At 42.0% G+C, this 144,179-nt stretch overlaps 2 protein-coding genes across 2 annotated transcripts in view; both read right to left on the reverse strand.

The window, feature by feature from the left end:
• LOC123632095 (transportin-1-like) overlaps positions 1-10,782 on the reverse strand; it is a 13,683-nt gene extending 2,901 nt beyond the window's left edge. Inside the window, 3 exon segments of the mRNA XM_045542214.1 lie at positions 4,682-4,704; positions 9,225-9,349; positions 10,743-10,782. Coding sequence (XP_045398170.1) covers positions 4,682-4,704; positions 9,225-9,349; positions 10,743-10,782 — 188 coding nt within the window.
• A 21,269-nt stretch (positions 10,783-32,051) lies between these two features.
• On the reverse strand, positions 32,052-110,516 carry ELOVL5 (ELOVL fatty acid elongase 5). Its single transcript, XM_045543758.1, has 8 exons — positions 110,410-110,516; positions 61,831-61,896; positions 59,220-59,407; positions 40,844-40,921; positions 39,740-39,911; positions 37,833-37,957; positions 35,224-35,358; positions 32,052-33,957 (listed from the first exon to the last, which is right to left on the reverse strand). The coding sequence occupies exons 2-8, from the start codon at positions 61,886-61,888 to the stop codon at positions 33,814-33,816; spliced, it is 900 nt and encodes a 299-aa protein (XP_045399714.1). The 5' UTR covers positions 61,889-61,896; positions 110,410-110,516; the 3' UTR covers positions 32,052-33,813.
• Positions 110,517-144,179: the final 33,663 nt, after the last annotated feature.

The raw sequence follows: 144,179 nt of genomic DNA on the forward strand, positions 1-144,179 counted from the left end.
GTGAAAGCCGGAGGAACTGCTCCTAGCAGCCCAGCTGCCAACATCTACTGCTCTAATTTTTTTTTAAAGGAGAGAAAGAAGTAAAAATACGGAAGTAGGATAAAAAGGAGATACATATAATCACAGACCCTGAAGTGATTAAAGAAATTATAAGCAACTATAACATTCAATCTCATGGAAAGAAATGAGAAAACCTAAAGGAAATTACCGCTATGAAAAATGTAAGTTTCAAATGTTGTCCCAAGGAGACACATAAAATAACTAATTACCATTAAAGAGACTGAAAAGGTATTTAGAGATCTACCATGTAAAAAACTTTAAAACCCTTTAAAGAATAGAAAATTCCAATATTATCCAAACTGTTCCAGGTCACAGAAAAAAGTGCCCCTAATTCATCTTATAAAGTAACATAATTAATAGTAAAACCTGCTAGAGAACCAGAAAAGAAACTGTAGACCAATCGTACTTACAAATATAAATAAAAGAATCCTAAGTTTTATGTAATAAATACAGTATAATACCAAAAAATTAATACCATATGACCATTTAAAGTATAACTTTGGAATGCAAAGACGTATATATCAGGAAATCCTTTATTAAAATGCATTACATCATTAGATTAAAGGAGAAAACCCATTAATCATATGAATAGATAAGTAAAAGGCACTTGATAAATTTAGCTGCCAACCATAATAAAAAATCTAAGCAAACCAGAAAATGTTTATGGAATTCTCCCAGGCTCCCTCTGAGCTAGGGCATAGGCACCAATCCTGTGCTATTTCAACTCCCTTTAGGTAAGATAAAACTCACAAGAACAAGCCCTCAACAGGGATTTCCTAATAGGGCAGTATTAGGGTACCACTTTGATAAATTTCAAGGATATTCAGCTTAATGGTTAAAAAAAAATCAGGGTTTCAGACATAGGCAGAAATTACAAGGCAGTATTTTTCTGGGGAAGCACTTTTAGTACAGGCAGTGCCAGCTTCTGGGACATACAATCTGTGCAGTTGCACGGGGACCTGCGTTTTCATTTTGTACTCAGCTCTGCAAATTGTGCAATTTGTCCTGAGCGTAGGTTACCACTCATCTCCAAGGACTTTGCTGGCAAATACAGATCAATTTTGTCACAGTTTAGGGTCCTTGAGTGGATTAAAGAAGGTAATACAAATGTTAGTGGTCATACTCAAGAATGATGCTACCTAGTATGGATGGGTAGATAAGTTCAATATTTCTAGGCATTGCCATTCTTAGGTCTTTTTAGAATAGATGCCCTTAATTTCACAATTTGAGAATAGCCTTTATCAAAAAGTCCCAAAACAATAAATGTTGGCATGGATGTGGAGAGACAGGAACACTCATATACTGCTGGTGGGACTGCAAACTAGTACAACCTCTGTGGAAAGCATTATGGAGATACCGCAAAGGGATACAAGTAGAACTACCATTTGATCCAGCAATCCCATTACTGGGCATCTACCCAAAAGAACAAAAGACATTCTATAAAAAATACATCTACACTCGAATGTTTATAGCAGCACAATTCACAATTACAAAGATGTGGAAACAACCCAAGTGCCCATCAATACATGAGTGGATTAATAAAATGTGGTATATGTAGACCATGGAGTTCTACTCAGTCTCAAAAAACAATGGTGATATAGCACCTCTTGTATTATTCTGGATAGAGCTGGAACCCATTCTACTAAGTGAAGTACCACAAGAATTGAAAAATAAGCACCACATGTACCCACCATCAATTGGTTTTAACTGATCAACACCTAAGTGCACGTACAGTAGTAACATTCATCGGGGGTCGAGTAGATGTGAGGGGGGAGGAGGGCATGGGTATATACACATACAGCGAGTGCAATGAGCACTGTCTGGGGGATGGATATGCTTCAAGCTCTGACTCAGGGGGCAAGGGCAATATACGTAACCTAAACGTTTGTACCCCCATAATATGCTGAAATAAAAAATAAATAAAATAAATAAAATTTTAAAAATAGTTAAAAAATATAGCTACTTCTGAATATTACTTAATCTTAACAAGGAAGGAAATCCTGTCACATGCAATGACATTAATGAACCTTGAGGACATTGTGCTAAGTGAAATAAGCCAGTCACAAAAGACCAGTATACATCTATGGCCATACCACCCTGAACAAGCCCAATCTCATGTGATCTCAGAAGGTAAGTAGGGTTGGGCCTGGTTAGTACTTGGATGGGAGACAAAAGATGAGTACTGTATGATTTCACTTATATGAGAAATTTAGAGTGATTGAATGTAGAGTTTCAGTTTTGTGAGATGAAAAAGTTCAGAAGATTAGCTGCACAACGATGTGAATACTTAACACTATCCAACTGCACACTTAAAAATGGCACATTTATTTCGTGTGTATTTTACCACAATTATAAACAAAAAATGGATAGGTAGAGACTTTTTTTTTTTTTTTTTGGAGACAGAGTCTCACTCTGTTGCCTGGGCTAGAGTGCTGTGGCATCAGCCTATCTCGCAGCAACCTCAAACTCCTGGGCTCAAGCGATCCTCCTGTCTCAGTCTCCCAAGTAGCTGGGACTACCGGCATGCGCCACCATGCCCGGCTAATTTTTTTCCTATATATTTTTAGTTGTCCAGTTAATTTCTTTCTATTTTTTAGTAGAGACGGGCTCTCACTCTTGCTCAGAGCTGGTCTCGAATTCCTGACCTCAAGCGATCCTCCCGCTTCAGCCTCCCAGAGTGCTAGGATTACAGGCATGAGCCACCATGCCCGGCTGAGACTTCATCTTTTAAAAAAAAAAAAAGAAAGAAAGAAAGAAAAATGCCCAGCTGCAGCAGGACACTATGTTGTATCAAAATGGAAGAATTTCCTGGAAGATCTGAACCTCTGCTTCTACCGCATCACCAGCCACAACACCTGCAAGCCCTGCCACCCTCCAGAGAGCCACCCTTGCTAGCCAGGCCTTCTCTCTCCCTCTTCCTCAGGAAGGGGGCTTGAAATAAGAAGAGATGGTAGACAGTGTCCATGTTAATAACAATTGCTTCTATTTATTACACCCACACCGTATCCCCAGATCTCATTTTTAACGTCACAATGCCATGAGGAAGGAAGTATTAGCCTTACATCACAGATGTGAGACCTGAGGCTCGGAAAATTTAAGAATCTTGCCCAAATTCACACTGCTAGTGACAGTGCCAGGAGGCAGCCCCGTGAAGAAGGAAGGGGTGTCCTTGTGTGTGCTCCAAACCACTCAGTAAGACAGGCCTGAGTTCTTGGGCTACCTCCCTAGTGGTGGGTGCACAAATTCATTCAGATAAGGTCTTTCTTTAAAAAAGGAGGTTCAGGGGGGAGATGAGTTGTTAGTACTTGAAATTCTGCTATCTTGGCACGAATAGCCTTTTCTGAAATGATGAATCTAGTTATTAATGGACTTCACCCACTTACAGACAGCACATGTTCCGTCTGTGGTGTCGAGTACAGGGGCCCAGTGTGAGTCAGGAGACGTAAGTTCCCCTTGCAATATGAGCTGGAACTCTGTTACAAATGGCTTTACGCTCAGAGTTTTCAGACCCCAGTTTCTGTCTCCTTCATTAGACTGAGAATAATTCGAGGGCAGAGAATGTTCTGGTCTTCTTTGTGTCTCTAGTATCTAGTACAGGGCTCAAAACTGTTTGAGAGCAGAAAGACTAGGAAAGGAGAAGAGAAAAAGAAGAAGGGATTTATCATTTAACACCAGTCATGGGGTTAGAAATATGAATCAAAACAATTTGCAGGGTTTGTTGAAGAGGTTTGTTGCTGAAAAGGTTTGTTATGGGACTGCGTGGCAAGCTTCTTAGGAGGAAATGGGATTGGTAGCAAAGGCCTCTTTTGGATCAAGGACACAGAAAACGAAATTGATGTGTACACACGGTCGAATGCCTTGGCAACCTTCCCTTTCGCCTTGTTCCTCCCAAAGCAACTGATACCACAAAATGACAGAGAGGTTAACAAGAGGAAGGTTGACAACAACACTCTTGTCTGACAGCTTCCTTTTGGGTTCCCTTTGTGCATAGCAACAAGAATGCAGAGCTTGGAGCTGCCCCTAACACAACGTGCAATTGCAACTTAGTTTTGTGCCGCCTAACTCACCTGATAAAAGTTCTTTGGTGTCCTCAATTCTTTTTATCTTTGCAGAGCTGACTCCCATTTTAGGATTGTGCCAGGTTTTAAAGTGGGAACATCAGCTGCAGAGGGCAAAGGAGTCAAGCTAATAAGCTCTTCAATTCTGCTTCTTGCAGACTGCTTCAGTTTTGAAGGAGAAGGCATTATTTTTAGAATTCCTACTTGCTTTCACCCTATACCCTGAAGGCTTAACTCCTAGGGTGCCCCTTAAGTTTAACCCATGTTTCTCCTCCAGTTGCTCCTGGGGAGTTGAGCGCTCAGAAAGAACTCCAGATAGAGACCAGGATTTTTAAAAAACCATTTTCAATCTTCCTCCTCCTCCCCTACCCACCTTCTCCTCCCTCCCAGCCCCCTAACCCCATTAAAATTATCTCCATCAATCTCCAGGCTCGTTTGGGAGTCAGTAGCACACCCAAATATTTAGAGAAACCCTAAATAATGTTTAAAGTCCAGTTTCACTCTTCTGGTGCCTATAAAGGGTGACCTCATTAGACATCTAAACAGATGATAGCATTACTCACCTGATGTCATTAAAATTCAGAGGCTGGGGTAAAAGGATGAGGGAAGACACAGCTCAGCATTTGGGGAGTTTATTTAAAACTTTTGTGGTCTTTCACAGAATAGGTGGATGAAGTCACTGCTGATGTATAAATCAACAAAATACTTTTTAAAATGTAACTTCATTCCGTGGTTTGTTCTTGCTAAATTACCCTTGACTGATCTTTAAAACAAACAAACAAAAAAATCACAAAGAGAAAATTAAAATTTTCCTTCACTGAGTTCAATACCTGTGAGTATCTTTCAGACAAATCAAGAGAAAAATACAAATAGTTCTATTTGGGGAATATTTGTATCTAAAACAATAGAACATGTTCCATGGGAGTAAAGAATTGTTCCTAATGTATATTTATCTGATTGAATGTATTATTTCTGTTTTAAAAAGATGTGACAAGGCCGGGCGTGGTGGCTCATGCCTGTAATCCTAGCACTCTGGGAGGCCGAGGCAGGTGGATTGTTTGAGCTCAGGAGCTCGAGACCAGCCTGAGCAAGAGCGAGACCCCGTCTCTACTAAAAAAATAGAAAGAAATTAGCTGGACAACTAAAAATATATAGAAAAAATTAGCCGGGCATGGTGGCGCATGCCTGTAGTCCCGGCTACTTGGGAGGTTGAGGCAGGAGGATTGCTTGAGCCCAGGAGTTGGAGGTTGCTGTGAGCTAGGCTGATGCCACGGCACTCTAGCCGGGGCAAAAGAGTAAGACTCTGTCTCAAAAATAAATAAATAAATAATAAAAAATAAAAAGATGTGACTATGGTGACCAGTAAAGGAGCCAGCAAAGAGGTTTGAGATTAAATGCGATTGGGTGATGTGTTTCAACATTGTACCAAATCTGATTATGATGGCCCTTGAGATGGTAATGGATAAAATTTTAAATAAGCATTTCTTTCGTTTTTTTTTTGAGACAGAGTCTCACTCTGTTGCCCGGGCTAGAGTGAGTGCCGTGGCGTCAGCCTAGCTCACAGCAACCTCAAACTCCTGGGCTGGAGCGATCCTCCTGCCTCAGCCTCCCGGAGTGCTAGGATTACAGGCGAGAGCCACTGCGCCCGGCCAAGCATATCATATTCTTTAGTTCTCTGAAGCAGATTTTAAATAAAATCTGAATCTGACAGGGAATCTTACTATTCATTCTTCCCAAATTTCCAAGTAGCCAAGCCACAGAAGGAATTTCTCAGTTTCTTTGGTACGGCTCAGGCAGATAAAAATTGGCAGCTCAGATCTAAAGAACACAGTTTTAAACTCTGAAATACAAATGACTTGAGGCAGAAGCACAGATCGGTAGAGTGGAGGGGGGAAGATTTCTCTCCCATGACCACATGGTCTGAAAAAGGTAACTTGTGTACAGTTTCTAAGGTCACATGTTGACCCAATGGTTGTTAAGACCTTAAAAAAAAAGTCTGAGGAAGCCAGTGTGAAAAACTCAGATGAAACATCAGTGGGTGAGAGCTTGAGACATATAAAGAAGGTCATTGAAGTCTACTGTGTCTTTTATTTGCTCTGGCCCACCTCTGCTATTATGTTGAAGAAGAAGGAAATACTGGTTGAGCACACACTCGACCCAATGCACTATGTGAATGAAGAGGATGTTGCAATAGCGTAGGACAGAATGCATCGGCTCTTGCCATCTTAAGTACCTTGAATAGTTGCTTTAGTTAAGTTTAAGCCTTGTCTAAACAAGAGTAAACACACACACAAATATCAGCCTCCTCACTCCTTCGGTAAACCCAAAATAAATCTGATCTGCTTGAAATGATTTCTCCTGTAGCTCCCTCAGCTCTCAGGGTTTAGTCGGATCTCCTGGCAAAGCCAACCCAGCCCTGCATGAGCTGGCCCTGCGCCATCTGCCCCATGTGTCTCCTCACCCCCTTCCTCCCCACTGACTCCTCCACCATGTTGGTTTTGAGGTCCTTGAATGTGAGCAATCTCTCCTCACACCTCCAAGCCTTCGTCTTTCCAGCTCCCCCTACATCCATGTCTGCCAACTCTGACCTGTCCTACATTTAGTTCAGACGTCACCACCTCCTGAAAACCCTCCCTGACTACCTCCTTGCTCAAGCAGGAGCCATACCTGGCCAGTGTGTTCCCACGCAAGCTGTCCATGCCCTTGCCATTGTATTATAGTGTGTGGAAATACTTCATCTTTCCCTGTTTACTGTTTCTTTTATCCCAGCACAAAACCTGTCACATAGCCAGTGTTTAATGTACATTTGATGAATTGTTTAATTGGAGTTTGTTTCTAATCTTGTTTTCAGTCCACATTAGCTCATTCACTTGTATGCCAAAGTGGGTGAGACTAATAAATCTTACATCCTTCGCTTGACTAAGACTACTTTCTTGATAGTGATTTGGCAACCTGAAAATGAGTGAGGGATAGTTGCTAAAAGGACTGCCAATCTGGATTCCGATTATCTGCTGTGAATCATTCATTTAACCTATGAATGCTTTAAATTATTTTCCCAGGCATAAAAATAATGTGACTCACTAGAAATAATAAAGATGACATTTATTGTGGATATAGGCTGAACATCCCTTTTCTGTTCTAATTGCTACCATCACAACACCCAAATTTATCTCCTTCCTTCACCCTGTCCACCCCCAACACACCCCCTGCCCCAAGAGCCACCTTACCAGATTTAGCCTTTTTTTTTTTTTTTTTTTTGAGACAGAGTCTCACTCTGTTGCCCAGGCTAGAGTGCCGTGGTGTCAGCCTAGCTCACAGCAACCTCAAACTCCTGGGCTCAAGGGATCCTCCTGCCTCAGCCTCCCGAGTAGCTGGGACTACAGACTTAAGCCACCACACCCAGCTAATTTTTTTTCTTTTTTTTTTTAGTTACCCAGCTAATTTCTTTCTATTTTTAGTATTGATGAGGTCTCACTCTTGCTGAGGCTGGTCTCAAACTCCTGACCGCAAGTGATCTTTCTGCCTCGGCCTCCCTGAGTGCTAGGATTACAGATGTGAGCCACAATGCCCGGCCCAGATTTAGCCTTTATTAAAGCCCTTTAAGATAAATTTCACATTTCCAAAGTTATAATGGCTCTTGGAAGGGAAAGCTGTAGAAAATGGTGATTTGGTGATAGTGACTCACTTCATTGGCATACGAGGATCCCTTCTGGTCTCTTCAAACAAACCAAGAAACCAAGAATGAAAAGCATTTAAGAAGGCAAAACTTCAAGGATATTCCTATTGTACCTAGTCATGTGGATCTGTGTCAAGTACAAAGTCAGTTTTGCTAGTCAGCTGGTAGAGAGAAAAGAGTTATTTCAGAAAGATCATCTCAGGGAGCTTATTATACTCCCTTTGAAGTAAGGAATCCAATGAACTCTTGAATTGGAAAGTTGAAGTCCTGAATTTCTGCCATCACCTGGAAAGGAATCACTCTTGATAATTTTCCATGTAGTTTATCAGAAAGTGACAAAGGTGATTGAAAATGTTAGCTGGAAACTTGGCCAATTTTGGTAAACATCAGATAAAAAGTTTTAAGGGTGGAGCTTGAAAGTCTAATTAGACAACATTAAAAATAAATGTCTCAATATCAAGCATAATTAGTAATTTCAGATGAACATAAGGAACTGTTAGAACACTTTACCTAAAGCAATTCTGTTTTAGAAAAACAAGGATATAGAGCTGGCATAGATTTTGGTATGAAATCTTTTTCCACAAGGTGTAGTAAGGAAGAGCACTGAAGCAAGAGTCTTAAGACTTAGTCCCAGTTTTGCCTTTGTGGCCCTGGCCAAGTCACTTCAACTTGAACTTGATTTTCCTCATCTACAAAATAAAGGCCTTGGACTTGTAATGCCCTACGGCTCTGACTATCTGTGTTAGATCTTTCCATATCCAGATAAAGGCAAGCCAAGTGTTTCTGGTGACACCAATTACCATTTAAACAAATAGCCCTCCCTTATCTAAATAGAGGAGGCGGTTATGCGTATCTCTTGCCTCCTCTCACCCTGGGGAACACAGATGAATTCCAACCAGCAGCTGACAGCTGACTGATTTGTCCACAGCCTGTTCTGGGTTCATAGATTGGGGGATTTGGGAGGCAGCTGGGTCCTGTCACCCTGACCCAAAATGCTAAAGGGGAAGAGCAGTCAGATGTGCTAGCAGTTCTGTAACCCATCCTTGGGGGATGGGGACGGTGGGGTGAGTGAACTGCGGTTCTAGGCAAGGACTCATTCAGGTTATTTGTTCTGCGTGTGGAGCCCAAGGCCCTTCAACCGGCCTCAACCCACCTGCCCCCGACTCCAGCTTCCCCCACATCTTCCCCCCCACACCTCTGTATCTTTCTTTCCCTTCTCGCTAGTACAGCTGGCTCCTTGATGGTTCTTACAGAAGCACCATAGTGTACCTAAGTCATTTACCACCCTAACCCTTCTGCATATATTTTTCTTATTGCCAGAACCTGGATTTTGTTCAAGGGTGCCCCCCGCCACGTGACCAAGTGAAGAACACTCAAGCCTCAGCCCCAGGGGAGAGCCCTGGTAGTCACTGTGCGCCCAGTCTACTCACCAGGGACTGGTTTAGGTGTGGCCGCGGAACGCCATTCTGGGCACTGAGTGTCAGTCCGCTCAGGGGCTTCAGGAGAAAACTCATGCTGCTGCGTCTGTCTGAGTTGCCCAGAACGCTGCTGCCAACTTTTGAAAAAGAGAACAACAAGCTGACGGGCTGAGTGGGCCCAGCTGAGCGCAGAAATGGCTATTACCTGGGTCCTGGGTGCTACAGCTGAGCGCTTTGTTTATCCACCCTGGAACCCCTCTACCTTCTTGAATTCTGTGCGATTACAACGCTTTTTTCTTACTGTTTGAGTCAGAAGCATCTTGATTTCGCTCATGCTGGCAAACTGGAGAGGCAATGAGGAAACCCCATTTGAAATTAAACAGCAAGATGACTTAAAATTAAATGGGGTTAGTGGAGGAGTCAGTTCCTCTACTTACAAGTTGTTGCGGAGGAACAAGAAGTTACTTCAAAATGCAGTGGCTTAAAGTAACAAAAGCCTATATTCTCTCTCAGCTCTCGTGGGTTGCAAATTTGGGAGCAGCTTGAATGGGCAGGCTTAGATACTCTCCTCCCGTGGGATTGCAAATAGGTGTCAGCTGGGGCTGCCATCCTCTGAAGACCTAACTGGGGTGGGGGACCTGCTCCCAAGGTGGCTCAGGCACTGGCCAGGTGGAGCCGGAGGTGCAGCAGCCATCTTGTAACCATGAGGACAAGAGCCATTTACCAAGATGGCAGAGGTGCAGCAGCTGGAGCTGGAGGTGGGAGGCCTCTGTTCCTCTTCTTATGGGCTTCTCCACAGGGCTACTTGGATGGTCTCTGTTTTAAAACAATAGGTTTTGGCTGAGTGTGGTGGCTCATGCCTGTAATCCTAGCACTTTGGGAGGCTGAGGTGGGGGGATCACTTGAGGCCAGGAGTTTGAGACCAGGTTGGGCAATATAGAGAGACCCTGCCTCTAAAAGAAAAAAGTTTAAAAATTAGCCAGGCATGGTGATACGTGCACACAGTCCCAGCTATCTGGGAGGTGGAGGTGGGAAGATCATTTGAGCCCAGGAGTCTGAGGTTGCAGTCAACTATGATCACACCACTGCCTGGGCGACAGAGCAAGACCCTGTCTCTAAAAAAAAAAACCAAATAAATAAAATAAAATATAGGTTTATTATTATTTCATTATAGGCAAGGCCAACAGATCGAGAGATGTCTGCTAATGAAAAGATAGTTTGTTACACTCAGGGATCTCAGGAGAACCACTGACTTGATACTATCACTGGTCTGCTTTGGAAACTGCTTCTACCCTACCCAGTAGTTGCCTTTCATTAAAAAAAGCCAAGACAACACCCACAAAGCAAAATTACTCAGAAATAAATATTAAAACATTATTTTCAATAACATTTGGCTTCATGGAATAGAAACTTGACTACTGGACCTTAACCGGATAGCAGTTTATTTTTTTCACATTCCCAAGAAGATTAGAAGCTGTGCAAGGCTGGCAAGATGACTTCACCTCATCAGGGACCCAGGCTTTTACTAACTTTCTGCTCTGCCATCTTGGTAAATGGCTTTTGTCCTCATGGTTACAAGATGGCTGCTGCACCTCCATGTATTGCCTGTGTACTCTAAGCAGGAAGACCAAAGATGAAGAAATGTACATGTGAACTTTTGTGGAAGCCCCTCTATAGACATCTGTTCCCATCTTATTGGCCAGAAATATGATATATGGCCATACCTAGCCTCGGCACTCATTGACCCAAATATTTAATAAAATTCGTTCTGTTAATGAGGAAGAAAGGGATGTCAACAGAAAAAAAAAAGTCAAACTCTGTAAAATAATTTTAAACAGATTTATTTTGAGTCAAATTTGAGGACCATGACCCGGAGCCACGCCCAAGAGGCCTTGAACAAGTGGACTCGCTATGGGTGGGTTATAGTTTAGTTTTATATATTTTAGGGAGACAGGGGTTACAGGTAAAGTCATAAATCAACACGTGGGGGGCATACATTGGTTTGGCCTGAAAAGGTGAGCCATCTTGAAGGAGCTTACAGGTTATAGGCGGGCTTAAAGATTCTTTGGCTTGTAATTGGTTAAAGACATGAAGCTTTGTCTAAAGGCTTGGAATGTTTTAACATAGTTGTTGTTTATCAGAGATAAGTGACTGGACATGTATTTGTTGTGTAAATTGAGGACCTATAGGTTTGTCTTGCATACCCTTAGGCCTGTTAATGGGTTACAAAGGATGTCCCCAAGAATGGAGGAGGGCAGGATAAGGCATGGCTGACCTCCTTCCTCTTGGCAGGCAATTTAGTTTTAGGATATTCCCTTGGCCTCAAGGCGGTCCGTTTAGTCAGCCGGTGGCGAAGGTGAGTCTTAAAATTTTAGTTCACAGGGAGAATAGATGGTAACTACTAGGCTCTATGACAGTGCTCACCTGCAGAGTTCTCAAAGGGTCCCACAGAGTGTGCTCGTGCCAAGGCCATCTGCAGCGCTAAACCTGTCACACAACAAATGAAAAGGCCAAAGACAAGACACCATCTGCACCAGCATTTCTTGTTGCATTTTAACGGGTGTCATGTGAAAAGGCACACTCTGGTTAGAACGTCTTTACTCCAGCACTTCTGAGAAGTTTTATTAAGCTTAGGTACCTCATGACTTTCCAAAGGAGGGATAAACATGCTGCATTTCCCAAGCTTCTTTAACCGCAGGTTTTAAAAAATTTTCCTGGAGCATCTCCCTAAACTAAGTTCCATGGCATTTTTGCCAGGAAACCTTGATATCCATATACAGTGTCAACTATCAGTATTATTTTTTTTTTGAGACAGAGTCTCACTTTGTTGCCCAGGCTAGAGTGAGTGCCGTGGCGTCAGCCTAGCTCACAGCAACCTCAAACTTCTGGGCTCAAGTGATCCTTCTGCCTCAGCCTCCCGAGTAGCTGGGACTACAGGCATGCGCCACCATGCCCGGCTAATATTTTCTATATATATTTTTAGTTGTCCAGATAATTTCTTTCTATTTTTAGTAGAGACGGGGTCTCACTCTTGCTCAGGCTGGTCTCGAACTCCTGTCCTCGAAAGATCCTCCCGCCTTGGCTTCCCAGAGTGCTAGGATTGTAGGCGTGAGCAACTGCACCTGGCCTATCAGTGTGTTTTCTAAACCGCCTTATGAGGAAAGAACAAGTATATTCTTCTTAAATCAGTGGGGTAGTCCTACTTTTTTTATGGGGAAGGAAGTGAAAACAGGAGCAGTTGGTGAGTCAGGGGACGGGGTGTGGTGCCCATCGCTTTCTGGGAACTGTGCGACTTTGACCTTGATGGGTCCCTTGGCCTCTCTGGAGTCTCCTGTTCTCATTTGCAAAACAAGGTCCGCAGGCAATCACCAGGATGCATCCCAGCAAACCAAAATTCTGCAACTTCACAGCTCCTAGAAAGAGCAAGAAAGGAGACAGGGGAAATAAAGAAAACAGTTTAAGATTTTAAAAAGACTTTAAGAGTCAAGAATACTTGTAAGGGGAAACATAATTGAATGAATATAAAGAATGGAAAATGTGGGATTGCATTAATTTCCTATTACTGTTACAATAAATTACCCAAAAGTTGGTGGCTTAAAAAACAACCAATGTATCATCTTACAGTTTTGGAGGTCAGAAGTCCAACACAGTCTCTCTGGTCTCAAATGAAGATGCCAGCAAGGCTGTCTCTTTTCTGGAGGCTCTAGGGGAGATGCAAGCCCTTGTCTTTTCCACTTCCTGGAGGCTGCCCACATTCCAAGGCTCATGCCTCCATCCTCCACCTTCGAAGCTTCCATCGTGGCATCTCTCTGATCATTCTTCCACAGTCACGCGCAACTCTCCCACCGCAGCTGGGAAAGGCTCTCCCCTCTTAAGGACCCATGTGAATAGATTGGGCTCACCAGACTAATCTCCCTACATCATCACATCTGCAGAGTCCCCTGTGCCGCGTGAGGTGACATATTTACAAATCCTGGGGATTAGGACATAGACATCTTGGAGCTGGCAGGTATCGTTTTGCCTAGGACGTGGATGAAATCTGTTGTTTAAAGAAGTATAAGCAGTGTTGAGAAACTAAAAAATGTCAGAAAAATTGAACTTAAGCTTAATAATACATGAGGCAAACAGCACAAAGAGGTAGACCAGGCTGATATGAAAAAAAGTCCAACAAAGGAGATGAAATTACAGCACAAACAAGAACAGACAGCACTCGTTAGCAGCGCTGGGTGCATGGTAAGCCCTTGTGAAGAAGGCAGAGCCGAGAGCGAAGGTTCAGCATGAGATTTTGTTTTGCACTCTGTTATATCTTGTACCTTCACAAACAGAACTAAAAATCTGAAATCACGCTATTTGAAAAGCAAGAATGTATTAGTATGCTTGACTTTCAGAGGTGGAAGGTGGTAGGAAGAGCCACAGAATGGCCTGAGGTAATCACAGGGCTCAGGTGTTTGAAAGGATCTATAGGAACCCGGTGAGGTAGGGGCTGCCTTGCTTTTGTTTAGCGGTTTCAAGATGTGAAAGAAAAAGGAAGCCGACATCTACATGCAGGTGAGGGCAGCCTCAGGACCAAGGTGCCGAAGCACCATCGGTCAAGAGAGTAAGAGCCAGATCCAAGTGAAGGGATCCTGGGAAGGGTGTGCAACCTTGGCTTTCTCAGCCCTGGCGCTATTGACATTGAGAACCAGATACTTCTTTGTTGTGTAGGTCTGTCCTGTGCATCGTAGGCAGGTTAGCAGCATCTCTGGACTCTACTCCTTCCCCCGGGTTGTGACAACCAAAAATGTCTCCACACATTGTCAATTGTCCCTGGGCTGGTGGTGGGGGGTGCTGGTCAAAATCACCCCAGTTGAGAACCTCTGGTATAGAAAGAACAGGTAAGGGGAAGCAGCGTGACAGAAGGTAGAGCCCGAAAGCCTGGAGAGATTCTTTGAGGCCACAAGGACACAAAACGATGGGACCTTTTTAAGGGGGCACTTTTGCGGGAGCCCACGGGCTGGAAGGAAGCCACCAGGCCTGTTCAGCTCGTTTGCATGTTGGCCTCTAACTTGGCCAGGGCAGGCTCCAGGTCAGGGGAGCTGGAGTATAATTTGTTCGGGGGTTGCCCTCTGTTATCCATTTGTTATGCAAGTGCAGGTTTCAAAGGGCGATTCACTTGGGCAGGTGATCTGCCTGTTTGCGCTGTAAACAACTTGGGACTATTATCTCACACGGCTGTTTCACTCCATCTAGGTTAACTGCCTGTCCTGGCCTCTGATTTGTGGAGGAAGGGGGAGAGGAGGACAGCGGAGAGACTCAGACGTGAGCAGCGCCACCTCCAGCCTAGACAAATGCTTTTATGAGAATTAGAAAAAGTGCACCTCTGGGTGGATAAACTAGAAAAGGATATCGCTCAGGGTGGGTCAGGAGCCGTAACTAGGAGAGCAGATGGCACCTTAGCTCCAGCCCTGGCAGGGAGCGCAGAGCTGCACGTCAGCCCCACTCAGCGTGGCCCCCTGCGCAGCGCACGCCTGCAGGGGCCCCGTGGGGAAACCTCCATCCAGCACGCGGCATCGCACACATCACGTGATGCAGAGGCTCACACTTGTCGACCTTGAGAAGCAGTCGTGACATGTGGGACCCTCTAGTTATGACAGGTACTACATTTTCTTGCCGGCAGAATTAGAATTTTAACACAACACATGGTTAGAAACAAAGGCGATAGATTCTGTTGGAAGGAATGTAAGGTAATTTGAGAATATTCTAAGGGAGGAAAAAGCAAAACGGACACCTAGGAGAGGCTGTACCTAGTTGCGTGTGTGCATTTGGCCAGATGAGCCTATTTGTTTATAAATTTAGGACCTGGGGCCTATGGAAGGAGGATGCTGCAGAGATAAGAGCACTGTGCTTTTGCAAGTGAAGGCAAACCTCCAAAGCCCTCCTAAGGTTCCCACGCTGACGGCCCAAGGCCGTTAAGGCATCTAGTTCCCAGTGAATTACTATGCACTGGATGTTGGAGAAAGAACTTCCTTTGATGACCCTGGGGGACTGGAAATGATAACCATCTTCCTAGATAGGCAAGGTGTCATGCTGCCAAGGGACAAAGAAGGATTCTAAGTCAAGAAAATGCTTATTAAGTGCAGGTGTTTCCCATGTTATGGATGGAGACCCTGAATCCCAAAGTCAGACCGGCCCTGTCATTTGCAGAGTTGGAGAGGTGAGATTATGTATGAAAGTCTAATATTTTAATAAACTTTGTTCCATCCTTGTACTTTGGTAAATATATCTTCATAGCAATAAAGCTGGGGAAAAAAAATAAAATCCATAGTTTTTAGGTGACTGAAAGTTGCCAAAAATAAAAAGAAAGAATTGGACTTTATTATTATCACAAACCTGTGGGTGTTCTGTTAACGGGCTGACATGTTTGAATAAGAAAATAAAGATATACATAATTCATGTATTGTATATTTATCTATGAGGTTAATGTTTCTTGCTTTCATTTCAGGAAAATTATTATACAATTATGCTATTATAATCAATATGTTCATATAATTTGTGTTCTATTGACACTAATGGCAAACTAGATTACCTTTCTTGAATCTTAGTTTTTGTTTTTTTTTAAATTTCAATTTAGAGAAACTTTGCTCTTTAGAGGCAGCAGAAATTGAAATTGTCATTAAAATTCTTAAAGCAACCTTTGATTTGGAAATGAATCATGAATTTTATATGTCAGACATTGTAATTGGGTTGCATGTGGTATATTTCTGTTATCACATACACTATCACAGATTATTTTAGTTTCATCCTATAAATCACTATCATTTATGTCATGGTGTTTTAAATCTCTCATAATAATATCTTTTTTTTTTTTTTGGAGGCAGAGTCTCTCTCTGTTGCCCGGGCTAGAGTGCCGTGGCATCAGCCTAGCTCACAGCAACCTCAAACTCCTGGGCTCAAGCGATCCTCCTGCCTCAGCCTCCTGAGTAGCTAGGACTACAGGCATGCACCACCATGCCCGGCTAATTTTTTCTATTTTAGTTACTTGGCTAATTTCTTTCTATTTTTAGTAGAGACAGGGATCTCGTTCTTGTTCAGCTGGTCTCGAACTCCTGACCTCAAGCGATCCTCCCACCTCAGCCTCCCAGAGTGCTAGGATTATAGGCACGAGCCACCACGCCCAGAGTGTGGCTACCTTTTGTTTGGAGAACATAGGTCAGAAGATGTAGAGGTTCCCTGAATGGCATTAGTCACTAGCGAAGTTCAAGGTTACAGATCTCGCTGAGCCAGTGCTGAGTGCCATGTGACCAAGGGCCTTCTAAAGAGAGGGGCCCGGGTCCCCTCCTGACACACCCTAAGGCCAACACTGCACTATCGATACATAAAGATACAAACATTACTGTAGGGTGTTGAGTGGTCGCCCCCAAAGACATATGTCCACATTCTAATCCCTGGAACATGGGAATATGACCTTTTTTTGGAAAAAGGGTCTTTGAAGATGTATTAAATTAGGAATATTGAGATAAAATCATTCTGGATTATCTGGGGGGGGCCCTAAATCCAATGACAAGTGTCCTTATAAGAGACAAACAGATCACCCTGAGCAAGAGCGAGACCCTGTCTCTACTAAAAAAATAGAAAGAAATTATCTGGACAGCTAAAAATATATACATAGAAAAAAAATTAGCTGGGCATGGTGGCACATGCCTGTAGTCCCAGCTACTCGGGAGGCTGAGGCAGGAGAATTGCTTGAGCCCAGGAGTTAGAGGTTGCTGTGAGCTAGGCTGATGCCACGGCACTCTAGCCTATGCAACAGAGTGAGACTCTGTCTCAAAAAAAAAAAAAAGAGACAAACAGAGGAGAGCCAGAGTGAGGAGAGGAGAGGGCAAGGATTATAAGACGCAGGCGCCAGTCAAGAATGACGGTCAAGTTATGACTGTCAGCAGAAGCTATCGTAGAAGAGGCAAGAAAAGACTCAAAGGGAGCACGGCCGTGTCAGTAGCTTGATTTTGCACTTCTGGCCTCCGGAACTGTGAGAGCATAGACTTCTGTTGTTTTAAGCCAAGTCTGTGGCAATTTGTTATGGCAGCCCTAGAAAATTAGGGCTAAAGGTAATAACTAATAATGAGGAGCATTTACTAGGCCTGATTTACGAGATAGGTGCTATTATTAACCCCAATTTACAGATGAGGAAGCTGAAGTTCAAACAGGCCAAGTAGCTTGCCCCAGGCCACATGGCTGTAAGTGGCCCAGCTGGGCTCTGAGCCCAGGTCTAACCCCGAAGACCTACCTGAATCGTCCAGGCACATGTGTGGCTGCTACAGACAAACCCCATGCCAGGTGGTTTCTAAGCAACAGTCATGTGTTCTTTGTCCCTCTACTTAAAGGGCTATCCTTTCAGCACCCTGTCTCCCAGCCCTCAGCCCCCCATCACCACCTTGGAAATGACACGTATGTTATAGTCAACCATTTCTCTAACTCAGACGACCACGGGAAACGTTGCTATAAAGACACATTTTGGACATACATAGTCACGCCCAGTTCTTTGCATCTATTTAGCCTTTGGGTCATTCAGGTTTATTTGCAGATGTTGCCAAGATAAGTCAGAAATCTTGGGAAACTTTTTGTCCTTGGGGAAGGATGAATGACGACCAGAATGGTTTTTTGTTAGTTTCTGTTTGCTGATTTTGAATTTGTGTGAAGATTATCTCACTGTCCCAGGAGAAATATTTAGAAAGAAAAGTTTTGCTTAAGACTGAAAATATGTTCTCTGAGCTCACAAGACTATCAGAACATCAACCCTGGTCTCTGGTGATAGCATGATTTAGAAAGTAAGCATTTCTTTCCTTCTCTAGTTTTGTCCTGTCTTTTGGGACTAGAACAGATGGTTCTTTACCTCTGGCAAGCCCCGAAGATTATGTGTGTGTGTGTCCAGAGTGAGAGAGAGAGAGAGAGAGAGAGTATGTATTAGGGTCTAGAGGTGGTTACTTTTATTTTGCTATCTTTTATTTCTTTTCTTTCAAACAAAATCTATACCCCATTTTACAGGTGGAAACATTGAGTCTTAGTGAATCTAAAGGATTTTCTCCAAGATGACTCAACCAGACGGACTCATTACAAATGCTGTGCTTGTCCTCTCAAGAAACCATTCCATTTAATGAAAACGAGAGCTGTTACACAATGAGTTTTGAGGCTAATTTTAAAGCAAGTCATGTGTCCCTTCCATTGCTCTGACCCAAATATGCAACAGGGATTCAAAATGGTGCACAAAGAAAACCAAAGTCAATCAAGAGGCTCTACAGGAGCAATCTGGTGGATTACGGGAATGCAAGCCTCATTTTTCAGCCCCTGCAATGCTTCACCCCTTGGGATTCATTTTGTTTTCCAGTTACTGCCAGGTGGGAGCCTTGAGTCCTGAGCCGGGCCCTGGGACTGACCTTGGGTCACTTGTTCTCTCTGTACCCAGGTTTCCGGAGCAGGAAAGAGAAGCCAATCTGACCTCTCGCCTTTGATTGCTAGTGGAGGTTTGAAGCCTTGCTCCAGAGTGTTCTCTTGAGAGCTGATGGTGAAGGGAAGGACAGAGACAGGGTTCCCAGTAGTCCTTAACGTGCCCTGGGCTGAGGAGGGTTAGTACCTACAGAAAGCACCCCTGGCCTAAACAAAATGGAAGTTTACCTGTAATTTCACTTTTCTGTACCTCTTCCTCCTGTCCAAGGCTACTTCACGTAATCGCTGGGCCCCAGGAAGCTTTCTTCTTTCTCCAAACCAAAACCTGCTCCCAGGAAATAATTTGGTAAATTCATTTGCATCACAGAGAATGGACAAACCGTGGTCTTTGGCCAGCGCTCACATTTGAAGCCTCAAAGCAGAAGCAGTGGGTCTCTGTGCAATGTCAGGCATCAGAGAAGATGGGTAAGAGAGGTGGTACCTGTGCTGGGGGCGGGGAGTGTTGGAGGTGGGCAGGGAAGTTAGGGTTCCAGCGGGACAGGCACTGTCAGAAAGGAAGGCAGAAGTCGTCAGCAAGGCGTCCAGTGCCCAGTGCAGTAGACGATGGAAGAAGCTAAGGAGACAAAGAGCAGAAAACCTTGAGCAAAAGCTCATGTTGAAAGTTATCTGCTTTTTCCCCACAAGTAAAAGATCGAACAAAAGCAAATGTGCATGTAAAACTCATTCATTCATTCCTTCACATGAAATTTTATTTACTATGATCCAGGTATCAAAGAGATAGTCTCTGTCTGCATGGAACTTTCTCTCGGGCTAGTGGGTGAGGCTAACAACAAACAAGTAATTTTGTGTGGTTGTAAGTGCTTTGAAAACAATAAAATAGGGAAGGGAGAGGTGAGGGAGCTGGATGAGGTGGGTAGGAAAGGCTGCCCATGCATGGGTGCCGGATTTTAGCAAATAAAAATACAGGGTACCGGGTTAAATTTGAGTTTGACATAGATGGTGAATATGTCCCATGCAATCTTTGGGACATACATGTACTAAAAAATGATTCAGTATTTATCTGAAATTCAAATACAACTATTATGTCCTGAGTTTTATCTCCCAACTCTACTCCTATGAAGCCCCGCTGAACGAGGCGAGGGTGTGTTCCAGGAGATAAAATGGTAAGTGCAAAGCTTCCCAGGCAGAAATGAGCTTAGCTTGTTCGGGAAGAAACCCTGTGTGGCTGGTATGGAGGGAATGGGAGTGGGGGTGGGGGTGGGGGTGGGGCAGTGGTAGAGATGATCTAGCAGGGGTGGACAGGAGCCAGATCTTGTGGGCTCCAGGCCGATGTGAAGAGTTTGCATTTTATTCTGATCTTTGGAGTTTTAAAGAAAGCTCTCAGCACTGCAAATTATTCATTTGCATGAATATTCCAGTTTAGTATTGGGTTTCCCAAAGCAGCCTCCACTGACATTGTTTTAAGACCAGACTTTAGGATGGGAGAGAGTAGGTACCCCTGCCCTGGGAGAAAGAGAGTGGCTTCTCCCCTAAATCCACCTGACCTCCCTCCTCTCCTTACACCCCATTCACTATTGTCTTTCCTAACATCATGTCACCTAACCATAAAAAACAAACTTAAAATGCCACTGGAAGAAGAGACGTAAGATTGTAAATTCTTACTAGTGGGTAAATGACTACTATAAAGTGTTTTGCAAGTAAGGGAAGAACATCTAGTATAGATCAAGGGAAGATGAGAAAAGAACCAAAAAGGGAAAGTTGACAGTGCTGATGTCAAACTTCGGAAGCCTGTTCAGTTTGCCTAGCTGTGACCCTGAGCCTGAGTGTTTGCTGAGTAGAACTGCAACCCAGTTCTCCAGTTTTCTGCAACAAGATGGCCAAGAAGCTATCCAGGAAGAGTCATTAGAAACCAGGCTGGTTGGGAACTGATGTGCCAGATGGCAGAGCAGTCAAAATATTTAGCTGTAAAGCCCACATTGTTTTGGAAAAGGCTGAACTTGCATCCCTGCCGCAGACCTCAGTGGGCTCCCGTGTGATAATGTTTCCTGCCTCCTCTGCCTTTTGCAGCAGTCGAGCATGGGTGACTCACTGCTTTTCCCTGGCAGTTCATTCCTTGCAGGGCTTTATTTTTCTGAATCAGCCTCCTCTCTGGTCTTCTATTAAAAGATACCGTATGTCAAAAGAAGAGTCCTGACTGTATTTCTGTGACAATGGCCCTACCTTACTTTCCAGGCAATGTGGGGTTATTACTGGGTAGTAATATTGTTAGGTCAACAGAAGAGTGACCATGGCCTCCATTTTACAGATGGGGAAACTGACTGTGAGGGAACTGCCTTGCCCGAGGTTTCAAAGTAGTTAAGTGGCAGAGCATGAACTTGGACCTCTGATTTATGTGTTTTCTAATACACTAGGGGTTGGCAATTCATTTGAAGAATATTAAATGACTTGAGCAAGATTGCATGGCTTTATGCCTCCCTCTACAATCAAAGTATTCTTTTTCTATAAAACCGTGATTTAGAAACCAAGAGCAGTATCTATAGGGGAAAGAGATTTTCTTCCATTTTTGGGAAAAGTTTTCATTTCAAACAGGTTGAATCACTAGGTGATGGGCTGATTGATTCTTTCAAAAAAATTTAATGGCCTTCCCCATGATACAAATAATTAACATTTATTGCAGAAACTTTTGAAAATGTTAGAAAAAACAAAGGGAAAAATAAAAATCACCTATAATCCTCCCACCCAGATATGTCACTCCCATTTTTCCAGCTGTTATGAGGACAGGATGACCCTCTGATATTTTGATATGCATATTTCCCATCTTTTTTCATACCTGTATGACCCTGGTTTAACAAATAGGAAGAAATGTGATATAAACTGGTTGATAATTTGCTTTTTCATTTAATATTTCCATGACCATTTTATCACATTGTTCAATTTTTTTCCAAAGTGTGTTTGATTGTAGCATACTGTCTAAGCTATGAATGAGGCATCTCCTTTATGTAATCTATTGGTACTTTGAAGGTTAACAATTTTTTTATTATATATAAACAGCACTACAATGAGCATCCTTGGTTGGTCCTATAAAAATCTAGCGATGCTTTCACCCAGTGATTGTTCTGGGTCTTAGTTTGAGAAAAACTGAAAATGAGGGAAGAAACAGGCAAAGTTAGCAGACAGCATGATTTTTTGTCTGTCGGAGAAAGAAGAGCAAGGCCACTGAGCATAAGTGTCTCCTCTGTCAAGGTCATTTCCTCCCCTTGTACTCTAAATCCTATTGCCCCCAGCTTTGCAGAAAAGTTATTTCTCAGGGCAGCAAACGAGATCGTTGTCACGATATCGGAACTTGTGCCCATAAAGCTCTTTGGCAAATCACTGCACCGTTTTGCTGTGGGCACGTCCCCACGGCCCAGCAGGAACTGGCCCCATGGGAAGTGATCTTAATAATAAACTTGAGGATTATTCACAATGGTGTGACCTACGGATTTCTTTAGTTTCTTCGCTGGACTGAGCTCCTATCTCTCCACTCCCTTCTTACCAGGAGCTGTCTCTTTTTTAGCTCTTATAATGGCGGGAGAAATTGGGGAGATCATTATTCCCAAACTACAATTTCAGAAACAGGTAAGTGAGGTCATAAAATCCAATAAGGCTAGAGACTGAGTGCCTTTAAAAAAAAAAAACATCTCATTTGTTGGGGGTTTCTAAAAATAGTCTCCAAGGCCGTCCTTCACCTTCATGATTATTTTTGTCTTCAGTTCCAAATCCGAATGGCACAGAGCAACACAATTTATACATTACATTCGTAGGAGAACAGAAAGCTCATTAATTCTTAACGTCGGTGGCATTTGACTGTTCACCGTCACATGCTCTGTTCCGAAATCTAGCTGGGCCCGCTGTTCTGAGGTGATTAAGCTGCCTTATCGACAACCTCAGGGCTATGAAAAGCACGGTGCCCTTCGCAAGTGAGACAAGGTGACAGCCCCCCCCAGGGAGGGCGCGGCTACAGCTACATGAATCATCTCATGTTCATTCATTCACAAATTCATTTACTCAAATCTTTGAGACTCTGTGCCAGGCAGAAGAAAAAGCCCATGTTTTCCAGGAGGGAGACAGATAAATAACTATATAGCACAGTGAAAGTGTTACAAAGAAAAATAAAGCCAAGTAGGAGAATGCGTGTGTGTGTGTGTGTGTGTGTGTGTGTGTGTGTGTGTGTGTGTGTTATGGGGGGGGGAAGTGGTGATATTTTAGATCTGGTAGTTAGGAAAGGCCTCTTTGGGGAGAGAGGGGACTTTTAAGTGCGGGGACAGGCCATGTAAGTAGATATCTGGGGATGAAGACAAAGGCCTTGTGATGGAAACGGCCTCTCTAGGGAACCACGCAAGAGGTGAGTGTGGGCCCGGCGCTGTGGCTCACGCCCGACTCTGCGAGGCCGAGGCGGGTAGATTGCTCTAGGTCAGGAGTTCGAGACCAGCCTGAGCAAGAGTGAGACCCCCTGTCTCTACTAAAAATAGAAAGAAATTATCTGGCCAACTGAAAAAAAAAAAAAAAAAAAAAGAGGTGAGTGTGGCTTTTGAAAGTGGTGAGCAAGGAAGAGGGACGGAGATATGGGAGCCTGGAGGCCATGGAGAGATTCGGGATTTTATCTTTTGCGAAGGAACTGTCTAGAGGTGGCCCCGAGGCGGAGGGAAGCTAGTGATCCCAGGGGACCTTGGTTGTAGTCCCCCAAGAGCCAATTCACTACAGACTCTCATAGTCCCTGACCTCAGCAGTGTGAGCCTTGGTTTCCCAGCAAGCTGGAAAGATTTAGTGAGGGATTCTGGGGAGAAACTATGGGTCTTGGGAAAAGGTCCCTGGGGCTGCCAGGCCCACCCTCCTAGAGGTTTTATAATTCAGATGAGCTGCTCTGGCAGTCCAGGTCGATGGAAACAGGCTTGATTCCCGCCGTAGCATTAGCAGGCTTTATGACCTCACATAACTATTAACTGTTACGTGGGGACCATAATTCTTTCTGTGCATCCTTCCCGCCTCCCCCCACCCCCCGTAGACCATGTGATCTCTGCTTATTTTCTCAAATCCCAGAGAACCACGCTGAGGTTTAGGAGGTTAGGTAACTTGACAAGGTCACATGGTTACTGAGTGATGGCAGGATTTACACTCAGGTCTCAGTGGCTGGAAAGCGCATTTTTCCCATTATGCACCATACTGTCTAATCATTCCCGAACACTTCTATTTATTCATCAAAACATTTATTGCACATGTACTATGTGTTCAGTGCTGTGTTGTGTGGGGCACACACCAGGGATGCAGAGACAAATAAGAGACAGAACCTGCCCTCAACGGTCTTGGAATCCAGTGGGTTGTCTAGAATCCCAGGGTGGAGTGAGATTATAATGCACAGTCCCCCAACTCCCCATGTTAGACCTTCCAAAATGGAGATTTGTCCTGTCCTTCTCATTAAAGACCTTTGTCAGCTGCCAGGCAGGACATGACGTAGCTGCTGCTGCTGCTTGTGCACCCGCCATTGCCATGCACCAAAATCATCCATGGATCCATCTGTCTTTAGTTGACATTGGTACTGTTCAGTTGGATTTCATGTAAATTTGGATCTTAATTGTCACTTTAAAACATGCTCAGAGATCACACTATGATGCAGGGCTAAAAGGAAAAGTCCTCAACGTAGAAGACTGCCCATCACATGCTGGCAATGCCATTGAGGGCTGCAGGAATTGCCAAGCCTCCGAGTGCTCACAGAACTGTCAGAGCCAGGGGCAGAACTGGTTCACGCATGAAGGACTATCATTCAGGTGGACAACAGACAGCTCTATCAGAAGCTTCCAGATAACTTTCTAGACATGTGAAACTTCCAGTTGATGTCTTATACAGTTGAGGAAAATATGAACTACCAATTTAACCACATAGCTAGAAACTCCATCTTCCCATGTGCCTCAAAATTGTCCAAGTCTACCAGATTATCCCCAGTGTCAGTACCCTGCTTTCCTTCACAATAGTTCCCATAATTTGCAGTTACTTTGCCTGCTTGTCTTTGCCCGTCCCCCGGAATGAGGTTATCTTTTCATTTGTTGTTTTCCCAGCAACTGGCAAGATGCCTAGAGCCGCGTAGGCACTTGGTGAGGGATGCTGTAGAATTGCAAGCAGGGGTCGGGGACAGCATCACATTTCCGGGATGCTATAGACCTACGTGTGGCTGAAACGATTTCAAACTGTCTGTCTTTAGTGTCTGAGAGGAGCTCAGCTTCAAGAGTTATATTGTAATGCTGAAAAAGCAAGCGCTACGTAGTTGTACAAATAAGCATATGCTACCATTAGTTCTTTTAAAAACAGAATTATGAACACATAATGTGGGGTTTTTTCCTGAAAAAAATTATTAGATTTACTGATATGATTTGCTATGAGCTTTTATGATTTGGCAGTTTCTTTTGCTCAATGGCATCACAGAATGAGGGAAATAGTACAGTAAGTGTAAAGGCCCTTTAAATATTTCAAAGCTTTAAATGAGATATTTTAACATTTCGGGATTTCTTTGAATGATTCTCCCAACGTCTCTTCTCCATGAGCTGAATATCTCACTAGATAATGCGGACTTCACAGATAATACGAAATCCCGTTGAAGTCACTGTAGGCAGACTGTCGCCCTAGTTAGAAGGGAAGTCACCAGCACGATGCAGCTAGGGTTGTGTCTAGAGGGGCTGATCCCAGGGGCCGCATTCCGTGGCATCGCCTTGCATGGTGAGCTCTAAAGGCTGGCATCAGCTTTGGAGAAGGAGGGCCCATTGGAACACTGGCATCACGCTTACCTCGGGAAGGTTCTTTATCCTCTCTGGGTTGCAGCTTCCTCATCTGCAAAATGGGGGAAGGCAAACACCAATACCTAGATGTGGAGAGGAAAGCAGCTCTGTGCCTCACACTCAGGAGGTGCTTGGTACAAGGCGTTCCCCACCCCACTCCCTTCTAGAACACCTTCTGCATCAGCGGTGAAGCCCCGGTGAAACCACCGGTGGTTCTCAGAGATTTAAAAGGCCGCTGACACCACTACTATTTAACTCAGATCATAGGAAAAATGCCTGCCCTAGAGCAGCACTCCTTCTCTGGTGCATTTATTACATCAACATTTCACTTCTTCCTTTTATCCAAACTTCGCACTTTCGACATTACTCTGCTTCTGCCTCTGCTTCTTCAGGAATCTCACTTCAAATCCTGGGACTTGGGCCAGTGTGGGCACTTGAGAGGCTGTTTAATCCCTTGACCTCATTTCATAAAGGACCACATTTAAATCATCTCCCACCGTTTTTTTCCTACACTGGGGTAAATTTAAAATACACCGTAAAAAATTATACAAAGTTCTTTTTCAGATGTATTCTCCAAACATTAGGAACTAACCTCAAAGAGGCCAAATAAAAGTGTGATTAATGAAATATAGATGAGGAGGGCCTCAGTTTTACATTTGGGTTATTCACCTTCAGGTCCTTCCCCAAGCAGTGCGGACACACACATGGGAAGGTGTGGCGGCTCCCTGTCCCACAGAGCCGAAGAGGTTTACTGCAGGCCGGGCGCGGTGGCTCACGCCTGTCATCCTAGCACTCTGGGAGGCCGAGGCGGGAGGATCGTTTGAGCTCAGGAATTCCAGACCAGAGGATCGTTTGAGCTCAGGAATTCCAGACCAGCCTGAGCAAGAGCGAGACCTCATCTCTACTAAATTAGAAAGAAATTATATGGACAACTAAAAATATATACAGAAAATATTAGCCGGGCATGGTGGTGCATGCCTGTAGTCCCAGCTACTCGGGAGGCTGAGGCAGGAGGATCGCTTGAGCCCAGGAGTTTGAGGTTGCTGTGAGCTAGGCTGATGCCACGGCACTCCAGCCCGAGCAACAGAGTGAGACTCTGTCTCAAAAAAAAAAAAAAAAAAAAAAAAGAAAAAGAGGTTTAGTGCATACGGGGTTCTTTGTATGGTATGCTGTGTTTAAAGTTTAACACTAGAGACACACAGGAAGCATGTTCTACCTTATGTTAATGTCCTGAAAAGAAAAGGAGCCAGAATCAAATCAGGGCTACGTTAGAGTCCTACTTTGGAATCACAGAATGTTCAAGCTGGGGGAGACGGGAACACTCCTACCACCTTCTCATTTATAGAGGAGACACCCAAAAGAGTCAGGCTGTGTGTTAATGGAATTACATGCCAGTTAGTGCTGTAACAGTTCCTGGTTTGAGTGACCACTTGTGATTAGACAATTCTCGTAAAAATCATTTTCTAAGCCACTGAACTGAAGACATCCAATTTTCTTTTGAGAAATTTGAGTTCCCTTACTAAATGCTAGTATTAACTGAGCTTCACCCAAGGATAATTAGAATAATTTGTGTTGGGTAATAAAATGTTAAATCTGATGCACAATTGATCATGCACCCTCTTGTTTACTTACCTACTTGGTAATAAATTACCCTTGATAATAAACATGAGACTATTACTGCAAAACCATGTGCCAAAGAAAAGTTTTATGTTTCATTTCCACGTTTAACCTCAGCCATATGAGCTAAGCATCCATAGCTCTTTTTTTACAATAGAAGAAACTGAGGTTCAGAAAAGTGAGGTAACTTGCTTGTGGTTCCACAGATAGTAAACAGCAAAGCCTTTATTCTAATAGGTAAACACACATGGGGCACCTCTAGCATGGTCAGGGGTGCTCTACACCCTAGGATATGTATCCTTTCACAGTTTTTTTTCTTTTTTTTTTTTGAGACAGAGTCTCACTCTGTTGCCTGGGCTAGAGTGCCATGGCGTCAACCTAGCTCACAGCAACCTCAAACTCCTGGGCTCAAGCAATCCTACTGCCTCAGCCTCCTGAGTAGCTGGGACTACAGGCATGTGCCACCATGCCTGGCTAATTTTTTCTATATATTTTTAGTTTTCCAGCTAATTTCTTTCTATTTTTAGTAGCACTCTTGCTCAGGCTGGTCTCGAACTCCTGACCTCGAGCGATCTTCCCACCTCAGCCTCCCAGAGTGTTAGGATTACAGGAGTGAGCCACTGCACCGGCCTTTTCACACCGTTTTAAAATCAAGGTGCAATTTAGGGTCTAGCTTGAGGCCATCACAACTTCCCTTTTCCATTGTCCTTAAGAAAGCAGCTTGGTGTGCTTAGGATTTGGATTCTGTTCCCTTGTAAGGGCACAGTGTGACTTTTGGCATCGGTCTTAAAATACATTTAACCGAATCCTCCTGGAGCAGAGGCCAGAGCTCTGCAGGAACAGCACAGGGAGCGGGCAGGTGGGATTTGGTCTGCTCCTGACCATGCAGCCTTCCTGGAGGACGAGAACCACAGCGACTCATGAGGGAGCAGGCAGGGCCCGAGGCTGTTGGAAATTGGTGTGATGCTTTCCTACAAATAGGCACCTGTTCCACTCGGAACCCTGCCATGGGGAGGAGGGAGCACCATTTGCTGAAAAGTGCCAGCTTGGTTAAAATATTGTCCAACTCATCAATCAAGGGATACATGTATCCCCATTATTTGAAGAAAGAATGCCAGTAGTAATACATGTTGATACGATCGCTTAAGAATTTTTGGTCTCCGAGCCACCAGAGGATTCCACCCATGACTGCTTCCTAATTAGGTACCCCAAAATTTCAGATTGCAAACGCCATCCACCTCTCTGGTGAGGAGGAATTTCCTGGTGAAGGGCTGAGGTCCCCTTTGCATCTTCCCTACTTGATAGAAGACTCTTGTCAGTTTGTAACTGAGACCCACTGAGTCCCATTTCCTGTTAGTACCCGATCTGGCTCCTCCCTGGCCCTGCTGGTGAGGGAAGCAGGAGGGCAGGGGCAGCAGCCAGAATGGTTTTACTTCCCCTGGGAACTCTGAGTAAGACTCTACTCATTTCATTAATGAGTACACCAAGACAAATTCCACTCTCTTCCACTTTGCCTCATTTTTAAAACAAGCAGTTTCGCCCCACATATCCATTCGGTGCAATGTTATTTTCCTGTCTCAGCCTTCCGCACACTTGCTAAGGCTGGCTCCTCTATGTGGAATGCTGTCTCCCTTCAGTCTCTACTTACTGAACCCAAATGGTCTTTTTTTTTTTTTTTTTTGAGACAGGGTCTTGCTGTGTTGCCCAGGCTGGAGTGCAATGGTATCATCATAGCTCACTGTAGCCTCCAACTCCTGGGCTCAAATGATCCTCTTACCTCAACTTCCAGAGTAGCTGGGACTACAGGCATATGCCACCAAGCCCAGCTAATTTTTTTTCATAGAGATGGGGGTCTCACTATGTTGCCCAGGCTGGTCTTGAACTCCTGGCGTCAAGCAATTCTCCTGCCTTGGCCCCCCCGAAGTGCTGGGATTACAGGTGTGAGCCACAGCGCCTGATCCCAGATGGTCTTTGAAGCCTCAGATTAAAAGCCAACTCCTCCACAGAGCTTTTCTTACTCACCCTTGCTGGAAGAGTTCTCCCTCCCTGGACTCTCACAGTAGCTGGGTTATGTCACTCTCATGGCACACACCATAAACCATCCTAGGCGTGTACGTTTGATCCTAATCTAGCAAAGGCTCCTTTGGGGACTGAAGTCATTCCTCACAGATAGATCCCTGTTAGCTCAGTACACCTAGTTCAGTCCTCTGACGACGACACAATTGGATCTCTGCCACCAACATGTCATCTGTTCACTGGATCCTGCTTGCTCCTACAACTGCTACCCTGGAAGTCTTCTATGACCTTAGACTGAGGGCCAAGTCCAGATATCCTATGCAAACTATGGTAAAAATCGGCCTGGCAACTTCTTCCATTTAGATGAGTGCCATAAACATACTGGGGAAAGAGAGAAGATAAAGATCATAAAAATGTCAACGATGACAAAAACGGGTTTTAAATGTTATGTCTAGAACAAGAACTAATGGTTGATGGTGCAATGCTAAAGAGCATAGGGCAAACTACGGTAATCACTGTTTTGCTCCACCTGTTCCACTGAGGACAATAAATCTCGAAATTAAGAGTGTAGTGTGGCTGGGCGCAGTGGCTCATGCCTGTAATCCCAGTGCTTTGGGAGGCTGAGGCGGGCTGACCATTTGAGGCCAGAAGTTCAAGCTTGCAATGAGCTATGATCACGCCACTGCACTCCACCCTGGGCAACGGGTGACCCTATCTCAAAAAAAAAAAAAAAAAAAAAATTTCACTGCCCCATTTTCCAAAGGAGAAATAAAGTAGATTCTAAAAATTCCAGAGGCCGGGTGCAGTGGCTCACGCCTGTAATTCTAGCACTCTGGGAGGCCGAGGCAGGTGGATCTTTTGAGCTCAGGAGTTCGAGACCAGCCTGAGCAAGAGTGAGACCCCGTCTCTACTAAAAATAGAAAGAAATTATATGGACAGCTAAAAATATATATAGAAAAAATTAGCCGGGCATGGTGGCACATGCCTGTAGTCCCAGCTACTTAGGAGGTTGAGGCAGGAGGATTGCTTGAGCCCAGGAGTTTGAGGTTGCTGTAAGCTAGGCTGATGCCACAGCACTCTAGCCTGGGCAACAGAGTGAGACTCTGTCTCAAAACAAAAACAAAAACAAAACAAATAAAAATTCCACAATGGTGAATTTAATGTAAAGCTCTAGCAAAATTGGGACTATAAATGGTGAACATTTTGATTCCTAAGATCTGGTGATTTCTTTTCAACTCTGATTCAACAAAGAAAATGTCACAGCAAACTAACATCCTTCCCCTTTTTTGGATAGGATTACTAGAGCAGCCAACCAGGGAAATAACAGCAAAACAACAGCTTATAGTTGAAAGAGACAAGTGGGGTGGGTTGAACAGATCACAATCTTAAAGGTAGCAGTTACCACTTACAGTTTATGTTAGATGTGGTTCCAAGGGCTTTATATATACGGTAGAGTTAGTAATCTACTTAATCCTTATAATGACCCTATAACATAGGGAGGGACTAACATTATGCCCACTTGGCAGATGAGAAAACTGAGGCAAGGTTAAAGCAATGTTCCCAAAGATTACACAGTTAGAATTTCAACCCGGGCAATGTGGTCCCCAAGTTGTGCTTCTCCTATTAGGCTACACTGCCCTTCTGTATGAGTAGCCAGGATGCTAAAAACGGGGGAAATGGGAATCCTCCCTTTTCTGTATAGGAATGAGAAAAGTGCAGGAACACATATGGCCTCATTCTGCCCTCTTCCCCACTCAAGCCTCTGAGGGGAGGGAGACTTTGCTGAGATTGGGAAATGCAACTGAGCATATTTTCTTGGTAGGGTAAAAAACATGAGGGAAGAATCTGCCACTGCGAAGGGAGCTTATAGTTTAAGGTAGGTAAATTCCAGAGCTGATATTCAGAATATCTTAATAATTAGTTCATCACCAGACCAACAGTCACAGCAACCATTAGTGTGCTAGTGCCAGTCCTGTTTAGTTTAGGTCAACAGGGTTATTAGCCAGGGTAATTAATTAGCCAGCCGTATCGTGGTATCGGTTTCATCAATCCAGTCTTCTCAGTAAGAGGTGTGCTATTTTCATTTCTACTGGTCTGATTTCTGTGTCTTATTTTTTTAATTTGTTCTGGACTTAGTGGGGAAAGACAGGGAAATAAATATTACCACCAATGCCCCAATAATCCTCTTGCACCTTTTGGAAAATATCCCAAATATTAAATGCAGTTTCAGGTGACATTTTTAAGGTGATACTGACAAACTGGAAGGCACCCACGAGCCAAGATCGAGCCTATACTGGGGACAGTGTGGTATGAAATAGATGGAAGGAAGACAGGCCATTCGTGTCATCCCTCTTGTTGTGGACAAGGACAGACTTGCTGAGTCAACCAGACTGGGGTAGGCTGCGAGGGGCCTGGGCCTGAGACGTGAAACGATCTTTGGCAAAGAAAATGACTGAGCTTTGGGTCCAAAGAGGAGACCTCATTACTCCAGGGTACAAGTCAGCAAACTATGGCCATAGGCCTTCTGTTTTGGAAATAAAGTTTATTAGGATACTTTCATACTCACTCATTTACACATCGTCTCTGGCTGCTTTTGTGTTCTACAATGGCATAGTTGAGTAGTTGCAACAGAGACCATGTGGCCTGCCAAGCCTGAAATACTTTCTATCTGAAAAAATTCTTAGACCTATGGTCTAAACCTAGGACAGTAACAGCCTGGAGGGTGAATGGAGAGGAAGGATAAAGGAGTGTGCTTAGAGCTCGGACCTTTAGTGGGGGCACCTGCAGGAGCAGAGAGGAAAGTATCAGCGTGGAACTACCACTACACCTTATGTGAACTTCCTCATGTGCTAAGAAACAATGCAGCCTTCCAAACAATTATTTACATCTCTTTGGGTAAGTTCCCAGAGGGTGAAGGAAGTGGATTTTTCTCTGTCTTTCAGAATTAGGAACACATAACAATGTAAAACACAAGCACAGGTAATCAAAAATGTTTTAATGATTAATGTTTAGACATTATTTAACAGTGTGGGTATATCCAGATGAGCTAAGCACACTTTGACAGCACACTATCGAATGTTAACAGTTTCTGTATTGAAATACGTAAAGACATCTGCAAATTAGTACCTAGGAATGAAGACATACATTTATAAATATACACATTCTAGGTTTGATAAGGTAAATGTAAACAGATGTCATGACTCCTTTCAAACAGAAAACCCACAAGACTAGTAAGAGAACCAACTGGCTCCCTATAATATGAATGTGCAAAATTAAAGCATGGTAAACTGGTATTTACATAAACATCAAACCAACAATTAGTTTATACATTGTCAATGCCCTTCTAAGATGTGTCATGAGTGGTTCAATGAATGTGTTTTCTCCCCCGACGGAGAAGGTATTCAGAGGCTAAATTCTGACACTTTAAAATGACACACATAATAGTACACATCTGTTTGACCACTGCCTCAAGTGTGAGAGACATGATTTTATGATAAGCAGTCTGTACTCTATTATTTTTAAATAAGAAGTTCTAAACAAATCTTTAGATTCTAAGCAGAAAAAAATTATAGGTACTAGTAGATTTACATGAAACAAGTTATCTCTATCCAATTTCCCAGTTCTCTTATGCTGTAGCTATCTGTTTAATTTTACCTTAAAATTTTTAAGGTCCTTCCCCTCCACTCTTCTTTGTTAATTTTGGTAAACTAGGCACATTTTAAAAGGAAGTTTGTGTCAAAACAGATAGCAGTACAGAAATCAATTCAAATCGGGACCCCAGCAACCAGTGCCCCATTGTTCATCAATGGGACACTGTCAAATGGTAAATATTCAATCTCTCTTGAAAAGTGTACACCTTCTCTCACACTGGTGGAAAGCAAAATGGACTTTTTGTTTTCTGTATAAAAACACTTAGCACTTCAGAAATTAAAAATGGCCTACTCACCCTACACTCTTCCTAAAATCTTGAAGACAAAGAATATATATTTAAGTTTCATCAAGACTGCTTTAGAGCCCTCTCCCCTTTTTTTACATTATTAATAGTGGCACTCAAAATAAAAAAATAAGATCTGTTAAAAAGTTAAACTGACTGTTCCACTAGATTTGAGTCTGCCTGATTCAAAGCCAATATTACAAAACTGAAGGTGCCGTTTCTGATTTCACATCTACAAGTCACTTGAAATTATATGTCACACACTAGTTTCATAAATCACGGTCTTTGATTTTTCTAAACACAGTTATCAACAAATGAATACAAACTTGAAACATACCCTAATTTAAATTAATAAGCTTTGGGCCCTGCTTTTTAAATTTTAAGGCATGTGTGTTTCTCTACCGTAACAACATTGTACAAATTTACATTTACAATCACATGCATGATTTACAGTAAAAAAAGAAAAAAAAAAAAAAGTTTGGATTACAGTGTTTTTAAATTGTGAATCACAATTCAGCACCTATCATGTTATAACTAATAAGGCAACAGCAGTGTTGTATACTACAACAATACTCCCTTTCCACAGTCTAGCGCAGGGGGTCGATGAAAGCCCAGAAATGTTAGAAATCTTAACCTACTTGTATAATCTGTATACATTTTCTAGGGGTTTTGAACTGATGAAAGGGGTCCTACGTGAGTCACACTATTGTAGGCTGGACTAGTTACAGCAGCTGTTAACGAGCATCGGGCACAACTCACATTGTGCTTACAATCAGATGACGTGGTTTGGAGGTTTTCAACTCTGACTTCAATCCTTCCGCGGCTTCCTTGGCTTCACATTGTTTTCCAGGAAAGAAAAGCTGTTGGTGTGTCCATTCGAAGCAGCCACAGACCCATTCTGGTGGTCTTTCAGGTGGTCTTTCCTCCGGGAGGCGCCCTTCCTGTTGTAGGTCTGAAATGTACAAGGGCAGATGACAGCCACGTGACCAAGAGGCAGTGCTCCCTCCGAGGAGCTTTACTGGGAATCGCATTCCTAACATTAGGCTTCATTTCCTTTTATGACCAAATCTTATCAAGAAGCAACTTCTGTGGTCAAGTAACCATAATCAAAATTTTTGCCACTGGTTGCAATCGCTCTTCCACTTTTTTGAGGCTTAGCCTTAGGTAAGTCATCGAATGGCAGGTGGCTGCAGAAATACTATTTAAAACATTGTGTAGAAACTTCAATTTAAACTTTACTCTGCCTTTTTAATACCTGGATGGCAGAGGACAGGGGTTATGCGGCCACATTAGTCTCCAACCCGACAGAAGCTCTCTTGACATTCACATCCCTTGTTCATCTTCAACATTTCCTCTTTGCCTTAGTGACGATTTCAGCCCTCACGTACAAAGTGCTACGCTGCTATAAGCAGTTGGAATAAACTTGGTTCCAGCTTTACTGGGTCCTAGCCTTTCACCTTCCTGGTGTACGTTCCACAGTGCAGTCATAAACTACTAAGCACCGCAGTATGGGACCTCAATGCAAATTCAACACGCCACACGCAAGTGCCTATGGGCACAGGGAAGAGGAGAAGTAGCTAAGCTAGGACTCCTGGCCTCTGCCCTTGCTCCTAATCCCTGTGTCTTCAACCACATCAGCGGGCAGTATGGCTACCAGGCGCTGCCACAAAAGCAGGAGCCCATATCACCCAAGGGTGACAAGCGGCAGGACAATCACAGTGGGTGCAAATTGGTCAGGCTCTACCAGAGATAATCTGCCTTCCGTGGACCTTTCTGTGAGCAGAGACCTTCATCACCACATCACACGCTTGGGAATGAGCTGAATCCCCAAACCTGAGCAGTAAATGTATCAGAAAACTGGATGGAAAAGGCAGGTCCTGTATCTGAGGACTGGGATGGAAATTTCTTGTGAAATTTCATTTAGCACCAACGTTCAGGGTAGCAGGGCTGAGAGAAGCACTACAAGAGCCTGCTGAACAGTTTCACATTTCCCACGTGAACCCCAGGGCTGCCTTGCCCAGGATCCACAACAGATTTCAGTGCCTGCTAGTTAGCCGTAAGCACCCCAGAGGGCAGGGCTGCCCTTGTCACTGTGACTCCGTCAGAGCACAGCGCCGGGCACCCAGCAGGACACCACAGGTCCCTGCTACATGAACAGCGGAGGGCCTTTGCCGGTAAAGGCTCCAAATACCAAGTGCCAGAGAAGGGTGAGATTTACCTGAATGTAGAAGTTTGTGAAGAGGGCAATCAGGGAAATCATGTATCCGATCTGGAAATACAACCAACCAAGAGGGAAGGTACACGGCCAGATGACCCCGCAGGTGGTCTGGATGATTGTCAGCACGAACTGAAGCTACGGGAAGAACGGGGACACCACTGAACAGGGGCAGCGCACAGACGAGGCCCTGCGTCAGATGGACTTTTTACCCAGCCCCCCCCCGTTTCTGAATTAGCACCTACTAACCTCCCTGCAGGGACAGCGGTCATTCCGTAAACACAATGCGTATGCTTCATTTATCCTAAACTCTGTTTGCCTTGTACACATTCTCCCTCTCCCATCCAAGATACTTAAACTCTCTTCTCTAAAATTCAAGGACACACTACAGACAGATACAGGGTTTCTTGCTTTGTATTTAAATTTTTTTTTAAGAGAGGAAGAAAAGGTGAGGGGTGTATGTTTACAGGAAGCCGGTCACCTCACTGCAGGATGTACAGTCTGGCTGGACACTCTCCCTACTGCTTAGTTGTCCATGTACCCTTTTGGTTTGGTGAAAGCTGATGAGTAGATTTAAACTATTACTGGCAAACAATGTGAAGTCCCTAGAGTGTTTCTGATGAGTAAAACTTCGAAAAGCACGTGACCTATTTAACCAAAGTGTTTGTTCCCTAGTAATATTCTGAAATTAAAAAAAAAATTCCTAAGACAGAATTCTGTCTTAGGAATCAATGGCTTCCAAGAAAAGAAAGGGAAGAGAAGAGAAGAGAAAGAAGTAAAGAAAGGAAGGAAGAAAGGAAAGAAGGAAAGAAGAAAAACTTGTGAACTGCTTGGAGAAACAGTGAAAAGGTGTTAAAATAAGGTGTGGCTACCGGAGATTTGCATCTTCAGGAAGAGCAACAACAGAGGGCTGGGTTCTGCCCATTCTCTTTCTGGCAGCCCCAATGGTTTCTACAGAGTATTTCTTCTTCTTCTTTTTTTCTTTTTCTGTATATTTTTTGTTCTCCAGCTAGTTTCTTTCTATTTTTAGTAGAGATGGGGTCTCGCTCTTGCTCAGGCTGGTCTCAAACTCCTGAGCTCAAATGATCTGCCCACCTCAGCCTCCCAGAGTGCTAGGATTGATTACAGGCGTGAGCCACCGCGCCTGGCCCTTTTTTTCTTTTTAAGAGTCGGGTCTCACCATCTGTTTCCCAGGCTGGGCCTGAACTCTTGGGCTCAAGCCATCCTCCTGCCTCAGCCTCCCGAGTAGCTGGGACTACAGGTCTGAGCCACCACACCCAGCTTTTATGTTTTTCTTTTTTAAAATTAGTACTCTAGGTTGAGAAGTAACTAGGAGTGGTGCTTAAAATAAATCCTGACAAACTGGTCATCTTCTACCTCAAAGTACAGAGCCCAACAGGAGACCAACTTCTCCAGTCTGTTCCTTTAAATTCTGCTTCTGCCTGAGCCACAACCGTGTGGTATAAATCGATCTCTGCACCATTTCTCAAGTATAAATAGCAAGGAGGTTAAGGAACAATTTTCCTTCTTCACAGGTGGGTGAGAAAAAATTAACAAGGCCTGTACAGCAGCTGGCAGAGAGGTGATAATGAAATGTCCAACACGTAAGTAGCTCAGAAGATTTTCTCAGATCTTTTCTTTTCAGATTGTTATTTTTAAATATTGAAAATGTACAATTCACACGGAGGGATCTGAATCACCTTGGTTTGTTTAGAAAACCATGTTGACAAGGCCAGGGCTAAGGGTTTAACGTCTACACCCCTCCATCAGCTAGTTTTGGCCTATTGCCTCAGTGTCTTCATCTATAAACCGGGGACAATATCATGAGATCAGGATACTTGAATAATCCACATAAAACTGCTCACTTAGCATGAGTGCCTGACACGTGGTAAACACTTAATAAATGTCAGTATTTAACATGAGCACCACTAGTTTAATAACTACTTAATGAAAGAATTCATGAGGGAAGAGGAACCGGGGTCTACAATACACTGACAACTGGGGAAGGCTTAAGAAAGGATGGTAAGAAATAATGATTAGGTGCACAGTGGTCTGGCCCTGGCACAGTGACCTGTGGTAGGAGGCTGTCATTTGAAGCAGAGCAGGTGTCACTGTCGCCAACAGGTGCTCCACCACACAAAGCCTGGGGGGTCACCCACACCTGCCTGGGCAAGTATTCTCGCTGCCTAACAAGCTACAAGTGCCCCAGACACCCACTACTCCACAGCCCCTGCTGAAACTACTGGGACACAGATAAGCAGTGTCCACCATGGATTATGGACTCTAATGACGACACCTGTGTATATACATACACACACGCATATGTGCTTACGTGCACAAACTAAGAACAAAGAGCTGAACCTGAGGTCAGGAAATTAGATTCTAGTACACTCTCTACAATTCAACTTAGCTACGTATGCTCCTGGGCACAGTTTCACCATCAATTAAAAAGAAGAAAATTCCCCATTCTTCCTAGTGCAAAGAGTGTAACGGGATCAAATGAGAAAGGGTGGGAAAGGGACATCTTAGATGCTATTAAATGACAACAAAGCCAGGAAGAGGTCTGTGTCCGCCAGGGAGCAAGTCCCAGGGAAAGAGGCTGAGTCACTCACCAGCTGTCCCTGAGTGATGTACTTCTTCCACCACAGGTACGGACGCATGGAAGGGACTGAGGACAGACCGTAGTACGAGTACATGAGCACGTGGATGAAGCTGTTAAGTGTGGCACCGAAATAGGCTGCAGAACAGAGGAGATTTGGAAAAGAGGATGCGTCAGTGTTTTACACATAACAGGTGGCAGAAAATATCCTAGATTCTTTTTGAATCAGAAGAAAGAGATGCTTTCCAACAGGAGCCGGCAAACACTACAGCAGCAAGCACTGCACGGACATGTAATGAGGATTCAACTCCCACTTGGGCAGGCGGCCACCAGGATGCTTCGAGCCCAGGGGTCAGCTGTGGCTGGCAGGTGGGCATCTGACACAGGAGCCCTGACACCACCTGCCCTGTGTCGGCACCTGTGGGCTTTGCTGCCAGACCCCTGTCAACTCCCAGGGGCAGCTGATTTTCTTTATACGCACAACTATCTCAGACATGCTGCTCTGAGGGCTGGAGGACGACAGCTGGCAGGCAACACGCTCAAAGCTGGCTGTTCCTACACATCTGCTGAGATTTGGAGAGGCCTCTGAAGTCACCTTCTAATTCCCCAGACTGCAGTGCTGAGGTCAAATATTTTTATTAATAATAGAGTCCAGAGTCCAGTTCCTTAGGGATAAAAGATCCATTTTAGCACATGATTTTTTTTTTTTTTTTTTTAAGATCCTCTGTCTTCCTCCCTGACAGTCAGTAACCAAACACAGCTCTCTGGCTTTTCCCTGTGCAGTCAGAGTGTCAGAGTTACACAAGGCTGGGATCAGGGAAGTTTCTACTCCTGGCTATGACAGTAACTGGCCATGTGACTTTGGGCAAGTCATGTCCATTCTCTGATTCAGTTTCTCATGGGCCAGGTGGGGCTAAAGTCAGTCATCCTGCAATTTCCTTGAGAACTCAAAGCACCCTTCAAGTGCAAGGAGAGGCTGTTTCTATTAGAAGGTTAGGTTGGCTAATCCACAGTCATGAGCTGTGACGGAGGGAGGAAGGGACGGAGCACAGAGGCCCGAGCTCTGCCAACACTTCTGGGGCCTTGGTTTCCTCTAAAAACCCAAAGGAGCTGTATTTAGAAAGTTTCTTCCTAGTTCTAGAATTCCATGACCCTGTGAATCTTGGTGGGCTGAGGTACTCAAGGGCAGGTAGTGCTATCACAGGGGAAAAACATCTATGAATAGACTCAAATGAATAGACTCACATCTTTCAATGTCAGGATGATAGGAGTTTTGATCGAGACATTTGTTAAAACTCCCAAGCTGAACCTGAAGGTGACAACTTAATCTCCAAAATTATAAGAGGCTTTAGACCACAAGTTTTGGTGCTTTGTCCTAGAAGACACTCTGATAACCATGGTTCATGGAACGAGAGGGTCATTAGAACATGCAGAGAGAGCTCCTAATGCAAGACTCAGTGAAAGCTTTCAGTCAGCCTCGTCCCCTGGCACTCAGTTGATGGTGCCTTTCCATCTCAGGGCCTGCCCCCGTCAGGCAAACACCTTCTACATCATAGAGAAATGAGGATTAGACAGAACCTGAAACAGCTGCCCTCTGTGTCAGAGAACACTGTCCCCATTTCTGTCTTTCTTTCTTTTTTCCTTCCCAGACCCTGGGCATAAAGCAAGACCTATTTTTTGATATGTCCCTGCTGGTATCTCCCTCATCTTGCCCAATCAGCACAGAATGTTTACTTAACCAGAAAAAGGTTTTGTGTATATAGGCCACACAAACTATCATTAAAATCAACTTGGACACAAAGCTCAAAAGCCTGACCTAGAAATCTACAGAAAAAGCACCTTTTTTGAAAGCCTCAGTTTCAACTCAGCCTCCCTGTTCACACCTGTGCCCAAAGACCCCCTCCTCTCTCTGATACTTACAGTGGCCACAGGGGACCCAGTTCATCACAAACCACCAGATGTTCAGCATGGAGGCGTGGTGGTAGACGTGCAGGACCGTGATCTGGTGGTTGTTCTTACGCAGGATGAAGAAGAAGGTGTCCATAAATTCTATCAGTTTGGAGAAGTAGTACCACCAGAGGACACGGATAATCTAAGAGGAAGGGGTCAAAGAGTTAAGGCTTATCCTCAATGCTGCTCTGGAGTATCTCCTCTGGCATGTTTTGCTAACATTCCAGAATCCAATGTCAACTTGGAGAAGCCCAAGTGCCCCACTGGCTCTGAATGTCAGGAGCTCTGGTCACTCTCTGGTTGCCTCTAACCTGAGAATGTGACTGGGGTGGGACAGGGGGATGGGTTTGAAATGACAACGGGGAAAGTTTTAAATGGGCCCCTGACATCCTTCAAGATTCTAACAAAAAAGACTCCAACAAAAACAGAAGCTTCAAGATTCCAAACTTTGCAGACTGCCTATTCCCAAAGGCCACCTGAAAAATGCTTTTGATTTCAGGGGCTGACGTGGGGCAGCTGACCTGACATGAGGCACAGAAGGAATGAGAACCTGCAGTGTGAGGTCCCTGCTCAGTTAAGTATGTCAAACAGGTGCTCTAAGGAAATGACTGCCCACGCTGAGTTTCCATCGTCAGCTTTTGATGTAAAAAAAATAAAAATAAAAAAATAAAAAATAAAAAAAATCTCAAGAGTGGAAGTTGGATTCTATCTTTAACACTACTCAGATTGCACTTGGAAGAACGATTTTAAAAATTTAAGACAGTACCCTTATGATCCCATTTATGTAAATATAACATAAATATTGACAAATGCATTGCATTTTTCCCTGTCAATTGTTAACAGGTGTTATTTATGCAGAGAGGGATGCTTTAGTTTTCATTTTATAACCTTTTATGGTGTTCCAGTTTTCATGCCATGTATACATATTATCTTTTTATTCTTTTTAAAATGTCAATAGGAATTACCTTGGGCAATGAGGTTATGGGCCATTTTGTCTTTTGCACAATTTCTTTATGTAAAAAATCAACACCTATAATAAACAAATAAATAGATGTTTTAAAAAAGAGACTGTACCTTCATATCTGATTCTCCTGCGGAGCGTGTGCCCTGACAGAAGAAGTTGTATTTGCCTTCCCGTACTCCTGTTACCAACTAGAAAAGAGAAAAAAGCCAGTTACCAGCGATATCAGAACCACGTAAAGGCCTATTCAATTAGATGTCATTAGTTGCAGAATCCGTGAAAATTTTGCTCTGAGAAAAAAACTAGGGAAGTGTGAGCAAAGGGAAAGTTTAATGACTTGAGCCTCCATTTCATGAGGGGTGGGCACTGCGACAGATTAAGTGGTGGGCCTCAGAGTCACTCTCAGGCTGCTGCCTTTGGAGACCCTCCTTTATCGCGCTGCCTCTCTGCAGAATCCTCAGCCCATCACCTCTGGGTCCTGTGTGCCCAGACCCATCCAATCACAGGTTCCCTGTCCCGCCCCCAGCAGTCTCAGGCCACTGTCCCTAAGCCAGCACTCCTCAAACTTGAGTCTGCAGCATCTGAATCACCTGAAGGGCACGTTATCAACACGGATTGCAGGCGGGTGTTTCTGCCACAGGAGGCCTGGGGACCATACTTGGAGAACCGCTGCTGTAGGCCTAGGGATATTTAGTCCAACTTCACCTTCTTCATTATTTCCCGCTGCTGTACCATCCTCTGGATCCATGAGTCAGACTTCAGCAGACCAGAAATCATGCCCATGCCCCAGAATTCACCTGCAGCACAGCAGGCACTGTGGTGTCACAGAGAGGACCCCAGAACTGGGCTGCAAGCTCTGTTACAGCCCTCCAGTTATCACCCGTTGTCACTGGAGGGACCTCAGTTTCCTCACTGACACACAATGAGAACCAATGGCCTAGATGAGACCTGAGGACCCACCCACTCTAACAGTCCAGACAGAAAGTTTACTGTGACCACCCGAGCATCTCCACGTTGCCCGTTCCAGACACCCACCTACAAGATGCCGTTGTCTATGTAAACTGTGGTTCATCGCTCCTCTTCAGCTTCCTTCTGGGCCTACGGCCACCTCAAGTTTTCCTGGTGACCAAGTGGTGCCAGCTGGGGAGGAATCTGAGGTGACCTGCCTTCTGCCTGATCTCATCCCGGTACCCAGAACAAGGAACTAGCCACTGGTTGTCAAAGTGTGTTCCCCAGTCCAGCAGCAGCATCACACAGGAACTTTTTTTTTTTTTTTTTTTTTGAGGCAGGGTCTTGCTCTGTCGCCCCTGTTAGAGCACAGTGGTGTCACCATAACTCACTGCAACCTCAAACTCCTGGGCTCAACCGATCCTCCTGCCTCATCCTTCCTGAGTGCTAGGATTACAGGCATGAGCCCATGAGCGGTTGCATACAGGAACTTTTAAGAAATGTACATTCTTGGCCAGGCATGGTGGCTCACGCCTATAATCCTAGCAGTCTGGGAGGCCAAGGAGGGAGGATCGCTCGAGGTCAGGAGTTTGAGACCAGCCTGAGTAACAGCGAGACCCCGTCTCTACTAAAAATAGAAAGAAATCAGCCAAACAACTAAAAATAGAAAAAATTAGCCAGGCATGGTGATGCATGCCTCTAGTCCTAGCAACTTGGGAGGCTGAGGCAGAAGGAACCCTTAAGTCCAGGAGTTGGAGGTTACTGTGAACTAGGCTAATGCCATCATGGCACTCTAGCCTAGGCAACAGAGCGAGACTCTGTCTCCAAAAAAAAAAAAAAAAAAGGAAATGGGAAATGCACATTCTTGAGTGAAGCAATCCTACACCTTCAGAATCTCAAATTCTGGGATTGAATCATCATCAAGATGGGACCCCAGAGTCCTGGATCTCAGACCCCTCTGAGAATCTAATGCTGTGGTTTTCAAAGTGTGATCCCCAATCAGCAGCATCACCACCACCCAGGAACTTGTTAGAAATACACAATCCTAGGCCCCAGTTCAGACGTGCTGAATCAGAAATTTCTGGGTATGAAGCCCAGCCCTGTTTTAACTGCCCTGAGGTAGTTAAAGTTTGAAAATCATTAGCTTAAAGCTGTGGTTCCCATTTTAGCTGCATAACAGAATCACCTGAGGAGTTTTTAAAAATTGCTAATGCCTGGCCTCACCCCAGACCATTCATTAAACCAGAATCTCAAAGGGCCCTGTTACAAAGCTCAAGGTAATTTCAATTTGCAACTAGGATTGGGAACCACGGGCTTTGCGCTACTGAACTTCAAAGAAATGGTTCACCTACCGGTAGCATTTTGGGAAAGATGTAACAGAACCCAGGACTCAGGAAACTCCTGGCTATACCCTCTCACTATCCTTGAACACAAGAGTTTAACCTGGCGAGCAACACAGATTCTCTCCAGGGAGCAGCAGGTGATTACAAGAGTGTGAAGACATACTGTGCTATTTCCACCCAGTCTGACCTCAGAAATTTAATGCCAAAAGTGGGTGTAGCTGCTGCACTCACACTGAGCATCCTGCACACTATCTTTCTTCTGTTAACTTCCTTTTTGCTGTTTTCCTTCTGCTTTGTCACCTTCTACACATAAAAAAGCATTAAGAGTTAACAGTTTTCATGGCCAACAACAGCACAGGGATTTAAATGTTGCTGGGTTGAGTGGAGAAGCATCATTTTATGATGAAAAAGAGCCACAGATTAGGAGGAAGACGTGAGTGCCAGGCCTGGCACCTGAGGTGAGCCAGCTAATTCCCCTGGGCCTTCATTGTTTTTTACTGTAAAAAGATGAGGTTGGACTAAATTACCTCTAAAGGGTCTGTTCCAATTTTCTATAATTTCTATGTTAAAACTTTAAGAACAGACCACGCATAAACTGTTCTGTATTATCTTTGAAAGACCAGCACCCACACGGTAATTTATTAGAAGGGTATTATCTTTTTGGTCTTATACTGCTCTCTGAAGTCATGGCCAGTCAGGTAGGTCACATGCAGACCTATCAGAAGTTCTCAGAATCAAGATACAAAGCCTGAGGCCGAAGTGGGGCAGAGGAGTGGGGAGGCTAGTGTGTACGTGCCCAGGAGACCTGGGCGTGGACCTGGGGTGGAGAGAGGGAAGGGCCATCTTAGTACAGTGTTCTTCACTGCCCGCCCTTCCACCCCACAAGGGAATTGATGAACTATTTCCTATGGTTTGAAGGTACAGAAAGGGAACTGATGCTTTACGAAACCTTCATGGGTTTAACGCAAATGAGAAAAGTAAGGACGACAGGGTAAGGTTTTCATGAAAATAAATTTGCACAATTTAAATGATTTATTTAAAACAACGACAGCTTTACTTGGCAAAATGAAACATTTATTACCATATGATTGTCTTTGTTAGATATACTTCTGGAAAATTTACCATTTTATGAATCTTAAATCTAGGACCTACCATCACTTTTCTCCATCTATTGTTTTGTTTTATGGTGTCCGGATACATCCTGGGTTGGTTTTGCTCCTGCTGATTTTAAAATAGGGTGGCTGGTATGTGTGTGTGTGCAGAAGACTGCATTCATGAATGTCTACCTTTGGCAGGGGTGGGGAAAAATCAAAGGAACTCTGGGGAAGAGGAGGACAAATCCTCCCTTGTAATTTTTGTAGGCACCTCAATCCCAAGGATCAGCACAGATTGAGGGGGTCTTGTTAACTCAGTAGAAGGGGCTCTGCCACACGTTTTCTTTCATCTTTAATAAGGAATCCAGGTAGAACTGCCTTGACTCTTTCTTTCTTTCTTTTTTTTTTTTTTTTTTTTGAGACAGAGGCTCGCTCTGTTGCCTGGGCTAGAGTGCCGTGGCATTAGCCTAGCTCACAGCAACCTCAAACTCCGCGGCTCAAGCGATTCTCCTGCCTCAGCCTCCCAAGTAGCTGGGATTACAAGTGTGAGCCATCATGCCCGGCTAATTTTCCTATTTTTAGTAGAGACCGAGTCTCCCTCTTGCTCAAATTGCTCTCAAACTCCTGACCTCAAGGGATCCTCCCCCGCCTCGGCCTCAAGAGTGCTAGGATTACAGGAGTGAGCCACCCACCCGGCCAGCCTTGCTTGACTCTTTAAGCCAGTTAACCTAAATTCCATTTGTCTTCCCCCTTGCCCCATAAATGGGAAAAAATTACTGTATAAAACAGCCAGTGTCTTTGGAGGTTAAAGAACTCAAACCTGGGCACTTGTGGCAAACTACTTTCACTACCAAAGCATAAACTAGGCACATACATGGGAAGCTGCACATTTGGTGGCCTGTACTTAACCTGAGCTCATCACTCCTTTCCACCGTAGCGGCTCCCTGCAGGAGCTCCTCCAAGCTTCACTGCAAACACTCCCTCTACTGCTTCTGCCATGTATTGCTTCTACTGGGGCCACGGTGCCTCTCAAACCACTGAATTCCTTGTTTAAACCCTTCAGTGATTCATCACTGCCTTCAGAAAGAAACCCTAAATCCCAGGTGCAGTGTCTACAATGTTCCCCCAGTTTATCTTTCACTTTTCCCTTACCTATGATCAAACTAGACCTCTTCCCACCCTCCAAACGTGCCTTTCCTTAACCACTACAGAGCAGCCACGGGGAAAGAGCATGGGTTTGGGCAGTAGCTCATTAAATCCCAGCTTCCCCACATTTAGCTAGGTGACCCGGGGCGAGGTATTTCAACCTCTTTCAGTTTCAGTGTCCTCACTCCTCAAATGGGATAAATATAATGTGCTCACCACGAAGGGTGCAATGCCTGTCTCACCCAACATGGTACGCAGGGTAAGTATAACAACTGTGGGCAGTTAGCATTATTTTGTTCTTTTCAACTGGAATGATCTCCATACCCATGTATCCCCATCTCTAGCTCTCAAAATTCAGTTAAAATTCTATTTTCTTCATGATTCCTCTCTCAAGCACTGCAGCCTGAAGTCCCTTCTCCTTCCCCTGAGCTCACCCGCCATGAGTTGTAGTTATTTGCTCATACGCTTGCACCCTTTAAGCACTTTGTTAATGGGTCCGCTCTGTGCTCCTCCGCCAGCTTTCAAAGGATGGTGTCTGGGGATCCCGTGTAGACAGAAGCCAGCACAGCGACTGGTACACAAGAGGTGCTGAGCAAATATTTGCTGAACTAATGACAAAGAGTTCAAGCTACTGCATTTTTTTCTTCCAAATTCTAGGCCTAATGCTTCATTTGCAGCAAGAAAAAGTAAAGAGAGCTTCATTTCATTTCAGCTTTATAAATGGAGAAATTAAAATGTCAGAAAGTATTTTAATGTGCCTTGAATTTGATGATATTCACCTGAATTCTGTTCAAGGATGAAAACTCTTCATCATCAAACTTCACACTGGGGATATGGAAATTCTCTAATATTCCTGGCTCCGGAAGGTAGAGAGTAACTTCACACACGAAGACCAAGGGCCTGAGTTAAAGCTTATTCTTCTAAGACCCTCACCAAACCTCCACAAAATGGGCCAGTATTGGAGGGCGGCTCCTTCCATCCCCAACAGAGGACAATAGTGAGCCCACAGGTAGTGGACCCCAGAGACTCCCAGAGCAAAGGGCTGACCTTCCCTCCATCGTACAAACAGCACATCAGAGGAGACAATGCTCTAGGCAAAGTTACATCAGCCGCCCTTCCTTTCACGGCTCAGGCCTGGCTTCTTTCCAAAGAGCTGCTTTGGTTAGTTCCCCGGAAATTCATCAAGCAGGGTGTAAGCAGACACTGCAAGGTCAGAGGGCCCAGGAGGTGAGACAAGGTGAGGCATGGACTAAGGAAGGTGTCTACCTTGGGCTTCTGTGCATTGGTTCAAAAGGGGCAAGACTGTACTACAATGAAAAAGCAGGCCACGACGAACAGCCTGCCCCTACCTACACAGTCTCCATACCACCACCGACTCCAGGAACCACCAAGGGAGCATTACTGCTTGCCGAGGCCTCTTCCAAGTAACGAAGATACAGATGGTACCACTGCAAAACCATATGTGCTTTTTCCTTCCTTAGAGTAAAGCAAACCTTAATTAAGCAAGGACCATGTGAAGAGCTATAATTAAAACCTAGCTAGAAGCGTTTTTCTCTCCTTCTGAGACAAATTCAATAACCAATGGTGGTTTCATGCATCTTTTCCTTGAAAGAAGAAAATTTACGTGAGTATCACACAGCTGGGTGTGGATGATGCAATTCATGGAGTGAATCATTTTTAATGGTGAGAGTTGGCTTCTCCCATCTAATGCCACTTTTAATCACAAATAAGGTATAACCTTTAAACATGACAAGCATTTCCACGGCACTTTCTGAAATGCTACCAAAGCCTCTCAGGAAACAAGGTCATTTGAAAGACTTAAAGAATAAGTAGAAAAACATTGTCCTGGATGGCCCTTATCAGCCACTCACCCCAACATCCCAAGATGCCAGAGCAACAAGATAACCCCTTTCCAAAGGTTGGCTGCTTTTAGCGATAACAGCTCGATGAGCTGTGTGCTTACTACGCCCCTAAGCAGAGACGGAGCGAAAAGTAATGAAAACAGACTATCCGTACTTGAATTCAACTGTATCACAGGACCCCCAAGGCAGTTTTCTAAGCAACACCACCAAGAGTATATATGGTTGACACTTTTCACAGTTTTGATTTTTTTCTATGTGAATCACCAAGTATGTATTTTTTAAAAATCTGGTACAAGCTCTTATTTTCAATGAGAAAACAGAGACCGAGAAGTGATATGGGTGGCCCAAGGTCACACAGCTTCATGGTGGCACTACTGGAATTAGCACAAGAGCCCTGACTCTCAGTCCAAATGCGCCTAACTAGCAGTTCCAAGCTCCTTTGACCTTCTTCATCTGTTTTTGAATTCTTAGTAAGAACACTATGGGGATGCTCTATCCATGAAGAATTCTGTAAAAAAAAGGAGACCTTTAGTTGCATCTTTTTCTTCAGCATATGTCTGGTTTAAAATTAATCATCAGCCACTCCAAAATTAAAAGTACCTATTTCCTTTAGCATTAAGCTGGCCAATCTTGGCGGCACTATATGGAACAAGGGTCAGGTCAAAGCATTTTTTTTTTTTTTTTTTTTTTAATGAGACAGGGTCTTGGTTTGCCACCCAGGCTGGAGTGCAGTGGTGCAATCATACCTCACTGCAGCCTTGAACTCCTGGGCTCAAGCGATCCTCCTGCCTCAGCCTCCTGAGTAGCTAGAACTACAGGCATGTGCCACCATGCCTGGCTAATTTTTTAACTTTGTTTAGAGATGCGGTCTCACTATGTTGCCCAGGCTGGTCTGAACTCCTGGCCCCAAGCAATCCTCCCATTTTGGCCTTCCAAAGAGCTGGGATTATAGGTGTGAGCCATCACGCCTGGCAACATGCGGTTTTTAAAATTTCGAATCTTTCATGTCCAGAGCATAAGGATGCCCATTAAGATAATTTCACACCCATGACTTCCTGAAGTGTTTTGTTGTTCTTATGACAAGCAACACCTTTGGGTTACAGCCGAATGTAATACTCTTGGCTAAGTCATAAGGACAAGTTCTGTACACTTGAGAAATCTTTAGAACAAAGCACAAAGAAACAGCTTGTCCTCAGCCCAACCTGAAACAGGTATGTCTGGCATTTTCCCTGAACCCTTGGCCGTGCCCTCGTATGTCGGCAGCAGTCCTTTTTCTCTCACTGTTCAGGCCTCCTGGAACATTCTGTCTGTAGAAAGGGGATGGCAGTGGTGCAATGAGCATAAAATGAGTTAGCTCAATACTTGGCATAAAGTAGGCACTTTGTAAGTCTTCGGTAAGATTTTAGCCAAATGTTCAGTATTTCTGCTTCTAACACTTGAAGGCCAGTAACTAGGGCTGAAATGGTGTTGTTCCAACTGCATAAGGAAGCCCCAGCCAAAGCATCTCTTGTATAATTTAAATAAAGGTCTCCAGCCTACCTACTGATTCTTGCTTTGCAGAGTTAAGTTCGCTTTAGTTGAGGATTTGTAGAGTGATGTGCTCCTTGCTACACCAGCTGCAAAGCCAAGTTACCCAAGGTTTGCAGAGTCAGTTTAAAGGAGGTAGGCCTGGCTTTAGACTAACCCCAAAGCTTCCTCTCTATACAAGGCATGCCTTTCCCTTCCCCTGGGTGGGGTGAGGAATGAAGGGAAGGATGTCTGGGCCGCATCCTTCTCTCTATTTTCCCAACTGTGAGGCATTCTCTCAGGGCAGTGTCAGACACACTAAGGACAAGTCAATGTTTCCTTCCAATCTCTGAGAACTTTCTTTCCGAGCAAGGAATTTCAGTTGCAGGGAAACTAAGAGTGAGAAGTATTTTAAGCAATGATCAGGCCTTTCTTTTAACTATTAATCTCACTAGACATTTCAAATTCTCTCTGCCTCTGTTAAATGGGAAAAAGGAGAACAACAAACATCTTTTTCAAAGTATTTTGGTAAATAATTTTTAAATAAAATTCAATAATCAATTGCCAGGTTGTTGAAGTGTTTTTCCAAGTCCTATTTTCCCACAATAACACAGCTATTTTAGGAAAGCCTGAAGGGAAAGGAAAACAAGACAGTTTAGAATATTATGTTTCCAAAGCAACTGCTATGTGGTTTCATCAGAGGACCTTCAAAGCCAGAGCCTGGGAGATGCTTAATAGCCCCACAATTACAGAGGTTAGAAAGCACAAACAGAACAGCCAGCCCACCAAATGCTCATTTTTTTTTTTCATCTTTCCAATAAAAAAGCACAAGAAATTTTCAAAGGATGATTCAAAGAAAAAAATACTGACTTCTTGTTCTGGCAATATAGCAAGCTGAACAAAAGCAGAACCAGCTCCCCCACCATAAACATACTAAGAGAAATGCTATACAAAACACATAAAAAAACTAACACTGGAGAGGCTCAGTGACCCATGCCTATAATACCAGCACTCTGCGAGGCTGAGGCGGGAGGATCGCTTGAGCTCAGGAGTTCAAGACCAGCCTGGACAGGAGCAAGACACTATCTCTACCAAAAATAAAAAAATTAGCTCAGTGTGGTGGTGTGTGCCTTTAGTCCCAGCTACTTCGGAGGCTGAGGCAGGAGGATCGCTTGAACCCAGCAGTTTGAGGTTGCAGTGAGCTATGATAATGCCACCCACACCCTCACCAGGACAACAGAGCAAGACTCTGTCTCAAAAAACCCCCACGAAACTCTAACTCCTACCCATAAGGTGAGGCTTTTTACCCCTCAAAAAAATATTCTTCAGAAAAGGGGAAGTCAGTTTACTTTCAAGTCCTTTGAAAAACGTCTTTTATTTGAGAAAGAGACATTTACCTGAGATGACCCTAGCAATACTAGTTTGGGATGCTTATATACAACAATCAACAAATCTTTGTTTCTGTCTTAAGAAGTATAGAAATTTAACACAGATTTGATAATTATTCCAGAGGCATGACCTCACAAATGAAGATGTGAGAAAACTTTTTAATGACTACTTTAAAAAGCAATGCACCAAATAGTTAAGTTCTGAGATCACTGTCATATATCTCTATCATGGGGGAAAAAAACCAAATGCTTCCATGTTATGGAATGAAAAAAGAACAAGCAGTGAACTTTCAGAAGTAAGAGATATACAGTCAGTTAAACTAAAAATGCAACAGACAGATGAAATAGCAGATTAGACACAATTAAAGAAAGTATGAGTGAATTGGAAGAATGAAAAATTTTTTAAGTACCTGGAAAGGAAAAGATTAGCTGCAAATGAACAAAAGTGGGACCGTGGTACACTTCTCTGGAGTAAACCTTCAAAGTGTTAATCTAGACTTCCAAGCCCTGCTAAAATATTATTCACATGTAAAGGCAAATAAAAACAATCAAATGAAGACTAAGAAAATGCCCCTCACAGAAAACACTACTTCAGAAGAAAAAAATTGAACCTAAAAGAATGGATTTCACAGAGATCAATAAATAGTGAGCAAAGAAAACCAGTAAGCACTGCCTGCAATAATGGTGACTGATTGTTCAGAACCTTAAAAGAAGGTAGACCCCTAACAACAGTAACATGGAAGATGGGAATCAGAGCCGAAATTTTCTAAGGTTCTTGAATTTTTCAGAAGAACAGAAATAAAATATTGATTCACTTCAGACTTAATATTAAGGCAAGGATGCACTTGACTGGGCACAGTGGCTCATGCCTGTGATCCTAGCACTTCGGGAGGCCGAGGTGAGAGGATTGCTTGAGGCCAGGAGTTCGAGACCATCCTGAGCAAGAAAGAGATCCCTTCTCTACAAAAAAATAGAAAAATTATCGAGGAGTAGTAGCATATGCCTGTAGTCCCAGCTACTCAGGAGGCTGAGGCAGGAGGATCAGTTGAGCCCAGGAGTTTGAGGTTTCAGTGAGCTATCATGACACCACTGCATTCTAGTCTGGGAAACAGAGTAAGACTCTGTCTCAAAATAAATAAAATAAAATGAAAAAATAAAAATAACAACAACAAAAAAAGGATGCATGGTAAAAATTCATGGGTAACCACTCAAATAACAGAATGAGTACCTTTCAAATCAGTAAAATTAAAAAAAAATGTAAAAATTCAACTTAAGCAGGAACAAAGAAAAAAAGAGCAAAACCACACATATATATAAAAACGGTGATAGGCCACGCACAGTGGCTCATGCCTGTAATTCCCAGCACTTTGAAAGGCCAAGGTGGTAGCATTGTTTGAGGCCAGGGGTTAGAGACCAGCCTGGACAACAAAGTGAGACCCCATCTCTACAAAAAATTTAAAAAATGAGCTGGGTGTGGTGGTGCATGCCTGTAGTCCCAGCTACTTGAGAGGCTGAGGCAGGAGGATCGCTTGAGCTCAGGTGTTCGAGGCTGTAGTGAGCTATGATCACACCACTGCACTCCAGCCTGGGTGAGAGAGACCCTATCTCTTAAAGAAAAAAGAAAGTGACAGACAGACAGGCGTACCTCATCTTATTGTACTTTGCAGATATAGATATATATTTAAATTTGTTTGTGGTAGCCCTGTGCTGAGCAAGTCTATTGGCATCATTTTTCCAACAGCATGTGCTCACTTGGTGTCTTTGTGTCATATTTTTATAATTCTTGCAATATTTCAAACTTTTTATTATGATTATAGCATCTTTTATTGGTGACTTGTGTTCAGTTATCTTCAATGTTGCTATTGTAATTGTTTGCAGCACTATAAACCATGCCCATATAAGACAGCAAACTTATTGATAAATGTTATGTGGTATTCTGAGTACTCCACTAACTAGCCATTCCCCCATCTTTCTCCCTCTCCAGCCTCCCTATTCCCTGAGACACAATAACATTGAAACTAGGCCAATTAATAACCCTACAATGGCCTCTAAGTGTTCAAGGAAAATGAAGAGTCTCACGTCTCTCACTTTAAATCAAAAGGTAGAAATGAACATGTTCAGTGAGGACGCCATGTGGGAAGCCAAGACAGGCCAAAAACTAGGCTTCTTGCACCAAACAAGTTAACCAAGTTGTGAATGCAAAGGAAAAGTTCTTGAAAGAAGTGAAAAGTGCTACTTTAGTAAATACTCAAATGATAAGAAAGCAAAACAGCCTTATTGTTAATATGTAGAAAGTTTTAGTGGTCTGGATAGAAAATCAAACCAGCCACGACATCTCCTTAAGCCAAAGCCTAATCCAGAGAAATGCCCTAAGTCTCTTCAAGTCTATAAAGGCTGAGAGAAGTGAGGAAGCTTCAGAAATTCTGACGCTAGCAGAGGTTGGCTGGTTAATGAGGTTTAAGAAAAGAAGCCATATTCACAACGTAAAAGTGCAAGGTAAAGCAGCTAGTGCTGATGGCTACAGCAAGTTATCCAGAAGATCTAGCTAAGATCATTGATGAAGGTGGCTACACTAAATAACTGATTTTTTGGAATAGAGTCTCGCTTTGTTGCCCAGGCTAGAGTGCCATGGTGTCAACCTAGCCCATAGCAACCTCAAACTCCTGGGCTCAAGTAATCCTCCTGCCTCAGCCTCCCAAGTAGCTGGAACTACAGGTGGTATCACCATGCCCCACTAATTTTTTCTACTTTTTATTTTTTGTAGAGATGGAGTCTTGCTCTTGCTCAGGCTGCAGCTCAAGCAATCCTCCAGCCTCAGCCCCCCAGAGTGCTAGGAGTGCTAGGGCACAGGCGTGAGCCATGGTGCCCTGCCAATAACTGATTTTCAATGGAGACAAAACAGCCTTCTACGGGAAGAAGATGCCACCTAGGTCTTTCAGAGCTAGAGAAGAGAAGTCAAGGCCTGGCTTCAAAGTTTCGAAGCACAGGCTGATTCTCCTGCTAAGGGTTAATGCAGTTGGTGACCTGAAACTGAAGTCAATGCTCATTTGCCATTCCAAAAATCCTAGGGCCCTTAAGAATTATGCACAATCTACTGTTTGTGTTCTATACACGGAACAACAAAGGCTAGATGATAGCACATCTGTTTATAGCATGGTTTACTAAATATTTTAAGCCCACTCTTGATATCTACTGCTCAGAAAAAAAGATCCCTTTCAAAATATTACTGCTTATTGATAATGCACCTGGTCACTGAAGAGTTCTGACGGAGATAAAAAAAGGAGATTAACATTGTTTTCATGCCTGCTAACACAACATCCACTCTGCAGCCCAGGGATAAAAGAAGTAATTTCAATTTCCAAGCCCAATTATTTACAAAATACATTTTGTAAGGCTACAGAGCTGCCATAGCAATTCCTCTGATGGATCTGGGCAAAGTAAATTGAAAACCTTCTGGAAAGAATTCACCATTCTAGATGCCATTAAGGACACTTGTGATTCATGGGAGGAGGTCAAAATATTCACGTTAACAAGAGTTTGGGAGTAGTTTTATTTTTAAAAAGGTTGGGGGTTGTGAGGAGGGGTGCTGAGTTGCCTTGTTCGTTTTTGTTGAGACAGTCTCACTCTGCCACTCTGAGCAGAGTGCAGTGGCGCCATTGTCACTGTAACCTGGACTCTAAGTGATCCTTCTTCCTCTGCCTCCCAGGTAGCTGGGACTATAGGTGTGCACCACAGCGCCAGCTGGGTTTTATTACAGAGTCTCCCTTTTGCTCAGGTTAGTCTTGAACTTCTGAGCTCAAACGATCCACCCGCCTTGGCCTCCCAGAGTGCTAGAAGATTATAGGCGTGAGCCACCGCGCCCGGCCTGAAGATGTGACTAAATTGCTGCAAACTCCTGATAGACCTTTAATAGATGAGGAGTTGCTACTTATGGATGAGCAAAGAAAGTGGTTTCTTCAGATAGAATCTACTCCTTGTGAAGATGCTGTGAATGTTGTCAAAATGACAACAAAGGATTTTGAATATTCCAAAACTTAGTTGATAAAGCAGTGGCAGGGTTTGAGAGGACTCACTCCATTTTGAGAAGTTCTACTGTGGGTAAAATGCTATCAAACACAGCATCACATGCTACAGAGAACTCTTCCGTGAAAGGAAGAGTCAACTGATGCAGCAAATTTCGTTGCTGTCTTATTTTAGGAAATTGCCACAGCTACCTCAACCTTCAGCAACCACCACCCTCATCAGCCAGCAGCCATCAACATCGAGGCAAGACCCTTCACCAGCAAAAACATGACGACTCTCTGAAATCTCAGGTGGCTGTTAGCATTTTAAAATTAAGGTATGTTCATTGTTTTTTTAAGACACACTGCTATTACATACTTCATAGCCTACAGTATAATGTAAACATTACTTATATAAGCATTGGGAAACAAAACAATTTGTGTAATTTGTTTTATTGCAATATTCACTTTATTGCGGTGGTCTGAAACCAAATCTGCAATATCTCCCAGGTGTGTGCCTGTACTACAAAATAACAATTAACATGCTAAATGAAAATGAATTAAATTTCTCCATTAAAAGACAAGAGGGGTCTGGGAAGTGGCTGTACTTCAGATGGATTTTTGTAATGTTTTCATATTTAAATAAACAAAAAATCAAACCAATAAAATGTCAGCATTTGTTAGGTACATAGATATCATCTATATGATTTTACTTTATATATTTTCAAATAGTCCCAAAATTATAACTTAAAATAAAAATTGCAAAGGGGGAAAAAGAGTAAGTATGGATTTATGCCAAGCCAGATGCATCTAGCCAGCTATCAATTTTTTTCAAAATTACATTTTAAATGTTCTGAATATTTGAATGATAATTCTCTCACACTATTCAAAGTATACAATTCTAACCCCAAGGAAAGAAACACATACATTTACTCAAAAAACAATCTTGTTTGTAACCCATGATTGCTAAATAACACAATGAATGTGGTTCTGGCATTTGCTTTTTTCCTATCCTAATACTCAGGATACATTTGGAAGAGCAATCAGCCATAGTAACAATGGGAAGGAAAAGATGGGGAAGAGACCTTTTTTCATTCTTATAAGCCAGTGATCTGTGAGTGGGGGTGAGGTGAGGGATGGAATGTTAATGGGCACATCATGAGAGTATTTCAAATCAAAAGGAATGTGTCATATTTTTTGTAACAACAGGGAGACCAGAAAGGGTGGGGGGAAAAAAAAATCGCTGCTCTAGAGCTGAGTCCTCTCCCTTGGTACTTTCCTGACTTTCACAGAACTGTATCCTTGTGCAGTGGAGATGGAGACTGCCAGGCAGAGGCAGGCTCAGGTCTGAAAGGAAGAGGGAGTTTTAAGGGCTGGAAGCCCAAATGAATGAAAGGGCCTGGTGGTGATGGAGTCTGAGCAGAGCTGAGCCTGATGGTCGGGCTAAGAAAGGACAGAGAGCTTTCTCCTGAGGAAAGGAGCCAGCAGTCCTTTCTTTCAACACAGTGTCCCTGGGGTGTTCAAAGCCATGTGCACTGTGTAACACTGACCCTGCCTCCCTCGCAGCTGCTGCTGAGTCCAAGGATCAGTGTGTGAGGCACAGGCAGATCAACAGGGATTCTCCTTTGTGGGCTGTAACCAACCACACAATTAGATCCCCTCTGCCTAGGGTTTAAGAGGTCAGAGGCACCGTGGGAGCAGAGCAGACGTGTTAAAATGGTTTCACACCAGGACAAAGCTGCCTGAAACGGAACACCTGTGATACTCTAACAAAGGAGTTAAAAGTGGCTTTGATAGCTTGCTGGATGGGTGGGGAAACGTGGTCCAGCACTGGTAGGTAACACAGAATGATAAAAGACACAGCTTGGCACCATGTAGGCAGAGGTTCTCAGTTTGGGGATTGGAGACAAGAGAAAGACACGTGGATAATTTGGAAGAAAAAAAAAAACCAGGCTTCTAGTCAGATGAAATATGCCCTGAATCTCAGGGGGTAGAAAGGCACATAAGATTTTTATGTTTGCTATGAGGGCACAGTTTTACAAAGCTAAGTAACTAATACAAACTAAGTTCTTTCTCTTCTGCAACTTGGAATTTTATTTCTAAACCTTCATTGTGGACTCTGAGGTTATGCAACTCCAAATTTAGTAACAAAAAGCTAAGGTTTGCCATGGAGCCCTATACTTTCAAATTAAAACACACCACTATACAAATATACTTCAAATCAGGGATCAATGACCTTTTTCCTAGAAATAAACACTAATTAATGAGATGATCAGAAGTAATACCTCTTTTTTCCTTCTAATTTTTTTCCTACCAAATGCACAAACTATGAACAAGTCTGTATTATGTCTACATTTTAAACTCAGTCTCACAGTTTTAAAATTGGGATTTAGTTATTTTCCTTCTAGTAACTTTAACATTTTGGTGACTCCCCTTTCATTTCCTTCTTATCTCCCTTCTTTCAAGACTTCTCCCTGTTTCCTTTAAGTGACAGTTAATTTTATTTGTATTAATCTGGAACTTGCCCGAGGCAGCTCTGAATTTATGCCACAGGGTTAAATAAACAAAAATACCAATGACTGCTTATTTATTTTAAAAATTCTTTACGGACCCAAATATGCAGATAAACAAAAAGGTAAATAAAGATAAATAATAATGCCAATGCACAACTGTGTGATCACGGGCAAATGGCTTCAACTCCTGGGACATTTCTTTAAAATGAGAGGCTCAACCAACTGGGTTTCATGATGATCTCAGTTTGCTCTGTTGCATAAGAAGAAAAACCTATAGCTAAAATGAAATTCAAAACTTGACAAAGGACAGACACATTATAATTGTATTACTGATGGGCTTATGTAAACATAGGGGGAAAAAACACAAAAATCAAATGTAAATATCATCTACTTTCGAGTACTAGGGGCTTATTTTCAACTCAGGCATATCTGATCTGGATATATTTTTATAAACCTCATCTAAGGAACCATTGCCCCCTTGTCTATTACCCCTGTATATACGCTAAATTGTGAGTCAGAAATGTGATTCTCCTCTGTATACTCTTTTTTTTTCCTTTGAGACAGAGTCTCACTCTGTTGCCCAGGCTAGAGTGCCATGGCGTCAGCCTAGCTCACAGCAACCTCAAACTCCTGGGCTCAAGCAATTCTCCTGCCTCAGCCTCCCGAGTAGCTGGGACTACAGGCATGCTCCACCATGCCCGGCTAATTTTTTCTATATATATATTTTAGCTGTCCATATAATCTTTTTATTTTTAATAGAGACGGGGGTCTCGCTCTTGCTCAGGCTGGTCTCGAACTCCTGACCTCGAGCGATCCTTCCGCCTCATCCTCCCAGAGTGCTAGGATTACAGGTGTGAGCCACCGTGCCCAGCCCCCTCTGTACACTCTTAAATCTCTGTATTCAGTGCTTAGACACTGCTCAAAGTCTTCTACTGTTCTTACCAAACCGCCAGAGGAAAATCTATACTTTATATTACAGTGTTTTCAGAACCCCCAAATTCACTCAGATGTACACAGCAGCAGTTTATACAGCAATTTTCTTTCCCTCTTTAATAGGGAATTATCTGTTTAAGAGAAGTTAAATTACGAAGTTATAGCTATATCTCTAGGGCTTGAAAAACACATAAGGCAAATGCTTACTTTCTCTAAGAATTAATTATCTTAAATATTTTTCTCTAGAATATTGCTATGTATAATAACAAACTCTATGAAAGTTTTCTTAAAGAAATAACTCTATCATCTATCAATTATGGAAACACAAACAGCTCACTCTAAAAAAACCTGACAGCTGGCTGCGGCTTTGTCCCTTGAACACTGAGAGATGTGCACAGTGCTGGGGCCAGGAGTCACTCCTGTGTACTTCCCCTGCCTCCAGTCCTGCAATCTCCATCCTGGAGGCTAATTAAACTGCCTTCATTCTAGAATAGGACAGAAAAAAGCAAAAAAGGAGTTGTAAGCATTTCTTGGATTGTCAAGCATAAAAGCAATGCTGGTAGCATCTACTGTTCCAGTCATAAAATCTATACCTTGGCTTATGAAACATACATGGGAGAACATGACACAGATCTATAGACGCAACACCTCTGATGATCAAATACAGTGCTAACCACTGGCTCATACACCTGGACACGTCCACATTCGTGCACACCACCACATCCAGCCAGAGAGACACCACCATAGCTTGGGGCTGACAGAGACCTCATTTTTTCCTCTAAACAACTAATTTTAAGATTCATACTAATTTCTCCTATTTTCCGTACCCTGGCCAATCTTCTTCTACTTACTACTCCTTGGAGAATTAAAGCTGCAATAAAAGGTTGAAAACCTAAATAGGAGTGCTTGAATGTTTGTTTTATTTATGGCTTAATTCTCTATCCCAGAGGACTCAGCAATACGTTCGAGTAAGCCTGAAAAGTGTGTAGTCATTCCCTGAAAAATGCACACAAATTGTGCTTACCATTGGAGGGCAGCTTTCCTCTCGCTTTTAGCTTTAAATGCTGTAGTATTATCCCTTACAAAGTAGGGAGAACAGAAGTGTTGATTCCAATTTGTCTTTCTTTTTTATTTAAGCCACATTTGCTTTTGAGATCACAAAATTTGATTTTCAATATTCCAGTCATATCAAAGAAATAATTGGGTCTGAACTTACACAGACCATTTGAATCCTAAATGCAGATCTCACTAGCCACTCTTCTTAGCTTTTGAAAAATAATTGAGTTTGACAACTTATCAGATCAGGACAGAGAGGATGACTTGCCACAAAACATACCAAGTATCACCCACCCACTTCCTTCCTCCCCCACCTCCAAAAAAGAAGCAAGCACTTATTAAATGCTTAATAGTAAAATGCTCACATCTATTTTTCAAATTTTGTTCATTTTCTACTCTGTATTTTACTTGCATGGAAGTATTTTTGAAACTATTTTAATTCTGAATATCCTATGAAACATAACAAAAAAAATCAATAGCAAACGCTTCTATTTTAGATATTCTAGAAGGCATATTTGTACAAACAACTGACATTTTGAAAAACTCATTTTATAACATACTTAAAATGCACCAACATACTTGCTCACCCAGTTCTCTCCCCATGCCAAGTGGCTGCTTTCCTCATTTAGGAATATGATATAGGACAGCAACAAGAGTACTTTTAAGTGAGAAGGAAGCCTGTGTTAACCTCTGACCTACCTCAAAGAACATATAGAGAGACAGCAACGTGAGTCCAAGGTTATACACCATTAAAATTCCCCGGCAAGAGAATGGCTGTCTATTCTTCATGTATTTTGGTCCCAGCCACACAATTAGTAAATATATGATGGAACAGACCAATGTAGGTATATAATTGTCCAGAAGAAACCATCCTTTTACTCTGGTATCTGAAAAATAATAAAAGAAAATATTTAGTGATTAATAAGGTAAATATAACAATAACCACAACTTTTCAAACATTAAAAAAAATTTCCCTGACCACAATTTTATAAAAATCACCTAGTATTAATGTTCCTAATCCCAACAAAGCAACCAGACGAGAAGGCATAAATTTTCAAAACATACAAAACAATGTGGGGAACACTCATTCTGTTTTAGGGAACAAAGTGTTACCTGATTCTAGAATTGCAAATAAGATCTTGGGGGAAAAAAAGGAAAGAAAGAAAAAAACCAAGGTGAAGCTTCCTTGTTCAATGTTCTGAATAACAATGTGTATTACTCATGGTTTTTACTAAGTAAAATCAAAATAAAAATATCATTTCCAAAGAATTCAAAAGAAAATAAGGAGAAAGCTAGGTTTTCCACTAACTGGATTTATTAACCAGATTTGTTGGATCACACATGGGGTAATGAAACCCTAGAAATGGCGGTCTGTGAACTCTGAAGTCCTCCATCTCAGCCAAGTGTCAGCGAGTCTGCCCAGCACATGCAGACTCAGAGAAAACGTGCCACTTAGCCAAGTTAGTGACACTGTTGCTAATCAGAAAGGCAGCATCTGCTATGACTGCAATGGTCAACAGCAGAGGGGACAATGATTAAAAAAACAAAACATGATGGCAAAGCAGCAATGATCAGATAAGTGTCTAGGGTATAGTATTTAAGGAACTACACGAGGAGCTACCAGTAGTAACTTGAGAGAGAAAACCTACACTGATTTAAAGAACTGCTGGTGTAGGAGAGACCTCCCCTGCCCTGTACCCTTTACTGGGCAGGGAGCAGGAGGGAGAGGAAAACAGGTGAAGCAGCTGCCAGGAGCAAACTGACAGCCTCTCAGATGGCAGTAACCTCCCCGGCAGCCAGATTCTCTAGGTATTATCTGTCTCCTGAAAGAGTCAACTTCATCCTCTGGCTGATCCACAGGGAGCTGCCTCTGCAGCACATTCCCCTTTCCATCCTGCTATAATGATCCCCCAAAACCTGTAGCTCCTCAATCTTATCTGCCTGCCAAGATCCCCAACTCTGGAGCTCAGAGGCATATGCAGGATTTACCTCCTGCATCTTTGGAGAAGCAGCAGCTAATGGGAACAGTCTCTGCCCTTTCTCTGACCCCCTGGGTGGGACCATCTTGCTACTCTGATTCTTTTCCCCTTGATCTCACAGGACAAGCACATGTTCCATAGGGCATAAGTCCTCTTGGGCCACTGACACCACTCTCCCTTTCCTGCAGACACCATAAACTTTCCCCGTGTTTCTCTCATGGCTTGCTTTCCTTGGCTTCAGAGGGAGATGCCCTCCATGCCCTCCCACCTGGTTGTGCTGGGATGGTGGAGGGTGTTACTGTCAGCTCTGCAGAAATTCTCTGCAGAGGAAGGGCTTCAGGAAGTGGCTGGCCCCAGGAACCTTAACAAGGGGATTCTTAACACCTTTTGTTCTCAGCTCTGGGCCTTGGCTGTCAATTTTGAGAAAACAAGTTCCCACTTAGCAACTAACATTAGAATGTTACATATTTTGTGTGTACACATATGTCACAAACCCAATAAATGCACATGTATCTTCCATTTCCTGCCATTCCTTCCATTTACTTAAAGCTCTGTTTTACACCTTGCTTTATTTATTTTGTAACAGATCTTCATCTTCCCAAATTGGCAGGTATCCATCCTCTCACACTGCTAAGTGCTTCCAGGGCAGAGGGCCCCCCAATCTTCAAAATCTGGCCAGTCGTGGTCCTAACCCTCTGTCTGGTGGCTGGTTCAGGCATGCGCATGTGAGCAATGTGGCCACTGAGCTTTGAGGGAGGACAGCTGGTAAAGAGCACTGAGGAATAACTTCCTTGTTCTCAAAACCATGCAAATTCACTGACTTCTATTCATTTAATCTACATTTTTAGAATTAATCTGTCAATATTAATTGTAACAATAAGAATATCGACAAGATTTTGAGAACCAACTGCATGATTTTGCTTTATGAGGCCCCGGGCTCAAAACTATTGTGAGTTAAACACAACTCACATGGCACTCAATATGTTAAACTCCTATTGCGACTGTGCATTTTGGGAAACAGTTTCTTTTAGAGACTTGTAAGAATCGAGAAAAACATACCACTGATAATGGTGAAATCTACGGTATTCTCAGGCTACACACACACACAATTCAATCTCCAGTTAGAGTCAGTAGAGGGCTACACACGGCAGCTGTGTCTCTGTCAGAGGACTCCCCCAGGCCATTTGTTATCCAGGATAAAGTGTCGGTCTTATCACAGAAAATGCTTCCATTTTCCAGAATCTCCTCATGCAATATTTATGAGTGGCTATAAGGGGCAGGGTGGGGGGGGTGGCGCCACAAAAGGTAAGCAAAACCAAAAACCATCTTACCTCGGGTGCCTAGCAATGCTTTGAAATAGGGACTAAGTGATGCATCAAAATTTTCCATTTTAAAACCTATTAAGGAGAAAAAAGATATCGATTAATCTCTACCCCAAAATGTTTTTATACAGTGTTTTTTCATAAAAGAACAAGAACAAATTCTTTTCAAAGAATATGCTATAGACAAGGTCAAGTTCCTCATATTAAATTTTTTTTTAGCTCACAAAAGTAACTTATGCACTAGTTCTAATTTGAACATCAAAAGGAAAGACACAATCCTGTGAATTCACTTTATAAATGAAGTGCCAGTTTTCTGAACTTTTTTTCTCAGTTCCATAAAAATTCTTTCCGTGAAGCTGAAATCTCAGTGGAGAGAAGAGTGGAACTCACTGGACTGAAGGTGGCAGACAGGAAAAGATCCTGTCTGGGCAAGAACTGCGACTTGAGGTAAGACAACAAAGACAGGAAGAATCATAGCAGGGAATGGAATGCCACAGTGAAAAGACAGTTTCCTCTGCTTGTTACTTTTATTATTATTTTTACAATACTTCATGCCTACAGTAAAAAAATCCAAACATTAAAAATAAAAAGGGGGGGTGGCAAAAATTTCATCACTTCCCTCAACCACAATCCCTAAGCCTGGCTCTTAAGAAGCAACCTAAAAATGGTAAATAAAGTTGGGTATACTGCCAGAGATTTTTCTTCTTTTGAACACAAAAGAGGTTACGCAAAATGGATGCTTTTACAATTGTGGGTTGCAACCCATTATTAGATGATCAAGTCAACTTAGCATTAAAAAAAAATAAATTGGTCATAATAGAGAATCAGAGTGCTTTGCTCTGAGAATGAATACTGTCTCATAAAACTCTAGTTTTACTTTATCATATTTATAAATATTATATGATTACTCAGCTGGGATGCAAAATATATTCTCATGAGGAGGAGGTCACAGTAAAAAAACCCTCAGAACAACACTATTATGTTAGAAGTGTACACATTACTTGCTTGTTTTCACTTATTAAACCATCTCAAAGTTAGTAGTTACAGATTTACCTCCATCTTTTCCCCCCATATAAGAGATACATTTAGAGGGTAGCTAAGCATCTTTTCATATGTGTATTGACTAGATTTTCTATTAAATTTATTAAAGTTAGGAGACATACATTTTCAACTTTCCTGGTACTTCCCTTTTACAAATAATCACCCATATAACAACTTCCAAGGGCAAAGGCAGCTGAGTATCAGCTGCCTTAACTAAGCTGTTACTCATTTAGCAATACTCCCCCTTCCTTGGCTTGCCACACTAAAATGTATGTATAAGAATATGTAGTTTCAAGATAGACTATTTTAACCATAAAATTATCTAATGGCTCTAGTAGTTGCAATCAAGCCAATCCAGCCCCAGATAACGCAGAGACAGGAGGAGCCATCAATGACACTTTGAAAGTAGCTCACGGGGTTCTGTCCTGACTGCCCAAGGGAGCTCAGGGAGGGTACTGACTCCCTCCCTCAACCTGGGGCTGGAAACCAAGAAAGCAACAGTTGCCACAAACCCACAGATGTGCTACGATCAAGCCACCTTTGTCCCTCAACAGTTATGCAATGTTGGCACTAGGTCACTTCTGTAATTCAACCATTAAATTTTTAATATATAGTAAGTAGTCCCTTCTTATCCACAGTTTTGCTGTCTAAGATTTTAGTCACCTGAGGGCAACTGTGGTCTGAAAATACTAGATGGAAAATTCCAGAAATACACAATTTGTAAGTTTTAACTTTCCCATTGTCACACTCTGTCCCACCTGGGACATGAATCATCCCTTTGTCCAGTGTATCCATGTTGTCTATGCTCCCAGACTGTTAGTTACTTAGTAGCCCTCTCAGTTATCAGATTGACTGCCGTAGAACTGCAGTGCTTATGTTCAAGTAACTCTTATTTTACACAATTATTTTACTTATTAGTTATTGCTATTAATCTCTTACCTGCCTAATTTATAAATCAAACATTATTATAGGTATGTATATATAGAAAAAACAAAGTATATCTAGGGTTCAGTACTATCCACAGTTTCAGCCATCCACTGGGGGGTCTTGGAACATATCCTTCGCTTTAAGAGGTGATTAGTGTACTGTAATCCCTAGACTATTCTGGTCCTAAGCCATTTTCCTCCACAAGACTGAACTTCTTCAGGAGACAGAAATTTTAGAAAATTCTGGTGAAGAGAACGGGTTTAGCTTTATATTTCTTAAAGATAATTCTTTAGAAAGACTCCATGGTTACATAAGAAATATTTTATCTATTAAAGGGCATTATAAATTCTACAGTTAAAAAAAATAATTTGCCTGTTTTTTCAACAGCTATTGAAAATCATCTAGGGAATCCAAGTTTTGGAAAACAACCAGCATGTTTTTGTGAAATCTAAATCACACTTCACAACTTAATTTCATTTATAATGAATGATGGGCCATGTATATGGAGGACACAGTGTCCCCTGCACCCCACTGGCTGCATCCCAAACAGCCGATCAAGAGGAAATAAGGAGGAACAAGGCCATAAAGGCCATGACTATCAGACTGAATAACTGCCTCTATGTTTAAGAAGAGCAAACTATTTAATACACACGAGGCCCTTAGAGCAGTGCCTGGCATGTAGTAAGCCCTCAATAAATGTTTCCTACTCTATGTCTGCCCCAGGATCAACTCCGTGAAAAGGAATACCATCAACCACCCATGGCCATCCCAGGTTTCCACAAGAGCACTGCTGGCATTCCGAGTGGAAACGCTGTTATTCTGTGCACTGGGGATCATTAACTAAATGCCACCACTGAGTCCCTAGACATTGCGACAACATACAACATACACTTCTAAATCCTAGTACATGCCGTAGGGGGATAGCAACAGAAGGTAGGTGGGAGTTGGTTAATATCTCAGGAGAACTTGTCAGAGGTATTACCTCATATGAAAGACAAGACTAAAAGGAATATACTAACTAAATACACACGTGTCAAGCATTATTACAAAGGATTGTTGAATAGAGATAAATATAAAGCAGTGACCTGCTGACCCAGAAGAAACAAGACATTCATAATGGGGAAAAGAAGCCAGACACAGTAAACCAAAAATAAAATCCAGTTTGCAAACGAGAAGATGTTAGAATGACACATAGTAATACAAGATGCATATATATGTTTAATATCATGCTCCAAAAATAAAATTCAAATAATGGTATTCTGGGATCTAACATCAGGAAAATACCTAAGAAAAACAATAATCAAATCAATTATTCTGTTTTTTAACTAAGAGGTCTTTCAGAGGGCTGTGACCGAGCTGGAAACAAGAGTGAACAAATGTTTAAAAATGACAGAATACAGAGAGATGGGGTGAGGGTGGGGAGGGAGAACATTAGTGGACCTAGAAAAAATGAGGCAGTCCAGGAATTGTTCTAAATGACTTACTACTACAAGGACAACAGCCTAGGACACAGTCCAGTTTAAGATTCTAGGCTACCATCAATGCAACAGAAAAGCAGCTTGATGAAACATAAGGCAAACTTTCAGTCCAAGAGTACTAAACCAGCAGCAGGCTACCAAAAGGGACTGTGGAATTCAGTATTTGGAGATACTGAAGAATCCTGTTACAAGCCATCTGTCCCGAACAATCTGAATCTAAACCCATCTCAAACAGAGGCCCGGCAGTAGTTGGCAGGCACAGGAGCACTTTCTTGCCTTTATAAAATGAAATGTCTTCTCTATGAAAGCACCCATAAGACAGGATGTTTGTCAAAAATGTTGTATCTGTTCTTAGACTGTATTTCTTCTCAGCTTAAGAATTCTTCTCTTAGGTTTACAGAACCTTTCACAATCAAACTTAGGAACATACTGAAACAGTTAGCAAAACATTCTCTAAAAGAACAGATATGTGGAAAATAACAATGACAATTTTTCAAAGAGCTCCTGTTGTTCCTGAAATGGCTACGGGTGAGAAGGGAGAAAGGGTGGGTAAAGGTGGCCCCCGGAGCACATACCCCTAATCAGGAGAGACCTGATCCATGAATCCCAGGCCTAATTCTGGGCTGGACTCTGATACGTTAAATATTTTCCCCGAAATCTCCCCTACCACACCCACAACTGGACATGTACTATAATCTTCTAAGACAAGGTTGTTTGTTTTTCCACAGGTTACCAAGAGACATCTTCACCAAAGGTTTCCTTTCATCATTTTCTCAACACAATGTCATGTTTCTGTCTAGCCAGGCACATATCTGGTGTCCCTCGATACCATGCACTCACTTTTTCATTCACACCACATGCTTACCAAGTGCCTGCTATGTGCCAGGCACTCAGGCCCCAAGGCCCTGGGATTCCAGGACGGTGAGAAAGACCATAAGCACATGTTAATTACAGACAGAAATGCACACATATATAATATGATACAAAAGATGACTGTTAGCAAGAAAAAGTAAAGCAGAGGAAAGGGGGTGAAGTCATGGAGTGGGGATTTGTCTTAGAAAACATAGCTAGAGAAGGCTGCCTGAGAAGGTGGCCAACAGGTAGAGGCCTGAATGGTGAATGCAAGCCACACGTCCATCAAGGGAAAGAGTGGTCCACCTACAGAGACAGGCAAGAGCAATGGCCCTAAAGCCAGGGCGGGCTTGGCATGCTCAAGGCCCAGAGGCCAGGACTGGAGTGGGCAGCACTGTGGGAGGCCTTCTGTCCTCCACTTCCTGCTCGGTGCCCAGCCCTTGCTTGGCAGTGGACAGAGGTCAATCGCACAGCGCATCTTAGAGACAGCACGTGGCCAACGGGCAGGGAACAGAAGAGGGTGCCAATTCTTAACTGCTCATACTGCCACTGTCCCCTCACCCTCCCGGCTGCGGCCCCCCTGCCAGTGCCCTGCCCTTTTCATTTTCATCTCCCTTGCTGGGCCTCATCTGCTGTGCCACATGAACAGTACAAAGGTCTCGGCAAATGAATTCTTCATTGCCACGCTGAGCCGGCCTGCCCTGCTGAGTAAATTGGGCACTTGCTGAGTGGTCTGTGGGCCGAGCTGCATGCTTTTGTACTTTTCTGAAGGAACAGGAGGGCACGGGGCTGTGTGAAACTCTTGACACTCTGCCCAGTGATCTGGAATTATGGGAACGGCATGACCCACTTTGCACAAGATGCCCAACCACACTGCCAGGTCTGCAGCCGGCCTGACTGCTGCAGTCTCCATCTTCCAAGCTGCGTGGGCCAGTGACATCATTCTCAAAAACCTGAATCACCCTATAGGCAGCTTGGGCGAGCTGGGCCAAGTGGAAACACAGCTGCTCTGTACAATTGTACTAGCAAGGACCAAGCCCAAGCACTAGGCCCAGTGGAGAGGAGCTCTGGTCCTACATGCAGGCAAAGAATAAGCCATTCTTTGATCTGGCTGGTTCCCCATACACTGACAGGAAAGGGCACGTGGCTGGGGTGGTCAGCACCTCCCAGAAACCAGACCACACTGACACCAAGCCAAAGCATCCCCTACTCTTTAACTAGGAGTCTCTGACCTGCACTCAACCTAGGGGCCTTCCCAAAGTCATAGGTCATGACAGGGAGTAGTAAGAGGACCCACTGAAAAACCGCAACAGTATCTCAAAGCTATTCACTAGTTCAAGAGCCACATGCAGAAAATGACAACAGTAAAAATGGAATAAGGGCAGGTATTAGAATAGATTTTAAAGAATTCCTTTTTAATGTATATTTTCCAAAAGACTCTTAGTTGAAAGCCACTTCCCACTATAAAATTCTGGAATGTGTTTGGTAGACATGCAACTATATTATAATTATATCTCAATTTAAGTATCTCACTATGAAAGAACTGATGGGGCTGGTCAGTCTTTATTAACTACCCCCTATTTATAAGGACAGCTGAAGGTGCAGGAGGGTATGAGAGTTCAGCACACCTTCATCTCAATCACTCCTACCACCATGGATTAGTTCTGTGTCCCAAGGCTAGTTCCTGCCACATGTACTATGTGTTTTAGGAGTTTAGGATCCTTAAGCCTGAATTCAAGAGAAAGATCGGAACAATAACAGCATGAAATACAGAAACCTGGAAATACAGGCACGAACAGAATAAAGAGCAAAAATCAAAGCCCCAAAGAGAGCCCTGCTCAGGTGGAAAAATCTGTGTCTACTCTTGACTCGTTAGTTCCCTCCAGGAATAGCATATGCCCAGGTGAATCACGTGTGGGAGGTTAAATAAACATCAGTGCTCACTATGAACTGATATCAAATGGAGTTGCTGAAAGGATGTTTGAAAAAAGACACTACAATAAGCTTTACAGCAAATCAGTCCCCCTCCTCTCCACTGGGCTCCTAAGGACAACAGGGAACTGGGTCAGGGTGGCAACAATGCAATGAGAGCAGCTCCACTGCTGGGTATGATGACAGGAAACCAGTCATAGTTCTCCAGATGAAGTGTCTGTCTCAGTGAGAGTGCAAATGCTAGTCATCTCTTGGCCATTCTGAAAAGTTCTGGGATCTTAAAGCAAGTCTGTTTTAAAAGGTTATCAAGATTTTTTTTTTTTTTTGAGACACAGTCTCACTTTGTTACCTGGGCTAGAGTGAGTGCCGTGGCGTCAGCCTAGCTCATAGCAACCTCAGACTCCTGGGCTCAAGCGATCCTACTGCCTCAGCCTCCCGAGTAGCTGGGACTATAGGCATGCGCCACCATGCCCGCCTAATTTTTTCTATATGTATTTTTAGCTGTCCATATAATTTCTTTCTATTTTTAGTAAAGATGGGGTCTTGCTCTTGCTCAGGCTGGTCTCGAACTCCTGACCTTGAGCGATCGTCCCGCCTCGGCCTCCTAGAGTGCTAGGATTACAGGGGTGAGCCACAGTGCCCGGCCAAAATTTTTAAAAATACATATTATAGTAAGGAGTTGATATATGAATTATAGTAAACAAAGTTAATTTCCTAAACCCACAATCAGGCTATTCACTGACTCTAAAACAGTAAAGATCTTTAGGGTCAAGTCTTGGTGTTTCTGGCTTCTAATGTTAGCTAGCAGGTAGCAGTCACCTTGCTTTGAAAGCTCCTCTTCCTGTGAAATCAGTGAAGTCATATTCCTTTTGGTTTAAAAACATGTTTGCCGCAGAAGTTTAACTAACTACTGTCTAGCATAACTTCCTCATCATATCCTGTTTTATTTTTATTTTTTGAATTGTCAGAGTTCATCTAAAAATGAACTGAGTCTATAAACTGAGTACGGAACCCCATGTGCTTGCAAGGAGCCAGGCTGAGATTTCTCCGCATGTTTATTCTCCTCTCTCATATCCATCCATCCCTTTTAGCAGTGAACTTGTGTTAAGCAGGCATGGGAACACTCCTCAAGCTGGCTGCCAATTACACAAAATAACAAAAAACTAAATGGTGCTTTAATTTGGTAGTCACAACACTGATTCTTGAATTTAAAAAGGTTTTTCTAGGTTGGGAAAATCAGCTCCCAAAGGAAAGCAGAAAAATAACCACACCCTGCTCAGGAATGTTAAAATACAAAAGGATGCCACAAAGACCATAAGGGAAAGAACATCCAAGTACTAACAAGCTTTTAGATATGAAAGCAACTTGACAACAGAATCCCTCTAAAATGTTGGCATTTAAATAAATAACTCTGGATTAAATCTTGGCTCGAGAAAAATATCTACCACAGCAACAGTGGTACATCTGTGTACTGTCATCCTAACAAGCTATGCATTTGTACTTGCTCTCTTTTTTCCATAAAGAATTCCTGTACTTTTTAACTTCTATTCTAAGGGTGTTATAAATGCTTGTTAATACTCTAATAAAGTCATTTTTTCCTACCATACATCATACTTGGGGAAAAAGAACACAGCCCTATTTGGGGTTATTAGATGAGTAATTGCAAAACCAGGGAGGGCACTGACAGTCTATCTACAAAGCACTGCCACGGGTTAGCTCCATGATTGAAAGCCAAACAACTTGGGTTAGCTCCATGATTGAAAGCCAAACAACTTCACATTCAACCATAAGGGATAATCTAGGAGGGAAATTTAAAATGCTGCAACAATCAGTATTCCCTGGCACAAAAATAAGATTAGACAGTCAAAAGTGAAGCCTCTCTTTCCCACACCTTTGCGGCCACCAGTTAATTAAAGAACATTATTTTAACCATTGCTGGTAAAGGGCATTCTTCTAAAGCAGTAGAGAGTCACTCACTCAGCAGCTTTGTTCTTACATCATCTGTGGTCCTTCCTCCCAGCTCTCCCATGTATTTATTTCCAATCCTTTCTCAAAGGCCCAGACTGGGGGTTACAAAGCCTCCCCCTTTCTCCTCCCACCCATCTCTTGTAGCTCTGCTGTCTGGACAACTCATTTTACATACAGCAACTTCAACTTTTATAGGATTTAGATACTTCTGGGCTCAAGCATTATATGGGAACATATTCTGCACCTCTGTAGTTACAGTCCAAACTCTTCAAGGGTAAGTACTCCAATCTGGCCTATGAGTATGATAATTATCTACTGGTGATACTATAAATAAGGAGATATACTTGCTGTTACAAAATAAAAAGGAGAGAAAATGGCACACATGAGCCCACAATGGCAGCTTTTTAAAACATGGACTAAATCCTAGTTGTAGAAGGCATTTCCTCACAGAAAATTTCCTCCATGCTAGTGACCTGGAACTCTCATCTGCTACATAATCAGTAAAGGCATTTTGTAAGGTGTGAAACCACTAAATCCTCCCTCCAACACACATACATACAAACACCCACACCATGAACATTCAAGGGAACTTCCCACTCAGAGACAGATGTATTTTTCTAGTCTTGGAGAGCAATACATAAATATGCTTGATCTAAGTAAACTCAAATGTAGAAAATTTTTCAGCAGGCACAAGGGGAGAGTAATACAATTTTAAAATTTTACTTTACGAAAATTCTTATGCAAAACGGCAGAATGGATCACCAAGTTCAAAGTTTTTCTTTCCCCAAGTTCTCAGCAGAGTTAGCTTTTAGAACCTTACACACCAATCCATCCAACATGCATTCGGAGAAGGGCTCACTACTGTAGAAAATTACTCTTGTAGACTTTTATTATCTGAAAGGTGCCAACTGAATTTTCATTTGAAACCAGAAGAAGAATGGGTGATAATTTTTACTTGGGTGAAGCACACATTGTCATTTGGAAAAAGGCAACAATAATTCATACACAGAATGTTCCTTGCTGGTGGGTAAAGGCCAGGGTGCTGCAGATGGACTTAGAACTTCACTCTCACAAAGAACTTTGCTGAAAGTAACTAATTAATGTCCACGAGGCTGCAGTAAAGCAAGGTAAAAGACCCATCTAGTGTGGGGATTGGGTTATCCCTGTGACTGGTTTTATTTCTGTGAACCTAGTGATTCTTGGAATGACTCCTCTTCATGTTACCAGCCATTTGAAAGGCAGGTGACTCACTGAGTCAACAAATATTTAATTGTGTATCTACTATGCACCAAGCAGTATGCCATTTGTTAGGAAAAGGACAGTAACTGAGATAGACACGACCTCTGCCCCATTAAAAATTAAAGTAGTAAGCAGTGTGCAAAGGCACCTGTGGGTCAATCATTTTTGGGTAGCAGTAGTTAGGAGCGCACACTCTGGAGCCAGACAGCCTGCTCCACTACTTACTAGTTGTGTAACCTTGTGCAAGTTACTTAAGCTTTTTGTGTCTTAGTTTCCTAGACTGTAAAATGACGGTAATTACAGTACTGTTCCTCATGTGGTTAAACGAATCAATACATGTAAAATGCTCAGAATAGTGTATAGCACACAGTAAATGCTACAAAAATGTTTATATTATTATTATATCAATAATTACAAAGATCTTTGGCATTGATCGATTCCACATTTGATGTTTATTAAAGAGTTTTGCTATACCACAGAATTCCCTGCAAAGTCCATGGGAAGTAAAACTTGCCCACATCCCTACCTCACAGCTCTGCTGTTCTCTATTTGCATGCTATTCTCTACAAGCCACAATGATACTCGTGAATCTGGGGACATGTAGGAGACTCTAGATAAATTCCTCTAGAATGTCACTGACTTCCCTGTAAGTGAAAGAGCAGATCAGATCAATGTCTGCCCCATACAGAGCATAAGCACATCTGTATCTGGTACGTCTTTTTTGTATTCCAGCAACTAGCATATGGTAGATGGCCAATAAATTTATTCATTTACTATAACTGAAGATGGGGCTGAGTTGCCAAAGTTCACAGAGCCTGGATAAAGCCAGAATTTGAACCCAGGCCTCCCGCTCTATGGTCAACCACTCTTAAAATACCCAGTGAGGCCTTTCAAGGGAGCATCTTCATGTATGTATTGTAAAGATGATGCCAATGTCAATGTGAATTAGTATTGTTTGAATTCACATAGCTTTATCTATGAGAATAAGATACAGAATTAATGTGATCTTAAATGACATTATCAAGAAAAAAAAAAAAAAAGACCAGTTGTGTTCACCTAAGATGTGTGGTACTAGAGTCCTTAGCAATCTCTGTTATTAAGACCTAGATGAGAAGTAAAAGGGTAGCAATTCTCCTTAACCTCATTTTCATACTTTCATCATTTCCACTGTATCTCAATCAATGATAACATTATAAGCTTATTTTTTAAGTGTTGTGATTATCAGCTACATTGTAATTATCTGTTCATTTGTCCACATCCTCATTAGGCTCTAAGCTGTTCAAGGGCAGAACCTCTGATGTTCCTGTTTATATCTCCAGAGGCCTGGATCTGCGCCTGATAGACTGTTGGCTGCTGGCTCAAACATGAATGAGTGAGTGAGTGAATGAACACCTTCGTGCCTTTCCAGAGTTTCATATCAATGGGTTCTCAAATGTATCCACATCTGAGAATCACCTAAGAGCTTTAAAAAACAGATTTCTGGGGCCCACTCCTAGAAAGTCTGATAAATCTGTCTCTTTGAAAGTTCCCTAGGTAATTCTGAGGAGCAGCCCGCTTTGGGAACCACCGCCATATTTATAAACTGGGCTTTTAACAACAAAATCCACTGCAGCCTTGAACCCAGACAGTATCCATATAAGTGTATTACACTGACAGAGCCTAGACTAGAACAGTGGTCTCAAGGACAAGCTTCCCCCCCACCCCCCAACAAATTCTGTTCTAATTCCTTGCCTGCTCTAACTCCACCAGGTGGGGGGTGGGGGGGCACTGGGAAATCACTGCCTTTCAAACCGTTATCTCTCAAGCTGAAATAAAACCCCAGCAAGGTAGAGATCAGTTCTCATGTTTTTCAAACACACATCACACATAACCAGCATGCATTAAGTAGTGTAACCTCTTTCCCCACTCTGAAATGCCGTAAAAATACCACCATCAGTAGGGGAGACTCTAACACCTGTCACCACCTCTTGAGCCAGGAGTCACTGGTAGCCAAGTTTGTAAAGCTCAGTGAGGACAGGGAACATATCTATCGTGCTCCCGGTAATCCCCAGCAGCTGTTCTTAGTACAAAGAAGGAATTTATTAACTACTTGCTTAATCACATCAAACTGAACTAGGGATGCTGCTGAGTGGCTGCTGCTGCTGCCAAATCACGGCACACACTTAGCCACAGGCAATTCTGAATACAACTTGGAAGGAGGCAAGGTGGGCAATGGGAAAAACCTGGACGCTGGCTAAGAGATGTGGGCTCTGGCTCCATTATCAGCAGCCCTGAGCTGAGCCACTTCCTACTGTATTAGTTTCATTGCCTGGACTAGATGATCTCAAGCTTTCTTTAAGTGAATTTGGTACCTAAGGGAGGCAGCCTCTGAGAAGGCCCCCAATAGCCCCCTCCTCCTGATACTCACACCCTCCCGTGTTGAACCAGGGTTGTGTGTGACCAACAGAATTTAACAAAAGGGATGGTATGCCATGTCTGGGGTTGGGTGACAGAAGGTACAGTGGCTTCCATCTTGGTCAGTCAGCCTAGTTCTGTCTGTTTCTTGGATCACTAGCTCTGGGAGAAGCCAGCTGCCAGGTTGTAAGCAGCCCTAGGGAAAGGCCAACGTGGCGAGAAACAGGCCTTCTGCCAAGGGCCATCTGAATGAGCTCAGATGCCCATCTGCTGGCCCAGTCAGCTTCGGATGACAGCAGCCGCCACTGCAACCTCAGGAAAGACCCTGTGCCAGAACCGCCCCACCAATCCTCTCTGAGATTCCTGCCTCTCAGAAACTCTGTGAGATAATATGTGTTTTTGCATTTTAAGCTACTAATTTGGGGGGAGGGTAATTTGTTACTCAATAATAGCTAAAAGGCTTAGAAACCAATGAAGTCAGTGGGGCTCTTAAAGGAAGAAGAGGTTCTTAAAAGTCAACCTTCCTCCCCCTTGCTAGCCTTCCTTTTGGTTACTACACGTAAATCAACGCACCTATTTTTATAAAGCATGGCCTAATAAAACAGACAAGTCCCCCTTTGATTAACTGGAACACGGAAGAGAAATGAAAAGGCTTGTTTCTAAAGTATAAAATTTGGTTATAAAAACCATACATTTTTATTCCTGGCCTGAGACAAGGGATCTAACATTTATTATTTACTGTGTACCCAAAGAGTCTTTTCAAAGACTCAATAAGGATCATTTTTATAGATGATGAAATTTTGGAGATTTTAAGCAACTTGGTCAAACAACAAAGAAATAGAGCCATTTAGGTTTATATGACTTGGGGTGGCCAACTGTCCTGGTTTTTTTCGGTTTCCTGGGATATAAAACTTTCAGTGTTAAAATCAGAACATTTCCAGGCACTCTAGGAAGAGTTGGTCACAGTACCTACTGTTAAGTTACTTAACTTTGGAGTTGGTCCAAAACTTGTGCTCTGTGCAAATCACCACACAGTTGATTTTTAAAGTACATCTTAAAGCTGTCATTTGCCAGTTTATGATCCACAACGAATTCTGTCATCTACTAAAATGAAAACCACAAACCCCTCCAGTCTTTATCTCACAGTACATCCAAGAAAGACAGTTGGGTTTTTTTCTATGAAAGAGTAAAACAATTGCTGTTCTTATGATACATACCAGCATGGAAACTTTTAGTTTAAGAGATTCTACAAATTTCTGTTTCAGAATAGCAATTGAGTCCACAAAGGACACCAGAAACTTTCGCTCTGGACCTCAGCAGACCCCCCAGTGCTGACAGATGACTGGGTGGGCTTCACACCAAGTCCAGTGTTCTAGCAGGAGGGGCAGGGAGCTACACAGTTTTCTCTTCTATAAAAGCTCAGCAACAGCCAACTGACACCACTGGGAACCTCAGCATAAGTGGGGCTCCTGTGGTTGTCACACTGGATAGGTCAGCGAGGCAGTGTTGCCACAACAGCTCTAACCTTTTCTCTTTTACAAAGACTCACTGGGATGGCTATAATCATAAAGACAAACCACAACAAATGTTGGCCAAGGATACGGAGAAATTAAAATATTCATATGTTCACTGGTGGTAGGGACTGTCAAATGGCACATCTGCTGTGGAAAATAGTTCGGCAGGTCTTTGAAAAGTGGAATACACAGCTACCGTTATGACCCAGCAATTCCACTCCTAGGTATGTAACCAAGAGAAATGAAAACATATGTCCACCCCAAACCTGCACACAAATATTTACAGCAATATTATTTAGATCAGTCAAAAAGCAGAAACAGCCAGGCACAGTGGCTCACGCCTGTAATCCTAGCACTCTGGGAGGCCGAGGCAGGGGGATCGCTCAAGGTCAGGAGTTTGAGACCAGCCTGAGCAAGAACAAGACCCTGTCTCTACTAAAAATAGAAAGAAATTATATGTTCAGCTAAAACTATATCTAGAAAAAATGAGCCGAGCACGGTGGCGCATGCCTGTAGTCCCAGCTACCCGGGAGGCTTTGGCAGGAGGATTGCTTGAGCCCAGGAGTTGGAGGTTGCTGTGAGCTAGGCTGACACTCACTCTAGCCCAGGCAACAGAGTGAGACTCTGTCTCAAAAAAAAAAAAAAAAAAAAGAAAAGAAAAGAAAAAGTAGAAACAACCCAGAAGTCCATCAAGTGATGAATGAAAAAATAAAATGTGGTATATCCATACAATGGACTGGGACTGGTCCTTAAAAGGAATGAATTACTGATACTTGCAACAATATACACAGAAATCCTTGAAAACATTTTTACATAAAAGATGCCAGACACAAATGGCCACATATTGTATGATTTCATTTATAAGAAATTTCCAGAATAGGCAAATCCATAGAGACAGAAAGTAGATTAGTGGTTGCTAGGGGCTGAGGAAAGGAAGAAATGGGAAGTGACCAATACTGTTTGTGAAGTTTCTTTCTCAGGTAATGAAAAGGCTCTAGAATTAAATGCACTTAAAAAATGTAAAATAAACTTAAAAAAAAAAGTTACTTACAAAAAGCTTTAAAAATTTGTATCTTCACATCCACTTCCAGAAATCTATACTAAGGAAATAAAGCAGGTGTGCATTGGGTTGACCTATTAATATAAGATTGTCATCAGTGATATTCATAACAGCAGAAAAACTAGGGACCAGGGACATAACCTTTAAATATCCATCTAGAAGTAACTACCTACAAAAACTATGGTACGGGCATTTAATTAAATAAATATTATGCCATCATTAAAATGAAGTTATTGAGCATTTATTTCAGAGAAATGAAAACTTATGTTCATACAAAAATCTGTATATGATGTTCACAGCAGCTTTACTCATAACAGTCCAAAGCTGGACGCAATCAAGATGTTCTTCAATGGGTGAACTATTAAACTGTGGTACATCCATACCATGGAGCATTACTCGGCAATAAAGAAGGACAAACTGTTGATATATGCAATAACCTGGATGACTCCCCAGAGAATTAAGTTGAGTGAAAAAAGCCAATCCATTTGTAAAACTTTTTTGATATGACAAAATTATAGAGATGGAGAAGAGATTAGTGGTTGCCTGGGTTTAGGGATGGTGTGGAGGAGGAAGGGAAGAGGCTGTGGTTATGAAAGGGCACCATGTGCTAAGACTGCTCTGTATCTGGTCTACGTTAATGTCAACATCCTGGTTTTGATATTGTGCCACAGTTCTGCACGATGTTACCACTGGGGGAAACTGGGTAAAGGGGACTTGGGATCTCTATTATTTCCTCCAATGCATATGAATCTACAATTCTCTCAAAAAGTTTAATTTTTTCAAAAATCCACCACAGTGAGAAAAGCAAACCAACTAGACCAAGCATTTGATTTTTTAAAAATTTAACCAGTATCCTCAACCCAATCACATATAGTGGTGACTTTCTGGGCATCTGTAACTGTTCTATAACTGTAAAGGAAGGTCTGTGTCGCAAAGGATTAGTCTGAACTATGACTCCATTCACAAAAGCTTAAGACTTTACCTAAATTGCCAGTGTTTTAACTACTCTTCATTTTCATAGCAGTCTGACTCAGCTTCCCAGTAAACATTTACTTAGACTACTCAGGTGATGGGGACAATGTTTTGATAAGTCTACTGTTCTGATTCACTTCAAGGGATCACACATCTCACACAGAGACCAGTTTTCAAAGAGTAAGAAAATCATGCAATATACCAAATATAACCTTCCTGAATAAAACATCATCTCTGATGATTGAGAACTATTCTGTGATCTTGAAGTATTTCAGAGTCAGAATTATAAATGCCAAATCTCATTTTACAATATTATAGATGAGTAGGCACAGATAATTGGGATAAATCTATAAACCTATTAATCTATTATATGACTCTATGGCTTTATATAATAAGTTCCTGTAATCTGTTTCCTTGCCACTTTCCTTTCTCATAAATGGAAAGGAGAAAACTTAAGTTTTAAGACTGTCAGATTCCAGATGTTTTTGATAATGAAAAAATAGTAACAACAGCTTATCATATTATGAAAAACAAATACTGTGCTTTCTTCCATCTTTTGGATCATCATCTTGTCAATCCACTGGGGAAAAAAGGGGTTAAGATGCACTTTTACAATGTGGAGTCACCATGTGATTTGCACAATTTGGTATGGTGAGCAATGTCATGCTTGTGCTCTGTGCTGGGCTTTTTGCTGCCCGTCAACAGGAAGGTGCAGTTCAACTCCCAAAGCTCTTCAGAGCACAGTGGACATTTTACAGAAAAGGCTGAGATGACTTTTGTAACCCTCCCTGGAAATTCTCCAGCAAGATTAGATCTCATCTTGGCAATGCTTCTCTTCTCTTCACCAAGTGCTACTTTCAACAAACATGCCACTGTGTTTAAAATCCCCTTCACAACCATTAAAAGTGAAATACTGAGAATTAGGCCCTACGGTGATCACATTTTAGTGGAACGGCAGGATTTTAGCAAGTCACATTAAAGTATTAATAACTGAATATTCTGACTGGCTAATAAGATTGTTTTCTTCAGTTCAATTCTCCCCAAGTATCAATATTCAACTCTAAGCTGTCAAAGAAGCCATGTAGCTGTATAACAAAATGAAGAAAGGAAAACCAATGATCAAATTAACATGAAGTCAAGTAAGTGCCCACCTACAGCCAGAATATTAAGGGAGAAACACCAACAGGTCCCCAGTGAAAATTAAGGACATAGTGAAGGAGGAAAAAAATACCTATTAGTGCATAAAACTTATAAAAATTCTTTCCTAGAGAAGTCAATCAAGTGAAAATTTTAGGAAAAAAATTTAGATTGTAAAATAGTACATATCATCATTTAACAAGAGGCTTTTACTCAGCACCAGATGTGTTCAAGGCACTATGGTAAGTGGTAGAGATAGAAAACATGGTCCTTTTTCCCTTAAGCTCAGAAATATAGCTGTCATCCAGCTGGGACTCATGTTTTCGGCTCATTTCTAAATGCAAAAATTCAACACAAATTAACAACAGTTCAACACACACAGAGCCCTGAAAGGAAGGAACACTTAACTGGTAGGGGAACAAGCGATGGCTATAATATGGTACAAAAAGCCTAGTTTGATTTGGAAAGGCTACCGTGTATTTTCCTATGCAGAATCCAATGAAAATAATTATTTGAAGAAAATTAGGCCAGGTGCAGTGGCTCACACCTGTCTGTAATCCTAGCACTTTGAGAGGTCAAGGTAGGATGATCACGTGAGCCCAGGAGTTTGAGACCACCCTGGGCAACACAGCGAGACCTCATTTCTACAGAAGAAAAAAAAAATTAGCCGGGTGTGTTGGTACACACCTGTAGTCCCAGCTACTACAGAAGCTGAGGTAGTAGGATCCCTTGAGCCCAGGAGTTTGAGGTTGCAGTGAGCTATAATGATGCCACTACACTCTAGCATGGGCAACAGAGTGAGACCCTATACCAAAAAAAAAAGAAAAGAAAAGAAAAATAATGTGACTATGGAAGCAGTGACATGTTTAGAATGTATTATAACACAAACAATTTAACAGATGTCACCAGGTTCAAGTAGGGAAAGGAGTAGAGTATCCTAGCTAGCTTGAGCAGCTGTAACAAAATACCACAGACTGGGTAGCTTAAACAAAAGACTTTTTTTTTTGAGACAGAGTCTCACTTTGTTGCCCAGGCTTGAGTGCTACGGTGTCAGCCTAGCTCACAGCAACCTCAAACTCCTGGGCTCAAGCCATTCTCCTGCCTCAGCCTCCCGAGTAGCTAGGACTATAGGCATGCGCCACCATGCCCAGCTAATTTTTCTATTTTTAGTAGAGTCAGGCTGGTCTCGAACTCCTGACCTCAAACGATCCTCCCACCTTGGCCTTCCAGAGTGCTAGGATTACACGCCAACAAAAGACGTTTATTTCTCACAATTCTTAAGGCTGGGAAGTCCACAATCATGGTCCCAGCAAATGCGGTTCCTGGTAAGGGTGGTGAAGGTTCTTTTCCTGGCTCACAGATCCTCTTTTGGGGTGGGAAGCACTGGTCTCTCTTCCTCTCTTTGGAAACATACTAATCCCATCATCATGGGGGCCCCACTCATAATCTTATCTAAACTAATCACCTCCCAAGGGCCACACACTCTCCTAATATCATCACTTTGGGGATTAAGGTCGCAACATATGAATTTTGGGGGAACATTCAGTCCAAAACAGAGGTAGTTTTTCATGTAAGAGGTAAAGGGAATAACTGTTTATAGAGTCTAAAGAAAATTACCACTTTTAAAAAACCTAGTTGCTAAGGTGAATCATTTTCATTCATTTCATTTTGTCAAGTCATCAAAACATATAATCTCCACTTTATGAAAGGGTGTGTTCCAGATGTTCATCTGTAAATCAGTCATCTGGCCTTTGGAAAATAATTTTCTAAAGAAATAATGTTATATTAGTCCTTAACCTTTTAGGAATCCCACAGCAATTGTGAAAATCTGATTAAAGCAAAGGGGACCTTCTCCCTATCCCCAAATGACAAGAAGTCTGGATAAAACTGACATTTATAGAGTTCCCAAAATCCTAGTAGTCCCTAGTCTCCAAGTTAAAAACCCTGGCCATCAGTGGTTGATCTCCAGACCAGCCCTAAACTACTTAACTCACAAAGAAGTAGCACCAGTAGGACTATAGCTTCTCACTATTTCTATGAGAAAATGTAATCTGTAATATTTGAATTACGGTCCTCTGGGCTCTGACACTATACTGTAATAGTATATTCTGTAATACTACCTTGGGCAAGCTGCTAAACCCATATAGACCTTAGTTTCCTAATCAATAAATATGAGAATATTAGCGCTTATACCTCATGGGCTTGCTGTGGGGATTGAATGGGATTGTATGAAACACCTGGCACAACGCACAAGCACCTTAATTTATGGCACCTATTTTTTATTATCATCAGTAAACATTCATCGAACATACACTTAACGTACTGTTGCAGGCACTGGAGACACATACCACAAGACCATAAATACGCCTTCAGAGAGGTCAGGGTCTAGCAAGACAGGGAGAAATGGTAAACAACTATAAAAAAGTGATCGAGGTGTACAGGAGGAACTGGGGGCGATAAGGGGAGAGCAGTCAATTCTACATGGGAACCGGTAGGGTAGGTGGGGCTTCGCAAAAAGAGTAATATCTAATGCTTGCCAGTGGGGATCGCACAGGGAGAGGAGCTAAGAGAAAAGTGAAAAATGATGTTGGAGAAGAGCTCCAGTGTATGATTTTAAACTGGGCAGGGGTGCCATTTGATGAGTCCGGGAGCACAGGGGCAGGCAGGCTGGAGGAAGGGAATATGGAAAGTTCTGCCCACCTAGAAATTTACTACTTTGCTATTGATTTTATTCATCATGAATCAATTATACAGTTTCATATCTGCATGTTTCATAGCTTGAAAAATTGAATTAGGAGGCATGCCATGTATTTTGAATTAGTGGAGTACAAATTAGTGAAAATTCACTGTACTGATATTCTCTTACAGGGAAAAATATGAAAGATGAACTGTACATTAAGTTCATAATGTGAAGTGTGAGAAAGTCAAGCTTAAACTAGGAACTAAGCCACACATTTGTTTAGGCACTTATGTGCTCTTGTTGTCCTAAGAAAACATTAAGCTAGCTATGCTCTAACTTGAGTCACACACTTCAGGAGGTTGAATTATTTAGCAAATTGCGATTTCCTTCACTAAATGATCTGCTAATGACTGCTTACAAGGAAGCTTTCCAAAGTGCCTTCTCCTAGCATATTAACATCTCTCCAGGAGAATCTGATAACCATTCAGCATCTAATCTAGCCCACCATTTCAAATGATGTTTTTTTTTCTTATTTTCAAGTCCTTTTCTTTGCAGATCATAATGACTAAAACGATAACAACTAATACTTACTGAGTCCTTACTATGTGCCAGTCTTTCAGTTATAAATTTATGAGGATAATCTCACTTAATTCTGATACAAAAACCTCTCACACATGCCCTTTTCACAGATGAGTACACTGACGTAATTGCAGAGAGCAATTACGTCACTTATCCAAGGTCACACTAAGAGCGGCAGACTAACTCCAGAACCTACTCTTTCAACCACTACAATCTATTGCCTCCCAATGTTACAATAAAAATTAAATGTTTTCTACAATCAATGTTCCTTGTAGAAAATTTGGAAAGTAGAGAAAAAAACATTTGTTTTATTTTGAAGTAAAAACAAAAAGCAACCAACCGAGAGTGTAGCAGAATCCATCCACGTTACCCCTTCTACCATTCACAAATGGAGTGATCTTGGGCAAGTAAACCTCTGAAAACCTTAGTCTCCCCACCTGGAATATTCCCTTCAAATGAGAATAACAAAAATACCTAATCATCAGATGAGATGGTTCATGCAGAGCATACAATAGTATCATGGAGCCATGCTACCATTATATAATAAATGTACAAATAAAATATAATTTTATTTCTTCTACTTTTTTCTATGCTTTAAAAAACCATATACTTGTGGCCAGGCGCAATGGCTCAAGCCTGTAATCCTAGCACTCTGGGAGGTCAAGGTGGGGAGATTTACTTGAGCTCAGGAGTTGGAGACCAGCCTGAGTAAGAGCGAGATCCCATCTCTAGGGAAAAAAAAAAAAAAAAAAACCACATACTTGTAATCTTAAATTTCAACACCATAGCAATCATTTTTTCAACAATATATTTTATTTAACCCAATGTATCTAAAATATTACCATTTTAACATGTAACCAATATGAAAATACATTTTTTGTACATTTTTTATGTCTTTAAAATCTAGTGAGTATTTTTTACTTATAGTCCATGCATTTGAGCACTAAATTTTCCTTGGAAATACTTGATTTTTATTTAGATATCATAAAATTGGCAGTTGAAAAAATAGATTCATATTCCCAAATTGTTCTAAACACATTTAAGTTTTCTAATAATTATTGGTTTTTAATTAAAATGAAAATGAAAAAACTTACTTTCTCAGTCACTCTAGTCACATTTCAGATGCTCAGTAGCAGCATGTGGCTAGTGGCTACCACACTGGAGACTGCAGCTCTAAAACGCTCTCTTCCCTAGGGTTACTTTGGACCTTTATTTTTAAAAAATGTGCATGGATTTTGGCCTTATTTCTCGTTTAGAATGTACTTAATATTCCTGATTTCCTTCTTGGTTAGTCCCAAATTCCTTTCTTCTATCCAACTTCCCTTTCTTTCCAAGACACGCCTGTTCATTTGGTACATCTAGGGTTCTCATTTTGTTCACTGTACTGTTGTTCAGTACAATGAGATTAGTTCAGGGCTAGAGCCCTCTCTTGAACTTCTATTTCAATATACTCCTCAAACCCTGCTTCCCTCTATTTTAATCATGTGCAGCCCTTTGGAATCTTTGTAAATACTTTATATTTTCAGAGTACGCCCATATTATCTAGTTTGATCCTTGCAACTGTAGAAAGGAGATCTGATATTAATCCTACTTTACAGATAAGGAAATATCCACCAGGCAGTTTAAAGATCTGCCCACGTCACACAGAGATGAAGCTGAACTGGACTCATGTTTCTTAACCTTTGTTCTAGTGCCTTTTTTGCTACACTACGACACAATACCCTTCAAAAAAGGCTCCCACAGACTATCGGACCCCATCTCTTATGAGTCTCATCCAATCTTACATTAGATTAAAGGTTCTTAGGATTAAAAAACAAACAAACAAAACACTCTAGTCCTACCTCAAATTACCTGAAATAAAACTGTGAGAAACTGGCTTGTTACCCCAAAGTTTATAAAAAATGGATTGAAAATATTCATTATAAAAACAGGATTCTTGAATCCATTTAAATTACTGTCTTGCAGTGGAGTGGCCAGGAGGATGTATATGCATGAGATAAATGGGAAAAGAACAATTACAATGTCAATAGCCAACTGAATTCTTCCACCAACTGGATTCTTTGGTGAACTTCGCATAAGCTCATCCCTGCTGAGAGCTCCCTGCATTCTTCCTCAGGTAAGCTGTTCTGCTGGGACTGTGTTGCCCCTGCCTTCAAGTCTGGGAAATGCCCACCATTCCCCCCCCTCCCCCTGGGGTTCAGGATGGAATTTCCTGGCTTCTGTGATGATCTTCTTTCTCCTTAAAACCAACATCAGGAGGGAATGAACCATTTTCTTGGTTTGGTATGGATGAACTTAGCACTATTTGGCTTTTTGGGCACCTGGCAGGCAGCTTAATTGACCTTTATCTTGCATATTCTGAAGTATTGTCCTTTGTCCTGCTGGTAATGTAGACACCAGCAATAGGCTTTCTGAGGATGTTAACCTTAAAGAAGTCAGTCTGATACTCCTTGTGTTTTTTAATCAGCGTCCACTTCTAAGCGGACCTTCACTTGGTTGACTCGATCGGTGAGGATGTGCCAGGCCTAGGTTAAATTTGGAAATAGGCTTGACCATTGTGTTCCTGGCCCTTTCAGGTCAGCTTTGTGGCAATTTTGGCTCATGGGGCCCTCAAATATAGCTGTGAAATTAAGTCAGAGGTATAACAGTGCCTGAAATGTGCCAGGTTATGAGGTAACTAATTAGGTTGGTTGGCTCCAGAGTTAACCTACCAGCAATAGATCTTATAGATGTTACCCTTATGTTTTAAAGCATTGTGAAATCAGATTACTTTAAAATGATGTATCACAAAGTCATGAGAAAAAAGCTGTTGTGAGAATGGAAGCTCAGGGCTTAAATCCCAGCTGTCTTACATAAATATGGGAACAGTATTTCCATTCTTGCCGGTGAAATGGAGCTAATACCCTCTAGCATGTCTGCCTGATGTGGTGGTTAAAAAGTTTGAGCAAAATAATAGTTTGTAATTTATAATTCTATATCAATAAAAGGTTATCACACATACACACACAAAAGATGTTCTGTTGCATGCACACAGAGAACCAGAGAGAGCACACCAAGCCAACACCATGCAAAAGAATATGGCCAATTAGGCGGAAGAGTTTTACTAGGTACTGTAAAATTCCTTTCCAAAACATTTTTACAAATTAATGTTCCCACCTACAAGGTCTATGTAAACAGCCTATATAACTGCACCATGGCCAGAATCTGGCAATCTCATGAAGGAAAAAAAATACTTTTCTCACCAATTTAGTCTAATATAAAATGTTCTGGATAATACCCGTAACAGAAAAAAATGAATAGCAAATTCTGTGCATCCTTTGCTTTCTAAAGGATTAATCTGTGAATATAAGTTGGTATTTGTTAATCAGTCACTTATTATTCTTTCTTTCAGGTTATTAGTATGTAGTAAATGGAACTGTCTGCGTTCCACAAAAATTCCCCCTCAAACCAAGGAGCTAAGTCTAATTAACCAATTTTTAAAATCTCTAAGAAGTATTATGTCTTACATAAACAATAGCAGTCCTTCAGAACAAACATGGATTTTAAAAAGCACACTTCAAGCACTTGCTAAGTATCTATTTTGTCTAGGGACATGGACTCTTGCTTTTTAAAAAACTGAATCTACAAACCCAACCACAAAGGAGCCCTTTAAAACAACAGTAAATTCAATTCTGGTGAGACAGGCTCATAAAACTATATTTTCAAAAAAACAAATATTTCATGTATTTAAGAACCTAAAGTAAGAAGACTCTTTCAGTTGGTTTTTGAACTGTATACATAGTATTTTCCATTTTTGCTAATCAGTAGCCGAGTCAGCCAAATTTGGTTTATATCATTGGTATTATTGTCAATAAAACAGCTTGATTTTTCCAATCCTTTGTGGAGGCACTAAGTGAGCAGTTAGAAAAATATTTTGACTTGCTCACAGTGAAATTTCATATGCATGTCACAGGACATAAAAATGAAAAATGCCAAATAGTCTTGCCTGCACTTTTTGGCTCAATCACCACACCAAGAATAAAAAAACAGCATAGGAGACAAAAGTTTCAATTTGGAATCAACCAACTCCTACCTGGGTCATAAAATTCTCATGGTAACAAGTGGTCCACTATCTGAGAATTAAGTCACACTGAAAATGTGTGTGCCCAGCAAAATGTTGGGCAAGCACTGGTATAAGCTATCCAAGTTTTAATAGGATGAAACGGCATTAACTAGGGCCTAATTTGTCCCAGCATCAAACAAAGCTTGCATCATTATAGACTGTAATGCTTCACTAATGAGTTAAGAGGATTTCATTATGAAACCGTAATATTCTTCCTTTATCAAGTCCCTTGCATCAGGGCTGTAAAAGAGAAAACACACCAAAGATAATAATCTTAATAGCAGCTAACACTGAACACTTACTTAGTACTAAGCATCAAACCATGCAACCGTACACTTCATATGTACTATTTAATCTTCTCAAAATGCCCGTGAAGTTATTTTTTTCCCATTTTACAGAGGAAATGGGGGCTCACACGCTAGAAGTTATGGGGCCCATACGAGGTGAAAAATAGGATTCACACCCTGGCTGCTGGCTCTACAACCTGAGCTAACTGCCACTCACGCTGAGATTAGACTAAATTTAACTTTGTCTGCCAGGAAAATATGAAAGTGCATCACTAGCAACCTACAGACATCTATAACACACTACTGGGTCCCAAGCAGTAATTTCAAGTTTATGTGAAAAACAACTTGTGCCCAAGGCAACCTAACACCAAGACAATTATGTACAAAATAGAATGTCAGTGAGTCAATGGTCACATTAATTATAATGCTTATATGACACACTTGATTTAGGTTCTCTTCCTATTCAAATGAATCATCAGACAGATTTTGTTGTCCTGGAGCAGGATAAATGAGGTCACATTAATTCTCAGTATTAGGCCTGCTGAGAAATGACATAAAAGCAAATATAGTGGCAACACGATTTCAGTAAAGTCTCAAACAGAAACTTCTGGTTTGAGTATCGTGGAGGATAACATGACGTGGAATGGGAAATGTGTCTACTGCATTCAGCACTGGTTGGTTTGTAGTGCCAGAATGAGTAATGAGTTTTTCCCATATTCCTTTCAAAATATGGATATGCAGCATCTAGGAAAACCAGTTATAGATCTATCTCTATCTACGGATATTATAAGTATATGTAATTAAAATACACATTTAAGAAACATGAATTAAATAGAGTTAAAAGAATTAGGGGGGGAAAAAACAGGCCTATAGCAATGAGTTTGGGATAACTACCTAGCCTCAGATTGAGAAAGAAAGCAGAGAAATGCAATATTATTAAAAAAAGGAAAAAAACACCCAGAATTTCTTCATCTCCAAAGTGAATCAAAAAGGAGAAGAATTAGTTTGAGGTTTGACATAAGAAAGAACTTCCAGAGAGACATGTAAACACTAGAAAGGGCCAGAGGAGATATTGCATAAATGAGCACCCCACCTCTCTTCAATGGCTAGAGTACAGATTAACCTGAGGCCAAGGACTTTTGTGGACACTGATTACCCTGTTCCACATAGACTGAAACAAGACAGAAAAGCACTGTGTTAAAAGTTACCTAGTCTCTCTGACTTTGCCCTGCACACTTGATCTACTCTCCAACATGAATATCCTATTCCTACTGGTAAGTTTTCAGGTAGGTTAGTTCACAATTTATTCTCCAAAACACTCTATGTTTTATACTTGATTTACTACTGACCAAATTCACGTGTTATCTAGATGTCCTATTCAAGATCAGGACAATTTATGAATAAACACAGCAAAGGAGAATCTTGTGAGTGTTATTCTTCAATCTAAAACCAACTTTCAAGCTAAGATACCCATTACCATGTCTTAAGCCAAATGTATTGTACTTATGTCCAAATGTCATTTTTTTTAAAGTACCCATATTTTATGTTATCATTTATGGGAAATTATGAAGGTGATGCACCATCTATGGCTATTTATGTGTGCCAACTATTTACAGGCACTCTTCTGGATGGAATGACCCTGAAAGAGTTTACGATAGTCCAATACAACTGGAGGCACATGGAAGGGTAACAATACCACATTAGCATCCGGTAAAAGAGGAAGAGGGCCAAAAGGGTGGTGAGGGAGGAGACCCAGGGCCAGGACATCGGGAGCAGCTTTCCCAGAGGAGCAGGGCTTTGCCACGTAAGAGACCAGTAGGTGTGAGTAGCCCAAGAAACGGCTACCCACGGAGTGGAAGTGGGAGTGGGCTGTCATACTCTGGGAAGAACTGCAACACTGGGTGGGCCTGAAAAATGGCTCAAATTCTACCTCAACTTTATTAAGCAGCCATGCAAGTGACTGGCATGTGTTCACCCTCCACTGTACCAGAAAACCAAGTCAGTGATGATTTAAAGCCCATTAAAACATGAGGACACTCCATAAATATTTGTTAAATGAATTAATTCTAAGCAGAGCATCAGAGGAGACTTCATGCAAGTGGCATCGGCCAGGTTGTTGAGAATTCTGCAGGATGGAAGGACTAGGATTGGGTATTTCCAGCTGAAGGCACAGCCTGAAGAGATAAGGAGGTGTGAAAGGATACAGTAAACAGAAGGGGCAGGGCAGGGTATCAGAACAATTCAGATCTCTGAGCCTGTTGGAGCTATCTCTTGGGAACCTTATACATACCCACTTCTTGACATCTGTACCACCGTCCCACATCAAGGCCCATTTTTTTCTTCCAGGGGCCTCCCAGCTGGCTTTCAGCATCTGTTCTTGTGCCCTCCTACCCATCTCCACATTGCACCAGTGTTCTTTTTAAACCACCAAAATCAATCTCCTGCCTGAAGCCTTCCGCCCCCTTGCTCTCTGGGTACTGTCTGCAAGCCCTCAGGGGCCCCTCACACCCTGGCCCACACTTGCTTCCCAGCCCCACTTCTGCCCCCCAACCCCACCCACTTCCTTTCACTTCCAGCCTGTCATCCACTCAGGCAGATCCTATAGCAGGGAAAGCTCCCTCTCCCTCCCGCCCAACTTCCCTCCTATCTGTGCTGTAAGCCTGTGCTTAAAGATGGTGTACTCCAGAGAAATCCTCCCTGATTCCTCCCCAGAGCCCCAGGCCAGGTTAGGTCCCTCTGTGTACATTCTAATCATACCCCAAATACAAATTATTTAACATATGGTTAATATCCAAGTCCTTCAGGGTATGCTGGGTCATGAGGCTGGAAACAGACGAGGCCCTGCAACCTTGCCCTAGGCACCAGCAAGAATGGTGACTCAGCTTTAACTGCCTTCACCAGAGGAAGAAGCCACCCAAGGTCTGATTTTCTCATACAGCTGAGAGAAAAAAATTTTTTTTTTCAAAAAAAGGTCTGCTTTCCAACACACTGCTTCCAACTGAGTGGGAGGTGCTCACAACAGCAGCGCTGCCCAGCAGGGCAATGTTACAGATTACAGAGCTTTACACCTCGCTTGCCTCCTTAGAAACTTGGCCTGTCTACCACTTACTGCAGAGGACAGTTATGGGTGACTCTGACCTACAAACAGAACAGATGAGCTCATTTTTCCACATGCACTATCTAACTTGGGACCCCAAATGTGTCCACTTTTGAAATAAGACATTCCTCTCCCTCATAATGCAAGTTCCCACCCCACCCTCTCCTCCTCTCACACCATCACTAGGACTCAATCTGATCTCGGTGATTATCATGACCAGAACAGATCTCTGAGCCTCACCCTCCCAGATCCGGCCCCTCAGGGGTGTTTCCCAGCTCTGGCTGGACCCCTCCAGTCAGCCATTCCACCAGTACTGCTGATGCCACATCCACTCCTGTGGTGCCTCAATCCTAGGTAGATCCAACTGGCTGAACTGAGGGTTTTGCTGAGATTCAGGCTGTCCCTGTCAGTGCCTCAAAATTCCTCCTCCTTCAGTCTTCGTTCTTGACATGCTACAAAGACAGTGGATGAACCTCAAAAATATGCTGATAGATGCCAGATACAAGAGATCACATATTATATGATTCCATTCATATGAAATATCTGGAATAGCCAAATCCATAGAGACAGAAAGGAGATGAGTGGTCGCCAGGGGCTCAGGAGAGGGGAGAAAGGAGACTGACTGCTAATGGGCATTGGTCTCCTTTGCGGGTGATGAAAATGTTTCGGAATGAGAGGTGACCGTAGCACAATACTGTGGATATACCAAATGCCACTGAATTGAACACTTTTTATTTATTTATTTATTTATTTTTGAGACAGAGTCTCACTTTGTTGCCCGGGGTAGAGTGAGTGCCGTGGCGTCAGCCTAGCTCACAGCAACCTCAAACTCCTGGGCTTAAGCAATCTTCCTGCCTCAGCGTCCCAAGTAGCTGGGACTACAGGCATGCACCACCATGCCTGGCTAATTTTTTCTATATATATTTTTAGTTGTCCAGATAATTTTTATTTCTATTTTTAGTAGAGACGGGGTCTTGCTCAGGCTGGTCTCGAACTGCTGACCTCGAGCGATCTACCTGCCTCGGCCTCCCAGAGGGCTAGGATTACAGGCGTGAGCCACCGTGCCCGGCCTATTTATTTTTATTATTTTTTAAGAGACAGGGTCTCATTGCCACCCAGGCTAGAGTGCAGTGGTGCAATCATAGCTCACTGCAGCCTCCAAACCTAGGCTCAAGGGATCTTCCCGCCTCAGCCTCCCAAAGTGCTGGGGTTATAGGCGTGAGCTACCAAGCCCAGCCCAAAGACTTCAAAATGGTTAATTTTACATTATGTGGATTACACTTCAATAAAAAAATTCAAATACTTTAAAAGGTCACTCTTTTCTCTGCCAATTCATAGAGTATCTTTCCATCTCTCTACTTGTGCTCAGGATCTTTTCCCCACTTCTTTCGACTCCCATTTCCCCTTTTACCTTCAATTTCCTCTTCCATAGAATGAATCCTTTTTTCTGGCAAGTCAGCTCCCAACCTGTCTCCCCAACCTAAAAATCCTTCCCAGAATCCTATTTTCTTCTCAAACCTCATTTAGAACGATCTCAAGCTCTCACAAAAAGCAACCAGTACCAGTAGCCTCCAGTTTTTCACCTTCCATATCCCTCTAGTTCCATTTCCAACAATAAGGCAGACTGGCAGATAATAAAAACCTAGCTGCTACCACACATCTAACTAAAACTGACAGATAAAATACAAAAAATACTCTTGTTAAAATGAATGAATGAGCCTGCAAGGAATTCTGAGGTCAAGAACAAGACAGGAATGAGTCACTAAAAAGAAACTGCCAGGTACCTCTGGCATCGCACTGTCCAATAAGATAGACATGGGCCACATGTGCTTGTTTAAGTTTAAATGAATTAAAATGAAATAAAACTAACAGTTCAGTTCCCCGGTTGCATTAGTTACATTTCAAGTACTCAATAGCTACATGTAGCTAGTAACTACTACATTTAACCACGCAGGCAGGCCGGTGTGGTGGCTCACACCTGTAATCCCAGCACTCTGGGAGGCTGAGGCAGGAGGATTGCTTGAGCTCAGGAGTTCAAGACTAGCCTGAGCAAAAGTGAAACCCTGTCTCTACCAAAAAGAAAGGACGACAAAATAAACAAACAAACAAACAAAGGAACAGTTGGGCATTGAGGTGCATGTGCCTATAGTCCCAGCTACCAGGGAGGCTGAGGCAGAAGAATCGCTTAGAGCCCAGGAGCTGGAGGTTGCAGTGAGCTACAATGATGCCACTGTGCTCTACCCAGGTCAGCAGAATGAGACTCTGTCTCACCAAAAACAAACAGTGCAACTGAATACCACTCCTCACAGCCCCCGACCCCTTCAATTTGAAAAAAAACTGTACAAAATACACCCTGTAAAAAAAAAAAAATTCAGTATCTAGAAATAAAGTAGCTCAATTGTACTGATACCTGATTCAGGTACCATAGAATGTGAGGTTATAAACATCTTGAAAGCATTCCCTAGAGTAAAATCAAGGGGAGGCTAATGCTCTATTTGCAGTCCCCAAAGTAGAGCTCTACCCAATCCTACATTACATAAAAAGGTCAGAGTCGTCTTTTTGTACATGAAATTAAAGATTAAATGGCTGCATGAAGCAAGACAGAGATGTGAGACATGATGCAGCAAATTTTTATCAAAACAAAAGCACTGTCCAAACTCAACCGTGAAAAAAAGGTCATGTAGTATCTATCAAACAGGCATGAACAAAAAAGAAATTAGCTATTTTTAAAACTAGTACAAAATTCAGCAAACCTGAAAACCTGAATATTATGATCTGTAGATAGCAAAGACAAAGAGATAAAAAAATAAAATGAACATCTGGAAAGCTATTAATGCTACTTAATCTCTGCATTTACTCCTTCCTGCTTTGGATTTATTTTATTTATTTATTTTTGGAGACAGTCTCACTTTGTCACCCCAGCTAGAATGCAGTGGCATCATCATAGCTCATTGCAACCTCAAACTCCCAGGCTCAAGTGATCCTCCTGCCTCAGTCTTCCAAGTAGCTGGGACTATAAGTGCGCGCGTGCCACTGCGCCTGGCTAGCTTTTCTTTTCTTTTTTTTTGTAGAAATGGGGTCTTGCTCTTGCTCAGGCTGGTCTCAAACTCCTGACCTCAAGCAACCCTCCCTCCTTGGCCTCCCAGGGTGCCAGGATTACAGGTGTGAGCCACCGCCCGGCCTTTTTATTTTAAAAATCAACTACTACAGCCTTCCCATAGAACTGTAGTCCCCAATCCCGGGGCCAAAAACTGTTACCAGTCCTTGGCCTGTTAGGAACCAGGCCGAACAGCAGGAGGTGAGTGGCAGGGGAGCAAGGGAAGCTTCATCTGTATTTACAGCCGCTCCTCATCGCTAGCATCACTGCATAAGCTCCACCTCCCATCAGATCATCACTGGTATTAGATTCTCACAGAACCAAGAACCCTACTGTAAACTGCACATGCGAGGGATCTAGGTTGCACACTCCTTATGAGAATCTAATACCTGATGATCTGAGATGGAGCTGAGGTGCAAACACTAGCACTAGGGAGTGGCTGCAAATACACATTATCATTAGCAGAGAGGTTGGACTGCACAATAAATGTAATGCGCTCGAATCATCCCAAAACCATGCCCTAAGCTCCCCGTCTGTGGAAAAACTGTCTTCCATGAAACTGGTCCCTGGTGCCAAAAATGTTGGGGACCTCTGCCATAAAGCACCAACTCAAGCAACCAGTGTTGTAAGGGTATGCTCATTTGATTAACCCCTGATGGAGTTCAAATGTGAAGGTGTCACACATATCCTATAGCATAAATAAAAAAATTTACTCAGGACACAGGGAAACAGGAGGCAATAACTGCTGAAATAAGAAGAAAATAAAGTTTTAATACGTAAGAAGGGTGGTCCTTCTTTAAAAATACAATACATAGGACCTATTAGTACAAGGATTCCCAAAGTGTAGTCCATACACCCCTCAGGGTCCCTTGGCCCTTTTTAGGGGCTCTCTGAGATCAAAATTATTTTTATACTACTGGTAAGAGGTTACTTTTGCATTCTCATCTCTGTCACCATTGGAAAGTTTTCCAGAGACTGTATGATGTGTGATACCTCAAAGAACTGAAGGAAGACGCAGCTAAAAGGCTACAGTTGTCGTAAGACAGATGGTTAAGAAACTGGCAAAAATGTCAAGTGATGTGTTTTCACCAATCTTTTTTTGTTTTGAAAGAATGTATTTTTCATGAATAGGTTATTTATGTTATTGTGTAATAATGTTTAAAAGTAATTTTTAAATTATTTTAAAATAATTTAAGATTAATTTCTAGTAGGGTAAATACCAATAGATAAAATCCACAGAAACAAAAACTCTTTGAGGTTGTCAATACCTTTTAAAAGTTAAAACTTTTTGAAAACAAAAAGTCTGAGAGTTGTATTAAAAACTGCATAAAGAATTTTTTTTCCCCCTCTGTGAGGTGTTATTTCTAAAAAGATGTATATTTAGCTTCTCAACTGAGAAGGCAAATATCCCAAACACACATCAAAAAGAATGAGTCTTTATATAGATATATGTTCTGGGAAATGCCTCATTAGGTGATTTCATTGTTGTGTGAACATCTTAGAGTGTACTTACACAAAACTAGATGGAATAGCCTACTACACAACTAGGCTATATGGTATAGCTTATTGTTGCTAGGCTACAAACTGTACAATATGTTACTATACTGAATACTGTAGGCAACTATAACACAATGGTATTTGTATATCTAAACATATCCAAACACAGAAAAGGTACAGTATAAATACGGTATAAAAGATAAAAAATGGTACACCTGTTTAGGGCACTTATCATGAATGGAGCTTATAGGACTTGAAGCTGCTCTGAGTGAGACAGTGAGTGAGCGGTGAGTGAATGTGAAGACCCAGGACATTACTGTACACTACTGTACAGTATATATACATTGTACAGTATATAAACACTGTCCACTTAGGCTACACTAAATAACAAAAAGATATTTGCATTTTTTCCATAATAAATTAACTGTAGTTTACTGTAACATTTTTTCTTCATAAACTTTTTTTTCTTTTTTTTTTAAGAGATGGAGTCTCACGATGTTGCCCAGGCTAAAGAGCAGTAGCTTTTCACAGGTGTGATCAAAGTACACTGCAGCCTTGAAATCCAGCCCTCAAGTGGTCCTCCTGCCTGGGACTACAGGTGTGTCCCACTGCACTTGGCTGTTATAGACTTATAGGCTCTTTGGTAATAACACTTAGCTTAAAACACAAACACATTGTATAACTGTACAAAAATATTTTCTTTCTTTATATCCTTATTCTATAAGCTTTTTTCTATTTAAATTTTTTTTTTGTTTTTTAAACATTTTTTGTTGAAAACGAAGAAAGAAACACACATTGACCTAGGCCTACACAGGGTCAGGATCATCAATATCACTGTCTTTCACCTCCACATCTTGTCCCACTGGAAGATCTTCAGGGGCAATAAAAGGCATGGAGCTGTCAGTTCCTAAGATAACAATGCCTTCTGGAATATCTCCTGAAGGACCTGCCTGAGGCTGTCTCACAATTCCTATTTTCTAAGTAGGAATATATTCTAAATAATAAAAAGGATAGTAAATATATACACCAGTAACACAGTCATTCATTATCATTATCAAGTATTATACACTGCACATAACTGTATGTGCACATAACTGCACTAGCAGTATAGGAGGTTTGTTTACATCCTCATCACCACAAACACATGAATAATACACTGCCCTAAGACATTAAGATGGCTACAACTTCACTAAGCAATAGGAATTTTCGGCTCTATTATAATCTTATGGGACCACCACTGCATACGCAGTCCATCACTGACGGAAATGTGGTTATGCAGCTTATGACTGTATTTGACTTAGCAGTTAAGTTAAACTTGGAGTACACAGAATATAGAAACTGAATATTCAAATACTTGAAGTTAGTTAAAACATTTTGGAAATGTGCTAATAATGATGAATAAAATTTAAAATAAATACATTGTAATTAAAAGTACTCTGTGAAACAATTAAGTTTTTACCAATTCCCTACTGACTGATCAAAGTGTATACAGTATGGTATTAAGAGAAACTCAACAGGACCAATCAAACAGGAGTGGGCTGATTTTGACATTACCGTGTACGTAAAAACTGTGAAAGTTTCTTTAGACACTGCATGACACTAACTACTCCCCTTCCAAATGAGGACATTCCTCATAGAAACTTGTTCAGCAAAAACTAAAATTTTAAATCATAAATAATAAGGGAAAGCTTCCTGTGGTTAAATTACATTAGGTAGTACTGAAATAGAATGTATTCAATTATCAACCACTACATAAATGCTAAGTGTTTCTACACACACACACACACACACACACACACACACACACACAGAGAGAGAGAGAGAGAGAGAGAGAGAGAGAGAGAGAGAGAGAGAGAGAGAGAGAGAGAGAGACAGAGAGAGAGACAGAGAGAGAGACAGAGGAGGGGGCAAGGGGAGTGGGAAAGAGATGGAGGGAGGCGAGAGGGGAGGAAAGAGGAAGGGGAGGAGGAGAGGAGGGAAGAAAATAAGAGCTCAGAATCAAAGTCAAAAATTCACTTTCCTGATTTCAATGTGCAACACACACTGTTTTAAAACCATTCTTGCCATTTGCCTATCAGCTCAGTCAATTTTCAGCCGGTACTAGTTTCTTTGGCTTATTTTGCTAATCAGTTCAAATTGCATCATGTAGGAGGTTCTTCAAAACTTTAGTCACCCTCCCCCCAAACTACAGCTTAAAGGGCAGCTTGGGCCACTATCTGCCCTCTGCATCAGTGGCTGGACCTCAGCTAACTTCTTAAAACAGACTCCTGGCTGAAGGAAGAAAAACAGGTAAGCAAGAGGGAGAGGGGAGAGAAATATGAACAAAGAAGGGAGAGAGAAAATTACATGACACTCCCTTCCCCAAAATAAGATTTGAGAGTGACAGTCCACCTCTCCAAGCATGCCTTTCACGGTTGCAAGAGCATTCCTTTGCAAGAGAGCAGTGTCAATGAGAGAACAAATCCTATGTGAAGCTCAACACTTGCTGCTATAAAGGTGCATGCCATATCCTCAGATGTCATGAAAAAACTCAGTGCTTTTAAACTAGAGCTCGGAGCATGCATCATTAGGTCATAGTCACAGAGCAGACATTTCCAAGTTTCTCCCTATGAAATGCTTTGTTGGCTGTCTTACTTTGAAAAACATTACAGAGAAAAGCCTATAAAGCCAAGTGGACCATCTCATCAGGGGAAACCAACTTGATTTGCAGAAAAAGGAAAAAAATCATGACTGTTTACAATGGATTGTACAGCTGAAATGTTAATAATGGGCACCCCAAAACAGGACTAACACCTTATCCTCCCTCTCCATATTATGTCCCAATCAGTTTATGCTGCAATCGGTTTGTTCTTTCAGGATGTTTTCAGGGCTTTGTCTTATAGGGATACTGATTAATGTAAATGACAATCCACAGTTTGGCACACATAAATCTTATTTTTGTCAAATCAGAGGGCAAAAGGAAGGGAGAATTGGATAGTTTAGTTGGTCAACTTGGAATAGGATCTCTTGTTTCAATCTTATTTGCCTTTCTGGAGAATGAAATGTAAGTAATGGTAACTGTAATTAAATGCATGTGTAGTTTACAGAAGTCATTATGTTAGTCATAGCCCATATCTTAACAGGATTTAAAAGTTTTAATTATATTCAGTACAGTCTTCATTTAAAAATATTTCTTTTCACTTGTAAGCTGAAATTCATTGGTGCAAATGACATAAGGTAAAAGAACAGCGACCAAGGAGAGATAACACACCATGGAGACAGCTGGAGAGACAACGTGGTACCACAGAGAAAGATCTCTAATGTCAGTACGTTCTACACAGTTGCTTTCTCAGGAAAATAGGCTGTTCTTTTAATCACTGCAACCAAGTTAATTACGAAGAACAAAAATGGACTTCTGAAACCAAGTACTTTTAGGATGTAAACAGGTTCAAAATAAGTGTCTGATGGCAAACTGACATTGTAAGGACAGATGTGAACATGTTACAGCAAGTAGCATCCAATTCCCTTTCTCCAGCACAAGGCCACCAAGTTTTATTTGGGACTCCACCCTCTGCACCCTCAGGGGACTCAGTGATAGAGAGATCAACCAGAGCCAGAGAGGCTCCCAGGAAGAAGACCTGCAGCACAGGGTAAAATATGCAAGGGACGGTCACAGAACTGTTATTTTCTATTTATTTTAATTTACTATTTATTTAGTATTAACTGATTTTATTTTTATTTATTAAAATTTTTTGAGGGTACAAAGAATTCAAATTGCAGCAAAAATAATTTAGGTTAAGCACTAGGAAAAAAAAATCTCTTAATTTTAAGGTATGTGACACATAGGACTTAGAAGGGCTGCTGAGTCTCTTTCACTGGAGAAATTTAAAGCATACAGAAAAATCATGATCAATGACACCTAATCCTGCATCTCCAATCCCAACCTCAAGGGCCAGTTTCCTTCTGACCTCTCTGCACCTACACAGGGTACACTTGAACCTCAAACTCAACAAACCAAAAACTGAATTCATTAGTCCTTCACAATCTTCTCTTCCTTCCAAATCCCCTATTTCTGTTACTAGCCCCATAATCTTCCCAGGAACCCAGCCCCCAAAGCAGGCTAGACCCCTCCCTCTACACTGGACACCAGGCCCACCAGGCTTCAGGTCCTGGTAACGGCCCCAAAATGCCCACCATGCCCTGCTCTCCCAAATTAGCACATTATTCAACCATGACACAAAGGAAAGTACAGACAGAGAAACAATTTCTGGTGCTGCTCTACAGCCCTAGCTGTGTGACCCTGGCATGCCATTTAAACTCTCAATCTTGGTTTCATTATATGAAAAGTGAAAAGGTAGACCAAATTATCTCTATACTCTCAAGCTCCATGAGATTTATAGGATTTGTATCCACTTCTCTCCATCCCCAAAGCCATTCTCTAGTTGAGGCCACTGTCACGTCTCAATTGGATTAATGTACTCCTTCCTCATGGATCTTCCCTGCCTCCAATCTTGTGTTGCTCCTCACCCTGGAAACCATCTTTCTAGATTACTCACCTGCAGAAACCAGTTCAAGGCTCCTGGGAAAATGTCCAAACTTATCCCTGCTGCTCCCGGGGCCCACATGATCAGAACCCGGCTTCCCTCTCTGGTTTGCTTTGCTGACTTTCAATTCCTTACATGCTCCTCCATCCCCCCAACTACCTACCTCCTCTGCCTTGGAGCTTTTGCTCGAATACTCTGCCCACTTCTTCTACCAGACAGACTCCTGCTTAGTCTCTGGACAACCTTTCCTGATCCTCCAGTCTCATTTGGGTGTCCTGTTTGCTCCCATGGCACACCTTCGACACCCTCTCATGGGCCTCATCACTGTACTGTTGATACCTGTTCGTTTTGTCAGTATCCTCCCTCAGACTCTCAGTCTCAGGTGGGTGGGGACTGTTGGTCTTGTCCACCACCTGTGGTGCAGACTGTGGGTGGTGCCCAAATTGTACACATGGTAGCAAGACTTTTAGCTGCACATGGCCACCTAGAATCAAGATGAGATTTTCAAGCCTCTTGCAGCTTCATGTGGCTTCGTGTTTATGTTCTAGCCAATGAAACAGAAGCAAAATCATCTTGGGGCAGTTTCTGGGAACTCCCCCTAAGAGAAAGCATCATTTGCACTGCTACTTTCTTTGCCTCTCCTTCTGTCCTGCTGCCTGGAAGATGGGGCCACACTCCAAGCCTGGTGTACAGTGAGATAGAAGGAGCTTCATTGAGAATCATACCAGCCCTGAACCACCCACCCAGCCTTTCATGGGAGATACAAACTTTACTTTGTTTTGGGGTTCCATTAGGGGAGTCACTATTATTTTGGCATCCTCATCACTTGTAGTCAAACCTCACTGCAACATACATAGCCATATCTGCAGTACCAGTAATTAATTATCTGTTGCTCCACGTACATACCTCACCTTTCCTATTGGATCATAATCTTTTTGCTGTTAAATGTACCATCATGTTTCTCTGTAGGATCCACATTCCTTAGCAGAGGGTAACACAGAGAAAAGCCCAACGGTAAGTGGATGTCAGTAATCAACAAATACTGAATAAGTGGCTACTGAAGGAGACAGGCTTTGTCCAACCTACACAGTCTACTTTAATCTGGGTTCCATGTTGCTGCCAACTAAAATAAGGTTAAAAAGAAAACCAGTTTCCACTATTATTTCATTATGGAATAGATGGGTGGCTATACACCCATCTGACTATTCTTTCCTTGGGCACAATGCCTCCAGACTGGTCTACTGCTGGTGTATTCTACCTGAAAGCTCTACAAGGTAATACACAGGTAAGCAAGGCCTCTTAAAATCACAGCACGTTATCCCCTCTGCTTCTGAGAAAGTAGGATGTCTATCAATTTGTGTGGTCTGAGGGCTGTTGCCATTCTACTCCCGCAGCCTAGAAGCAGGGAAACCACCCTTCCAGAGTCCCCTGCCCAGGTAGGCTTCTCATTTGTGAAACATTATGTATCCGCAGGCTATCAAGGAATACTCAGCTTCACATAGCCATTAGCAAAGATTACAGAACTGATTATGTTTGAAAGGTACATAAGTATTTAGAGAAACATGCAAATAACTGGTAGATACCTATACCACATGCTAGACAGTATGTGTGTACTGCTACAGAGATGAACATACCCGACACTATGCAAAGCACTGAACAGGTACTACCTCATTCAATTTTTAGTAATCAAAAGGAATGCACTGATCATTCTCAGTTTAGGAACAAGGAAACTGAGACACACAAAAATTAGGTGTTGGGATCAACGCCATATAGTCAGAAAGGAGTGGGAACATCTATTAGGTTGGTGCAAAAGTAACTGCAGTTTTAGCATTGTGGAAATTTGCCCTTTGATATTGCATTACATTCTTAAATAAATGTGGTTATGTTATACATCATTTTACTGCACATTTCTTGCTTTACGTTTTTTTGCTAGTGACTTATTACTTCCTGTTTATTTTAGATTTATTTTAGACTATGGAAATGATGTTAGACAAAAAGCAAATTTGAGTGATTTTCTTATTCGAGTTCAAAATCGGTCATAAAGCAGCAGCAACTCGCAACATCAACAACACATTTGGCCCAGGAACTGCTAACAAACATATAGTGCAGTGGCGGTCCAAGAAGTTTTGCAACGGAGATGAGAGCCTTGAAGCTGAAGTTGAGGAGTGCAGTGGCTGACCATCGGAAGTTGACAATGACCAACTGAGAACAATCATCAAAGCTGATCCTCTTACAACTACACGAGAAGTTATAGAAGAATTCAACGTCGATCATTCTATGGTCATTGGGCATCTGAAGCAAATTTGAAAGGTGAAAAAGCTTGATAAGTGGGTGCCTCATGAGCTGACTGAAGGCCAAAAACATTGTCATTTTGAAGTGTCATCTTCTCTTACTGCATGCAACAACGAACCATTTTTCCATTGGATTGTGACGAAAAGTGGATTTTATACGACAACCAGCAATGACCAGCTCAGTGGTTGGACGGAGAAGAAGCTCCAAAGCACATCCCAAAGCCAAACTTGCACCAAAAAAAGGTCATGGTCACTGTTTGGTGGTCTGCTGCCAGTGTGATCCACTCCAGCTCTTTCTGAATCCCAGTGAAACCATTACATCTGAGAAGTACGTTCAGCAAATCAGTGAGATGTACCGAAAACTGCCACACCTACAGCTGGCATTGGCCAACAGAAAGGGCCCAATTCTTCTCCACAACAAAGCCCAACTGCACCTCCACACAGCCAACGCTTCAAGAGTTGAAGTAATTGGGCTATGAAGTTTTGCCCCATCTGGCATATTCACCTGACCTCTTACCAACCAACTCCCACTTTTTCAAGCATCTCCACAAGAGTTCACCGAATCCTGAAGCATGGATTTTTAAGATATAGGCATGAACAAACTTATTTCCTCCTGCTGGCAAAAATGTGTTGATTGTAATGGATCCCATTTTGATTAATAAAGATGTGTCTATGCCTAGTTATAAAGATTTAAAATTCACCATCCAAAGCCACAATTACTTTTCCACCAACCTAATAAATCAGCCAAAGTGATCAAAGGTATGAGGGGTCGACTTATGAAGAACAGGGCTTTTTCAGTTAATTGTTTTGTTCTTGAGTTTTTTCTCTTTTTTTGGTAGGGAGCAACTGATAAGGAAGCCATCCAAACTCAGCGTGTGTGGAGGAGAGAGAGACGGGAACAGGCAAGGGGCATTTGAGGAATGCAAGTCTTGGTGTGTTCAAAGTGAAGGGTACAGGCAGGCAGGCAGGCAGGTAAGGGGTAGGACACGACACTGGATCAAGGGTGGCCCTGAAGAGGAAGTAAATGAGGCTTTTAGGGTAGAGTGCAATGATCATGTGAGAAGGCCAGGCAACAGAGTAGAGCCAACACAGGGGAGACAGCAAGGAGCCAGGGAGAAACTGTAGTCGTCCAGGCAGGAAATGATATGCTGTTAAAGCTGGGGCAATGGAGGCAGGGGGTAGACAGGAGTGACAGGGTGGAGCCTAAGTGGACAACATTTGGTCATGAGAGTTGAAGGAAATGGGAAGGAACCCAGCTATTGCTTCCAGCTTGATGGCTCGGGCAAATCGGTGGAAGGTGGTGCTCCTGACCACGATGGCCAACAGGAGAGGTACGTGGCCATCCAGGTGAGCCCAGCTGAAGAGAAGTTGTAAGTCTGGAGCTCAGAAGAAAGAGATGGATTAGGAATAAATATCTGAAATGGACAAGGGGTGGGTGGGTGGATATTTGAATCTATGGGCAAGTACATCTATCACCCAGTGAAATTTGCTATTCCAACAGTACTTTGCAATTACTTACCTAAATTTTGAATCTTGGGAGGCCCTTTAAAATATGCCAGTCCCATTTCCCAAGAAGATGATAAATTCAGGCCTGAACTCTGTACCAGTGGTCAATGAAAAGAACCTACCTCACTGTCACCAGACACAGGCCAACTTCCTTTGGGGTCACTGAGCCCATTTCAAACCCTACTACTTATAAAGGAAATAAAAAGGAGCTGCTCTGAAAATGAAACCACCACAATATTTCTAACATTCTCCTAGGGACGTGGAGGTCCTGAGATACTGTTCCTATGGGGCTCTCTGGAGAAACTCCCACCTGTTTCACAGAGCAACTACCCTCTTGGGTTAAGCGCACACTTGTAAAGAAGACAAATCAATGGCCAAGGCAGACAATGGATACCAAGATACTATCATGCCTCTAATGCTAATGGTTCCCTTAAAAGACGGGACTTTAAGAGACTAGCCTATACTTCAATCATATACTAAACATCTAAACCAACAGATGTTCCCCAGCTGCAAATAGCTGGGAGACAAATACTCAAAAAGCTCTTAAGAAGTATTTTCTGCTATGAACAGCTACTTATAATTTCTATCTGATTGCAGTCTTGTAACTGATGTGATTACTTGAATATTCAAAATAAATTATCATGTGAGGGAATTATCATTTGAGTTCTCCAAGCTAATTTGTACAAAATACACAACAAAGGTACTGTCATACCCTCAGCTGAAATTTCAACCCCCCCCCCAAGAGGTCTTAAAAGATTTTAATTCAGACCTATGTAACATAAATAAGTCATATAACATGAAAATGCACTTCTTTTTTGAAACTCAACCTAAACACCCACGTTTTTAAACTGTTGTTGGTGTGTGGGTGAATGAGGAGAGAAAGAGACAGAATTAAAAATGTGTAAAAAAGAAAAAAAAAGCCTCCCACAATGTGGCATTTTTAAAAGGTAAACACAATCTAGTAATCACGTATTCATCTCTTCTACAGAGTATGTCTAAAGCCAACAGTTGTTTTATCACCTGTTCAGATTCCATCATAATAAATAAGGCATTCCGTGAATTCTGTGATTCTCTCATTTTAGGAATGATGGTAACTTCTAGCCACTATAATGATAACAGACCTAGTGACCCACACCCAGAAAGAAAACTCAGTTCTGAAAGGGTCTAAGAATCCCAAGAGAACTGAAGGTGGTGGGAAACTTGTCTACAGCCTCAACACCATGGCCCAGCACAGAGCCCCTTAATGGGGCCTGTATTAGAATGACCTAGTAGCTGTTTTCAAAATACAGTCATGTATTGCATAATGTTGTTTCATTCAACACATATATGATGGTGGTCCCATACGATTATAATGGAGCTAAAAAATTCCATCACCTAGTGACATCAAAACGCAATGCATATTATCTGTTTGCATTGATGCTGGTATAAACAAACCTACTGCATTGCCAGTCATCTAAAACTATAGCACATACAATTATGCACAGAACATCATTTATTAAAAGGATTTGTTCTGTAAAGTTTGGACCCAGTCAAAAGGCCACACTCAAGGATCCAGAAGGCCACGTGTGTCCCCAAGGCCGCAGGTTCCCTATCCCGCTAAAGAACCTTTATTACTGTCAACTGAAGCCCTATGGTGGTTATGCCGCCAATCTCCCAGAACATAATGATGAATAAGAAACTCAACCATGTTTCCTCTCATTTCTGTATCTAAAGCTGCAAATGCAAAGATGACTATTTAGGTCTGACAGGCATACAACATAGCAGAGTGGTTAAGATCAGACTTTACAGCCAGTCTGCCTGGGTTTGAATCCTGGCTCTGCCAACTACTAGTTGTGGCTCTTGAGACAAGTGACTTAACCTTTGTCTACTTCAGTTTCTTCATCTGTAAAAATGGGGTATCTACTTTGTGGGGTTTTGTGAAGCCAAAATGAATTACTATATGCGGAGCACTTTAGAAAAGTGCTTTAGTATGTGGTACCGAACAACTATATTCAGAATCCACAGAACAGCCTCGTTGTTTTTAAAATTTGCAGAGTATTCTATTGCCCAGCAGTAGCACAATTTATTCTTCTGAAGGACATTTACTCTATTAACTCTTCCAATCTTTTGCTATTAAAAGCAATGCTTCAGTAAACATCTTCTATAAAAGAGAAATCTTTTTACCATGCTAATAAAATTAAGTGCCCCAGTTAACTTACATGTATTATACCGATGGTTCCAACACCCTCCAAAGTAGGCACAGGTACTATCACCTTCAAGTTCAGAACCTGAACTCTCAAAGAGGTGGAATAAGTTACCTGCTGAAGCCCACACAGCCATAAGTGGCAGAGTTGGAACTCCACACAGGTGCATGGCCGTTAACCCAAAAGACTGCTAACCTAATCTGCTTCTTACAGCTTTCCTTACTTAAAAGAAACATAGTAGTGCTCTTTCAAATGTACCCCAGATGCATAACAGATAAATATTCAGAAGTTCTGACAGAAGCAAACTCAAATTTGCAGAGGTACTTATCAACTAACACACACAGCTGATAGAGGTGTCAACAACTTCTGTGAATATTAAAGTAATTTGTTTCTTCTGCCAAAGACTGAAGCAGAGGTACCCGGAACACTATCCCTAGGGACATACACCACATTTTTCAAACTCCCAGGAAAGCAAATGACTAATTATTGAATTTGGTACCATGAGAACTATTCTTTGGGGAAGAAGAAATTCTTAACATTCATTTTGTCGTAGCATTTCCTGTGCCAAGACCAAAGGGAAACAAGTACTCTGGGGTTCAGGAACTCAGATAAAATACAGACCTGAGTGGCCAATTGTCCAGCATAGCTTTAGTTAGGTCTGTTTAGTATGGGCTTTCAAGAGACTAACTCTGACAGGATGAAATCGTTGACACACAGAAAAGGAAGGGGCAAAGGTGGAACTTAACAGAGATGGAACCCATAACTACATTTGCTAGCAGGAGGGTGGCGACCTAGTATAACCATAAGGATTAGAGTTAAAAATCACAGGTATATTTCAAGAAACTTGTTACTCTCCCAGTTAGAGAAAGCATAACAATATCACCACTAAAAATTTTAAAACAAATAAATATTTCCCTAAATCCAAGTAAGAAGACATCAAACAAAAGTCTAACTTAAGATATAAAGAATACTAAGACGCACTCTTGCCTGAATGCCATCACAAATGTACTTCACACAGAACTGGCAGGGGAAGAGGGAGGTGAAAGGGTGGGAACTTAGTCTTTCTAAAAACTCTCCAAGTACGAAGATTTTAAATCCAGGTACCTAGAGGTGAATGCCTACAAGTCAACTAAAAATGTTCCCATGGAGGAAACATACCAGTGGGAGCCAAGAAGTTTGGTAATGATAACATTTATGGGTTGAAATTGTGCTTAAGTGTGAGTATGGATGGGGAGTAGAGGGTCCTATTATAGAAACTCAAGAGGTCAGGTTAGCTTCCTGAACAACTCACTTTGCTAGGCCAGAACATATCCAGCAGGCATGTTTTAATCTCCTAAAGAGAAAACCTGCAGCAGTTTGCTTCTGTTGCTGGAATTTCTATCACCTATCCTGACATCTACCTTTTTAAGACCTAAATGATCTCAACTTTCATTCTCTATCCCTGGTCGAACAGAAACAAAAACATTTTTGCTACTGGCAAAAATGAAAACTAAAAATTTTAATCTTTCATTTTAAAGGAAGACAGACCAATGCCCAGAGTTGATTTTCTTATGGTTGGTGGCAAGTTAAGACAAGAAACCACAGCAGCTAGGTTCTATACAAGAACGAGGCACTCTACAAACAACCATGCCTTCCAGTCTTCTCAAATTACTTCAGTTTTAATAAAGAGACAAACATGCATGTGCTTTCCCATAATCCTGTATCATGAGACTATTTGTATTTTAATATCTATTATGTGGGCTAAGGTAGTAATCCAGCAGGTAGAAGCAGCCCAGAAGTCTTGGTTCCTACTCCTGGCTCTGCCAGCAACTGTCTGCGTGATCTTTAACAATACTGGGGCTTTCCTTTTCCCACCGAAAATTCATTGAAAGGCGCAGGAAGCATCTCAATTGCTACAATATTAAAACATGGAAAGAGGTGCCTGCAGTGATTTTAAGATACCACCAATTATAAGCTGCATCTCTGCCCAGATGTTAAAATGTGAAAAACTGTGTCTATGAATGGATGAAATGTGGTAGAAACTTGAAGAAGGACAACAAAATTGAAGAGGCTGGCTGTGAAGAGCAAGAATCTGAACTTTAGAAGAAGAAAGCGTTTGTCCTGGGATCTGCCTGGGTTGTTAGGATATTTCCATTTGATCCCAAAGCTTCCTCCTTTCTCTATAATACCATGTTTCTTCTTCCACTCAGTACTCGAGTGCTCGTCCTCTTGGTGGTCCTTGAATCTAATTTGTCTCCTAGTCCTATCCCAGACACAGTCTCCCACAATTAGCTCTCTCCAGTCTGTGCTCAAGGCTGTGGCTCGGGCTTTTTCACTGCCCTGGCCACCTGTAACAGCCTCTCAACTCCTCTTCACATTCCTACCCTCTGTCCATGCCAATCCATCCTACATGCTCTGACGGGACTCATATTTCTGGGGCATAGCACTAATGATGCAATTCTCCTCGTTCAAAAGCTTCATGGTAATCTGTTACCAAACAGCTCAGGAGAGGGAGCAAGCTAAAGGGTCAAATTGATCTGAGCTGGAAGGCTTTGTGACCTTTGGCAAATGTCTAAACCTCTCTGAGCCTCCAATTCCTCACCTGAAAAATGGGAATGCTCTAGTTTCCGTTAATAATAGAGATAAGTCCTTGTGAAGTGCTTACTGCAAGGTCTTACACATGATAATAGCTCAATAAAAGTCAGCCATTATTATTATATCAATAACTTGCCTTTGTAACCTTTTCTTCCACTTCTGCCCTCTCTACCAGCTTCCACCAGCTGTGCTACTTGCTTTTCGCCCAGTGATTCCACACATGCGTACTCTCCAAACTCCCTCTTGCCTAGAACACATGTCCTCCTATCACTGCCCGTCAACTAAGACTCCTCTGTGAAATGTAAGGCAAAATTCAAATACTGATTCAGTTCAACTTAGTTTAATCCAATCACCTGTTAGGTCCTTACAGTAGACACTGCAGCTGACTTCCTGTGTTCATGCAGGCCCTCCCTGAAAGGGTAGCAGCCAACTAGATGAGATTTAACTCCACTTTCCTGGTTCTGGGCTGGGCTCCAGATTACACACTTCCACTGTTCCAGTTATTGCTTCATGTAACCAAGGCCTAAGCCAATCACCTGAAAGCCTTGGAAGCTGGTAGGAAGGGAGGTCTCCAAGTGTGCCTATAGTGGCAGCTGCTGGCAGTCATATTGCAAAATCAGCCTAAGAATATAATTGACAGCTGAGAGGACTTCAGAGAATTGGTGCAAAAGTCCTGCCCTCAGGACTTTTCAGGTCAGGTGCATAGGTAAGCCTATCTGAGTTGGGTTATCTGTTCTTGCACTGAAAAATCCTGACCAATACAGCATTGCTAGGCAATGATATGTCTAACATGGAGTGTTCTGCCATAAAGCTTTTCTAGATATAGGTAGACAAGTCACCCAGAAATCTGCTTTTAACTCCCTTTTGGTCCAAAGTGTAAATTAAGTTTGGGTATACAAGGCTTAAAGTGCAAACTAAATCAGGAAGCCCTTCATAATCAGGAACTGTGTCATTCCTCTTGGTATCCAATCCCCCCCACCCATGTACATAAAATACAGACTCGATAACTGACAAATCAATGAATTAATAAAAAGAACAAGTCATGTACAGGCTACAAGAAAGGGAAGAGATTTTAGGCAGATTTGAGAGGATAAGTTGTTAGTCTTGGAAGCTTTAAGATGAACCCTTAAGCACAGGTTAGATTTTTAAATTACGGGATAACAGAGTTACCTAAATGGCACATAGGCCACTAGACAAAAACGCTAGCAGTACAAAGGAGCAGGGATGTTGCAGGAGACAGAATTTAGTGAATTTGGACAAGTCACTTGGCATCTCTAGGCCTTAGTTCTCAGTTTTTTAAAAAAGAAGTGGGGATAAAACTTCTTACAGGGAGGTTGTAAGGATTACATATGGAAAGCAACCATTAATAGGTACATGGTCACATCAATAGTACTTGAAATAGAATGCATACAGGGAAAGACTTATTTATGGGTAGCTAATGAAAGGATTATCCCATTGGTAACAGAAGAGTTGGAAGGCACAGACGAGTAATAAAAATGTACAAAATGTTTTAGAGGAGGGGAAGGATGTGCCAGGGAAAGAAAGAGATAAAACCTACTTGCATTTTCTACTGCCTACTTAGGCATCAAAGTCACCCTATAAAGGTAAACAGTTTTCCCTTGATTCACATATTTCAAGGTGGAAATAAGACACCCAAGGATGGATGCTCACCTCTAGAAGCAGGACAGGCAAATTATGCTGACAGTAAAAGAGGTGGTAGTGAAAAAAAGATTTTTGCAAACATCAAACATGAAAAAATTAATGGCTCTAACCAAAAAGAAGCTCTGTTAATCTCAGGAAATGAGAAGCAAACATTTATGAAATCACCATTTCGCAGACCCAATGCTGAGCTCTTTTATTTGTGTCATTTCTTGAAATCTATAATACTTCTGCAACATGGAACCTCCATTTACACACAAGAAAATTGAGTCAAGAGGGTGAGGGCAGTGCCTGAAGTACAAGACACTCTTACTGAAAAATCTGACAATCAAATTTTAGTATGCTTCCTCCTTTCACTTTTCAGCGAAGTTTTATCGTATATTCTGTAACCATCAATAATAATATTTTCCCTTTTGTCTTCAGTTAGAAATGGAAGCGAAAAGAAAACGCAAAAAGAGACACAGTACAGAAAAAGCTCCTGGCAATGAGAAGTTACAATCTAAGGTAAGAATCTAAAAGGGAAATGAGTAATATTTCTCTTTCAACTGTAGAGCTTTCCTGGAGAATCCCAGGCAGTATCTGAGCTGCTGGACAAGTGAGCCACTTGTCCCCAGCCGCAGATGGAAAGCTAAACTGTTGGTACCACAGCCACCTCACACAAAACCGCCTGTCTGCATCTGTAGATTCTACATCAAACGTTGTGGGCTGAGACGTACAAGCAAAACAAGTGCAGACCAACAGGTTATCTGCCAAGTGGTTAAAAGAACAAGTTACAAAATCTAACAAGCAACATCAGCTCTTCCGTACAACCCTATAAAGCACTTCCTGCCACGGGTCCCATAATTTAAAACAAAAAAGGGGGGGGTCGCCGCTCCCCACAATTTCCCGTCAGTACCGCTCGGCTTCCCAACCCCGCTATGCCGTCCCAACCCGACCTCCCCCCACTTAGCAAAACTCGGCTAAATGCACTCCCCGAACGTGCAATCAAGGAGCTTACTCACTTCCCCCCGTGAGGAGGGGGAAACGCCAAGTGCGCGAGCACGGAACGGTTGCAAGACAGTTCAAAAAGAACAACTCTCGCTCTGGGCACGACTCCCTCCACCTGAGCTGAGGGGGAAGGAGAGTCTTCCTGGCGTGGAAACCGTGAAAGGGCACTTTTCCCTGCAACTCGCAACACGCATCACAGCCGCCCCGGCCCAGGGCCGCTCCCGCACCGCGCGCCTCCCTAGCCGCCGGCCGCTCCCGCCTCTCCCGCGCCCGGACTCCCCAGAAAGGCCGCCGCGGTCGCCCTCGAGTCCCCGCCCTCTCGATTTCCCACCAGCCTCATCCCTCTCCGAGTACCACCGAGGGCTGCGGTTATCTGGTTTCAGGAAAACCCGAAGTGACCCGGGTTAGCGGGCTTCCCCCCGAGGGGCTGAGGGAAGGTCCAGAAGGTTGACGGAGACCGGGAGGAGAGAAAAAGAAAAGGCCGGAGCGTCCCCGGTGCCCACCCCACCCGCGACCCCACGCAAGCTCTCCGAACTCGCCCAGGTTTTGTTTCCCCCAAAGAAAGCGCGCTCTCAGAAGGCGCCCACCCCGACCTCCCGCCCGCGAGTGCATCCAGGCGGGGCGGAAGGGGCTGAGCACGCAAACCCAGCCACGCTGCCTCCTGTCTGGGCGCAGTGCCGTGCCCCCGCGGCGCCTGTCAGCGCGCGAAAGTGGCTGCGTGCGGCTTCCACCCGCCGAACAGGTGCGACAGCGCCCCGGGGAACTCCCGCGGCGCCCTGCCCAGCCTCGGCGGCGGGGGGAGCCGCCTCGCGCCGCCACGGCTTTCCCCGAGCCCGCGGAGCCGGCCCGACTGGCAGCGGCCGGCGGAGCGCGGGCCGCACGGGCAGCTCGTCCTCCGCGCCCGGTTCGAGACCTAACCGCGTGTCGCAGCCCGGGTCCTGGCGGCGCGCTCGTGCGGGTGTCATGGCCGAGCGGCGGCCCCCGGCGAAGTTTCCCGGAGCCGACGGCTTACCGCTTGGCCCGAGGGGCGGCGGCAGGAGCGCCCGTGGCCAGCCGGAGCGAGAGAGGATGGACGAGGGAGGCGCCGGCGAGGAGGAACCGCCGCGATGGGAAGGGGAAGGCGCCGGGTATCTACAATCAGAACGTGGGCTGACCGTGACGTCACAATGGCGCGGCCAGCCAATCGGGGCCCGAGGGATGGATCAAGCGCTATGATGTCATGCGGCCCCGGAGCCAATCGCGGGACAATAGAACTTTCGTGATTGTAAATTCCAGAATCCGATGCCTGGGAGAGCCGAGACCAGGGTTGGTCCCCTCTGGTTCACGTGCCTACCTACGGACAGTTTTATTCCCTTTCTTCCTAATAAGCCTGCGTGGAACGCAGAGCCTGCGCAATAGCTGCCGTGAAGTTCCCGAGGCTCTGAACTCTGATTCTTTTAGAGCCAGGCGTGGCAGGATTCTGGATCCGCATTTGGGCGGCAGAAGCCCACTCTCGATCCAGTTCTTGGTCATAGCAGAACGGGTTAAATGCCTAAGGCTACCACGGGAGCGAAGGTCCACAGTTGAATAACGTAAAGCAAAAACACAAAATTTCACTCAAAACTGTTGTTACAATCTTAACTCCCTTGCGATGGATTTTACCGTGTATTTTTCTTAGGGATTCTGACTTTTCTTTAGAGGTCACTACCAACTCCGTTTATACACTAGAAATTATTGTAAAGGCTTGTAAAAGGAAAGATGATGGAGTGTCTTAAGCACGTAAGACAAAAGGGGCTCAGGGCACAAACAGAAGATCCTTGGTGTTTTCTATTCATATTTGGATGACTTGAGGCTTTCATTAGCCTAATACCCTACTGCTTTCCCATTTCAAGCCCCCAGAAATTTAGCCTTTCTTCTTTTATGCCCCTCTTGCTGTATTTCTTCTCCTTCGTGTCTATTAACCTAACAGTCAACCATTTAATGTAGGCAAATTTATTCGTTTACATGTTTACAATAAAATGTTTATCATATGTCAGCTGTGTTCCAGGCACTGGGCCATTGCAACAGAAATGCAGGTGTACAAACTATACAAGTGAGGTAACTTATTTTAACATACAAAAACAATTGAGATTGTTAACAGTCAATTGCCATTCAACTCCACAAACATTTAGTTAATTTCAATTTGCCAGATACTATGTTAGGTATGGAAATAAAAAACAAAACTTTAAGGACCCCCTTGGCCTGTAAAATGATACAGTCAGGAAACAACTACAATTCAGAGTGGTAAATGCTACAATGGAAATCAAGATAGGCAGATTTACTAAGAACTTTCAAGCAGCATGTGAAAAGCACATGCTGGTAGCATAGCTGATTTTGGCAAGGTATCTCCTTTATTCTTCACTCTTCTCCCAGTAGCCCAAGGCCTGAGCTGATTCATCTCTCTGTCACTCTGTCTAAATTCTGTCTTTCCGGTTTTAAAAGTTTCAAATTTTACTTGAGATTCCCAAAATCTCGAGTTTTACAGCACCTTTAATTGTTCTTATTGTGCTTACCTATTAATAAAATGTTTTAAGTACATATGACCAAAATACCTGTATTTATTTTTAATTACAGACATATAACTCAAGCTGTGCATTAAATATTAACTGATTTTTCTCTTTTTAAGATGAAAATAAATATAAAGTGTTACCACTATGGAGATTCCTCAAAAAACTAAAAGTAGAACTCCCATATGATCCAGCAATCCCACTGTTAGGTATATATCCAAAAGCTGGAATTCAGTATATCAAAAAGACACCTGCACTCCCATGTTTATTGCAGCACTGTTCACAATAGCCAGGATATGGAATCAACCTAAGTGCCCACCAACAGATGAATGGATAAAGAAATTGTGGTACATATACACAGTGGAATATTATGTAGCCATTAAAAAGAATGAAATCCTGCCATTTGCAATAACATGGATGGAACTGGAGAACATCATGGTAAGTGAAATAAGCCAGGCACAAAAAGATAAATCTCTCATGTTCACTCATATGTGGGAGTTAAATATTAAAAACAATTGATCTCAGCCAGGTGCGGTGGCTCACGCCTGTAATCCTAGCACTCTGGGAGGCTGAGGTGGGTGGATCATTTGAGCTCAGGAGTTTGAGACCAGCCTGAGCAAGAGCGAGACCCCATCTCTACTAAAAAATAGAAAGAAATTATATGGACAACTAAAAAAAATATATATATATAAAATTAGCCGGGCATGGTGGTACATGCCTGTAGTCCCAGCGACTTGGGAGGCTGAGGCAGAAGGATTGCTTAAGCCCAGGAGTTTGAGGTTGCTGTGAACTAGGCTGAAGCCACTGCACTCTAGCCAGGGCAAAAGAGCAAGACTCTGTCTCCAAAAAAAGGAAAAAACAATTGATCTCATGGAGACAGAGTAGAATGACAGTAGAATTACCAGAGGCTGAAAAGGGTGGGAGAGGGTCAGGGGGAAATAAAGCGGTTACACTTAATGGATGCAAAAATATTGTTAGATAGAATGAACAATATTTGATAGCACAACAAAATTAATCAACAATAAGTTAGGGTATACTTTAAAATAACTAAGAGCGGAATTGGAATGTTCCTAACACAAAGAAATGTTAAATGCCTGAGGTGATGGATACCCCAATTACCCTGATTTGATTAATTTACATTGTATGTTTGTGTCAAAAGATCACATGTACCCTATAAAGATGTATAACTACTATGTACCCATAATAAATAAGAATAAAAAATTTAAAAAGTAAAAAATAAATACAAAGTTTTAATATTAATATTTTCTTCCCATCCCCCTAAAGGATGCCTTTTCACATAGCTCTTAGTTTACCTGTGTATCTTGGTTTCCATTATAGCATTACCATTCTGCATTGTATTTATTTCCTGTGTCATCATGCTCAGTCCATAGGGTGCGTGTACCCCACTTTAAAGACAACTGCCTTAGGTTGTAAACTCCATCAGAGCAGGAAACATGTTGAATTTTTGCCCAGTATTTATCTGCAGATCTTAGTACAGTCCCTGGTATATAGGAAGAGCTCAATAAATATGTTTTGGATGAGTAAATGAGTGAACTCTTATTTCTGCTCACCATCACCATAACCTCCCTGGTGCTTCCATTTTCAGCTCCAGAATTCTATCAGAGTTCATGTCAGATAGTCATGTCCCATGATTATCAGCTCCTCTCAAACATAAGTTGGCAAGGTCTTGTTCTCATTCTTCCACCAGCCACAGCCAGCCAGAGTTCCCAGTACATATATATATGATTTGAGGGGAGGAACTTTCCCCCACCCCAACAACTAATCTTACACCCTAGAGCATGAACGAACTCACATGACCACCATGACCGCAGTATGAATTACTGCGTAGTTCAGCATCCTTGCATTTATGGGTAAAGCTCCAAGAAATATAGTAGAACTGAAATGATGCCCAACTTAACTATGAATATTTTGTCCAAATAAATGAAAAGAATACCTAGGATTCTATGCCAGGCTCACGAAATAATGGAGTTCAAGAAAAACGTTTTAGATCAGAATCAGATTCCTAGTCAATTGTGTTCTAGAGACTGTGCTGAAGCCATCCATCCCTGCCCTTTTAACCCACCTACCCAGTGTGAACCAGACAGAGTGCAGTAACAAAACCCTGTAACCCTTACCTGTTTTTTTATAACATCCACATGGTAGTCCCCCAAAGAATGGTTGTTGAATTACCTTCTCTAAATAGCTAACTATTTTCTTCCTTCTCTTCCTCCTCATTTTGTTTATTTATTTTTAAATTCTGATTGCATTTTTCCTTTTGCTCTCAGTTTTCATTAGTGAGGCCAAATCTCCTCCAACCACATACTTCCAAGTGTATTAGAAGGTTTCAGTATTACTTTTGAAAAAGAAAGTATTTAACATCCTGGGCAACTTGTTTTATTGTTAGAGCAGCTGCAGTTGAATTAAAAAATACAATTGGAAATTTCATTAGAATACAATTCTAATTAGTGAAACTGTTGTTTCATTAGGAAGTATCTGCATGACATAATGAAGCCTCCCTTTTAAGATAAGAAGCCTATGTTTGCCTTTCACATTTCAAAGTTGACTAAAATATAGGCCAAGTATCAGCTATTTTATGCTAAGAATGACACTATGCAGTCTCTGTTGGTTCCTACTTTTTTTCCTTTTTTCCCCTGTAATCTTACTTTTTTTCTTCCATTCTAATTTGTATTGTCTGTTATCTTGCTGTGACCGGAATCCCCACGGCCTGGCTTGTCTTTGTTGGAGGCAGACAAAGATTAAAGGTAGTTTCCTTTTCTCCTCAGACCTTGGAGTCAGTTGTCTACCTCCATTGTTACTTTGCTACTTCTCCACTTCATTACTGTTCAACAATCTGTCCTTTAGTGTTCATAGTGATGAATGTGAACTACTTAAAGATACTGCCCATGTCTGGTCTGCTATGTTGTTTTCTTAATGGCTAGCAGAATTTCTGGCAAATAGAAGATTCTCATAAATATCTGGTGAATAAACGAACAACCTATACTATTTCTGGATTCTCCAGCCCTTTCCACTTCCTTTTACACTCTTTAGTACTCTATCCAGGGGTGACTGGGCAAGGAAAGAGGTCTGGATTCTCAGTCTTTTCTATCCCCATTTGCTTCCTATGTGATATCATCCCCGTTAGTGCCTTTGGGTTTCACTCTGCTGACTCCCAAATGTAGTTCTCCAACCCACACTTTTCCCCTGAATTCCAGACTTACATATTTAACTGCCTATTAATGACTTCTCTAAATGAGGTGTCTTCGTAAATGAGATGTCTAAAAGGCATTTTAAACTAAGCATAAGCAAAAATGAACTCTTGATTTGCCCCCAAACCTGATCCTCCCACAGTCTTCCCCAGATTTGTAAATAACAACTCCATTCATCTAGTTTCTCACTCAGGCCAAATACCTTACCTTTAGCTCTTCCTTTTCTCACTACCTACAACCAATGTATCAGTAAAATCCTAGTGCTTAACCTTCAAAATATATCCAGAATCTGTTCACTTTTCACCACCTCTACTACAACCACCTAGTTTAAGTCACTATCAACTGTTGCCCAGAATTTTGCAATAGCCTCCTAACTGGACCTCTATATCTGCCTTTGCTTCCTAGAATCTATTCCCAAACCAACAGCCAGAGTGATCCTTTTATTTATTATTTATTTATTTATTTATTTTGAGACAGAGTCTCACTCTGTTGCCTGGGCTAGAGTGCCGTAGCATCAGCCTAGCTCACAGCAGCCTCAAACTCCTGGGCTCAAGCAATCCTCCTGCCTCAGCCTCCTGAGTAGCTGGGACTACAGGCATGTACCACCATGCCCGGCTAATTTTTATATATATATATTTTTAGTTGTCCATATAATTTCTTTCTATTTTTTAGTAGAGACGGGGTCTCGCTCTTGCTCAGGCTGGTCTCAAACTCCTGAGCTCAAACGATCCACCCGCCTCGGCCTCCCAGAGTGGTAGGATTACAGGCGTGAGCCACCACGCCCGGCTAGAATATCTAACATTTTTAAAGTGATATAAAGAAGACTGTAACTATGATGAGAAAGAAACATCATTACGTCTTAAATTGCTATGAATTTGAGATCTCTTACTCTCTATAAATTGCATGTTATCTTGACTATCAAGCACTTTCTCTTGAAATAGAAACTTATATGTATTTCAATGATAAATCAAATTCAGCACCAATTCTTTCCCTTATTATTACTTATACATTTCAAAGGCCTTTCCCAATATGTTTTATCTTTTCAATTATAATAAGACAAGAAAACTGAGCCACAGAAGTGTTAAGTTACATAAAACCCAAGGCGGCAAAGCCAGGTAGTGCAGAATTAAGATTTGAATTAAGGGTTCAGTTCTCAACTTCAAATGCTAAGATATGCTAAAGGTAAGATTTTAAACAGGGACATTCTCAAAGTGTCTTTTACTTTCCTGGTTATGAAAAGATCAATTTCATAATTGATTCATTTCATTCTATAACATATGAAAGAGCTAAAGATTTCCAGGATCTGAACAAAAGCAGAAGATAACTAACCTTTTAGCTAAAAACTAGCTGTTCACAACTGGCAAAGAATACCAATACAGTTTTTATTGTTAAGGAGAATGTTCTAGTTAACTAGTATGTTCTAAAAGAACTTTAAGATTTTCGAGCTGGTAACACAATACAGAATATGCTTTGCCCTAATTCTATCATTTATGAAACAAATTCTCTAAAAGTTAGCTATAAGTGATTTAGTCATTCTAAGTCATATGATGTTTTGGTTATCTGCACAGTGTGTCATAAAAGGCCTTGCTTTTGTGTACTTGCAATATTAGACATGCAAAAAACTGGTAGTATTGGCCAGGCACAGTGGCTCATGCCTGTAATCCCAGCACTTTGGGAGGCCGAGGTGGGAGAATCTCTTGAAGCCAGAAGTTTGAGGCCAGCATGGGAAACATAGTGAGAGCTCATCTCTACAAAAAAGTAAAAGAATTGACTGAGCATGGTGGTGCATGCCTGTAGTCCCAGCTACTTAGGAGGCTGAGGTGGGAGGATTGCTTGAGCCCAGGAGTTCAAGGCTGTAGTGAGCTACAGTGATGCCACTGCACTCCAGCCTGGGCAACAGAGTGAGACCTTGTCTTTAAAAAAACAAAACAACTGGTAATATAATTTCCAGAATGTGGTATTTTAGGACTCGAATGAAATTCTACAAGTTTGTATTGCAGTTTATTTGTGGAGACTATTGCTTGGCCTTTGATTGTGAAGTACATTGTTTTTCAAATTCATATATCTCCTTGTGTTAGGTTCACTCAGTCAATTCCCTTTTGGGTTTAAATAGCACTGCAGTATTGTCTTCTCATCTAAATGATTAAATGACATGCTGCTCTCTATCAGATGTATTTCAACAGAATGAACTAGGTTATAAAACTTTAAGGTTTTCAGACAAGACACCCTATAAGCATAAAATTGGGACAATTTTAGACTGTTTAAAGTCTAGAAAATAGAGAATACAATATGTTATTACTTTTTCGTCTTGCTGATGTATAAGATTAACTTCTACTGAGTTTGTTTTTTTTTTTTTTTTTTTGAGGCAGGGTCTAGCTTTTTCCCTAGCCTAGAGGGCAGCGGAGTAAGCCTAGCTCACAGCAACCTCAAACTCCTGGGCTCAAGTGATCTTTCTGCCTCAGCCTCCTCAGTAGCTGGGACCACAGGCCCGCACCACCATGCCTGCCTAATTTTTCTATTTTTTGTAGAATCTTGCTCTGGCTCAGGATGGTCTCAAACTCCTGGCCTTGAGCAATCCTCCCACCTCAGCCTCCCAAAGTGCTAGCATTACAGGCATGAGCCACTGTGTCCAGCCCCCTGAGTCTTGATCTATACATAATCTTTTCATATTTCTCTTCACCTCCCCCCTTTTACTTCCTTGAATGTGACCTAGAATAAAATGTTTCTTTCCTCCTCTCCCCATGACCAGAGCACTCTGTGCAGGCTTTTGTTTTATCAGTTATAATATTAATATTGTAATTGTTTCATTACACCTCTCTTCCCCAAGTCAAGGGCAGAGTATGTGTCTTTTATCTTTGTACCTCTAGGAACATCGTAGGCATTCAATAAATGTTTATTGAGCCAAACTGTCCAAAGACCATTTACTTTCCTCATGATAAAAGATAGCAAATAAGACACAGGTTGTTTCAGGATATGCAAAAAAGAATTTTGGAGCCCCAAATTCATATTGTCAGTTTATCAAGCTTAGACGATGTAATAGGCAGATTCTGATGTGGCTCTGGATGGTCTCTGCCACCTGATAGTCATGCCCGTGGGCTAGACTTACTAATTGCTCCTAAAAGACAGAAAATAGCAAAAATGATGAAATTTCACTTCCTACATTAGGTTAGAAAAGAAAGTGACTTCTGTCTCATTGGTTCTCTCGATAACTTCTTGGCTTGTGTACTTTGATGAAGCAAGGTGCTATATTGGCAATGTCCACATGTCAAGGAACTAAGGTTGGCCTCCTTAGGCAGCTAGAACTGAGGTCCTCAGTCTAATAGTCCATGAAGAACTAAATCCTGCCAAGGACCAAATGAGTAAACACAGAAGTGGATCCTTCCCCAGTAAAACCTTGAGATAACTACAGGCCCAGTTGGTATCTTGACTGCAGTCTGTAAGAAACCCTGAAGCAGAGAACACAGCTAAGCAAACAATGCCCCAATTCCTCATCTTAGAAACTTCGAGACAAAAAATCTTGTTTCAAACAACGAAGTCTTGGGATAATTTGTTATGTAAGAATAGATAACATCAATACTTCTATTTTTTTTTTTTTTTTTGAGACAAGGTCTAGCTCTGTTGCCTGCTGTGTTGCCCTCTCTGTTGCCCCAGCTATAGTGCAGTGGCATCATCATAGCTCACTGCAACCTCTAACTCCTGGGCTCAAGGGATCCTCCTGCCTCAGCCTCCAGAGTAACTGGGACTATAGGCATCTACCATCACACCCTGCTAATTTTTCTATTTTTGTAGAGATGGGGTCTCGCTCTTGCTCAGGCTGGTCTCGAACTCCTGGCCTTAAGCAATCCTCCTGCCTCAGCCTCCCAGAGCGCTAGGATTACAGGCATGAGCCACTGCACCCAGCCCAATACTTCTACTTGTTAAAACAGAATTAGACAAAAGAATTCAAATAAAGTTTATTTACTTTACTTATCAAAACAATTAAGGTATGCCTAGTGTTTGATAACTATGTCAATATTTCGGTTACAAGAATTTGCTTTTCCCAATGTGGTTTTCTCATATCATGAAAAACATTGACACATATGGGTATAGGTTGCCAAATTTCAATAAGAAGAGGTCAAGGCAAGCCACTTTGCATTTCTATTTTTTTTATTTTTTAAAAAGGGGAGCAGTGAGGAGAGGAATGCAATTTCATTATTATTATTTTTTTTTTTTTTTTTTGAGATAGAGTCTCACTCTGTCACCCTGGGTAGAGGGCAATGGCATCATCATAGCTCACTGCAGCCTCAAACTCCAGGGTTCAAACAATCCACCTGCCTCAGCCCTCCGAGTAGCTGGGACTATAGGTGCATGCCATGACGCCCAGCTAATTTTTCTATTTTTAGTAATAGAGACAGAGTCTCATTCTTGTTCATGCTGGTCTCAAACTCCTGAGCTCAAGCAATTCTCCCACCCTGGCCTCGCTAGGATTACAGGCATGAACCACCAAGGCTGGCCACTTTGTAAACAAATTAAGCTGCTTCTTCATCAATTGACTGGACTTACTCAGAAAGGACCTTCATTCCCCAACCCATGTTCCCCAACATCAGTAAACATTTTCTCAATTCAGGCAGGTAGCAAATGCCTCAAATTTTCACTTCATTTACTACTTAGAATTAAGGCCTTGCAGCTTACTATTAAAACAGAAACAAAAACAAACACAAACATATGGGGAGAATAATGTATTGTACTTTCAGTCACTGATGGATAGACCCAATTAGTTTATTGGATCAGCCAAGCAAGGAGTAACTAGACTCTGAAAGCCTGGAAAGTTGTGTTGTGGTTAAATAATCAAGAAAAATTCCCGAGGAGTAGACGAGAAAGAGTGCTACAGTGGGTGCATAGGGCAAGCATTAAAGGAGAGAATTAATTTTCAAGAAATATTCATGAATGCTGTACTCAAGTTTTAAATTATCCTCAGCACCTAGCAAATCTGGATGTCAATGGATGCTAAGTACCTATTTACTGACTATTCTTTTAGGGATCTAGTATGTGCCAGGAATAAAGCTACACTACATGGTAAAAAGTGATATGCTTTAAGAAGTGAAAAAAAGGGCTATGAGAATTCAGATGCTGGAGAGAATGAGGCCAGACACTGAAGCCAGGGCCCTCGCACAAAGGCTATATACCTTCTCAAAACCGCTCACCTCCCTTGCCAGGTCTCGACTTACAAGTTGTCTTTTTAGATAGGTCTTTCCTATTACCCTGGCTAAAATCGGTTCTCCTCTTTCCATTTCTTCTTCCTCAGCCACTACTTTACTTTGTTCACAGCACTTAGCGCAATCTGTAATTGTTGGCTTACTTATTTTCACCCCCTACCTTCCCTATTAACCTTCAGGATGGCAGAAACAAGTCTGCCTTGTTGGCTGGGGCGTGCCGGGCATAAAGTATGTGCGCAATACATACTTGCTGAATGACTGGATCCAAACTACGGAGTCAAAAAGGGATAATGGTGTAGGGACAGAGAGAAGCTGGGTGTCCAGACATGAATTCCAGTCATAGCTCTTCCTCCGAAGAACCGGGCCTTCTTTGCACATCGCGCTTCCCCGGAAGGATCCACAAGGGGCGGGGACGCCCTTTGTCGCCGGACCAGAAGGCCGGCGCGGCTTCCTTTCGCGGCCCGCGCCCGCCCCATCCAGACCTCAGCCCCTCCGGGAAACAGCATCACTTCCGGGCCCCGAGAGCCGGGTGGGGGCGCGCCGCTCAGCCCCGCCGGGCCAGGGCCCGAGGCCCGCCCACCGGGCCCCTCCTCCACTCGAGGGGCGCGGGGACCGTTAGCCGCCCGCATCTCGGGGCGGTGCCCTCGCGCCCGCGCCCCGCCGCCCCTCTCGCCCGCCCCGCTCCCCCGCCGCGGTCACCCCATTCATCCCGCGGCCGCACCCACCAATCACCGCGCACCAACGGCGCCGCCTCTGGCCATGGGGCGGGGCCTCGCCGGGCGCGCGCTCGCCCCCTCCCCGCCCTGAGGAGCTCGCGCCCGGCCGGGTCATTCCCGGCCATTGACCGCACCGCGTCCCTGCGCTCACCCCGCGGGGAGACGTCGGGTGGGGTGCGGGAGGCGCTGAGCGAGGGACAAGAGAGCTGTGCGGCCGGGACCGCCAGACCCTGGGATGGGAGGGCAGCCGAGGCCTCGGGGGAAGAATGGAGAGCGGCCTCAACTCCCGGTGGTCCCACGCCCCTCGCATGCAGAGCCCAAAGCGTCCCACGGGGAGGAGCTGCGTGGGGGCGGGTGGAGGAGGGGATGAGGCGGCGACAAAATGCGCCCCCCCTGGAGAGCTCAGCCTAAGCCTGGTGCCTGGGAAGGGCCTCTGGAGAGAAGCCTTAACTCATAACTGATCTTTCACAGTCATCTTTTGTTACCTGCGAATTGGCCCCGAATGGTAGACTGGTAATGCTTGTCCGGGTTGCCCAAGAGTGAGGGAAGAGCAATAAAAGGCCGCTCCTGTTGTGATTAAAACTATATTTGCTTTTTGTGTCCTCATAAATTGTGTGATATTGAAAATGTTTCTCTTGGTATATTTCATAAATGGGCTTTTAAAAATATTTTTTAAAGATACATTCCATAAAGTCTCATTCATCAGGGAAGATAAGAAAAGGAAACCAAGTGGTTTTTCTGTTGATGTCAAAGGTCACTCCCCCACCTCCACCCCCCAAAACCTTTAAAGGCACAGAAAGTAGTTTGATGATAAACCACACTGCTAGATATTTTCACTTCTCATTTAATCCTCTTAACAAGTCTACGGAAATAGGTATATCACCAGTTTTAGATGTTGAAACAGGCTCAAAGATTTATCTGGCCAAGGCCACAGTTTGTAAGTGACAAAGTGTGGCCCCTTTCCATAATTCTTTCCCCAGATCATGAAATTTCAATCCACAATAAATGGAAGGTGAAAAGGAATCTAATGCTTTTGGAGCTCTTAGCTAAGGACGGTGCATCTAGCCAAGTGCAAGCACCTCTTAGAGACGGGTTGCGTTTCTTAGAAAACTCTTAAGTACATAGTTTTCACGCCAGAATTATGAAAGATGGGAGAGTTCTTTGAGGCTCTGAAATGCCAGGTCACATGAGTTGATGCCTTTTGTAATCCTAGCCTGACCTAAAACAAAACAAAACCCATTTTTGTTAAGTGTTGCCAGCTAGGATGCTGGAGGGCTGCCCAGGTCTTGTACAGAGACTTCAGTCTACAGAGCAGTTGGATTAAAGAGTTAGGTCACAGAATACTTTTGGGGGAGGGGGAAAGTAGCAAAGTATGATCAGACTTTTAACTCAATCTGGTTTAACAGATTAGCCGAGTAAACCGGCTCCATGCTCCATGCTGTGGGCACACAAAGATACATGAGAAACCTCTTCTGCCCACTGGAAGGGATTACATTTGGGGTAAGGTGCATCAGTGAGTCAGTAGCTAGTAAAGGAAGGCAGCACATAAAGTGACAATAGAAAAAGTACAAGGCAAGAATTATGGTGGATGCAAGGAGCTTTGACAGAGCAATTGATTGAGGTCAAAATTCAGAGCAAAGAAAGGAAGCCCCTTTAGGCTCCAGGTTGAGGATGTAGGGCTTTTCTACATTAAGCAGCCAGTGGCCTTTAAAAAGAAATGCCAATGTAACATCCTTAAACAGCCTTTATTAATTTCCCCATTGTACATGCTACAAAATCCCAAATCCTTACTCTGGTACAAAGACCTACAGGAGCTGGGTCCTGCTTACCTGCCCGGCCTCATGGGGCACCACTCTCTACACTTGCGCCATACTGTTCATCTCCTTGTTTCTTGGATGAGTAAGTTTTTCTCACCCCAGGCCTTTTACACATCCTGTCCGCTGGTCACTCTATCACCCTGACCCCTTCTGTAATCCTTCCCCCCGCTCATCTGTCTTTCCATCTTAGCTTCAGGTTACTTCCCCTGAGCAGCTTCCCTTCTAAACAAGGTCCACTATTAAACTCTCAATTAGATCCTTTACTTTTTCCCCCATATATTTAACAAAATTTGTAAGATATTGTTATTCGTGTGGTTACTAATGATCTCTTTTTATCTGCCTGTCCTATCATCACACCCCTTTTCCCATAGGGCTTATAACCATTCGCAATATATATTTATTTGTGCAGTGATCTGTAGTTATGTCTGCTGGCCCCACCTGCTTTGGGGCTCCATGAAGACATGGTTTGGTTTCCCATTATATCTCAGTGCTTAGCACAACCCTTGGCACATGGTCAGTGCTCAATAAATGTTTGTCGAATTAATGTTCAGGATCAGTCAGTGTAGGGCACACTTTGGGAAGCAGAGGGAAACAGGATTAGCAAAGCAGAATAGAGCCAGATCGGGAGGGGCCAGACACAGGCATTTCTACCCAGTCAGTTAGACCTGCATGGCTCAAGCATAAGCCACTCGCCCCATGTGTGGCTACTGAGCACTTGAAATGCAACTAGGGTGACTGAGAAACTGAATTTTAAATTTTATTTAATTTTAATTAATTAACATGTTCTGAAGTATGTTTGGAACAGCTTGGGTATGTGAATCTACTTTTTTTAACTATAAATGTTATGAAATCTAAATACAGATGAAGTATTTCTTTTTTTTTTTTTTTTTTTTGAGACGGAGTCTCACTCTGTTGCCTGGGCTAGAGTGCCGCGGCATCAGCCTAGCTCACAGCAACCTCAAACTCCTGGGCTTAAGCGATCCTCCTGCCTCAGCCTCCTGAGTAGCTGGGACTACAGGCATGCGCCACTATGCCCGGCTAATTTTTTCTATATATTTTTAGTTGTCCAGCTAATTTCTTTCTACTTTTAGTAGAGACGGGGTCTCGCTCTTGTTCAGGCTGGTCTCGAACTCCTGACCTCAAGCAATCCTCCCGCCTTGGCCTCCCAGAGTGCTAGGATTACAGGCATGAGCTACTGCGCCCAGCCTTTATTATATTTCTATTGGCAGCCCTGGGTAAGACAATTTGGAACCCTGGGCGAGGATGACAGTTTCCATGATGAAGGTTTTCACTAATGTTTGTGGCACCAGGAAGGCTGCTTGTGAGGAGGGCAAGGGGGTAGCAGTTAATGATGAATCCAAGAATTTAGGATTTGGCAAAATAGGTTATGTATAAAAAGGCATATGAGGAAAAACTTGATGGGAGGGGGAAATGCACAGTAGGCTTTAATCTGGGAGGGGCTTTCCGTGTGGCTGAAATGGAAACCTCCTAGAAACAGTGTTTTCTCTGCTGTAATGAGATAACTTGGCAATCAGCCCAGTGTGATGTTCCTTATTTGTTGGGGGATCAGATGAGTCAATACGTGTGAAAGGGCTCTCTCACCTGAGCTCAGAGGCCCAGGTAAGGTATCAGGTAAGGTGAACCACAAGTACGAGATTTCTTCAATCTGTTCGTGGGGATGCTTCCCCTTCACTCTGGATTCTGCAGAGAAACACTAGTTTTGGGTTTTTTTTTTCCCTCAGTGACACATATTTTATGTTTTATATAAAACTGTTTGAAAGATTGTCTATTACGACTACCTGTTACCTCAAAAGTAGAAACTCTTCCAAAATTGCACCATCAAACACTTTAAGGATGTTGCTCTTGGGCTGGGTGCAGTGGCTCACTCCTATCATCCTAGCACTCTGGGAGGCCGAGGAGGGAGGATCCCTTGAGGTCAGGAGTTTGAGACCAGCCTCAAGAAGAGCAAGACCTTCCCCTCTATACTGAAAATTTTTTAAAAATTAGCCAGGTATAGTGGCCCATGTCTGCAGTGCCAGCTACTGGGGAGGCTGAGGCAGGAGGATTGCTTGAGCCCAGGAGTTTGAGGTTGCAGTGAGCTATAATCACACCACTGCAGTGTAGCCAGGGTGACAGAGTAAGACTCTGTGTCAAAAATAAAATAAAATAAAATAAAATAAAATAAAGAAAAAGAGTGTTGCTCATGTTGCTCTTGGAGAATGATTGTCTTTGTTGATTAACATTGTCCTGCTATTTGTAAGGTTTTCAACCACCCAGAAGCTGGACAAGTACTGACCCAAATTCAGGAATGTGTACTGGGTCCAGGAACATATACAAAGTCCAGAAGGGGGCTGGACAACAATAGAGACAAATTTAACTTTTTAACTAAGTCTGGCACTCTGGGATGTCAATGTGAGATATCTGATCCAGGACTGTCGCAGAGCTGATCCTGCGGCTTCCCAGGGGTTTGAGCCACACTGGACATAGGGCCCTGGTCCTAACACATCCTTACAGTTCTCCACACAGTTTAGGAAACAGTCCAGCTCTTCAGGCCTGCTCAGATTAAGAATGCCCAGGCCAGGCGCGGTGGCTCATGTTTGTAATCCTAGCACTCTGGAAGGCTGAGATGGGAGAATTGCTTGAGGTCAGGAGTTCAAGACCAGCCTAAGCAAGAACGAGACCCCATCTCTACTAAAAACAGAAAAAAAAAAATTAGCCAGGCATGGTGGCATGCACCTGTAGTCCCAGCTACTCAGGAGGCTGAGGCAGGAGTATTGCTTGAGCCTGGGAGTTTGAGATTGCAGTGAGCTATGATCACACCATGGCACTCTAACTCACGACAGAGTGAGACTGTCCAAAAAAAAAAAAAAAAAAAGTATGGCTGTTGCTGAACCTGGAACCTTGGTCCACCTTGGTCAGAATGACTTACACCTCTTCAGAATTAAAATTTCGCTTAAGTTAGGCTGAAAATGGCTCTGACCCTGGGAATATAGGGGTGAAAAACTCAAGTTCACCAGAGAAAAATGAGAATGTGAATTTAATACTCTATAAAATAATGCTGGAGTGTCTCTGCCCAGATGAAGTCAGGAACATAGAACTGCTGAAAAGTTTGTCCCCAGTAAGTTTTTATTTATCTCAATCTATCTAGATATTTATATTTATTGCTATTTTTCAATTAGTTTAGTGTACCTTAGTTTTTTTTTTAAAAAAAGATCCCTATAAGGCCTAAGATTATGTCCCAGACTGACCATTCTTTCCTTTTTCTTTTTTTTCAAAAGATGGAGTCTCACTGTTTCTCAGGCGTGATCAAAGCTCACTGTAAGTAATCTCAAGCTCCTGGACTCAAGTGATCCTTCCACTTCAGCCTCCTGAGTAGCTGGGACTACAGATGTGCACCACGGTGCCCAGCTTCCATCTGACCATCCTAATAGTTTTCAAAAGCCAGTTCCTGCACCCATCTCTTGACAGCATTTTTACTGATTTAGGATGGGAGAAGTATATTTTTAATACCATCTAAATTCCTACATCCTCTCCTTGGATGATTAAGCAGTGTCTTTGATGGGACTTTCTCTGTAGTTTCTACTGTGATGGCTTGATCATGGGCAGGACTTTGCATTATATTTCTAGATATTACAAGTAATTGAGTTAAAATTTCTTCCTTTTGTCAGTCTGAGAAGAAATCTATTTCTGTGTTCCCCTATATCTAAGGCATTCCATGGCTATATTTGTTCTTGACAAAGTAGGAATTAGAGGTGGTTATCTGAAAAAAAGAGACGGTCCACTTTAGCCTGAATCTCTTAGTAACAATTGGTTTAACTCAACCTGCTGATGATTCTGGCATCTGCCATCTCCCACTTTAATAAGAAACATGAGCATTGCATAGTTTCCCAGGGAAATGAATGAGGCATGGAGAAGAAGTACTCGCTTTGATTGTCCGAGATTAGCTATTAAGATTTGGCTCCAAACAGAAGACTGTTACAAATCAGTGTTTTATAAATTGGCAAGCGTCTTGATTTATTTTTTTCATATCTGTGATGCCAGGGAATGCATTTCAGCTAAAGCTGCTAAGGGATTAAAAGATACCCAAATGTTTTTAATAGAGGAACACCTATGTCAGATAGATGTCAAAGTTTTTTCATCTTTTGGCTGGTTCTGGGAGAGTCACAATGGCATTATATGTGTGCAGGTTTAACATCTGTACCCTAAATTGTCATGATGTGAACATTTCTGGTTTCTACATTCGTGGTAGTGGTTGCTGTAGTTGTTTGTTTGCTTGTTTGTTTGTTTGTTTTTAACGAGAGAGATTAATTATGGTTCTTTATTATGTCTTGTCCCCTTTCTTGTCTATTAACAAATGTAAGCTGACTCAACAAAGCATGAACTTCCAGAGACACTTAGGCATGTTGAAGAAGTTAGACACCAACCGGTTTGCAGTACAACCTGGCTATCACGTATTGCTTACTGGAAGAACATACTACTTGATGGTTTGGAAGAAAATGCTTATTTGTTTTCATCAAACAAACTGAGGAGAGTAGCACTGAAAAATCCACAAGTTTCAAAAGAGGTTTGTCCAGGTACTTACAAGGTTCACTGCAGTGCATAAAGAAGCCGCTGTCGTGACCCTTGTTGCCTGGGAACTGAGCCGCCCACCCAGAGCCTAGGCTGTGGTCTTTCATTCAAAGTGTTCAGGAGTAGAATCAAGAGATCGCCAAAGTATGCACAGCTTGAGTCTATAATTATAGTTCTACAGTAAGTTGAAACATCCCAAATCATCTTTGCCAGTCCCTTTTTCTTTGCTGTTTATAGCGTGGCTTTTCACTTATGTGTCTTATGCCATCCCCTGCGAAGGAATTCACTGAGATTTGTGTCATATATCCACTACACTTGGGTGCACACAGTCAACTTTTATTAGACACTTCTGCATTTGATTACTTTAATAGATTTTTTGAAAAAAATATTGTTCTACAAATATAAAAAATTGTTTTTATATCCTATCCTGTTCTAGCCATTACCACTTGCCCCTAAAGGACTATAATCTTTTCCTTTCCTTCTTCAGGTCTTGATGCCTCCTATATTTCTCTTATATCACAGTATTTTACCTTTTATTATTGCTCATGTTTGTATTTACTTCCTTCATAGTGCTAAAAGCTATGTAAGGGAGGATTTCTTACTCATGTTTGTACAGTTTCTAATACTTAGCAAGTGGTAGAGACATTGGAAAGAGGTGTTGAGTTGAATTAAATATAATTACTTGCTATAAATGATATGAATTATGCTGTCCTAGATAATTGGTACAAAATGTCCAAATTATAATCATTATATCACTCACATCCATGAATCAAAAGCCTCCTCATTGCCCTACATTTTTAATAATTCATATCACCAATGATCTCCCAGATAGCTCTTTATCACCTTCAGTAATTCTCTCCTTCATCCCATCAGCCAAGTTCTGCTGTTCTTACTTCTGCAGTGTCTCTTCCTCTCTTCCCATTCCTCCTGTCTTGCTATATGTCGGTTATTGCATAACAGGCTGTGTAAGACCCTCCTAATTTGTCTTGCCCCATCTGGTGCATCCTTCTCACCACTGCCATGGTAACCTTCCTAAACACAGGTAAGTTCTTATCTGTTTTCTTTCTCAAAAACCTCAAACAATCTCAGTTATCCAAAATCTAAATGGCTTCTCTCAAGTCCCTCTACCCTGGTCTCAGCCTAAATCTCTGGCCTCACCTCCAGCGAATGGCTCCACGAGCCCTACACTCTGGCCACATGGGTCATTCACTAGCTCCCAAATTTTACGCACTTTTATCCCTCTGTATCTTTGCCTGTACAGTTCCCTAAAATTTCAAAAATTCTGCAAGAAGCTCAGATTTATGTAGAATTAAGATTAGCAGAAAGAGGTAAAAGGGACATACCTGAAACTTCTTCAGCTATTAGAAGTCATGCATCTCTTTAGCAATAAGAATATGGAAGAACTAAAGCTAGAAGCAGAGATAATCTCAACATTACCCCTATGATATAGTATATCATATAGGTATCTAACTCCTGGAAAGTAAAAAGGGATTATATGTTTTGACTCTGGAAGAGCAGAGAATATTTTTGTTTTGTTCCCTGGGAGGAAGGCAAAGACTTCACCCTGAAAGTCAAGTATCACATCCACTTCTGCTTTTTCTGACCAGGAAAGTAAGTTTCAATCCATGTGTCTTCTCCTTCTTCTCTCCTCCTCATTCTTTTTTGTAGTTTCACCTTTTCTTTGCATGATAAGTGGCTTCCTGTCTTTCATCTGGGCAATATTTTTTCACATTTCTAGATTGAAAAGTTAGGCCAAGGCTGAGTGCGGTGGCTCACACCTGTAACTTAGCATTTTGGGAGGCCGAGGTAAGAGGATCACTTGAGGCCAGGAGTTTGAGACCAGCCTGGGCAACATAGCAAGACACCTATCTCTACAAAAAATAGAAAAATTAGCCAGGCGTGGTGTTGCACACCTGTAGTCCAAACTACTTGGGAGGCTGAGGTGTGAGGATCTTTTCACTCGAACCCAGGAGTTTGAGGTTGCAGTGAGTTGTGATCTTGACACTGCACTCCAACCTAAGCAATGGAATCAGATCCTATCTCCAAAAAAAAAAGTTAGGAGTACTGTCTATGATTGATTCTATTTGCTTTTTCTCTTTGTTGTAGACAGTACACTTTGTTTTATTTTAATAACTGTGAGGCTTTATTTCATAATAGTGAGGATGGCTTCCAATGGCGCAATGATCATTGAATGTAGAGTGAGATAAATCAGGTGGTTCAGTTCTGTGTTCTCTTAAAAGAGTGGACAAGTCAGCATTTTCAAAGTGCGCAGACATCCCAGCATCTCTCAGCCAAAGCCTCTGCCCCAGTCCAGATGGGATACTAGAGGTGAACTCAGCTAAGAATTGTAATCAGGTCTTCTTAGCAGGGAGTGTTGATTTTAAGTATGCTTTTAAATGTTCTCTGACTCCAGATATTTGCATTGAGAGTCTGTTCAGTTTTTTAAAAATCCTATTTTTTTATGTTTCTGTTTTATAAAAGTAATATAGATTAATTGTAGAAAATTTAAAAATACCAAAGCTTGAAGAAATAACCCAAACTACACATCATATCATGACGTACTGTTAGTGTTTTATTCTATCTGCCTTTTTTCTTTTGTTTGTAAAAACACCATATATATATATTAGTTTTTAGGCATATATAGACATATATATATTCCTAGTTTTTTACTTTAATTTTGCTTAGCAAATTTTGTGTCTTGAACAACACATCATTTTGTAATCTGGTTAGCTCTGGACTCATCTTGTTTCCCTTTGTTAAACGTTTACTAGACACAAGAACCTTTGTGTCGGGTCAGTGTGGAAGCTTTGGCCACATTTCATAAATGTCCAGCAGGGGCAATGACACCACTTTTCCAATTCTAATTAGATTATCCTAATGGGTATGTTTTCATTTTAACAGCCTAATGTATAAGCTGTTTACTCTTATGCAAGACAGAATAGAATGTAGCAATCCTCTGTTCTTCGAGAAACTGAGTTTTGTAAGACTTGGATCTGACTTGGAGCCATTCCATTAAACATATTCATACAATAGTCTATGCAGTCCTTAAAAATGATTTTCAGAGAATTTATTATCATTTGGTCAAATGCGCAGAATCTCCAGTTGCGGCAGCCATATTTATAAAAACTCATGACCTGATGGTCTGTAGGGCTCACGGCTCGCTGCAGTTACAGGTGGAGACTAGTACATTCAGGGAGTTGGAAATTAGGAGAGAGAATCAGCCACCATCTGCTCCACATTTTTTTCCGTAGAACTTTGTTCATGCCCATTCAGTGGAGCCCAGACCTGGAACCTCCATTTTGTGATTTTGTTTCCAGAAACCATAACTAAGTGGGCACTAGGATAGGTTCTTACCAGAGTTATCTGGAAAGAGAGAAATAATATTTCTGAGCTTCACCAATCTCAGTGGAATTCACTAAACAAGGTGGGTCAATAATTAAAGACAACTCTGAAAATTCAGAAATGACCCCATTTTTGTCTCACTCCCTTAGAGAACAGCCTGGTTAGCAGAGATTTACTTATGATGCCAGATACCACCCTTGCCAAATTCATACCCATGTCAATTGAATTGTCCATTGTAGGCATTATGCACTGTCATAGTTAATTTAGGCAGAAATGTTTGTGTTTTAAAATTTTTTTTCTTGCTTTAGTCACTTTTGTTCAATGGTATAATCTTGGCTCCAAAGTGGAAGATGCTATAGTAGAACATAGTAAATATCAATATTTTCTGAATTTGTAAACTTTCTGAGCTAGAACACCCTACTGAAGTTGTGACCCACTGCTCGAGATATGGTTAACCAAAGTTGGCCAGAGGATGAGGGCATAAGCTTTTTTCTTTTTTTTTTTTTGAGACAGAGTCTCTCTCTGTTGCCCAGGCTAGAGTGCCATGGTATCAGCCTAGCTAGGCTCAAGCGATCCTCCTGCCTCAGCCTCCCAAGGAGCTGGGACTACAGGCATGCACCACCACACCCTGGCTAATTTTTTCTATTTTTTAGTAGAGACAGGGTCTTGCTCTTGTTCAGTCTTATCTCAAACTCCTGACCTCAAGTGATTGTCTCTCCTCAGCCTCCCAGAGTGCTAAGATTACAGGCTTAAGCCACCATGCCCGGCCTGAGGACATAAGCTTTTCAGTTGAGGAGCCCCTACAGTATTTGGACTTCAGAGATCTTTACCTTAACTTTAGAAGGTTATGAAAGAACAGTGGCAATAACAATCTATTAATCAGTAATAATAGCTAAATTGATTAACCATGTCCAACATACTGGGTACTTCGTTAACCATTTCAGTATGTTATCTTATTTCATCTTCATCATAACCTTATAAGGTAGTTAAGAGTGATAATTCCCATTTGTAGAACACAGACAGGTCAATGGTTTTTCCAAAAAGTTATGGGGCCAGTAATGGCAGAGCCAAAGCATGAACTCAGGTCTGCTTGACTGCAAACACATGCTCTAAAAACATGTGCTCTTAAGCTTTAAACATTGGGCATTACTTCTTGGTGATTAGCCCTTACATCTGGGCAAATCAAAGGCTAGGGCCTAGCTGCTAGGCTACTTTACCATGCTCAGATTCATTGATGTCCTTATAAAGCAACATCAGGCAAAGATTTAAAGTAGAGGCTGTGAGCCTTCTCCTGCTGTTATCCTTGTTTCTTTCTCAATTCAGGATTCTGTAGGCACAAAAATAAAAAATTGACGTGTCTCTCAGTTGCAGGGAGTACATGTTTTTCTGAGCATTAAAATAATTTTAAAACACTACAAACAAGTTTCACTTATGCTTAATTTCTAAATAAAATATTAGCAAATAGAATAAAGGACTACTATATTAAATTTTAATGGGATTTGAAGTATTGGTAAATAGAATCCAGCAGCACATTTCAACAGAGTAAGTTTTTTGCAAAAATGAAAAAATAGTTTTGAAATGAGATTAATGTTATATAATCAGCAATATGAATAAATTTAAAAAAGCTATTATGGGCCGGGTATGGTGGCTCATGCCTGTAATCCTAGCACTTTGGGAGGCCAAGGCAGGAGGATCGCTTGAGGCCAGGAGTTTGAGATGAAACTGAACAAGAGTGAGACTCAGTCTGAAAAATAGAAAAATTAGCGGAGTGTGGTCGTGGACACCTGTAGTCCCAGCTACTCAGGAGGCTGAGGCAGGAGGATTGCTTGAGCCCCAGGACTTTGAGGTTGCTGTGAGCTAGGCTGATGCTATGGCATTCTGCTCAGGACAATGGAGTAAGACTCTGTCTTCCCCCAAAATAAAAAACCTATTATGATCATCCTAATAAATGGTAAAAAGGTATATTTGACAAAATTCAACATCTATTTTTGATAAAAGTTCTTATAGTAAAATAGGAGCAGATTAATATTCTTCCCCTGACAAAATATGTATATTTCAAAGCAAATACTACTATCATATTTAATAATCATATACAAGAACACTGTATATCATTGTACCCTACAGTGAACACAGTTCTGAAAGTAGTACTCGGAGCTATTAGATTCAGGGCTTAGATTCCTGGCACACAATAGAAACTCAACTATTTGTTGAATGAATTAATGACAGACAGAAATAAGAGGTATAGATTTTGGAATAGAGGAGGCAAAATTATCATTATTTGCAGATAATACAGTTTTATTCCAAGAGAATTAACTAAAATATGACTAGAAATAATAGAAACATTCAGAACAGTGGCTAGGTTCAAAATTAATATATAAAAATATAAACTTAAAAAGTGTAATGGAAGGAATGATCCCTTTTGTCTAACCACAGAACTAACCACAATAATAAGAAATACATCTGTCCTATATGATGAAAACCTTAAATTCTGTTGGAGATGTTAAATTGTGCATACTCTGTCTTTTGTAATTGTCACAATGCCAATTCTACACCTACACAGTAACAAAATGCTAATAGAAAATTTCAAAACCACCTGATTGATTAAAAAGTTTGATAGTACTTTATGGTAATAAGGGAGTTGGAAACAGTGCCTACTGTGGTAAAGGTTAATTATGTGAAAATTTTAAAGAGCAATTTGGCAATCCTATCAAAATACAATTGATCCCATATTTTCACTTTAAAAAATTTATCCTACAGATAATTCACAGTGTGCAAAATTAAATAGGTATGTAACTACACATATGTATTCATAAGAAAAGATATGTATGTATGTACAAGAGTTGTTTTAGCATTGATTTTTTATTGCTTAAATAATGACAACCAGTATTTATTACATTTCAATAAAAAATATATTAAAATCTGTTTGTTTTTGTTTATTTTTGAGACAGGGTCTTGCTCTGTTGTTTGGGCTAGAGTGCAGTGAGTGGTGTCATTCTAACTCACTGCAACCTCAAACTCTTGGGCTCAATTGATCCTCCTGCTTCACCCTCCCCAGTAGCTGGGACTACAGGCATGTACCATGTCCAGCTAATCTTTTTCTATTTTTTTAGACATGGGGTCTTGCTATGTTGCTCTGGTGGTCTCCAATTCCTGGCCTCAAGCAATCCTCCTGCCTCAACCTCCCAAAGTTCTAGGACTACAGGTGCGAGCCACGTTGGCTGGTCCTGAAGCAATCTGTTTAGACAAATTATAGATTATCCAAACAAGAAAATTCTGCCTAGTGGTTGAAAAGGAATGAGGTATCTATATTCTGACATGGGAATGTAGTTAAGCCTTTTTAAAATAAATTTTTAAAAACCAGATAGTATAATGGTATATGTTCTGATTCTAATTGTGGGAGGAAAAGATAATATTATATTAATATATGCTTTTACATGCATTAAAAAATTCTCTAAGTATATAGAAAAACCCATTGAAAGACATTTTTAGCATGAAATGTCTGAGGAAAGAAACTAGTGGGTAAAGGTAGGGGAGATCTTTACTTTTTACCTTGTGCACACCTATATTGTTTGAATTATTTTTTAGGCACACATATTATTTTTAAATGAAAATGGAAAGTAAAATGAAAAAACATAAGACAGAAATGGTTAAAAATATTTTCAAAAATGTAAGGAGGAAAATAAAATTCATCTGTGATTCCACCAACTGGAGACAACCACTGTTAATATTTTATGATATTCTCCAAAGAAGACATACCAATGGCCAAAGACTATATGAAAAGATTATCAACATTGATAATCATCAGGGAAATGCAAATCAAAATCACAATGAGATATCACTTACCATTTGTTAGGGTGACTTATCAAAAAACAGAAGATATCGAGTGTTGGTGAGGTTGTGGAGAAATTGGAACCCCTGTGTGCTATTGGTGTGAAAAAAAAAAAGGTGCAGCTACTGTGGAAAAGAATGTGGAGGTTTGTTTGTGGAAAAACCAACTCGAATTATGTTTTTCCTCTGTTATCACACCACACCCATCAACCACCAAGCATGCAATCAGTTCTGCAACGGACAGCTGGGTGTCCTCCAATTCAATTCTGACGTTATCTACCTGGAAACAGCATCAGATCATACAGGTTGAGGGCTCAGTTCTTCAAGGCTGCCCCTCCCCCATCAGACACTAGTCCCAAGTCCAGGCCTCCAGAACTTCTGATTGACCAGCTTCAAGTTGAGGGTCCCATAACCCCCTCTTTGGGCTGTATTAATTTGCTACAGGAGCTCACAGAACTCAGGGAAACATGCACTTACATTTACCAGTTTATTATGAAGGACATTACAAAGAATTCGGATAAAGAGATGCATAGGGTGAGGTATGGGGAAAGGGGTGCAGAGCTTCCATGCCCTCCCTTGGTGTGCCACCTTCTGGGACCCTCCAACATGTCCAGCTGTCCAGAAGCTCTCCGAACCCAGTCCTCTTAGGCCTTTAATGGAGACTGCATTGGATAGGCATGACTGAAACATGGTCAACTGTGTAGAAATGTGATTGGACAAAAAGGGCATGATCTGACTGGGTGGGAAACCCAGCAAGGCCTGTCTTTTCAGATTCTTCTTGGCCTCTCTGTGCAGCATTTCTACCTCCATGGTATGGCCCAGGACCCCGTCTTACGACCCACAGTCAGAAATGCAGGGGAAGATTGGAGTCCTGCCTTGGGCAGGTGAAAGGAGGGCAGAAGATCAGAGAGAGAGATTCTGTTTTCTGAGGCCTGCTCCTGAGGCCTTAATTGCCCCGACATTTTAACAAGGCCTATGAGAGTTATGAGCCAGGAAGCAGGGATGAAAAGAAAAAAAAATATATATATATATATAAATATCATAATATCACAGTGTTCTTCAAAAAGTTAAAAATAGAATTACCATTTGATACAGCAACCCCACCTCTGGGTATATATCCAAAAGATTTAAAATAAGGAGCTCGAAAGATGTTTTCACTCCAATGTTCATTGCAGCATTATTCACAATAGCCAAGATATGAAAATATATACATGTTCATCAACAGATGAATCAATAAAGAAAATGTGGCTTATACATACAATGAAATATTGTTCAGCCTTAAAAAAGAGGGAAACATTACCATTTGTGACAACAGGGATGGACCCAGAAGATGTTATGCTAAGTGAAATAAGCCAGGCACAGGACACAAATACTGCATAATTCCTCTTATTAAGGCATCTGAAATATTCAGACCTAGAGAAATAGGCAATAGAATGACAATCACCAGGGGATGGGGAGGAGGATATTCGGAATTGTTGTTCATTGTGTATAAAGTTGCAGTTATATAAGATGAGTAAATTCCAGAGATGTGCTGTACAACAGTGCCTGTGGTTAACAAACAATACATACAGTATGCGCAGTTAAAAATTTGTTAAGAGAGTAGATCTTACATTAAGTGTTCTTAACACATACATGCAAACCCACACACATGCACACACACACATATACCAAACAAAAAGCGAAACCCAAAAAACACAAAGGGGCACAAGGAAATTTTGGAGGCGATGGATATATTTATTACCTTGATTGTGATGATGGTAACATGAGTGTATACATATGTCCAAACTCACCAAATTGTAGACTTTAATTATGTTCAGTTTTATTTATTTATTTATTGAAGGCAGGGTCTCACTCTGTCGCCCAGGCTAGAGTGCAGCGGCAGGATCATAGCTCACTGTACACTCAAACTCCTGGGTTCAAGCAATCTTCCTGCCTCAGCCTCCTGAGTCACTGGGACTGGAGGTGTATACCACCATGCTTGGATAACTATGTTCAGTTTTTTGTATATCAGCTCTACCTCAATAAAACTGGAAAAGAAGAGAGTGCTTAAAACATATTTTGTGATGTTCCTTTTAGTATATTTTCTGCACATGAGTACATAATTATAATTTTAATGTAAATGATGTTATGCATATGTATAGTTTGTCACTCAATATTTTATTGAGTCAACATTTTCTCAGGTTAAAACATACTCTCTAAAATGCCATTTTTGGTGACTATATATTTTGTGGCTATACCATAATTTGTTTACCCATTCATCTATTTTTTTTATCTTCTTAAGCTCTTTTCCTTCATTGGTTAAACAATCAAGCATACCTGTCCGTGGCAAACACTGAGCTCTAACTTCACTGCAGTATCTATCTTCCTCCCAAGACAGCGATGAGAATGGCCTTAGGGACTGCCTGGCAGGTGGCTCTTCCTGCCATGTCTGTATCTTCTTAGTGAGCCCTCTCCTGATGGCCATTTCTATCAGAAAATAGCATCACCTCTCAGCACTCTTGCTCTTTCCCCAGCTTTATATTATTATTTCTGTTGGTGTTAGTAGAAGCAGTGCTGGTGCAGTATTTGGATCCTAGCTCTGTCCTACTGGACCATGCCATCTATGTCTTTGTCTGCTGTCTCCCCAGCTAGGTTGTAAGCTCCACGACAGCAGAGCTATCGTGTGATTTTTTTTAAGTTTAAATTTTTTTAGACAATCTATATGACATGTTTTTGTGATTTTGTTCTCTGCTGTACCCCTGTGCCTAGATCAGTGTTGAGCACATGGTAGATTGCCAATAAATATGAGCATACAGGAAGGAGGATCTTCATTGCTTCTGTTCCTCTTTCCTGTTAAAAAAGATAATCACTATTCCTAAGTAGAAATACTGCTAAGCAGTCCTTGTGAAATCAGGGTGAAATATTTCTTGAGTTGCTGCTATTTGCTCTTAGAATTACCAAATGTTAGACCTAGAAACGGGACCCATTGGGTAATCTCATCCATCCTTTCTCGGATGACAGGACAATTGAGGCTCATCATAATAGTGATGGCTGGAGATCTGACAGTAGCGAGGAACAAAAGTATTTAACTCTTCAAAAAGCTTATAACCTGGATGGAAAGAGAGGATTAAGACACACGAGAAAATGGTAAACAGTTTGAGGTAATGTATCTTCATGTGTTCATTGTGTAACTCCATTTCTACCTTCAAGGATCTGATAGTCTTACAAAAGATTACTTAAACAAATGACATAGTGACAGTGTTAAAGACAAAAGCAATAAGAACTGCAATAAAGAGAGAATTGCAAAGCCAAGCATTTTGGGAGCACACTGGAGGGAAGATTTATTTTGTGTGAATGAGTCGAGATGTCATGAAAGAAGGGACATATAGGCTGGTGTTGAGTCTCTGAAGAGTGCTGATCAGAGGTTGGGATGTGAGGATGAAGGCATTACAGGCAGAGGGAACTCTGTAAGTAAAGGCGTGGTGAAATGAAAATGCTCAACACGTTTGAGAAATGGCAACTCTCTTGCACCTAGAAGGAAGGGTGAGGAGGGCTGGCCAGAGAGGGAAGGAGGCGCTGGGCCAGATTGTAACTCTGTGCTGGGGGTTTGGACTTTATCAGTGAAAGTAATCAGATCTGTGGTTTAGATGATTCTGACAGCAGGGTGAACGACATACTGGGATAGGGTGGGGAAGAGAGCTAGAAACGGTGAACCGGTTAGGAAACCTCTGCAAGTGATGGTTACAGTGTGAGCTAATGAAGATCTGAATTAGAGAACCCCCCTGGAAGTGAATATGATTGTAAAGATACTTCAGAAGTAAACTAATTAGAAGGACCCAGGGACTCACAAAAGTGCTAGGAATGTTTATAAGTGAGATAAGTTCTGACTACGCCGTCAGATTGGGAGGATCTCTAGGTTTTCAGGCTGTGGTTTTAATGAAGCAAACTAGAGAAAGAGCAAAAACATGAAACGATAACAAAAAATTCTGAAAAGTAAAAGAAAACAAAGTGAATTCCTATCTCCACCCCAATCCTCAAAGTAACTCAGATCCTTTGTGTTCTGAGAGTCCCAATATAAAAGCTGCAGGTGGAAATGCCCAGCTCTGCTAAGTTACTGAACTCCTCCCTTGTCCTCACACCTTAGCTTCCTTCTCAGAAGGAAGGGTCTCTGCCCGAATCAGAAAAGCCTTTCTGGGTTTACACACAATTACCCTGTGGACCGGGCAGAGCCTTTCCATGGCCATGCTGGGAAAGAGGCCATTGCAGCTCGAGATGGCCATCCTTACGGGATGCTCCGGAGTTCCTCTGGGTCACAGACATTCTCAGTCTGGGCTGGCTTCCACTACTCCCTCTTTCCTTTATGGCCCTTACCCTTTCATTCTCACTACATTTGTCTGTTGCCCAAACCATGCCCTGAACACACTTGGCTTCCATCCCTGCTAAGGTTGTGACTGGTTTGATGTGACCTTTTGCTCTTTTCTAAACAATTCTTGTCGTTTTCTCAGAATTTCTCCTTTCCAAAAGATTTTCTTGATAAAATCCTGCCATCCTGCTATAAAGTCTCTAACATACCACCTGCCAGTATGCTATAGTAACTGTGTTTGCATTTGTTTTATGTGCACCCTGTCTCTGTTATTTGATTGTAAGCCTCTTGCAGGCTTTGCTCTGCTCAATCCCTTTTTGGTAATAGCTAAATAGTATCAAAGATCAACACAGCTGGACACTAGTTAACATGGTAAGGACAGATTTTAACCAGGAATGTACTATTGCAATAAAGAAAACAGTTCAGCATGAACTGAACTCAACTTTGATTTGTACGGAGAGGACTGGGTATTTCTTAAAGGGAGAATAAGGAAATAGGAAGAGGGTGAGCAGGGGCTCAGGAGAGTGAGGGAAGTGAAAAATTACAAAAAGCCAGAAAGAGGGGGTGTCCGTGTGCAGTCCATCTGTGTTTGCTCACCGGTGCTTATGGACGTTAGGCTTCCACCCTCCCACGGAGACTGGGAGGCAAAAGCCCTGTCTTCAGGCATTGGCTAGAACAAACAGTAAATTCTTTGGAAGTCTTGAGTTTTCTCAGACAGGCACTTTCAGGAGAGCTGGGGTCATCCTAGGGATGCTGCCTTGAGCTGTTGGAAATTGTGTTAGTGTTTGTTCAAGTCTTTACAGGTCAAGGTTGGCCCCTAGTCAAGAAGAGGGCTCAGGAAGCCTGGCTCAAGTTTGGGCAAAAAGAGGATCTTTGTCAAGAGGGTATGAAAATTAAGAACAAGTGGGCAAATGTCCACTGTGATCTCAGTAGGAGAGAAAAGAAGAGGAATATTATAGGGAAGTAAGATAAGGGATATTTTTAATGACACTGCCCACTGTAAAGACTGCTAAATTCCAGCCATCAAAAACTAGGTGTCGGGCCAGGCGCGGTGGCTCACGCCTGTAATCCTAGCACTGTGGGAGGCCGAGGCAGGGGGATCGTTTGAGCTCAGGAGCTCGAGACCAATCTGAGCAAGAGCGAGACCCCATCTCTACTAAAAATAGAAGGAAATTAGCTGGACAACTAAAAACATGTAGAAAAAATTAGCCGGGCATGGTGGTGCACGCCTGTAGCCCCAGCTACTCGGGAGGCTGAGGCAGAAGGATTGCTTAAGCCCAGGAGTTTGAGGCTGCTGTGAGCTAGGCTGATGCCACAGCACTCTAGCCCGGGCAACAGAGTGAGACTCTGTCTCAAAAAAAAAAAAAAAAACCTAGGTGTCAAATGTACTCACTATTAAGTTAGAACTAACAGATGAGCACACATGTGCACAGAGTGGGGAGTAAAACTCAGTGGAAATCAAGCAGAGGGATGCAGGGAGCCGGGAATGGGTGAAAAACCTATCTAATCGGTACAATGAACATTATCTGGGTGTGGGGCACACTTAAAGCCGTGACTCAAGCATTACAAAAGCGATCCATGTAACCAAAAACATTTGTACCCCCATAATATTTTGAAATAAAAATTAAAAAAATAAAAAAAAACAAAATTGTATCATATCATATGCAACTTGATATTTTTCCTTAAAAAAAACAACTAGGTGTATTGTCCATACTCTGTGCTGCTGAAATCTAAATATTTAATAAGAAAACTATTTACTTTATACATATCTGGTCTCTCAGGATAAACAAAAATTAATGTTGTAAGTTGGAGTTTAAATATCTTGCACATTATTAACTAGTTCCTAATGAAGCACAGAAATAGTGATGCAGGCTATCTTGCTATTTAAGACATTGCTTCCCTGGAACTATAGGTGGCACTTTCTTTCAAATATCTAGCTTCATCATTTAAAAATAGTTAAATATTAGTCTCGTTGACCATTATTATTTGCATTTTGTAAATGTACGATGTTCCTTCTTTATTTTATGCCTCTATATATTTGAAATTAGTAATTTTTTACTTGGGATTCTGGTCTGCTGTGGTTCATGACTAGTGACATAGTGACATCTTTTCTCATTATGACATTCATAACTCCCTCCACAGCCCAAAAGGCTAAAAGACGAGGTGGATATGTATGGGAATGACTTCAAAGCTTAACGTACTCTTTATTGAAAGAGCTAGAGAACATACAATATCATGGTTTGGCGGAACTGAGTTTTTGTTTTTAATCAAGATAAAAAGACAGTGAAATGCAGAGATCATAGGTGTACAGTTAAACCAGTTTTAACAAATTCATACCCATATAGCTCACACCCCCATCAAAATGCAGATCTGTTTCCATCAACCAGGAAGTTCCCTCACACCCTTTCCCAATCAATCCCCACCACTCCTAGCCGCAATTACTGTTCTGATTTCATCATAAATTTGTTTTTTTTCTGCTACAGAACTTCGTATACCTGGAATCATACAGTATGTACTCTTGTGTCTGACTTTTCTTGCTCAATATAAAGTTTCTGAGCTTCACTCATGGTTTTGCATGCATCGGTAGTTTGTCTCTTTTTATTGTGAATGGTATTCCATTGTACGAACATACCGCAGTTTGTTTAGCCTGTTGATAGACACCTGAGCTGTTTCCAGTCTTTGGCTATTATAAATAAAGCAGCTATGAGCTTTCTTATACAAGGCTTTTTATGGACAAATGCTTTCATTTGTTTTGAAATGAAATGAATGCTTTCATTTCTTTTGAAACTAGGATTAGAATTGCTGAGTCATAGGATAGATGTATGTTCAAATCTTTAAGAAACTGTCAAATGGTTTTCCAGAGTGGTTATACCATTTTATGTTCCCACCAGCAGTGATAAAAGTTTTGTTTGCTCTGTATCCTTTCTAATATTTGGTGTTTCCAATCTTTTAAGTTTTAACCATTCTAGTGAGTTTGCAATGACATCTTACTGTAGTTTTAATTTGTATTTCCGTAACAACTAATGATCTTGAGCACCTTTTCACGTGCTTCTTGGACATTCATATATCTTCTTTCGTGAGTGTCCATTCAAGTCTTTTGCCCATTTAAAAAACTGGGCTATCTTTTTATTATTGCATTATAGGAGTTCTTTATATATTCTGGTTAAAATTCCTTTGTCAGATTTATATGTTGTAAATTCTTAAATACTTTCTCCTGGACTTTGGCTTATCTTTTAATTTTTTTTTTTTTAAGAGACAGAATCTTGCTATGTTGCTCAGGCTGGTCTAGAATTCTTGGGCTCAAGTGATTCTCCTGCCTCAGCTTCTTAAGTAACTAGGATTACAGGCACATGCCACTGGGCTCAGCTTGTTTATTAATCTTAATGGTGTCTTTTGATGAGCAAGAGTTTTTAATTTTGATGAAGTCCCAATTATTATTTCCCTTTATGATTAATATGCACTACTGTCCTCTCTGAAAAATCCATTGCCTACCCCAAGGTTGTAAAGATATTCTTTGATATTTTCTTCTAGAAGCTTTACAATTTTAGCTCTTATTTTTATGTTTATGATACATCCTGAATTAACTTTTGCATGTGGTTTGATGCAATTTGGATATCTATTTATTTCAGTACCATGTATTGAAAAGATTTTCCTTTCTCCTTTGAGTCTTAGAATTGTTTGACTTTCTCCTTTGAGTCTTAGAATCATTTCACTCTAGTATATGTGTAGCTATATAACTAGACTCTGTTCTGTCCTAATGAGCTTGTTCTCTATTTTTTTTGCCAATACTACATTGTCATAATTACTGTAGCTTTATGGTAAGTTATAAAGTCAGGTAATGTAATTCCTTTAACTTTATTTTTTCAAGATTTTATTGGCTGTTCTAGGTTCTTTGCATTTCTATATAACTTTTAGACTTGGTTTATCAACATCTACAAAAAAGCATGCAGTTTTTTCTAATAGACTTAAAAATAACAATTCACTCTCCTTTAAAGGAAATATTTAAAGACTTCTACATTAAGTTGTTCTTGATTTTAACTTTCAAAACTAAAGAACTGTGACTTAACTCTAGTTTTTGCTCAAATGTGAAATTTAATCCTCTCTGTGGTTTCAGGGAAAAAGTAAAAGGAAGAGAAAACAGATGAGGAAAAGATTGCAGAATGAAGGAAAAGGAAAGAGAAGTTTATTAATTTGCTAGCAAATGAAGAGAATGGCAGACTCTCATCTTAAAGAACCACCATCCTCCTTTTAAGCAGAAATACAGACCTTTTAAAGGGGGTTTTTAGCTTCAGGATATTGCTGCTTAACTATGGTTGGTAGTCCTGGTTGGCATTATCTCTGGTGAGATGAATCCATAATCTTTGCCCTGACAATTCCCTTGAGCCATCTGCTGTGGTTTAAAACACAGAACAAAGAACACTCCTCTGCCCATCTGATTACTGGCTCCAGGAAGGAATGGAGACTTTAATTCCCTAAAAGAGTGGGGGAGATTTTAAAGAGACAACTTATAATACATTTTGCCCTTTTTCAGGCCCTTACTTCTGTTACATATTCCCCACGGTCAATTTTACCATTCCATATCTGAGGGAGGAGGGGCGACATAGTCATTGAGCTACTTCTTGCTGAATTGGGTTAATGTTTTAGATGGAAGGTTTGTTTGCAGGTGAAAAAGGACATAAGCAACAACTACAACCATGAGGATTGATAAGGTGAAGTGGAGGATACCTGATGAGGGAGATTTTACCTCACCTTACTGTCGCTTGGTACCCAATGTCTGACACAGGGCTGGGCAAGAGAGAAACGTGGGTCCTCTAAGTACAGAGCTATTAGTCACACCCTATAGGTGATCTGAGAGACTGGCCTCTGCAAATTCAGAGTCTAGGAAGGTAAATTATATACAGGAGTATGACAAACCCAGCAGCAAGACAGTTCAGCAGAAGAGGAAATCCTCACTAAGGAGCTGTCTCTCCATCTTATAGACAGAACAAATAACCAAAGAAAGGATAGAAGAAATATCAACATTTTCATTTTTCCTTCTCCTTAAATAGATATTTTAGATCACCCAAAGGCTGTCCTGTCCACTGGGGGCTTGGGTCCTCTTCCTCCATGGGATGCCTCTTTACTCTGTTATGTTGGACCCAGGGTTTTGCTCCTGACAATTTCAATGAGGTGTGAGTTGTTATAGGCACTTCATAAGGTCCTTTCCACTTTTCTGCTTCCAACTGGGACAGGGACCTGAAAG

This window comes from Lemur catta, chromosome 2 (genome assembly GCF_020740605.2).
Source record: "Lemur catta isolate mLemCat1 chromosome 2, mLemCat1.pri, whole genome shotgun sequence".
NCBI classification, from domain to species: domain Eukaryota; kingdom Metazoa; phylum Chordata; class Mammalia; order Primates; family Lemuridae; genus Lemur; species Lemur catta.

Coding starts and splice junctions, on each gene's coding strand:
- ELOVL5 (XM_045543758.1), bottom strand. CDS start 61,888: ATGGAAAATTTTGATGCATCACTTAGTCCCTATTTCAAAGCATTGCTA. Junction 40,922..59,219: donor CTCTCTATATGTTCTTTGAG/GTAGGTCAGAGG, acceptor TCTCTTTTCTAG/TTGGTAACAGGAGTACGGGA. Junction 35,359..37,832: donor ACATCACTCAGGGACAGCTG/GTGAGTGACTCA, acceptor TTCTTCCCGTAG/CTTCAGTTCGTGCTGACAAT.